This window comes from Halichoerus grypus, chromosome X (genome assembly GCF_964656455.1).
Source record: "Halichoerus grypus chromosome X, mHalGry1.hap1.1, whole genome shotgun sequence".
Taxonomy (NCBI): domain Eukaryota; kingdom Metazoa; phylum Chordata; class Mammalia; order Carnivora; family Phocidae; genus Halichoerus; species Halichoerus grypus.
This window is the reverse complement of record NC_135727.1, coordinates 44765256-44902745: the sequence shown is the minus strand read 5'-3', so window position 1 is coordinate 44902745 and position 137490 is coordinate 44765256. Positions and strand designations below refer to the sequence as shown.

Here is a 137490-nt window from a genome sequence, read left to right as displayed (position 1 = left end):
ACTGGTTTGATACTTGGCTAACAGGGTGTCCAGTCTTTTAGGTAAGAAAGGAACTCTGCCTTATAGGCTGGCCAGGAACTCTGAGATAGTTTGGTAACCTTGAGAAAAGAATTTCCCCCAATTTACACATCTTGGAGGTGAAGTCTGGGGGAGAGAGTTTCTTGGCTTTTCTTGCTAGCCTTAGGATAGGTAAATAATAAGAGGCTTTTAAAAGTACAATGTGGAAACCCACAGCTAACCTTGTACTCAGTGGTGAAAGACTAAAACCTTTCCTCTAAGATCAGGAACAAGACAAGTTTGCCCACTTTCACCACTTCAATTCAACATAGTACTGAAAGTTCTATCCAGGGCAGTTAGGTAAGAAAAATAAATTAAAGGGCGCCTGGGTGGCTCAGTCCTTAAGTGTTTGCCTTCCGGTCAGGTCATGATCTCAGGGTCCTGGGAAGGAGGGAGCCCTGTATCGGGCTCCCTGCTTGGTGGGAAGCCTGCTTCTCCCTCTCCCACTCCCCCTGCTTGTATTCCCTCTCTCGTTGTCTCTCTCTCTGTCAAAAAAATAAATAAAATCTTAAAAAAAAGAAAAATAAATTAAAAGCACCCAAATTGGAAAGGAAGAAGTAAGATCATCTCTGTTCACAGATGACATGCTCTATTATGTAGAAAAACCTAAATATTCCACAAAAAAACCTGTTAGAACTAATAAACTAATTCAGCAAAGTGGTAGGATATGAAATCAATACATAAAAATCAGGTTTGGAAGACTTAATATTGCTAAGATGTCAATACTACCCAAAGTGAACTATAGATTGATGAAATCCCTATCAAAATTCCATTGATGCTTTTTGCAGAAATAGAAAAATTTATCCTAAAATTATTATGGACTCTCAAGGGACGTAAAGAACGAAAATAATCTGGAAAAAAAAAAGTTGGAGGTCTCACACTTCCTGATTTTAAAACTTACTACAAAGCTACAATAATCAAAACAGTGTAGCATTGGCATAAAGACAGACCTTTAGATCAATGAAATAGAACAGAGAACCCGGAAATAAAGCTTCGCACATATGATCAATTGATTTTTGACAGGAATGCCAAAACCGTTCAATAAGAAAAGAATGGTCTTTTCAACAAATTGTTCTGGGGAAACTGGATATCCATATGCAAAAAAAATGAAGTTGGACTCCTACCTTATACCACATACAAAAATTAATTCAAAATGGATTTAAGACCCAAATTTAAGACCTGATGTTATAAAACTCCTGGAAGAAAACATAGGAGAATATCTTCATGACACGGATTTGGCAATTATTTCTTAGAGATGACACCAAAAGCACAAGCAACAAAAGCAAAAATAGACAAATGAGACTACATCAAACTTAAAAATTGTGCAGCAAAGGAAGCAATCAACAGAGTGAAAAGGCAACCTACTGAATGGGAAATAATATCTGCAAGCCAGATATCTGATAAGAGGTTAATATCAGGGTATATAAAGAACTCGTACAACTCAACAACAACAAAAAACAAGGAACCAGATTTAAAAATAGGCAAAGGACTTGAATAGACATTTCTCTAAAGAAAATACACAGATGGGGGCGCCTGGGTGGCTCAGTCAGTTAAGCATCTGCCTTCGGCTCAGGTCATGATCCCAGGGTCCTGGGATTGAGTTCCACATCAGGCTCCCTGCTCTGTGGGGAGCCTGCTTCTCCCTCTCCCTCTCCCTCTCCTGCTCCCCCTGCTTGTGTGCGCTCTCTCTCTGACAAATAAATAAATAAAATCTTTAAAAAAAAAGTTAAAAAAAAGAAAATATACAGATGACCAATAAACACATGAAAAGATGTGCATTACAAATCATGGGGGAAATGCAAATCAGAACAATAACAAGATACCACTTCATACCCATTAGGATGGTTATTATCAAAAAAACAGAAAATAACAAGTATTGTTGAGGATGTGAAGAAATTGGAAACCTTGTGTATTGCTTACAGGAATGTAAAATGGTGCAGCTACTGTGGAAAGCATCATGGTGTTTCCTCAAAAATTAAACATACTGGGTGGTTCAGATTGTTAAGCGTCTGCCTTCAGCTCAGGTCATGATCTCCGGGTCCTGGGATCCAGCCCCGAGCTGGACTCCCAGTTCAGTGGGAAGTCTGTTTCTCTCTCTCCCTCTGCCTCTCTCCCTGCTTGTGCTCTCTCTCTCTCTCCCTCTCTCAAATGAATAAATAAAATCTTAAAAAAATTAAACATACAATTAATATATGATCCAGCAACTCCACTTCTAGGTACATACCCAAAAGAATTGAAAGCAGGGGTTTAGATAGATATTTATACACTGATGTTTATAGCAGCATTATCCACAATAGCAAAAATGTGCAAACAACCCAAGTATCTATCAAGGAATGAATGGATAAACAAAATGTGGTATGTACATACCATAGAATATTATTCAGCTTTAAAAAGGAATAAAATTCTGACACATAATACAATATAGATGAACCCTGAAGACATTATGATAAGCCAGACACAAAAGGAAAAATATTGTGTATTTGTATACCACTTATATTGGATATTGCATACCACTTATACATGGTACCTGGAGTAGTAAAATTCATAGAGATAAAAGTAGAAAAGTGGTTACCAGGAGCTGGAAGGGGGGATAATGGGAAGTTACAGTTTCAGTTCGGGAAGATGAACAAGTTTTGGAGATGGATCATTGTGATGGTTTTACAACAATGTGAATGTTCTTAATGCCACTGAACTGTACACCAAAAAAATGGGTAAAATGTTAAATTTTATGTTATGTCTATTTTACCACAATAAAAAAATATCTAATGTGATAATTAGCATGAAAACTTTCAGCAAAGATAACTAAAGAAGGGCTACATAGTAAATTAGCATTCTTGCAGCAACTAAGTAAACAATAAAGTCAAATCTAATCAGGTCAGCCTTATTTTGTGATCAAGAATAATTTTTGAGATTATTGTTTATCAAAACTGGAGAGATGATAGGGAAAAATTGTTCTTCAAAGGAAAATTATATGTACACCATTCTGTGTTATTTGACTTTGATTCTATGGGAGTTATTTTATAACTGCCAGCTTTGGGCAACTTAGAGCAGTGGAAATAATTCCTGTCTACAAATATGCAAATGAACTTTGTCTTATGAGGCAGGGAAGGGACAGCCATCTCCTCTTGCAGAAAAAACACTGAAAAAGAGGCCAGTTATTTTCAGGTGATATGATTACACTGCAAATACCTGGAGCAGTTTTGGTTTCAGAGCACTTTAAGATTTAAAAATTATGGAGTTTAATTTTTTTTATGTGGGTCGTATCTGTCAAAATTTACTGTATTAAATATTAAAATGGAGAATTTTAATGTATTTATTTTGATTAATTTAAAACTTACAATAAAAAAACCATTATGTCATATAAAGCTAAATTGTAAATTAATATGAAAAATATATATCTCAAAAAAAAGTCATGAGAGGGGCATTTTATTTATTTTTATTTGTATATAGTTGACACACAATGATACATTAGTTTCAGGTGTACAACACAGTGATTCAACAACTCTATACTTTATGCTATGCTCACCACAAGTGTGCCTACCATCTGTCACCATATAATGCTATTATAAAACCATTAACTAAAAAAATAACAAACCATCAACTATATTCCCTATGCTGTACCTTTTATTCCCATGACTTATTCATTCTCAAACTATAAGTCTCTATCTCCCACTCCTCTTCACTCATTTTGCCATCCCCCTACCTCCTCCCCTCTGACAACCATCAGTTTGTTTTCTGTATTTATAGGTCTGATTCTGCTTTTTGTTTGCTTATTCATTTGTTTTGTTTTTTAGATTTCACATATAAGTGAAATCACATGGTATTCATCTTTCTCAGTCTGACTTATTTCTCTTTTTTTAAGATTTTATTTATTTATTTGACAGAGACACAGCGAGAGAGAGAACACAAGCAGGGGGAGTGGGAGAGGGAGAAGCAGGCTTCCTGCAGAGCAGGGAGCCCGATGCGGGGTTCAATCCCAGGACCCTGAGATCATGACCTGAGCCGAAGGCAGATGCTTAATTACTGAGCCAACCAGGCACCCCTCAGCCTGACTTATTTCACTTATCATAATACCTTCTAGGTCCATCCATGTTGTTACAAATGACAAAAATCTCATCCTTTTTTATGGCTAAGTAATATTCCACAGTATATATGCCAGATTTTCTTTATTCATTCATCTATCAAACCCACACTTATATGGTTAGTTAATCTATGACAAAAGAGGCAAAAATATACAATGGGGAAAAGACAGTCTCTTCAATAAATGCCACTGGGAAAACTGGACAGCTACATTTGAAAGAAAGAAACTGGACCACTTTCTTATACCACACACAAAAACTAAATTCAAAATGTATTACAGACCTAAATGTAAAATCTAAAACCATAAAACTCCTAGAAGAGAACATAGGCAGTAATTTCTTTGACATAAGCCATAGTAACATTACCCTAGATATGTCTCCTAAGGCAAGGAAAACAAAAGCAAAAATAAACTATTAGGACTATCTCAAAATAAAAAGTTTTTGCATAGTGAAGGAAACCATTGACAAAACAAAAAGGCAACCAACTGAATGGGAGAAGATATTTTCAAACAATATATCCAAGAAGGGGTTAATACCCAAAATATATAAAGAATTTATAAAAGTTAACAGCAAAAAAACAAATAATCCAATTTAAAGTGGGCAGAGGACCTGAATAGCTATTTTTCCAAAGACATACAGGTGGCCAATACACACATGAAAAGATGCTCAACATCACTCATCATCAGGGAAATGCAAATCAAAATCACAATGAGATATCACCTTACTCCATTCATAATGGCCAGAATTAAAAAGACAAGAAATATTAAGTGTTGTTGAGGATTTAAAGAAAATGTTTACAAATATATGTGCATATATCTGATAAGGGACTTGTATCTACAATATATAAAGAACACTTACAACTCACTAATAAAGTGACAAATAACCAAATGAAATAATGGGCAAAGGATCTGAATGCACATTTTTCCAAAGAAGACGTGCAAATGTCCACTAAGCACATGAAAAGATGTTCAACATCATTAGTCACTGGGAATGCAAATCAAAAACACAGTGAGGGGGCGCCTGGATGGCTCAGTCATTAAGTGTCTACCTTCCGCTCAGGTCATGATCTCAAGGTCCTGGGATACAGCCCCACATCGGGCTCCCTGCTCCGCTGGGAGTCTGCTTCTCCCTCTCCCACTCCCACTCCCCCTGCTTGTGTTCCCTCTCTCGCTATGTCTCTCTCTGTCAAATAAATAAATAAAATCTTTAAAAAAAAAAAAAACACAGTGAGATAGCACTTCACACCCATTAGGATGGTTACAATCAAAAGCAGAGGCAATAGCAAAGTGTTATTGAAGATGAAGAGAAAGTGAGACTCTCCTTTGTTGCTGATGGGAAAGTAAAATCGTGCAGCCGTTTTGTAAACCAGTCTGACAGTTCCTCAAAAGGTTAAACATAGGGTTAACATGTAACCCGCCAATTCCTTCTGAAATATAGACCTAAGAGAAATGAAAATCTATGTCCACATAAAATCTTATAAAAGAATGGTTATAACAGCATTGTTTATAATATCCAAAAAAGTGGAGAGAAACCCAAATGGCCATCAACTGATGAATGGAAAAACAAATGTGGTATAAATTAAATATTATTCAGCAATAAAAATGAATGAAGTACTGGGGTGCCTGGGTGGCTCAGTCAGTTAAGCGTCTGACTCTTGGTTTCAGCTCAGGTCATGATCTCAGCATCCTGAGATCAGGCCCCGCCTTGGGCTCGGTGCTCAGCACAGACTCTGCTTGTCCCTCTCCTTCTGCTCCTCCCCCCCACCGCCCCCCTCGTAAATAAATAAAATATTTTAAAAAATGAATGGGGGGACGCCTGGGTGGCTCAGTCATTAAGCGGCTGCCTTTGGCTCAGGTCATGATCCCGGGGTCCTGGAATCGAGCCCCACATCGGGCTCCCTGCTCCGCAGGAAGCCTGCTTGTCCCTCTCCCACTCCCCCTGCTTGTGTTCCCTCTCTCGCTGTCTCTCTCTGTCAAATAAATAAATAAAATCTTTAAAAAAAATGAATGGAGTACTGATACATGCTGCAGCATGGATGAAGCTGAAGATATTATGCAAGTGAAAGGAGCCAGTCAGAAGACACTACATATTGTATGATTCCATTCTTACGAAATGTCCGGAACAGGCAAATCCATAGAGACATAAAACAGAAATAGCGGGTGCCCATAGTTGGGGAGATGAGGAGAATAGGGAGTGATGTCTCCATTGCTGTGTTTGAAGGACTCCTGCCCACCTCAGGGACCTCCTTCTGTCCATGGCTACAGGGGGAAAGACAAACTTCAGGTAGATTCAGCGGCAGGCTTGCAGGGGGAGCAAGTCTTTCTGTACCTGGAGTAATAAGCCCCTCCTCAGATGCTCACACTGAGCACCCTTCAGGCAAGTCGCTTCTTCTTCCATCACCCCTGGGCTGGTGCTGATCCACAAACTGTTACCCTCCCACAACAGCATAAACACAGAAATTGGAAGAAACATTTACAAACCTCGACAGCGATCTGACAGAGTGGCTTTATGGCTGCTGAATTTAAGAATAAACAGGTTGAGCTCATTAAAAAAAACTCGGAGGTGCTTCCCTCTCAATCTCCCAGGTGGAATAACCAAGGAAGACACGTATTGGCTCATCTTGAGACACCTCCTCACGTATAGGGCCAATGGCTGTGGCTCAGAGGCTGCAGGTCCATCAGAGGCTGATTCAGAAGCGTGGGGCTGCACTAATCGGATGCTCCACAATACCCATAGGGTTGTAAGTAACTAAGTTCTGACCTTTCAAGAACAAAAGGTTATAGCCTGAAAAGAACAAAGTCAGATAAATCTGAATGAGTTAAGAGTAGCAGCCTCAGTTGGGAGGGGTCCTGAATACTTGTTGTTTCTTGAACTTTTGGATTTAGATATTTCTGTACTGAGTTTGGGTCCTTGCTTATGCTTTTCAAAGAATTTCACAATATGAATAGCATTGAAAAAGTTTGATTTGTGTATGTCTGTCCTATTACTGCTATTTCCCCCGTGTTGTTGCTTATACTTTGTTAGTGAAGCAGTAGCCATCCCCTTACTTCATCTCAGTAACCACAGCATTACACCATGATTGCTCACTAGGTTCCTTTTTCCTCAATCACCAGTGAAGGGACTAATCAGATGTATTCAATTCCCACTCTGGTCTTCAACATCAAACTTCATCTTCCTTTCTCTTTCCCAGATTTCATATGTGGCTCTCACACTTTCACTCCGAGTGTCCCATCCACAGCCCAATTATGGTGCATTTTAATGTTGTTCTCCTAGTGCTCCCATTTGAAATCTGAAATTACAAATGCAAAACATCCATAGCGGGCACACACACACACACACACACATGCACCCTCCCCCCCCACACACATATCCTAATGGATTCAAGTTCTTAAAATGACTTTTTACATAATACAATGTGTATGAGACCAATATGTCCAGATAACTTTGAAGAACATCTGTATGTCATATTGACAAACATGGGCATTTTAAAGCAGCAGTAATTAGTATGATAGAAATTAAATGACTTAGTAAAATGCAGTTCTGTTTTTCTTTTTTTAAAGGTTTCAGTTATTTGAGAGAGAGACAGAGATAACGAGAGAGAGCACGGGGAGGAGAGAGAGAGAAGCAGGCTCCCCGCTAAGCAGGGAGCCCGATGCAGGACCCTATCCCAAGACTCTGGGATCATGATCTGAGCCAAAGGCAGATGCTTAGCCGACTAAACCACCCAGGCACCCCAAGTTCTATTTTTGTATGGTCTACAGTTCTTTCTCTGAAAAGGCTATCTTTGTGTGTGTGTGTGTGTGTGTGTGTGTGTGTGTTCACTGGAGCAATGTTAATAGTGAAAGTATGGAACATTTTTAATGTTAATCAATGGGGGTTTGATTAAATAAAATGTGATAAATCTAAAGAATAGAATCATATGCAACAATTGAAATGCATAGGTAGTTCTATGTATACTGACATGGGAATGTGCTGAAGATATACTTTTTTTTTTCCTATAAATACTTCTTAATTTATTTTTAAAATATTGTGCTGTTAACCCTTTTACATGGCAACAAGCTATGTGAAAAGTACAAAACTTTTTGCCAAATGTAATATTGAGAGTGCTTTTGACATAGTTCACTGGTTTATCAGCTGGATCAGTATATACTGTGCAACGGGCAAGGCTGGAATCCATGAACCAAGCTGCAAAGATCTCAAGCTAAATAAGGCGGAAAGATTTTAGAGAAACAAAAGAAGGAAATTCTTTCCTATCCAATGTATACTCTTCAGACTAATGCACTCATTCTATCAAGCCTTCTAAACTATTACAGTAGTGGCGGTGAGGATCACAAGGTTTACATCTAGCACAAGCGTAGCGAGCTGCCAATTGCGGAGCCGACAGCACACGCGCACAGTGAACTGTGTGAGCTGAAGATACACTTTTAAGTGGAAGAATCAAGTAGTCGAACAATATATATGGTATAATTCCATTAAATATAGAAATTGTGTGTATGAAATAAACATAGAAAAATTTAATACATAGCATACAGATCTACTTTCTACATTATATATGTTTATATTTTTCTGAAAAATTTTTAAAAGATTTATTTATTTATTTTAGAAAGAGTGCACAAGCAGGGGGAGGGGCAGAGCGAGAGGGGAAGCAGACTCCTCACTGAGCACTAAGCCCCACACAGGGCTCAACCTTAGGACCCCGAGATCATGACCTGAGCTGAAATCAAGAGTCAGATATTTAACTGACTGAGCCACCCAGGTGCCCCTGAAATTTTTATAATTAACAACATAGTTAAATTTTAGCTACGTGTATTAAGAAACCTTAAATTATTCATAACTTTTGATCTGCCAATTCAATTTCTTAGACTAAATCCAAAGATGGGGTGCCTGGTTGGCTGAGTTGGTAGAACATGCAACTCTTGATCTGTTGGTAATGAGTTCAAGCCCCAAATTAGATGTAGAGTTTATTTTATTTTATTTTATTTTATTTTTTAAAGTTTACTTTTAAAAAAAGAGTAAATCCAAAGAAAATGACCAGAGAAATGCACCAATATATAAATACAAAAACATCCCTAATAGAGAAAAAAATTATGTGAGCTTAATTCAATCTGTTGAATAGAAAATCTATATAATAAAATACTTTGAAATCATCAAAATTATGACAGATTTTTTATAACAGCTTTGATTCTCATAGCATATAATTCATCCATTTAGAGTGCATAATTCAATGGTTTTTAGTTATTCACAGAGTTGTGCCACTATCACCACGATCTATCTTAGAACATTTTCATCACCCCAGAAAAAAACTATATTCATTAGCAGTCACTACTCATTTTCCCCTAACTTCCTCCAGCCAAGCCCTAAGCAAATATTAATCTTTCTCTCACTAAGAATATGCCTAGTCTAGATGTTTCATATTAATGGAATCATACCATATGTCGTCTTTTTTTTTTTTTTTTAGTGTGGAGTGTCTGGGAGGTTATAATTATCTATCTATCTATCTATCTATCTCCAGTATAATTAATGTACAGTGTTATATTAGTTTCAGACGTACAATATAGTGATTAAACAATTCTATACATTACTCGGTGCTCATCATGATAAGGTATTCTTTCTTAATCTCTTCACCTCTGCCCCCACCTACTTCCCCTCTGGTAACCACCAGTTTGTTCTATATATTTAAGAGTCTAGAGGCGCCTGGGTGGCTCAGTCAGTTAAGTGTCTGCCTTCCACTCAGGTCATGATCCCAGGGTCCTGGGACCAAGCCCGGCGTCAGGTTCCCTGCTTAGCAGGGAATTCTGCTTCTCCTCCTCCCTTTGTCCCAGCTCATGTGCTCTCTCTCTCGCTCACTCTCTCTCTCTTGCATAAATAAATAAAAAATCTTTAAAAAGAGTCTGGGTTTTTTGTTTGTTTGTTTGTCTTTTTTCTTTGTTCATTTGCTTTGTTTCTTAAATTCCACATATGAGTGAAATCACCATATGTAGTCTTTTGTGACTGGGTTCTTTCACTGTTTTCTACAGTGCTTGCACCATTTGACATTTCCACCATCAGTGTGTGATGTTTCCAATTTCTCTACATATTTGTCAACACCTGCTATTATCTGTCTTTTTGTGAGTATGAAGTGTTAGTCATTGTGGTTTTGATTTGCATTTCCGTGATGGCTAATGACGTTGAACACATCGTGCTTATTGGCCATATTTATATTTTCTTTGCATAAATATCTATTCAGATCCTTTGCTCATTTCAAAATTGAGTTGATGGGCACTTAGGATGTTTCCATATCTTGGCTATTGTAAATAATGCTGTGATAAACAAGTGAGTGCAGATATCTCTTTAATATCCTGTTTTCATTTTCCTTTTTTTTCCTAAGATTTTATTTATTTATTTGATGGAGAGAGACACAGCGAAAGAGGGAACACAAGCAGGGGGAGTGGGGGAGGGAGAAGCAGGCTTCCCCGCGGAGCAGGGAGCCAGACATGGGGCTCAATCCCAGGATGCTGGGATCATGACCTGAGCTGAAGGCAGCCGCTTAACGACTGAGCCACCCAGGCGCCCCCTGTTTTCATTTTCTTTAGGTATATACCCAGAAGTAGAATTGCTGGATCATATGCTAGATCTATTTTTAACTTTTTAGAAAATATTTGAGGAACTACCACATTGTTTTCCATAGTGGCTGAACTGATTTACATTTTCATCAACAGTGCACAAGTCTTTTCTTTTCTCCACATCTTCACCAACACTTATCTCTTGTCTTCCTGATGATAGCCATTCTAACAGGTGTGAGGGGATATCTCACTATGGTTTTGATTTGCATTTCCCTGATGGTTAGTGATGCTGAGCATCTTTTCATGTGTCTGTTGGCCATTTGGACATTTGTGAAAATGTCTACTTAGTTCCTCTGTCCATTTTTAAATAAGATTGTTTGAGTTTCTTTGTTTTTGAATTGTATGAGATCTTTATATATTTTGGATATTAACCCCTTATCTGATGGATGGCTTGTGAATATTTTTTCTCATTCTGTAGGCTATTTTTTCTTTTTGTTGTTTTTTTCTTTTTCTGTGCAGAAAATGAATGGGATAAAGAAGATGTGGTATATTTATACAATGGAATATTATTCAGCCATGAGAAAGAAGGACATCCTGCCATTTGTGACAACATGGATAGATCTTGAGGACATTATGCCAAGTAAGACAAGTCAGACAAAGACAAATATTGTACAATATCACTTATATGTGGAATCTAAGACAGCCAAACTTGCAAAAATAGAGAGTAAAATAGTGCTTACTAGGGGCTGGGGGGTGAGAGGATAGGACAGATATTGTCTAAGGTTATAAACTTACAATGAATAGTAATTAAGTCCTAGAGATCTAATGCACAGTACAGTGAATATAGACAACAATATTAGATTATAATCACTAAACTTACTAAGAGACTAGATTGTAATTATTCCAACCACTAATAAGAAATGATAATTATGTTACATGATACAGGTGCTAATTATCGCCACAGTGGCAACCACATTATAATATATACTTTACTAAATCAACGTGTTGTACACCTTAAATTTCAGTGATGTTATAGGTCAAATATATTTCAATTTTAAAAAGCCTCAAAATCCCCAAAGTAAAATTGGGTTATCTGTTTTCTTATCGGGTTGCAACAGATCTTTATATATTCTAGATATAAGTCCCTTATCAGATATATTACTTTCGAAATTGTCTTCCATTCTATGGGTTGTCTTTTCACTTTCTTGATGTTGTCCTTTGAATTACAAAATTTTTTCATTTTGATAGAGTCCCATTTATTTATATTTCTTTTGTTGTTTGAGATTTTGGTGTTATATCTAAGAGACCATTGCCTAATCCAAGGTCATGAAGAATTACATCTCTATTTTCTTCTAAGAGTTTAATAGTTTCAGTTTTTACATGTAGGACTTTGATTTATTTTATTTTTTTAATTTTAATTTTTTAAAGATTTTATTTATTTATTTGACATAGAAAGAGACAGTGAGAGAGGGAACACAAGCAGGGGGAGTGGGAGAGGGAGAAGCAGGCCTCCCGCCGAGCAGGGAGCCCGATGTGGGGCTCGATCCCAGGACCCTGAGATCATGACCCAAGCCGAAGGCAGTCGCTTAAACAACTGACCCACCCAGGTGCCCCTTATTTTATTTTTTTAAGTAAGCTGTGCGCCCAAAGTGGGGCTTGAACTCAGGACCCTGAGATAAAGAGTCTCATGTTTTACTGACTGAGACAGCCAGGTGCCCCCAGGACTTTGATTTATTTTTGAGTTAAGTTTTGTATATGGTGTGAAGGGGAGGTCCAAATTCATTTCTGCATGTAGATATCTAGTTGTCTCAGCACCATTTGTTGAAAAGACCATTCTTTCACCATCGAATTTTCTTTGGACTCTGGTTGACAATCCATGTCTGTAAATGTGAAGGTTTATGTCTGGATTCTAAATTCTATTTCGTTGATTTATATGTCCTTATGCCAGTGCCACCTTATCTCAATTCCTATAGTTTTATAGTGTTTTAAAATCTGGAAGTGTGAGGCCTCCAACTTTGCCCTTCTTTTTCAAGATTGTTTTGTCTATTCTGGGTTTGTTGCATTTCCATGTGAATTTTGGGATCAGCTTGTAAATTTCTGCAAGCAAGGCAGCTGAGATCTTGACAGAGATTGTGTTGAATCTGTAGATCAATTTGGGAATCTTTATATTAGGTCTTCCAATCTATGAACATAAGATGTCTTTCCATTTATTTTTTAATTTCTTTGAACAGTATTTTATAGTTTTCAGTGTACAAATCTTAGACTTTTTAATAAATTTATTTCTAAGTGTTTTGTTGTTTTTGATGCTATTTTAAATGGAAATGTTTTCTTACTTTCCATTTTAAATCATTCACTGCTAGCATATAGAAATATAATTGATTTTTATATATTGATCTGAACTCATTTATTAGTTCTCATAGTTCTTTAGTGGACTTCTTGGGATTTTCTACATACAAGGTCTTGCCATCTGCAAATAAAGGAAGTTTTATTTCTTTCCTTACAATCTGGATGCCTTTTATTTCATTGTACTGGCCTATAAGAACTTGATAGTATGTCAGAAAATAAGGATCTTCATTTTTCTTTAACTATTTAATTATACAAATATAATTTCCATAATAACCTATTTTTCACTACTGACCAGAGATGGATTCTTATCACATACTAAAAACCTTTATACTTGGGTATATTAGTGGGATCTCTGTGTTTTATTCCTCCTGCTATGCTTATTCCAATATCACACTGAGTTAAGCTTATAGCTTTATAAATCATTCTGCTTCTTTGAAGTGTGAGTTCCTTTATCAGGTATAAATGAATTCTGCAGCAGGTAAGATAAAGTAGCTAACACAGTTCCTGGCACATAGGTGGCATTCTCTAGAGGTCAATACCACATCCTGTGGTTATCCTTTGTGTCCCAACACCCATAGTAATTGGGGATTATAAATAGTTAATAATTTCTACTGTGTATTTAGAACCCAACATTTTAATTATTTTTTTAACCAAATGTAAACAAATGTATTAATAAGATTATGTAACTAAATTTGTACTGATAGACAATTGTGATATTCCATTTTTTCCATTGTAAACAAAGCCTACATAATTAATACTGTAGCCCTAGTTCCAGCAAAGAATAAATGCATAATAAACAGCTATTATGGGAATTTTTATAATACAAAGCATTTTTTAAAACATAAGATTATATTTTAGCACATTATTAATTCTCTCCATGGGTAAATATTAGAAGTGGAATTACTGAACCAAAATATCAAACATTTTTATTTTAAAACAATTTACCAGCTTACTTTTCAGAACACTTTTTTACCGTCCCACTCACCAAGAGCAGGGAAGAGTGCATGTGTCCCCAATCCCTTAAGAAATTGGTACACATTTTCAGGTAGTCAAATCTATCAACGTTTTCCTTAATTGTTCATGTCTTTGTTATTATATTTTTAAAGGCCTTCCACACAAAAAACTTACAACAGAGACTACTTATTCAGAACTTGTTATAACAAGGGAGTCGGCCACCATTGCTTGTGTTTGGCAGAGACTGAAAGTCTCTGGGGAGTGGAAAAGCTTTAGCTCGAACCAAAGAGAAGACTTTTAAGTATTCTCTAACTGGAAGTTGTTGGCGTGGGGAAGCTGGAAGCAGGCTAGCTAAAAGCAGGCCATCTTATATGATTGGTTTGGAGAGGATATTTGGATTTCTCTTGCGGGGGGGGGGAGGCAAAAATAGCAAGGTTGGCAGTCATTGATCAAGTCCTGAAGATTGCTTCAGAGGCTATGGTTTGGTTTCCTGGCCTGCTTGCTGCAGAGGTTGTGGGTCCCAGTTCTATTGTCATGTACGGTCAGGTCATTGTCCGTTGTATATTTAGTCTCTCCCTTATAAAAAAAATTAATTGTTCCTTTATTCTGCTTCAAATATAATTTTATTTTTAGATTTAAATAATTAGAAAATTTATGTTTGCGCATGTCAGGAAAAAGGAACAATTTTATCTCGAGGGGAACATTTTTCCTAATTTTTTCTAAAGTGTAATATTCTGGGGCACCTGGGTGGCTCAGTCCGTTAAGCCTCAGACTTGATTTTTGCTCAGGTCCTGATCTCAGGGTGGTGCGAAGGAGCCCTGCATGGGCTCGGAGCTCAACCGGGAGTCTGCTGGAGATTCTCTTTCCCTCTGCCCCTCCCTCCCCAAATAAATAAATACATCTTTAAAAATTTAAAATAAAAAATAAAGTGCAATATTCTATGTACCACATTAAAGTTCACAGTCATACGATTTCATTGGCTGGCTCTAGTTCTTTCAATGGAAATTAAGAGCAACACGGTCAAGACTCCTCCCCCGACCGCCCAACCCATTAAAAAAAGCCTCTGTGGTTTTTATTAAAATTATTCCTTTGACCACCTCAAGAAGAGAAAAAGGACAAAAGGGCCCAGAGAGGTGAGAGGGGAAGCGCTCCAGAGAGCAGTGGCGTGACTGGCAGTCGCCGGCCGGTGGGCGGGGCGGCGGGGGGAGGGGGGCGAGCTCGGGTGACGCGGCGCTCACGTGACCGCCGGGGCGCAGATGTGGGCACCACTCTGCGAGCCTGCCCTCTTCCCCTGCGGTCGGATCCGGAGCGGTCTGCGAGCTCCTAATTGCTCCAGGTTCTTTCAGGTAAGTGTGAGGGCCTTCGTCGCCGCCTGCGGAACCCTGGAATGGGGGGTGAGGCACGAACACGGAGAGGAAAAAGGGTGGGGATGGGGTCCGGGTTGAGGGAAGCTGGCCGGAGTGTAGATAGAGATGGCGGTGGGAAAATGGCTAAGGGGGAGCTAGCGACCAATCGGCGGAGGGGGGGGAAGAGCGGACACCCCTAGTGCCCGTGGCCCCTTTTCGCCTCACCTCCTTCTCGCTGCCCTCCGTCCATTTTGGAGCCGGAGCTGGTGAGCTGAGGGGCGCCCCACCGGTGAGACAGTGGAAATAAACCCCCTCTACCACTCCATGCGTAGAGAAAAAAAGTTGACCTCGAGGGTGGGGAGGCGAGTTGCCTCCGGGGGAGAAGGACACAAGAGATCCAAAATTAGTTTGGAAAACATCCTGGTCTGGCGCCCGAGGCGTGAAAAGAAATGGCGGCTGGGGTGCGGGGGGCGGAGGAGGTGGGGGAGGGAAACGTTGGATGAGGGGGGCCGGGATGCAGGAAAGGGGCCGAGTTGCTGTGCATCCACCCAAACGCGCAGCCTCTGTATCCTGTCTGTCTGCAGGTCTGCGTGTCTGTTCTCAGCACTCTGCAAAGCTAGAAAAGGAGGAGGAATCTGTTCAGAATCCCTGCAGGTCAGTGAAGGAAGGGGGTCTCTGGACAGGGACCCAGAGGGGTGGCGAGTGTGGAGGGTACAGCACCCACAGAATATGGGGCGCCACTGCCCACCTCCTAACGCGTTTATACACATTCTGCCGTGCTGAGCAAACGTAGAGAAAATGGCAGGGCCTGCCAGAGAAATGGTTGGCTAACGTGTGTGAGGGGAGAGGGTGGGCAGAAAGCACACTTAAAGGCGGGCCAGGTCAGGGGAACCCTGACAAGGGGAGAGATGCCTGTACTATCCAGACTTGCATTCCACCCCCAAGCCCTCAGTTTCCCTTGTCTCCTCTTTGTCTCCTCTTCCTCCCCACCCCAGGACAGGAAAAGGAGGGGAGATCTCAACATGGAAAAACTCTGCAGTGAAAATGAAGGAATGACTGAGAATGAAGAAAAGATGGAATACAAAGAACAGTCACAGGATGCGGAAAAGCCAGAAGTAGCTTGTACTTTGGAAGACAAGGAAAAGTTAGAAAACGAGAGAATGACAGAAGATGAGGAAATACTAAAGGATAAAGAAAAGCCAGAGAGTATGACAAAGCCAAAAGATGGAAAGCCAGAGAGCGAGGGAAAGCCAGAGAGCGAGGGAAAGCCAGGGATGGAGGGAAAGCCAGGGATGGAGGGAAACCCAGGGATGGAGGGAAACCCAGGGATGGAGGGAAACCCAGGGATGGGGGGGAAGCCAGAAAGCGAGGGAAAACCAGTGATCGAGGGAAAGCCAGAGAGCGAGGGAAAGCCAGTGATCGAGGGAAAGCCAGTGATCGAGGGAAAGCCAGTGATCGAGGGAAAGCCAGAGAGCGAGGGAAAGCCAGTGATCGAGGGAAAGCCAGAGAGCGAGGGAAAGCCAGAGAGCGAGGGAAAGCCAGTGATCGAGGGAAAGCCAAAAGAAGAAGGAAAACCAGTAAGTGAGGGAAAGCCAAAAGAAGAGGGAAAACCAGTGAGCGAGGGAAAGCCAAAAGAAGAAGGAAAACCAGTGAGTGAGGGAAAGCCAAAAGAAGAAGGAAAGCCAAAAGAAGAAGGAAAACCAGTGAGTGAGGGAAAGCCAAAAGAAGAAAAATCAGAGAATGAGGGAAAGCCAGTGAATGAGGAAAAGCCAAAAGAAGAAAAGCCAGCCATCGAATCAAGGGTTGCAGGAAAGCGCCCAGCTGGGGATGATGTACCCAGGAAGGCCAAAAGAAAAACCAACAAGGGGCTGGCTCAGTGCCTCAAGGAATATAAGGAGGCCATACATGATATGCATTTGAGCAATGAGGAGATGATAAGAGAATTTGACGAGATGGCCAGGGTGGAGGACGAGGTGAAGAAAACCAGACAGAAATTGGGGGGGTTTATGTGGATGCAAAAAAGTTTACAGGACCCCTTCCACCCGAGGGGCCCAAGGGAACTCAGGGGTGGGTGCAGGGCCCCACAGAGGGGCTTTGAAGACATTCCTTTTGTGTAGTGCCCCTGGCAGGCATTTGCCCAGGCCCTGTGCTTTAACCTTATGCTGATACTTGCTTTAGCTATCACTCTGTTATCCAACTGCAGCCTTCGATGTTTCAGTAGCAGATTTTTGTCCTTTGCATGGGAAAATGTTTATGGCATATTGTAAAATTAAAAAGAAAAAAGTTTGGTGAACCATATATAGCATCAGTCCATTTTTGTAAAACTACAAAGGTATTTACCCTAGTGATCTATGTACAGAGGAAACTCTGAAAGCTATGTCCTGGTGATCTGTGGGTGATTTTTTTTTTCTATTCTTTTTTGTTCCTTGTATATTTTCTCCTAAAAAACATAGATTACTTTCATCATGAAAACAGTATATACCAAGCGATCAAAATAACTGTTCAGATTGCTCATAAATGCAGTGGAGACACTGAAAATTCTTGGTCAGGATATAAAATGTTTCATAAAACTTGTCTTTGAGACTGGAAGCTAGAAGACTCAACCTGGCCGATACTACAAATCTATTGCTGTAACAAACAGTCTTGTCATCTGTCGAATGGGGTAAACTTGCCTTCCAGGGTTGTGGAGAAGATCAGATGAGGAAATGAGTATGAGCTGTGTTGAGCTGTCTCCTACCCTTTGCCTTGCACTAGCAGAACCAGAATTCTGTTAGATGTTTGGGGGAGGTATGAGGTCTCACTTGTGTCCAGGAATAAGTCAGATAAAAGGTGGGTGCCACTCTCCCCTGGGTAATGCCATGTGTCTTGGGCACTGTGCCCGTTCTCAGGGGCTCTGTACCCTCCTGAAGCCCCCCCTGCTGCTGGTGGGCTGGAGACCATGATGGACTAAAGCAACACTGTCTCAACAGAAAGGTGGAGAATTCTCTACCTACGGCAGAGTTACCCTAATTCAGGTGGGTAGTACCCAGTTGTCATTGGGCCTTGATATAAAGTTTTTAGAAAACACTCCTTTCCGGAATTTTTGTCAGTTTGTGTGTGGTTTTCCATACAACTATCTTCACTGGATTTTGATACTGGAGATTGAGCCAGAAAAATCTGAGTGGCCAGATGCTGTGCTATTCTCACCTGTTAATCTCTTGTCTGCTGACACTTTTTTCTTAGGAGGAATTGTCTCTCAGGAAGTTCCTGTTAAGCCCTGCCTTACCATTTCAACAGATCCATCTACCTATGTGATTCCCACCCCCCGCCCACCCCCCGCCCCAGCTCTTCATTAGTCTTTTATTTGCTTTTAGTGTTTTTTTTAATAAACTTTTATTTTAGGAGTTAATGACTTTCAGAATTATTGCAAAGCTAGTACAGTTTCTGTATACCCCATTCACAGTATCCTCTATTAACATCTTACATTAGTATGGTGCATTTGTCACAACCAATTTTGATAGATTATTTACCAAAGTACATATTAAATTCCCTCAGTTTTTCCCTAATGTCCTTTTTCTGTTCCAGGATCCTATCCAGGTTACCACCTTACATTTAGTCATCTTGTCTCCATAGGCTCCTCTTGGCTGTGACAGTTTCTCACTTTCCCTGTTTTTGACACTTTTGAGAAGTACTGGTCAGGTATTTTGTATAATGTCCCACAATTCAAGTTTGCTTGATTTTTTTCTTGTGGTTACACAGGCATTAAGTGCTTTTGGGAAGAGGACCAGATAGGTAAGTGCTATACTCACTACATTATATAAAGGGTACGTGTAAACAGGGTGCCTGGCTGGTTCAGTCCATGGAACATGTGATTCTTGATGTTGGGGTCATGAGTTGAAGGCCCACGTTGGGTGTCTAGTTTACTTTTTTAAAAAAGGGTACATACTATCAATATTACCACTGTTGTTAACTTTCATGACCTGGCTGAGGTAGTGTTTGTCAGGATTCACCATGGTAAAGTTACTCATTTCTCCCTTTCCATACTGTACTCTTTGGAAGAAAGTCACTATGCACAGCCCATACTTGAGAAGGACTGAGTGGGATGTTAGGTTCCACCTACTTGAGGGTATCAGTATGGACTCTTTAAGTTTTAATTTTAATTCCAATTAGTTACCATACAATGTTATATTAGTTCAGGTATACAACATAGTAATTCAACAATTCCATACATCACCCAGTGCTCATCATGACAAATGCACTCCTTGATCCCCCATCACCTATTTAACCCATCCCCACACCACCCTCCCCTCTGGTAACCATCAGATTGTTCTCTATAATTAAGAGTCTGTTTCTTGCTATGTCTCTCTCTCTCTCCTTTTTTTCCCTTTGGTTTCTTAAGTTCCAAATATGAGTGAAAGCATATGGTATTTGTCTTTCTCTAACTGACTGACTTCACTTAGCATTATACTTTGGTGCAAATGGCAAGATTTCATTCTTTTTTTATGGCTGAGGAATATTCCATTGTTCCTCAGAAAGTTAAAATATAACTACCTTACGATCCAGCAATCAATATTTTATACTTTGGATTATAATCTAATACTACTTCACATACTTTCATTGCTCTAATTGTTCCAACTTGGCCATTGCGAGCTCTTTCACTTGGCTCTTGTATTTATTTAACATACCTCCTCCCATCACTGTGTGTGTATGTGTGCAGGCATGCACGTGTATGTGTGTGTGTAACACTTTCTGGCACTACAAGATGGTGTAGTCTTGTATAGTTCCTGTCCAAGTCCTAGAATTTGCCATTTCTCCAAGGGGCCCTGGTACCTTTGGTTAGAGAATGGTATCAAAACCAAGATCTGGGTGCTAAGGGTACTCATTACTATTGGGGTATCATTGCTTCTAGGCCCTCACAGTTGACAGCAAGGAGATCTACTGATACATAATAACCCGTGCGTATATGTGCATGTTTATATATGTTTTCATCTTCAATTATTTTTATATATTTATTTATATAGAGACAAATTTTTGCCTTTAGTTTTATAGACTCCACTCCCAAAGTTACCCTATGTCAACACCTTATTCCTCCATCCCTTTCAGTGGGGTTGTTTCATATATTTGTAATACACTTAGATTCTTTAGGCGCATTCTGCATTTGGGGGAGTACTTTTTTTTTTAAAAGATTTATTTATTTATTTGACAGAGACAGCGAGAGAGGGAACACAAGCAGGGGGAGTGGGAGAGGGAGAAGCAGGCTTCCTGCAGAGCAGGGAGCCCGATGCGGGGCTTGATCCCAGGAGCCAGGGATCATGACCCGAGCCGAAGGCAGACGCTTAACGACTGAGCCACCCAGGCGCCCCTGGGGAGTACTATTTTTTATGATATTTTTAAATTTCAAATTCCAGTTCATTGCTGGCATATAAGAAAGCAATTGACTTTTGTATATTAGCTTTACAGCCTTACAGATCTTGTAGCCAGGAAGTTTGTCAGTGCTGTGGCATTTCTACATAGACAATCATGTCATCTGCAAAGAGACAGTATTATTTCCTCCATTCCAATCTGTATATGTTTTATTTCCTTTTTTTGTGTGTGTTATTGCACTAGCTAGGACTTCCAGGATGATGTTTAATAGGAGCAATGAGAAAAGAATACCTTGCCTTGTTCCTGATATTAGGATGAAGCGTCCTCCTCACCGTTAAGTATGTTGTTACAGGTTTCCTGTAGATATTCTTTATTAAATTGAGGTGTTCCTCTCTAATTCTATTTTGAGAACATTTATCATAAATGGGTGTTGGATTCTGTCATATACTTTTTCTGTATCAAGTGATAAGATCATATGATATATCTTATTTAGTCTGTTTATGTGGTGGATTACACTGATTTATTTTCAAATGTTAAATCAGCTTTGCATGCCTACAATAAATTCCACTTGTTAGGTGCATAATTTTTATACATTGTTGGATTCGATTTTGTGATACTTTGTTGAGGATTTTGTGTTTGTGTTCATGAGAGATACTGGTCTGTAGTTTTCCTTTCTTATAATGCCTTCTATCTGGTTTTGGAATTAGGGTAATATTGGCCTCAGAGAATAAATCAAACGTTCGCTCTACTTCTGTTTTATGGAAGGCATTGTGGAGAATTGGTATTATTTCTTACCCAAATGTGTGGTAGAATTCCCTAGTGATCTCTAAATGTTTACTGGTGATGCTTAAATGTTTGGTAGAATTTGGTCTTGGTGATTTCTATCTTTGGGAGGTTATGAATTATTGATTCAATTTCTTTAATAGATACAGGGCTATTTAGGTTATTGTTCTCTCCTTGTGTGAGTTTTAGTAGTTTGTATCATTGAAGGAGATTGGTTCATTGTATCTAAGTTATCAAATTTGTAGGCATAGAGTTGTTAATAGAATTCCTTCATTATCTTCTTTTTTTTTTTAAAGATTTTATTTATCTGGGGCGCCTGGGTGGCTCAGTTGTTAAGCGTCTGCCTTCGGCTTGGGTCATGATCCCGGGGTCCTGGGATGGAGCCCCGCATTGGGCTCCCTGCTCCGCGGGAAGCCTGGTTCTCCCTCTCCCTCTCCCCGTGCTGTGTTCCCTCTCTCACTGTGTCTCTCTCTGTCAAATAAATAAAATCTTTAAAATTTTCTGTTTCCTTGATTATCCTGGCAAGAGATTTATCAATTTTTTTACGTTTTCAAAGAATCAGCTTTTGGTTTTGTTGATTTTTTTTCCTATTTTTTCCTGTTTTACTTGTATTGATTACTAATTATTAATTTCTTTTCTTCTGCTTGCACTAGGCTTAAAATTACTCTTTCTTTAGTTTCCTGAAGAGAACACTTAGGTTATAGAAAACAGAAAGGAGATCCAAATTAACAAAATCAGAAATGAAAGTGAGGTTATCACTAGTGATTCCATGGACATTAAGAAGATAATGAAGGGGGGCGCCTGGGTGGCTCAGTCATTAAGTGTCTGCCTTCGGCTCGGGTCATGATCCCAGGGTCCTGGGATCGAGCCCCGCATCCGGCACCCTGCTCGGCGGGAGGCCTGCTTCTCCCTCTCCCACTCCTGGGGAAACAGTGAGAGAGGGAACACAAGCAGGGGGAGTGGGAGAGGGAGAAGCAGGCTTAGATTATAGATGTTAGATCTTTTTCATTTTCTCACATACGCATTTAAGCTAGAAATTTCCTTCTAAGCACTACTTTTTCTATATCCCCAAAGTTTTGATAGGTTAATTTTATTTTCATTTAGTTCAAAATATTTTTGCATTTCTCTTGAATTTTTCCTTGACTCATGTGTTTAGAATTGTGTTAATTTCCAAATTTTTGTGTTTTTCCATCTTTCTGTTGCTGATTTCTACTTTAATTCCAATGAGAGCATACTTTTATGATTTCTGTTCTTTTAAATTTGCTAAGGTGTATTTAATGGCCTAGAATATGGACTCTTAGTGAATGTTCTATGTGAACTTGAAAAAAAATGTGTTCTGATATTGGATGGAATGTTCTATAAATGCCATTTAGATCAAGTTGATTAATAGTGCTGTTCAGGTCAACTATATCCGTACAGATATTTTGCCTGCTTAATCTGTCAATTACTGACTGGGGTGTGTTGAAGTCTGCAACTCTAATAATAGATTTGTCTGTTTCTCCTTTCTGTTTTATCAGTTTTTGCCTCATATATTTTGACACTTTTGTTAGGTACATACGTATTTAGGATTATTATGTGTTTGGTTTTTTCCATAATTGATCCCTTTGTCATTATGTAGTGCCTTTTTTTTATCTCTGATACTTTAATTGTTCTCAAGTCTGCTTTATCTGAAATTATATAGCTATTCCAGCATTTTTTTTGTAGGCTCTGTGCCCACTGTGGGGCTTGAATTCATGCCCCCAAGATTAAGAGTCAAATACTGTACCCACTGAGCCAGCCAGGCGCCCCTCCAGCATCCTTTTTTGTCCATATTTTGATTAGTATATATGGTGGTATATATCTTTCTCCATTGCTTTCCTTGTAAACTTTCAGAGTCTTTGTTTATTTGTTTATTTATTTTAAAGACTTTATTTATTTATTTGTCAGAGAGCACAAGCAGGGGGATCGGCAGGCAGAGGGAGAAGCAGGCTCCCCGCTGAGCAAGGAGCCCGTTGCAAGACTTGATCCCAGGACCCCGGGATCCTGACCTGAGGCGAAGGCAGATGCTTAACCGACTGAGCCACCCAAGCACCCAGTCTTTATTTTTAAAATGGGCCTCTTGTCCAAAACATATAGTTGGATTTTATTTGTCCATTCTGACAATTTCTGTCTTTAGTGGGGGTATTTGGAGCATTCATATTTAAAATGATTCTTGATATATATTTGGATTAGTATCAACAATGTGTAACTGTTTTCCATTTGTTTCCAAGGCTGCTTTTTCTGCTTTCTCTAGTTCTGAGTATTTTACATGATTCCATTTGTCTTCTCTTAGTGTATCAATTATATTTCTTTTAAAAAAATTTTTAGTGATTTCCCTCAATTTTACAATATATATTTTTAACTAGGTTTACTTTCAAAAAACAATCTTCTGCTTCACTTATATGTAGTATAGGTACCCTATTACAGAGTATTCATTATTCATTTCACTTATTCATATGCTATAATCACTAAATATATTGTTAATATTAGTACTTTAAACATTTATCTTTTGTATCACTTAAGAATAAGAAAAAGGAAACAATTTCATTATACTTTCATGTATTCCCTTCCACTGTTCTTTATGAAGATTTGAGTTGCTGACCTATTTTGAGTTGCTGATCAATTTTCTTTTGTCTAGAGAAAAGTTTTTAACATTTCTTTAAGGGAAGGTTTGCTGGTCATCAGTTTTTGTTTGTCTGAGAAAAATCTTTATTTCTCCTTCACTTTTGAAGGACAATTTTGCTGAATATAAAATTTTAATTTGGTGGGTTTTTTTTTCCTTTCAACACTTTAAATATTTCCACAGTTACAGAGATAGAAGTGTTAATGCTAAAATGGAAGATTTATTTCTCCTTGTAGTTCTGTCAAATTTTGATTTATTTATTTTGAGGTCAATCTAATAAGTGCATATAAATTTTAAAATACCATAAAGTGACACTTGTTATGGTTTGTAACGCTTTTTGCTTTGAAGTCTATTTTGTTATTTAACTACAATGGTTTCCTTTTGGTTATTATTTTCATGTTATAATTTTCTTCTATACTTTTACTTTCAGTCTTTATGTATTTTTATATTTCAGATGTCTTTTGTAAAGAGTATAACATTGTGTTTTTCGTCTGAAAATCTTTCTTTTAATTGCTTCATGTAAACCATTTATATTTAATGTACTCATTGATATTAATAGATGTAAGTTAACCATTGTAAGCAAGTTCCTTTTCTATGTCCCATCTGATGTATGTTAGTTTTCTCTTCTTTAGGATTATTTTCTTATTTTTGCCCCTCTATTAATAGGCTTAGAAGTTTTACCTTAATGGCTTTCTGGCAATTAGAGCATACAGTCTTGACTTAATCAAAGGCTAATATTAATTTTGTACTTTTACTTTAGCCCTCTTGACTCATATGTCATTTGTTGATATGAATTAACATTCTAGTTTTATGTAGTATTGATTTAAGTTTACATACATATTTGTCTTTTTAATTGTTGTTTTTCCCTTTCTTATCTCCAGTATTCCATCTGGGATCATTTTCCTGTCACGTGAAAAATGCCCTGTAGCATTCAGTATTTCCTTTGGTTCATGCCTGCTGATGGCAAACTCTCCTTTTTTGTTTATTTGTAAAGGTCTTTATTTCAACTTTAATTTTGAAGGGTATTTTTCCTGGTTCTTAATTTTTTTGGCTGGCAATTATTTTCTTTCAAGTTGCTAAAGATACCATTCTACTGTCTTCATACCTCCATTGTTGCTTTTAAGAAGCCATCAATCAGCCTAACTTTTGTTCCTTTCAAGGTGTACTCTATTTTTCTGGCTACTTTTATGATTTTCTCTTTGTCTTTGATTCTCTGAAAGGTCACTATTATGCATCTATGTGTGAGTTTCTTCTTATCCTGTTTGGGATATCTTGGACTTCTTAGATCTATGGATCAGTGTCTTTCATCAGTTCTGAAAAATCCTCAGTTGTCTCTTCAGAGGTTGCCTCTGAACATTTCCATTTCTCTTTTCGTTCTGGAACTCCAAGTAAACATTTGTTAGATCTTATCATGCCCTCCCATCTGAATTTTCCATCTTTTTGACTACCTGTACAGCCTTATGGATAGTTTCTTCTGAACATAATTTCTAGTTCTTTAATTCTCTTTTGAGCTGCATCTAATCTGCTGTTAAAGCCATCCACTGGATTTCTAATTTCAGCTGAAGTTTTTTTTTTTGGTAGTTTTAGAATTCCCCTTTTTTTTTCACTTTTTCTGATTTCTAGCACCCTGTTGAAATTTTCAAGATCGGATTTTATTTATCTGAATACACTGAGCATTGTGTTTTCATAGTCTGTATCTGATGATTCAGATAATTCAAAACTAATGGATCTGTTTGTGTTGGCTGTTGTCTCTACCGCTTCATATTTATGATGTCTTTTTTTATTTGTATTCCTAGTTATCTTTCTGTGTGGACTTTGTACATGAACAATTTTTTGTTGAAATAATTTGGGGCCTAGGATGATGGACACTTACTCCAGAGAAGATTTTATTTGCATTGGTCAGGGCTTGTAAGGGTTCTTCCTGTCTGGAACCACCATAATCTTTGTTCAAAGCTTAAAGTTTACTAGTCCAATTAGATGTTGCAAGGCCAAACTAAAAGACTTTGTGAGAGCTAGTTTATTTCCAGTTTATTATTACCCTTAAACTGAAACATTTGAGGTTCCCAGCATTATATGGGTGATGGTTTGTTAGGAAATCCCTTCCCTTGTAATGAGCCTTGGGTCTTTGATTAGCTGCCTTGAGTCAGCAGTAGATTCAACACAGTTTGGCACTGGTGTATTACTTAACCTCTATTCCTAACCACAGATGCCCTTGGGACAAATACAGTTAACCATATGAGTACTAAAAGAAAACATGGGTGAATTCCTCTTTGACCTCATGGAGGAAAATAATTATGAATCAAAATCTAGATGGAATAAAAGAAAAGTTTGATAAATTTGACTACTTTTTAAATGTATGGCAGAAATACACCATATACAAAGTAGAAAAGCAACTAACAAGCTGGAAGTAAATATTTGCAACATATATAACATAAAGGCCTAATATTGTTAATGTATAAAGGATACTGAAAATGAGAGAAGGACCAACAACCCAACAAAAATGTGGAAAGACGTGAACAATTTACAGTGATATTTAAATTGCCAAAAAAATGCAAAATAAAATGCCATGAGATACTACTACTCACCTATCATGTTAGTGAAAATGAAAAAGTATTCCAACACATGTTGGAAAAGGTGTGAAGAACCAAGCACTCTCCTATACTGCTGGTGGGAAAGCAAAGAAACGGATCTAAGGCTCAGGGGGAGGGAACAGCCTGGAGATGGAGATTTGAGAATCATCTGTGCTTAGAGGGAAATGAACAGAAATCTCTCAGGGAGAGAGAACGTGTGGACTGAGAGAAGAGGCCCAGGAACACAGCTACTCAAGGCGGTAGCACCGCTTCCCGGTGGGCACTACTACCTGGGCTCTGGAGTCAGGCAGAGCCGGTCTTGAAAGCAGCCTGTGGGACTCAGCTGCTGAGCGCTCCTGGCAAAGTCGGGTACCGTCCCTGTGATCAGCGGTCACACCTGGCAATGACGTACATCGCAGAGGGATGCTGTGCGAGGACCTGAGATGCGCCAGGTAAAGCACCTGCGGTTGGGAAGCCTCCGGGCTCCTGCTCTCTCCTTGATTCCCCCTTTGCCACCCCGCCCCCCACCGTGTGTGGTTGCTCGGTCCCTTGGGGATGAGGGTGAGGGGGCGGGGTGGGGGACCGAGCTCGGGTGACGCGGCGCTCACGTGACCGGCTGGGCGCCGACGTGGGCAGCAGCCCCCGCGCCCGCCCGCTCGCCCGCCCTGCGGTCCGGTCCCTGCGCCCTCCGCTCCCATCGCCCGCGCGGAACCAGCTCCCTGAGCTGCCCGGGCGGCGGGCGAGGGGCCAGCGGGCTTCGGCGAGCCCGAGGAGGCGCAGGCCTGCCCCGGGCCCCGCAGGTCAGTGTGAAGGTGGGCGCTGCTGGCGGCCCCGGGCTGGGGTGGAGGTGGATGGCAGTAGGATCCGTGAGCTGCGCGGGGCGGGGAGGGGTCCGGGAGGTCGGTGGGGAGGGGGATTCAGTGCGGACGTGGGCAGGTGGGGAGGGAGCACCCCGCCGCCTCCTCGACGCCCCTCCTGTGCGCCCTCCATGCATTTTTGGACCTGAAATGGGGGGGCGCCCCTGCAGTGCGACAGTGAAATGTAGGCATATTCTAGAAATAACCCCCTCTCACACTCTGCACCTAAAAGGAAATACTGACCTCCGCGGAAAGGGGGTGGGGGTGGGCGGCTTGCCTTCAGGGGAGGGGGATACAGAGACCCAAACAGTTTGGAAAGCATCCTGGCTTGGAGCCTGAGGCCTGAAAAGTAATGGCGGCTGGGATGTGGGGGAGGTAGGAGAGGGAAATGTTGCCTGAGGAGGGCCCAGGTTCAGGAAAGAAACTTGAGTTGGCTGAGCGCACAGGCCCTGGCCCTGTCTCCTGTGTATAGGTCTGTCTGTCTGTCCCCAGCACTCTGCAAGGCTAGAAAAGGAGGAAGAACCTGTTCAGAATTCCTGCAGGTGAGTGAAAGGGGGGAGGGGCACTGGACAGGAACGGTGGGGGGAGGGTGCGGAGGGCACAGTTTGGGCAGAATTTGAGGGTCCCACTGCCCATCTCACCACCATGTATATTGCACCCACCCCGCCACACCGAGGGATGGTGCAAAGGGCCTGCCAGGGAAATGGTTGGCTCTCACGTGTGGGGTAAAGGGTGGGCAGAAGACACACTTGGAGGGCTTGGGCAGGTCAGGGGAACCCAGCCAAGGGGAAGGATGCCAGTACTATCAGCACCTGCACTCCACCTCCACGTCCTCAGTCTCCCTTGTCTCTTTTGACTTCTCTTAACCCCCTATCCCACCCTACCCCACAGGACAAGGACAAGAAGGGAAAATCTCAACATGGAAAAACTCTACAATGAAAATGAAGAAAAGCTGGAAATCGAGGGAACGCCAGAAGATGAAGTAGAGCCTGAAGATGAAGGAAAATCAGATGAGGAAGAAAAGCTGGAAATGGAGGGGAAGCCAGGGCATGAGGGAAAGCTCCAAAATAAGGTACAGCCAGATGATGAGGGACAACCAGAAGATGAGGGAAAGCAAGAAAAGCAGGGCAAGTCTGAAAATGAGGGAAAACCACACGGTGAGGGCAAGCCAGAATCCCTGGCAAAGCCTGAGAGTGAGTCACGGGCTGCCGAAAAGCGCCCAGCTGAAGATTACGTGCCCAGGAAAGCAAAAAGAAAAACAGACAGGGGGACAGATGATTCCCCCAAGGACTATCAGGAGGACTTACAGGAAAGGCACTTGGGCAGTGAGGAGATGATGAGAGAATGTGGAGATATGTCAAGGGCTCAGGAAGAGCTAAGAAAAAAACAGAAAATGGGTGGTTTTCATTGGATGCAAAGAGATGTACAGGATCCGTTTGCCCCAAGGGGGCAACGGGGTGTCAGGGGGGTGAGGGGTGGAGGTAGGGGCCAAAGGGGTTTACATGATATCCCATATCTTTAATGCCTTTGGCCTTCAATTTTAACTTCTCTAATGAGAATATTGCTGCCGCTGCTTTCCCTGGCAGGCATTTGCCAGGCTATATGCTTTAACCTTAAGCTGATATTTTGCTTTAGGTGTCACTCTTGTTACCAGCAGCCTTTTGATCCAACTACAGTGTTCTCCGTCTTTCAGTAGGGAATTTTCACCCTTGTGCATGGAAGAAATGTTCATGGTACACTGTAAAATAACAATAAAGAAAAAACAGTTTTCAGAACCACATATACAGTATCAGACCATTTTTGTAAAAATATAAATGTTTGTATAATGCATTTGTGCATAGAGAAAGCTCTGAAAATGTGTATACTAAAAAGTAGATGATGGTTTTTCCTGTATGTTAGCCAAAAAAAAGGTCTCATTTGTATTCAAACATGAGTCCAATCACCTGATGGTTAGGTACCTCCATGCCATTCCTCTGTGGGCCTTACCCATCCCCATGCCTTCCTCTAGTTGTAACCATGTCAGTGGGCACTGCTGCTCCTTCTTCTGAGTTCTCTACCGTCCTATGGCTCCCACCATGTGTGATTCTTTTTTTTTTTTAAAGATTTTATTTATTCATTTGAAACAGAGAGATACAGAGAGAGAGAGCGAGAGCATGAGCAGGGGAGAGGCAGATGGCGAGGGAGAAGCAGGCTCCCCGCCGAGTCAGGAGCCAGACATGGGGCTCGATCCCGGGACCCTGGGATCATGACCTGAGCCGAAGGCAGATGCTTAACCATCTGAGCCACCCAGGCGCCCCTGTGCAATTCTTTCTTTTTGCTTTGCTCACTAACCACTTTTTCCTAAAGGATGGATTATGTTTGTCATAAAAAAAAAAAAAAAAACCAAAAATCAAATACATGATAAACAACTGAAGTGTTCAGTGAGTTTATGAGGGCAATGAAGACACTTAAAATTCCTGTTGTCAGAATGTAAAATGGTAAGTAAAACTCAAATTATCTCTGGGACTCATAGCTCGAGAAATCAACCTGGTGGTTATAGCAACAGATCCAGTGCTATAAGGGTCAGTCTTGTCATCTGTGAAATGGGATTAAAACTTAACCTCACATACTGCTGAGTGGATCAGATGAGATACTGAGTATGTGAGCTATGTTGGGCTGGTACCTTGGCAGTAGTAGGACCCTGGCCTGTCAAACGCTCAGGGGAAGGCTGAAGGTAGGTCTCACCTGTGCACAGGAACAAGACCAAGCAGCTGAGAAGAGGGTGCCACCTTTCTCTGGGTACTACCATATCTGCTGGGCACTCCTGCTCTGCTCTGCCTTGTATCCTCTGCTAACAGCTATTGATACGGAGTCGTGGTGACAAAGCCCCTCTGATTCCCTATCATCCCCAAAAAGGGCCAAAGCCCCTACTTGACTGCTATAAGAGTGTGGATAAAGTGAGTTGTCCCTACTCAGGTGGTACTGCCCCACAGCTCCTCGGGCTGCCCTGTATTCCATAGTTCTTAGAAGAGTCATGACCATTTTTAGTTCATTTTGTATTTGCTTATGGTTCCTTTTCAGAGGACTCGGATATTTGGGGTCCACTGGGGGCTGTGTCCTGAGACTAATCTATGGACCAGACAATGGATGGTGGTTTGAATACTACACCACAGTACCCCAAGGAAACCATATCTAAATTTACATACCTTTCTTTTTTTTTTTTAAGATTTTATTTATGTGAGAGAGAGCGAGAGTGAGAGAGAACATGAGCAGGGGGAGAGGCAGATGGAGAGTGAGAGGCAGACTCCCCGCTGAGCAGGGAGCCCAATGTGGGACTCGATCTCAGGACCCCGGAATCACAACCTGAGCCAAAGGCAGCTGCTTAACAAACTGAGCCACCCAGGCATCCCAATTTACATACCGTTCTTAGTCTGAGTTTTCTAAAATCTCCTGGCTGGCTTGCTATACAAAATCAAGGGACCTGTCCACACATAATCAGAGAGGGCTACACAACTGAGTTTCAAGCTGAAAATATCCCTTTCCATTGCAAACCAATTCCAGCTGAAAAGGGTAATAGTGCTCTTTAAAATACTAAAAACTCTCTATGGGGCGCCCGGTGGCTCAGCTGATTGGGCATCTGCCTTCCGCTCCGGTCGTGATCCCGGGGACTTGGGATCAAGCCCTGCATCCGGCTTCCTGCTCAGTGAGGAGTCTGCTTCTCCCTCTCCCTCTGTGTGCTCTCTTTCTCTCATTCTCAAATAAATAAATCTTTAAAAAATATTAAAAACTCTCAATGTTAGGTATTTTATTTAACCCACCAGTATTTTCCTTTATCAAAATACTTTCTTATTCATCCTGATATCCCTTACACTGTCCTTGACACATATACTTAATAAATTATGATTGAGTCAGGAACTCTGAGTTTAGAGAGATAACTGTTCATGGATTAGAAGACCTAATAGTGTTAATATGGTAATTCTCTCTAAAATTGATCTATAAATTCAATGCCATCCCAATAGAAATCCCAGCAAATTGAGATTCTAAAAGTTATATGGAAAAGCAAAGGACATAAGATAGCCAGAATATATTGAAAATGAAGAACAAATCTGGAGGACTCACTGCCTGACTTCAAGACTAACCATAAAGCTACAGTAATTAAGGCTGTGTAGTATTGGCATAAGGATAGACATATAGATCAATGGAATAAAACAGACTTTCCAGAAATAGGTCTATATGTATATAGACAATTCATTTTTTAAAAAGATCCCAAAGTAATTCAATGGAGAAAAACAGACTTTTCAACAAATGATTCTGGAACAATTAGATGTTGTCTTAGTTCTGGCTGCTATAACAAAAATACCATGGATTGTGTGGCTTAAACAACAAACATTTATTTCTCACAGTTCTGGAATCTAGGAAGCCTAAGACCAAGACACTGACGAATTTGGCGTCTGGTGAGGCCTGATTCCTGGTTCATAAAGAGGTGTATTCACATGACAGAAGGGGCAAAGGAGCTTTCTGGGGTGTCTTTTATAATGGAACGAATCCCATTCATGACAGCTCCACCACATGGCCTAATCATTTCCCAAATATCCCACCTCCAAATTCCATCACATTGGATGTTAGGATTTAACATATGAATTTGGGGGTTACACATTCAGTCTATAGCAGACATCCATATACAAAAAAAAGTACCCTTGCCTCACACCATATACAAAATGCAAATGATCATAGATCAAAATGCAAAAACTAAAATTATTAATACTTCATTTAAAATAGGAAAAATATGGAATAATCTGTAGTTGCAGAGTAAAATATTGCTTATTTAATGTTGTAGTGGTTTAAAGACTTTTGAAATTATTTTTCTGCCACTATCTACTTAATAAGTTCCAGTTTTTCCTATTAAGAAATGGAAAAAGGCAAATGCTAATGATAAAACATTTAAATGCAGACAAAATTTAAAATATTGTTAGATGGGTGCCTGGCTGGCTCAGTCAGTGGAGCATGCAACTCTTGATCTTGGTGTCCAGAGCCCAAGGGGTTGTGAGTTCAAACCCCACATTTTTACCTTAAAAATACATAAAATAAAATATTGTTAGAAAAAATAGGAATATAGGGGTAATCTTGGATTAGGCAAACCTTTCATGGAAGGACGTAACTGCTAATAAAAAAATTTATAAATAGTACCACATCAATATTAAAATATTTTCACCCTTGTGCATGGACTCATTAAATGAAGGCTCCTCATTAAATGGCTCCTCAAAAGCCATTAACATGTTAGGAAAATGAAGAGACAAGCTTCCACCTGGAAGAAGATAATTGATAAAGTATCTGTCTCCAGAATATACAAAGAATTCTTACAACTCAGTAACAGTAAGACAAATAATAAGAAAATAATACAATTTGGGGCGCCTGGGTGGCTCAGTAGTTAAGCGGCTGCCTTCGGCTCAGGTCATGATCCCGGGGTCCTGGGATCGAGCCCTGCATCGGGCTCTCTGCTCAGCGGGAAGCCTGCTTCTCCCTCTCCACTCCCCCCTGCTTGTGTTCCCGCTCTCGCTGAGTCTCTCTCTGTCAAATGAATGAATAAAATCTTTTAAAAAAATACAATTTGGGGCGCCTGGGTGGCTCAGTCGTTAAGCGTCTGCCTTCGGCTCAGGTCACGATCCCAGAGTCCTGGGATCGAGTCCCACATCGGGCTCCCTGCTCCGCGGGAAGCCTGCTTCTCCCTCTGCCGCTCCCTGCCACTCTGCCTGCTTGTGATTCCTCTCTCTCTGTGTCAAATAAATAAATAAAATCTTTAAAAAAAAAAATACAATTTAAAAATAGGCAAAAGATTTGAATAGACCACCAAAGAAAAGCTGAAGATGGCAAATGATCAGATGAAAACATGTTCAACATCATTAATTTTCAGGGAAATGAAAATTAATACCATAATGCAATATCACTACACTCCTATTCTTGTGGCTAAACTAAAAACAAAAACAAAAACAAAAAGCTGTTATTAAAAAGTCCTAGCAAGGATATGGAACAACTGGAATTCTCACTGTTGGTGGGAATACAAAATGGCATGGCCTGGGGTGCCTGGCTGGCTCAAGTCAGTAGAGCATGCCACTCTTGATCTTGGGGTCATGAGTTTGAGCCCCATGTTGGATGTAGAGTTTACTTAAAATAAATGGAAAAAAAATGGCATGGCCACTTTAGAAAAGTTTGGCAGCCATACATTTACCATATGACCCAGTAATCCCACTCCTAGGTATTTACCAAAGAGAAATGAAAACTTTAGTAGCTTTATTCGTAAGAGCTCAAAACTGGAAACAATCGAAATATCCCCCAAACGGTGAACGGATAAACAAGAAAAAACTACTGGTTCATGCCAAAACATGAATGACTCAAATTCATTAGGCTAAGTGAAAGAAGCCAGACCAAAAAAGGCTATGCTCTAGTTTGCTTCCACTTATAAGACATTCTGGAACAAGCAAAACTATAGGGACAGAAATCAGATTGGTTCTCAAGTGTAATTCTGGATGTTGTTCCTAACTGCAGGAATTTTAAGCTTTATCATCATCTGCCTCTTCTAGCCCCATCCTCATCCCAAGGCCACCTAATACCCTTTAATACATTCTCTTTCTGCTCAAATTAGCCAGGTTTCTGTGGCTTGTAACTAAGTAACTGAACATCTAATGGCTTGTGTTCCCTCCATTCAATTTTTCCAAAATTTGTCAGAAATTCAAAGTTCTTTTTCTGTGATCAACTCACAAAATGATTAAGCCAGCCTGTGTCCTCATTAAAAAAAATGGGGGGGGGGAACCTGGGAAGCTCAGTTGGTTAAACGTCCAACTCTTGGTTTCAGCTCAGGTCATGATCTCATGGGTTGTGGGATCGAGGCCCGAGTTGGTATCCTCGCTCAGCAGGGAATCTGTGTGAAAGATTCTCTCCCTCTGCCCCTCCGCCAGTCTCTCTCTCTTTCTCTCTCTCTCAAAATAAATAATCTTAAGAGCTTCATTTCTAAAAAAATTTTTTTTTGCTTTGTGGTTTTATTTTCTGGACTGTTTATGTCTACTGACTGTTCTTCAAGGTTAAAACATCCTGATTGTTACTCGATGGCACAGGGTTAAAATTGTTCAAAGCTTGGCTCTCTGAGCCCCTCCCTGTCTGTGCAAAAGTCTGGTTATCTCAATTACTTTTTCAAGGAGGGACTTGCCCATCTAACCCCAAAGAAATTTAGGGTTTAGGACCCAGGAAAGAGAGCCCTATGCTAACCAGTTTTCACAGGCTCTTGGGAAAATATTATTTGTCAGAGGCAGCATAGAAAAGATCAGGCTCAGGGTGCCTGGATGGCTCAGGTGGTTAAGCATCCAACTCTTGGTTTCAGCTCAGGTCATGATCTTGGGGTCTTGAGATCAAGCCCCACATCAGGCTCCATGCTCCTCAGCACGGAGTCTGCTTGAGATTCTCTCTCCCTCTGCCCCTCCCCCATCTCTCTCTCTCTCTCTCAAATAAATAAATAAATCTTTTAAAAAAGAGAAAAGACCAGGCTCAGCTGGTCTGAAGGTACCTACTGAGTTATCTCAATTGAAAAAAAAAGATGGGGTGCCTGGGTGGCTCAGTCGGTTAAGCGTCTGCCTTCAGCTCAGGTCACGATCCTGGGGTCCTGGGATCGAGCCGTGTGTCAGGATCTCTGCTCAGTGGTGAGTCTGCTTCTCCCTCTCACTCTCCCTCTGTGCTCTCTCTCTCTTAAATAAATACATAAAATCTTTTTAAAAAAAGAAAGAAGGAAAGATCAGGCAGTGTTCAGGCACCAGCTCACAAAAGGTATCTGGATGGTCATGAAGAAACAGGGGCACAGGGATCCTTCATGGTGGATGCCCTGAACAAGTTTCTGCCTGTTTTTAACCACTGGGAGGATCTTGACATCTAGGCCACATTCCCTTCTAAATAGTCCATATCTATACATTCAGATAGTGAGTGTATCCACTGGGGGCATCCACTGCAGAGAAAGCTCTCAATAATTAGAAGAAAAAAAAATGACCATCAATTTTTCCTCCCAGCAATCCCAGTGTTTGCTCAATGACCCCACGTAAAGTGACCATGGAAGCAAGAATAGAGCTACGCCAGAGTGCAGCAACACTTACCAACCTGATCTGACTACTGTCACAGCTGAGTACAGAACCTGCCAATAGCAGAAGCCAATGCTAAGCCCCTAATATGGCACCCTTTCCAGGGGGTGCCAGACATCCACTTGGGGAAGGTCGATTACAGTGGGCCTCTTCCACCACAGAAAGAAAGTGCTTTGTCTTTAAATTATTTAAATTTAAATAATTACACTTTCTTAGATACCAGTTTTATTAAGATATAATTCACATGCCACAAAATTCAGCCCTTTTTAAAGTATACAATTCAGTTATATTAGTATATTCACAAAGTTGTGCAACCATCACCACTATCTAATTTTAGAGTATCCTCATCATCCCCAAAAGAAACCCTATACATTAGCAAACACTACCTGTTCTCCTTTACCACCATCCTCACCCTAGCCAGTAACTGGTAACCATTAATCTACCTTCTCTGTTGCTATGGATTTGGCAATTGCAGACATTTCATATAAATGGAATCATACAACATGTGGTCTTTTGTGACTAGCTTTTTCACTCAACATGATGTTTTGAAAGTTCATCTATGTTGCAGCATGTATTAGTACTCCATTCCTTTTTACTGCCTAATAATATTCCATTAGATGGTATATCACATTTATTTGTCCATTTATCAGTTGATGAACATTTAGGTTGTTTTCATTTTTGGCTACGATAAATAATGCTGCTATGAACATTTGTGTAAAAGCTACTGTTTGAACACATGTTTTAATTCTTTGGAGTATACACCTAGGAGTAGAATTGCTGGGTTGTATGGTAATTCTCTGTTTAACATTTTGTGGAACTACCACATATTTTTCAAAATGGCTGCACCATTGTACATTCCCACCAACAATGTATGAGGTTCCAATTTCTTCACATTCTCACCAGGACTTGCTATTGTCTGTCTTTTTATCTATCCTTGTTGATATGAAATGGTATCTTGCTGTAGTGTGATTTACATTTCCATAACAGGTGATATTATTGAACATGTTTTCATGGGCATAGTCACCATTTGTATATCCTCTTTAGAGAAAGGTATATTCAAAATATTTTCCCATTTAAAAAATAAATTTGATTACTTGTCCTTTAATTGTTGACTTGTAAAAGACCTTTATATATTCTGGATAGAAGTCCCTCATCAGATATTTGATTTGCAAGTACTTTCTCTCATTCTGTAGGTTGATTTTTAACTTCCTGAATGGTGTCCTTTGAAGCATAAAAGTTTTTCATTTTGACTACACCGCCAATTCATCTATTTTATCTTTTGTTGCCTATACTTTTGGTGTCATGTCTAAGAAAATATTGCCTAACTTATGATCATAAATGTTTACTCATATGTTTTCTTCTAAGAGTTTTATAGGCTCAGCTTTTACACTTAGAACTATGATTCATTTTGAGTTCTCATAGGATGTGACTTAGGGGCTCAAGTTAATTCTTTTGCATGTAGACATCCAGCTGTCCTAGCACCATTTCCTAAATAAACTATTCTTTCCCCCATTGAATTATCTTGGCACATTTGTCAAAATCCATTGACCACAAATATGAGGGTTTAGTTCTAGACTCTGAATTATATTTTATTTTTCTATATGCCTATCCTTATGTAAGTACCACACTGTCTTGATTATGATACCTTTGTTTTTTTTTTTAAAGATTTTATTTATTTGAGAGAGAGAGAGAGAGCATGAGCTGGATGAGGGGCAGAGAGAGAGAAGCAGACTCCCCGCTGAGCAGGGAGCCCGATATGGGGCTCAATCCTGGGACTCAGGGATCATGATCTGAGCCGAAGGCAGACACTTAACTGACTGAGCCACCCAGGTGCCCCTATTGTAGCTTTGTAATAAACTTGGAAATACAAAACTATGAGGCCTCCAATTTTCTCCTTTTTCAATATTGTTTTGACTATTCTGGGTATTTTGGATGTCCAAAAGAATTTTGGGATCAGCTTGTCAAGTTCTGAAAAGATGTCAGCAGGAACTTTGATAGGGATTGCAGTAAATCTGCAGGTCAATTTGGGAAGTATTGCTAAGTTAACAGTATTAAGTCTTCCAATCCATGAACACAGAATATCTTTACATTAATTTAGGTCTTCCTTAATTTCTTTAAAGAGCATTTAAAAAATTTTTCCATGTGCAGTGCTTGCATTTCTTTGGTTAAATTTATTCTCAAGTATTTTATTCTTTTTTTTATCCTATTGTAAATAGAATAATTTTCTTAATTTTATTTTTTTAAAGATTTTATTTATTTATTTGAGAGAGACAGAGAGAGAGAAAGCAGGATCGGGGAGGAGGGGCAGAGGGAGAGGGAGAAGCAGACTCCCTGCAGAGCAGAGAGCCTGACATGGGACTGGATCCCAGAACCCTGGGATCATGACCTGAGCTGAAGGCAGACACTTAACTGATTGAGCTACCCAGGTGCTCCATTTTCTTTCTTTTTTTTTTTAAAAGACTTTATTTATTTGTCAGAGAGAGAGAGCACAAGCAGGGGGAGCAGCACGCAGAGCAGGCAGAGGGAGAGAAGCAGGCTCCCCACTGAGCAAGGAGCCCAATGTGGGACTCGATCCCCGGACCCCGGGATCATGACCTGAGCCAAAGGCAGACGCTCAACCAACTGAGCCACCCAGGCATCCCCCAGGTGCTCCATTTTCTTAAGTTTTATCTTTAGATAGTTCATTGCTAGTGTATAGAAATATAACTCATTTTGTATGTTGTTATGGTATTCTGCAACCATTCTGAATACACTTATTAGTTTTAAAAGCTTTTGTGTGTGTGCATACCTTTGGAATAGTATTTACAAAATCATGCTGTCTATGAATATAGATTTACTTCTTGCTTCAAATCTGGATACCTTTTATTTCTTTTTCTTGCCTAATTGCCCTGGCTAAAACCTCCAGTATAATATTGAATAAAAGTATGGGGATAAAAAATTCTTGCCTTGTTCTTGATCTTAAGGAAAAAGCATTAAATCTTTCACCATGACGTATAATGTAGTTACATTATATTTTTATCAGGTTGAGGAAGTTCCCATTTTGTCAAATGCTTTTTCTGTGTCTAGTGAGATGACCATGTGATTCTTTTCTTTATTGTATTAATATGGCATTTTACATTGGTGGATTTTCACATGTCAAATGAGCTTGCATTCCTGGGGTGAATTCCACTTGGTCATGGTATCCTTTATACATGATGCTGGATTATTTTGTTAGTATTTAGTGTCTATATCCATAAGGCATATTGTTTTATAGTTGTCTTTTTTGATATTTTTATCTGGTTTGGTATCAGGGTAATGCTCACATTATAGAATGTGTTGAAAAGTGTCCTCCTATTTTTTGGAAGAATATTAAAGGTTTATTATTAATTTTTCTTTAAAAGTTTACTAGAGGGGTGCCTGGGTGGCTCAGTCATTAAACATCTGCCTTTGGCTTAGGTCATGATCCCAGAGTCCTTGTATCGAGCCCAGCATCAGGCTTCCTGCTCAGCGGGAGGCCTGCTTCTCGCTCTTCCACTCCCCCTGCTTGTGTTCCCTCTCTTGCTGTCTCTCTGTCAAATAAATAAAATCAGAAATAAATAAATAAATAAATGTTTAGTAGACTAAACCAATGAAGCTGTCTGGGCCTGGGCTTTTCTTTGTGAGGTTTTTTGGATTACTAATTCAATCTCTTTACTTGATATAGGTCTATTCAGATTTTCTAATTCTTCTTGAGTCAGCTTCAGTGCAGTATATCTTTTTAGAAAAATGTCCATTTCTTATAGATTATCTAGTTTGTCGAATTGTAATTATTCATAGATTTCCCTTATAATCCTCTTCATTTCTGTAAGGTCAGCAATGATGTCCCTACTTTTGTTCCTGTTTTTAATAATGAGAATCTTCTTGCTTTTTCGTAGTGTAGCTAACAGTTTGTTAATTTTGTTGATCTTTTTAAAGAACCAATTTTGGTTTCATTGTCTCTATTTTCTTGTACTCTATTACATTTATTTCCACACTAATCTTTATTATTTCCTTCCTTCTGTTTGCTTTGGTTTGGTTTGTTCTACTTTTTTCCCCCAATAATTATATTAAGACGTAGAATAAGTCTCAAAATATTAAAAGTATTGAAATCTACAAATATGTTCTATGACCAAAATGGCATGAAATTAGAAATCAATAACATGAACACATGTGGGGAATTCACAAATATTGAGGAAATAAAAAACACACTCTTAAAACACCAATGGGTCAAAAAGGGAGGGGATTACAGAATACTTTGAGATGAAAGAAATTGAAAACACTACATACCAAAACTTATGGGACACAGTTAAAGCAGAGCCTAGAGAAAAAATTGTAGCTGTAAACACCCATATTTTAAAAAGAAGAAAGATCTCAATAACCTAGTCTTCCATCTCAAGAAACTGTGAAAAGAATACCAAACTGAACACAATGCAAGTTGAAGGCAGGAAATAATAAAGATTAGAGTAGAAATTAATGAGATAGGGAACACAAAAACAGTAAAGAAAATCAATGAAACCAAAATTTGGTTCTTTGGAAAGAACAACAAAGGCAACAAATCATTAACTCACTGAACAACAAAAAGAGAAAAAAGTGAGAAGATTCACATTACTAAAATCAGGAATGAAAGAGGGGACACCACTATCAACCTTACACAAATAAAAAGAACAGTAAGACAATACTATAAATAATTGTATGACAATGAATTACATAACCTAGATGAAATGGACATTCCTAGAAGGAGTTAAACTACCAAAACCAAGTCAAGACAAAATATAAAGTCTGAATAGACCTATAATAAGTAAAGAGATGAAATTTGTTATTTAAAAAAAAAAAACAAAAAACACCAAAAACTTTCTGTGAAGAAAAGCCCAGGATCAGATACCTGCACTGGTGAATTCTACTGTGATATTGTGGTTTATAATAAGAAATATATATTTGGTCTCTGTCTTGTTCCTGGAACAGAGCTCCTAAAACCCTTGGAACTTTGGGCGCCTGGGTGGCTCAGTTGGTTAGGCGACTGCCTTCAGCTCAGGTCATGGTCCTGGAGTCCTGGGATCGAGTCCCACATCAGGCTCCCTGCTCGGCGGGGAGTCTGCTTCTCCCTCTGACCCTCCTCCCTCTCATGCTCTCTGTCTCTCGTTCTCTCTCTCTCAAATAAATAAATAAAATCTTTAAAAAAAAAAATAGGGCGCCTGGGTGGCTCAGTTGGTTAAGCGACTGCCTTCGGCTCAGGTCATGATCCTGGAGTCCCTGGATCGAGTCCCGCATCGGGCTCCCTGCTCAGCAGGGAGCCTGCTTCTCCCTATGACCCTCACCCCTCTCATGTGCTCTCTCTCTCTCTCTCATTCTCTCTGTCTCAAATAAATAAATAAAATCTTTAAAAAAAAAAAAAAAATAAATAAATAAATCTTTAAAAAAATAAATAAATAAAAAAAAATAAAACCCTTGGAACTTCCTAAGTGATCAGAGGGATAAAGGTGCTTTATTATTCATAATGAGCCCTTTTCAACCATACCAGTTTATATTAATGAGATGACCTTTGAAAAGTCCCTAGGTAACAGAGGATGGAGGCTAGTTGCCAAAGGAACCAACCATAATTAGAGGGGTGGAACTTTCAGCTCATCCTTCCCCCCCCCCCCCATCCCACCTCAGGGGAAGGAAAGGGAGCTAGAGGTTGAGTTAATTGCCAATGGCCAATAATTTAATCAATCATGCCTATGTAATGAAGCCTCCACAAAAATCCCTAAATATGGGGTTCAAGAAGCTTCCCAGTTGGCAAACGCATGGGGGTTCTGGTAGAGTAGCTCTCCCAGAGAAGGCATGGAAGCTCTACATCCTTTCTCACATACCTTGCCCTATGCATCTCTTCTATTTGGCCGTTCCTGAGTTATATCCTTTTATAATAAACTGGTAATCTAGTAAGTAAAATCATTTCCTGAGTTCTCTGAACTGCTCTAGCAAATTAGTTACACCTGAGTTGCGGGTCATGAGAGCCTCCAATCTCCAGCCAGTCAGTCAGAAGCACAGGTGTCCTGGACTTGCAACTGGCATCTGAAGTGGCAATGGGTGCAGGGTTGTAGAACTACTCTGTGGGATATGATGCCATCTCCTGGTAGACAGTGTCAGAATTGAGTAGCTCACACACAGGGCACCCAGCAGGTGTTGCAGAATTGCTTGATGTGTGGAAAACCCACACATCTGCTGTCAGAGTGAAATAGTGTTGTTGTAGTAGAGTATTGAGAGTAGAGGAGACACACAAGAGTGTGTTTTTTCTTTACATCTACCAATGTTTAAAGAAGAGTAAATGCCAATACTTTACAAATCTCCCAAAGTATTGTTAAAAGATAAACTGAGGCATATTAACATTTTTAAGAGTTTGAGCAAACATCAGCTCAAATCGAACAGTGCCAAATTGGAAGAGGTTAGAAGTGCTCCACAGACAGGAGCTAGGGGCAGGATTTTTACAGAGAAGATGCAGAAGCAAAATGAGGAAAGTATTTAATTGGATATCTTAAGTAGCTGCATTATCTGGGAAGCCTAATTGGCTGTTTGTGATTGGTTGTTCTTCTTAACTCCTGGTTTAGGTATTGGTTTGATTAACAATTGGTTTGCTTGTCATTAGTGCCACTTCAGTCTAATGATCTTCTTGTTCAATTACTTTAATAATTCCCTCCCTTTGGTTATCCCACCTTTAACCGACTGAGTCACCCAGGTGCCCCAAGAACATCATCTTCCTATGCATTAACAGAAAAAGTGAGTAGCTAAAAGGCAAAAATAAATACAATTTTCATATTAAAGAAGAAGATCTTGGGGCGCCTGGATGGCTCAGTCATTAGGCGTCTGCCTTGGGCTCAGGTCATGATCCCAGGATCCTGGGATCGAGCCCCGCATCGGGCTCCCTGCTCCACAGGAGGCCTGCTTCTCCCTCTCCCACTTGCCCTGCTTGTGTTCTCTCTCTCACTCTGTCTCTGTCAAATAAATAAATAAATAAATAAATCTTTAAAAATAAAAATAAAAAAAATAAAGAAGATCTTGACCCATGGTATTGGGAGAGTTGTCCATCTCGAGATGCCATCTGCTTCTGGGGAGGAACTTCCCTAGTTAATATTAGATCTCCAGCTGGTGTGCAGTTCCAAGAGTCTGGAGATGCCCTTATTTACTTATTTATGTATGTATTTATTTACTTTTAAGAATTAATTTATTTATTTGAGAGAGAGAGGGAGCAGGTGGAGGGAGAGGAAGACGGAAAGAATCCCAAGCAGACTCTGCGCACTGAGCGAAAAGCCCTACACAGGGGTCGATCTCATGACCCTGAGATCACGACCTGAGCCGAAACCAATAGTTGGACGCTTAACCAACAAAAGTGACCCAAGAGCTCCTGAAAGAGCCCTTTTCAACTGGGAGATGTGGACCTAAGGTTCAAGGCCCTGAAGTTTGGTGCCATGTCGGTAGTGAAGAGAACCTAGTATGATCCCTTTCAACACGGATCCAGGGCACTCTGTTCTTAGTGATTCCGGGTCAGAAAGGTGGGAGAAAGTTGTAAACATTAGTTTGGAGAACTGTAGCCAGATATTTAGAAAAATTGGAAAAATTCATAATCTAGGCCAGTTTACAGATAGATAACAAAACCTCAAAAAAAGACAAACAGAACTAGAATCTAATATTCACGAAAGTGTGTTACAGTTTTCTATGAAACATAACTTTTCTCTCTACAATTACCCATATTTCTAGCAAAGATAATCACAGTAAGACTAATTTGTTAGCAAAATAAATCTAGTCTTATTAAACTTGGCCTGGTTATTTATAGAAGTACAGGAAGAATAGTGGTTGACCATATAGGCTATTTTTAAGTCTCCTTGCTAAAACTATTCATAAGGAATCTCACATTGGACTTCTTAAAAAGTTTTAATTTAAATTCCAGTCAGTTAACATACAGTGTAATATTAGTTTCAGGTGTACAATATGGTGATTCAACACTTCCATACAACGCACAGTGCTCACCACAACTTCACTCTTTAATCCCCATCACCTATTTAACCCATCCCCCTAACCACCTCCTCTCTGGCAACCATCAGTTTGTTCTCTATAGTTAAGAGTCTGTTTCTTGGTTTGCCTCTCCTTTTTTCCCCTTTGCTCATTTGTTTTGTTTCTTAAATTCCACATATGAATGAAATCATTGGGTATTTATGTTTCTCTGACTGATGTCGCTTAGCATAATCTCGCTCCATCCATGACATTGCAAATGGCAAGATTTCATTCTTTTTTATGTGTAATATTCCACTGTATATGTATTACCACATCTTCTTTATCCATTCATCAGTTGATGGACACTTGGGCTGTTTCCATAATTTGGCTGTTGTAGCTAATGCTGCATAAACATCAGGGCACATGCATCCTTTGAATTAATATTTTTGTATTCTTTGGGTAAACCCCGAGTAGTGCAATTGCTGGATCAGATTAGACCTTTTTTTAAAAGATTTTATTTATTTTTTGACAGAGAGAGAGACAGTGAGAGAGGGAACACAAGCAGGGGGAGTGGGAGAGGGAGAAGCAGGCTTCCCACGGAGCAGGGAGCCCGATGCAGGTCTCCATCCCAGGACACTGGGATCATGACCTGAGCTAAAGGCAGACGCTTAACGACTGAGCCACCCAGGCGCCCCCAGATTATAGACTTTTAAAAGCCTCTCAAGGCTAGAAAGCCAAGCCAAGGACTGGCCAGATGTCCCCTGAAATAACCTATAGATTTGGGTGAATTCCTCTCTTCCCTAAAGGTCCCTAAAATATCCTGGTATTCCTGGGGCCTCAGGATGTGACCTTTCTTACCTGATATAGCTGGAAACCCTGTAAGGAAGACATCAGGCAGTCTTTCCAAAGGGCTTTATTGGCTCCATAAAGTCAACCTTAGTTCCTTAAAGCTGTCTGGTCCTATCTGATTTTATGCAGATCATTCTCAACTATGACATTCTAGTCAAAGTCTCAGTAATATAACCAATGTTTTCAAATGTGTCCTGTTACAAGGAAAACAGATTTTTGTTGAATGTATGCAAATTATTTTATTATCACAGAAGTAAAAAAAAAAAAAAAAAAACTGACTAAGAGTTTTTTGCTGGAAGGATCAAGTAGGGAAAAAGATAAATATTTTGATTCTGTTTATAAAAGAATAATTTACCAAATTATGGAGCTTAAAAGAAAAGACAAAAAAGTTTCCTTAAATCTGGAAAACAAAACATCAAAGAACCAGAGTTGTTTCAAAAAAAGTCATAAAAATTATAATCATCCTCACCAGTTCATTAAATACCATGTTAATTCTTGTTCTATTTGAATCCAATTTTTCCATTAGAGTTCTAGAAATTCTTATCCAGTTTAGTGGTATGATGTTATAATTATCAGAATAATGTGTTCTAGAATACTTATCAGAGTCCTGTCCTAAATCTCTCTGAGGGTGAAACACTTCTGCAAAAGCATCAGAGTGAAATAATAATTGTCTGCAAATGACAAAATGACTTAAAAAATGGCTGTGGTTAAAGATCTGATGAGAGTTTATTTGAAAAGGAGATTTAGTTATCTCTGTGGCAAACAGCAATTTAAGATAATAATTGGACAATGAGCATACTGACAAATTTCTATGAACTTCAAACAATTCTAGAATATTTATAATAGTAATATATACCCATATGTATATAACCAAAGAAGGCTTACCATCACTTCTTATTTGGCAATGCTTCCCATGTAATTTAATACACCAAATAAGACTAATTAGTTTAACATTGCTCTTTTACAAGGTGAGAGAAAAATATTTTGAGATTTTCCAGGGACTTCTAGAAAATCTCAAAGTTACCTTGAGGTAAAAAAGGCTCTATTTAACATTTTATTTTGAAAAGTTGACCAAAATGTCAAAGATTTGAACATTTTATTAAATAGGATCACAGATCATTATGAAACAATACTTATGTATTTAACCAAAGTGACAATAAAAGATTTTAAAGGCAAATACAGAAAGTTACAATGTTGTAAATAAAATATAACTCTTTTCATATTGAGAAGACTCTGTTCTTTCATGTAATCAAAGACCTCAATAAAGACAACAGGAAGCACAGGAAATTATTTTGGTAAGACACAAAATCTTTTCTTCCCAGGCAGATTACCCAAAAGGAAAAGAAAAACATTTCACAATCTCTTATCAAGAGCCAACCAATAGTCCAAGAAAACTTTGTCTTTTTAACAGAGAGAAAAACAAATTTGAATTTTGCACCAGTGTACTTTTGATATTAAGGCTCATTCTTTAAAAACCTATAAATAAATCTATTCTAATCATAGCCAGCTTGACCACACATAAAATTCCTTTCCCAAGATTCCTTTTGCACAAACCTTCTATCCATTCAGTTTTTGTCCTGTATTTTCCTCTTTCTCATTCTGGAACTACCAGTCATTCTACTTTAGGACAAAATTACTCTCTTTTTCCCTTAACAAAAACAAGTCCTTCATACCTTTCCTTTCCCAAGAAACACACCCTATATTATGCTAAGCAAAATAAGTCAGTCAGAGAAAGATAAATACCATATGATTTCACTCATATGTGGAATTTAAGAAACAAAACAGATGAACATAGGGGAAGGGAAGGAAAAATAAAATAAGATAAAAACTGGAAGGCAAACCATAAGAGACTCTTAACTATTGGAAACAAACTGAGGGTTGCTGGAAGGGAGGGGGTGAGGGGATGGGGGGGATGGGCATTAAGGAGAGCACTTGATGTACTGAGCACTGGGTGTTATACGCAACTGATGAATCAGTAAATTCTACCTCTGAAATTAATAATACAGTATATGTTAACTAAATTGAATTTAAATAAAAATTTTTAAAAATACCCTATTTTCGGGTCACCTGGGTGGCTCAGCTGGTTAAGCTTAAGTGTCTGCCTTGATCCCAGGGCCTGGGATGGAGCCCCGCATCTGGCTCCCTGCTCAGTGGGGAGCCTGCTTCTCCCTCTCCCCGCTGCTCGTGCTCGCTATCTCTCTCTCTCTCAAATAAATAATTTTTTAAAAAAATACCCTATTTTCCTTACCTACTTTTCATACACAGTTGTTTCCTTTCACCCTTATTATTTCTAGCACTTTTAATTTACATATATTGATTAGCATTCTTAATCTTTAGAAACCGTAATTTTTAAAATTTTTTTAAAGATTTTTTTAATTTTATTTGAGAGAGCATGAGCAGGGGGAGGGGCAGAGGGAGAGGGAGAAGCCAACTCCCCGCTGAGCAGGGAGCCTGACCTGGGCTTGATCCCAGGACCCCTGGATCACACTTAACCGACTGAGCCTCCCAAGTGCCCCAGAAACTGTAATTTCTAATGAAAACTAAGAAGTAAGCAATTGTTGGGGCGCCTGGGTGGCTCAGTCGTTAAGTATCTGCCTTCGGCTCAGGTCATGATCCCAGGGTCCTGGGATCGAGTCCCACATCGGGCTCTCTGCTCAGCGGGAAGCCTGCTTCTCCCTCTCCCACTCCCCTTGCTTGTGTTCCCTCTCTCGCTGTGTCTCTCTCTGTCAAATAAATAAATAAAATCTTTAAAAAAAAAAAAAAAAGAAGTAAGCAATTGTGGACTGCCTATTACACTAACATTGTATGGATTGGCAAATTTATAAATATATTTCAGAATTTCTAGAAGTGTATTCTTCCTCATAGTAAATTTTTCAATATGATTATGATTACATTAACAATATAAAAGAGCGAGAAACACTTCCCAATTATTATATTAAACTAGTATCACCCTGATACCAAAATAAGACTAGGTAAAATAAGAAAACTACAGACCAATACCTTTTATAAATTAGATGCAAAACCCTCAACAAATTACTAGCAAATTGAATCCAGCAATATATAAAAATTATTATACCCAATGACCAAGTGAAATTTATCCCAGAAATGTAAATTTAGTATAATACACAAAAGTCAGTCAATATACGCTACCATATTAACAGAATGAAAGCCAAAAACCACAAGATCATCTCAATAGATGCAGAAAAAACAACTGACAAAATCCAGCACCCTGTCATGATAAAAATATTCAACAAACTAGGAATACAAAAGAACTTCTTCAATTTGATAAAGGACATCTACCAAAAACACACACAACTTACATCACACTTAAGGGAGAAAGACTAAAAATATTCCTTCTAAGAACAGAAACAAGATGAGGATGTCCTCTCTGGCCATTTTTACAGATTGTACTACAAGTTCTAGCCAGAGCAATTTGTCAAGAAAAAGAAATAAAAAGGAATCCAGTTAGGAAATAAATAAGCAAAAGGATCTCTATTTGAAGATAATATAATCTTATATATAGCACATCTAAGGAATCCATTAAAAAACTATGAGGACTAATATATTAGTGGAATACTGTGGCAGGATACAATATCAATATATAAAAATCAATTGTATATCTTTTTTCTAAGATTTTATTTATTTATTTGACAGAGAGAGAGACAGCGAGAGAGGGAACACAAGTAGGGGGAGTGGGAGTGGGAGAAGCAGGCTTCCCTCTGAGCAGGGAGCCCAATGTGGGGGCTTGATCCCAGGACCCTGGGATCATGACCTGAGCGGAAGGCAGATGCTTAACGACTGAGCCACCCAGGTGTCCCTCAATGGTACTTCTTTACATTAGAAATTAACAATCTGAAAGTGAACTTGAGAAAATAATTCCATTTACAGTGGCATCAAAAACAAAAACATTGTTAGTAATATATCTAACAAAAAAAATGCCAGACTTATATATTGAAACCACAAAATATTATTTTAAAAAAATAAAGAAGGGGCACTTGGGTGGCTCAGTCAGTTGAGTGTCCAAGTCTTGATTTCGGCTCAGGTCATGATCTCAGGGTTGACTCCGTGCTCAGCAGGGAGTCTGCTCAGGATTCTCTCTCTCTCTCCCTTTGTCCCTCCCCTGCGCTCACTCACTCACTCTCTCTCTAATAAATAAATAAACCTTTAAAAAATTTAAAAAAAGAAGACTTAAAATAAAGGGAAATCCCATGTTCATGGATTGAAAGGCAGTATTGTTCAGATGGCAATATTCTCTAATTGATTTACAGATTCAATGCAACCCCTATCAAAATCCCATCTGGCTTCTATGTAGAAAAAGACAATTCCAAATTCACGGAATCCAGAACAGAAAAAAATAATCTTAGAAAGAATAATATTGGCTCTTCCTTCCAATTTCAAAACTTACCACAAAATAACAATAATCAAGACAATGTGGTACTGCTATGAGGACAGATAATATAGATCAATGGAAAAGAACTGAGAGCTTAAGAGTAAACTCTCATATTTCAGCTCAATTGATTTTTGACAAATGTGCCAAGATAACTGAAGGGGAAAGAATAGTTTGGAAACTAAAGTGGTGGAACAATTGGATATCCACATGCCACAGATTGAATTTAGACCGCTACATCATAATATACCAAAACTAACTCAATCTGGGTCATAAGTATTAATATAAGAGCTAAAATTATAAAACCCTTACAAGAAAACATAGGAGGAAATCTTCATGACCTTGGGCTTAATAATGCTTTCTTAGATATGACAACAAAAGTATGTGTGACAAAAGATAGGATATATTAGACACTATCAAAATGAAAAAGTTTTGTGCTTCCAATGACACCATTAAGAAAGTGAAAAGACAACCCAAAGAATGGGAAAAAATACTTGCAAATCATATATTTGATAAAGAACTAATTTCCAGAATATATAAAGAACTCTGGAAATTCAACCATAAGAAGACAAATGACCCAATTTAAAAATTGGCAAATTATTTGAGTAAGTATTTCTCCAAGATACACAGATAACCAATAGGCACTTTTTAAAAAAAGCTCAATATCATTAATCATTAGGGAAATGCAAATCAGAACCAAAAGGAGGTAACAGTTCACATATAATATGATAGCAAAATGAAAAGAATGGAAAATAAGTTTTGGCAAGGATGATGAGAAACTGGATCCCTTAAACATTGTTGATGGGAATGTAAAATGCTGTACCCAATTTGGAAAATAGATTGGCAGTACTTCAAAATGTTAAACATAGACTTATCATATGACCCAGCAATTCTACTCCTTGGTATATACCCAACAGAAATAAAAAGATATGGCTACATAAAACTTAAACACAAATGTTCATAGCAGCATTGTTTATAATAGCCAATAGAAAAATTGGAAGAACCCCAAATGTCTATCAATTGATGAGTAGATTAAACCATATGTGGTATATCATAGAATATATTTGACAATAAAAGGAAGAAGTACAGGGATGCCTGGGTGGCTCAGTTGGTTGAGCGTCTGCCTTCGGCTTGGGTAGTGAGCCCAGGGTCCTGGGATTGAGTCCCACATCAGGCTTCTTGCTGGGCGGGGAGTCTGCTTTTCCCTCTGCCTCTGCAGCTCCCCCTGCTTGTGCTCTCTCTCTCTGACAAACAAAATCTAAAAAAAAAAAAAAAGGAAGAAGTATTGATACATGCTATGACATGGATAAACCTTGAAAACAATATGCTAAGTGAAAGAAGTTAGCCACAGAAGACCCTATATTGTATTATTCAATTTCTAAGAAACTGCCGTATCAGCAAATCTGTAGAGATGGAAAGTAGATTCATGGCTGCTTGGGGTTGGCAGTAGGGTGGGGAAAGAAAATGATTGGTAATGAATACCAAGCTTCTTTTGGGGATAATAAAAATGTTCTTTTTTTAAGATTTTATTTATTTATTGGACAGAGAGAACGAGAGCACAAACGGTGCGAGCCACAGAGGGAGAGAGAGAAGCAGGCTCCCTGCCCGACGACGAGGAGGACGAGGATGAGGATGACAACAACGACACGGGGCTCGATCCCAGGACCCTGAGATCATGACCTGTGCTGAAGGCAGATGCTTAACTGACTGAGCCACCCACGAGCCCCGGGATAATAAAAAATTAGATTGGGTGATGGTTGTCCAACCCTATGGATATACTAAAAACCACTGATTTGCACACTTTACATGAGTGAATTATATAGCATATAAACTATGTTTACATAGTTATAGTCAATAACACTGTTAATGAGAAATGATTATACAATAAAAAAACAACAATGTATTGTGTGTTTATAACATATGTAGAAGTAAAAATAAGACAACAGAAAAAAAGGATGAGAGGGGGAAATACATGGTTGTAAACTTCTTCCATTATCCATGAAGTCATATAATATTATTTGAAGGTATATTTCGTGATAATATAAAATAAATAAAATAAATACTGCAAACTCCAGAGCCATGGCTCAGATATTTTATCTGGGGGGAGAAGAAGCAGGCTGTCAAACAGAGAGCTTTAAATCTCTTCCCAAAGGAAATGACTTCAATTGCAACAGTGTGCGGAGAAGATCTGATGAGGGAGCAGAAGGCTAGCTGAGGACAAAGCAGAAGCTGACACCCTACACCCCCCTGCCCCCATGTGTTATGTGTGACATTCCTCAGGCATTCCTGGCTGCCCTAAAGGAAAAACAAATGGTTAACTTATAGAGATCACAGTCCTGCAGGACAAGATCTCCCTCAGTTTACAAATGTCCTAGTGATTTACAAGGAAGAAGCTTTCTTATCAATAACCTAACTTCCAGAGACCCATAACTCAGTTTCCTGAAGCCCTAACATCACCCTCCCCTATGTGAAACTGAGGGAGGCTGAGGCAGAAGGAAATGTAAATAAAATTGAATTTCTTTTGAACCTGAAGCCCATTAACAAGGAGTGTGATAGGAGGAATGTAACACTCCTCCAGAAAACTCCCAACTGTCTTCGCGTTAGAGCCTCATTAGGGGGAAAAACAACCTTGGCTTGACAATAACCAGGTCTCCAGTATCCTGAGAGTCTTTAACATATGACAGTCCTTCTGGACACCCCCTTTGTCCTCACCTCCCCAACCCCATAGTATATAATCAGCCACCCCTGACAACCCCGGAGCAGCAGCTCTTTCTGCCCTCGGGTCCTGTCCCCGTGCTTTAATAAACCACCATTTTGCATCAAAGACGCCTCAAGAATTCTTTCTTGGTCGTCGGCTCCAGACTCCACCCCACTGAACCTCACCTATATTCCAAAACTACATCAGATTGAGCCTAAAGGAGCTCTTGAAAACAGTGGAGGTTGTACTGTGTGGTATAATAAAAATATATATATTTGGTCTTGGTCTCCAGTTCCTGGCACAGAGCTCCTAAAACTCTTGGGGTTTCCTAAATTATAGGACTGTCTTTTGTTATTCATAATGAGCCCCATTTGACCACATCTGAGTTTATACTAATGAAGTGATTCACAGGCCTCTAGATAGCTTCAGAATGGGGGCTGGTCACCCGAAAGACCAACAGATTATTAGAAGGTTGGAATTTTCTGTCCCATCTCCCTTCCCCCAACCTCTCAGGAGGGAGAGGGGCTGGAGATTGAATTCAATCACCAATGACCAATGATTTAATCAATCATGCCTGTGTAATGAAATATCCATAAACCTCCCTAAATGACAGGGTTTAGGGAGCTTCCAGGTTGGCGAACACATCAATGTACATGGAAATCCTGCACCACTCCCTACCCCCAATACCTTGCTCTGTGTTTCTCTTCCATGTAGCTGTTTCAGAGTTGTATCCTTTAAAATAAACCAGTACCAGTAACTAAAGCACTTTCTTGAGTTCTGTGAGTTGTTCTAGTAAAGTACTAAAACTGGAGGGGGTCATGGGAACCTACAAATTTGTAGTTGCCTGGGCAGAAGTGTGGGTAGCCTGGGCACCCCATTTGTGGCAAGTATCTGAAGTGGGGCACTCTTGCAAAACTGAGCCCTTAACCTATGAGGTCTGCACTAACTAGTGAGTTAGTGCCAGAATTGGGTTGAACTGTAGGAAAGCTAGGTGGTGTTGGAGAATCAGAGAACGGGATGGTGTTGAAAAACACAATGCCTTTGGTGTCAGAAGTAGTGCCAGATAACACCACACCTGGTGAAAAGCAATTGAGAGGACACTGGTAGATTCATTGGAGATAGAGACTGAACTGTAGGTCAGCTCATTTACCAAAGAAAATCTGAAAGAGAAAGCTAAGAGAAGACCTGGGAGCAGAACTAATCTCCGTCTGTAGAACAATTTATGCCTCAGGGCATCGCTGAAAACAATAGGGCAATCAGCACACAATTAGTGGTGTTTAACAGGCACGTTTGTCCGGGAAATAGACTTAGAGAGCCCTGCCAAACCGCTGTCATCCCAGGCTGACTGTGGGCATAGCTAAAGCTGTGCCCACTGAGGAACAACGTTAGAGGTTTCACACTGCGTGTGGACATAGACATTTGTTTAGAGACTAGCTGAAGTATCTAAAATGAGTTACCTAAAATAATCCAGCTAGTCACCAAACAAACAGAAAAATAACAAAAACTAACCCCCAATGGGGAGGAGGAGCCAATACCCAGAGCTGCTACAATATATTATCTAAAATGTCCAGATTCCAACAAAATATTATGAGATATGCAAAGAAACAGGAAAGTATGCCCCATCTATCAGGGAAAAAAAAGCAGGCAACAGAAACTGCCTGTAAGAGTGACCAGATATCAGATTAAAAAAGACTTTAATGTAGCCACTATAAATGTGATTCCAGAATTAAAGGAAACCATGATTGAAGAAGAAAGGAAGATATGATGACAATGTGAAATCAAATACAGAATATCAATAAAGAGAAATTATTTTTTAAAAAAGAACAAATGAGGCTCCTGGGAGGCTCAGTAGGTTGGGCATCTGCCTTCAGCTCAGGTCATGGTCTTGGGGTCCTGGGATCGAGCCCCAGTGTCAGGCTCCCTGCTTGGCGGGGAGCCTGCTTCTCCCTCTCCCTCTGCCCCTCCCTACTGTTCATGCACATTCTCTCTCTCAAATAAATAAATAAAATCTTAAAAAGTAATTAAAAAATTAAAAATAAATTTTAAAAGAACAAATGGAAATTCAGGAGTTGAAAAGTACAATAACTGACATGAAAAATTCAACAGTATATTTGAACTGGAAGACTAATTAGTGAACTCAAAGATAGAGTGATAGAGATTAAGCAATCTGAACAACAGAGAGAAAAAGGCTGAAGAAAAAGGTACAAAGCCTCAGAGAAATGTGACACACTATTAAGTGCTATATTAGCTAAGAAAATGACTCCCAATGGTAACTTGAATCCCAAGGAACCAAGTGAAGAGATCCAGAAATTATACATAAGAAGATTAACATAACAGGGGTGCCTGGGTGGATCAGTTGGTTAAGCATCTGCCTTCGGGTCAGGTCATGATCCCAGGGTCCTGGGATCGAGCCCAGCATTGGGCTCCCTGCTCTGCAGGGGGCCTGCTTCTCCCTCCCCCTTTGCTGCTCCCCCTACTTGTGCTCTCTCTCTGTCAAATAAATAAATAAAATCTTTACCAAAAAAAAGATTAACATAAGTTAGAAGCATATACTTGCTTTCTTTTCTTCCCTCCGAGTCTCTAAAATATGTAAAATTACACAAAGTAATAATTATAACAGTGTATTGTTGGGTTTGCAAGATGTATAGGTATATTATATATAACAATAAAATCAGTGGAATAGAGTTACATAGGAGTAATATTTCTGGATCTCACTAGAATTAAATTAGTATAAATCTGAAGCTGATTCTAAGTTAATACGTATATGGTAAGCACTAGAGCAAACACTAAGGACATAACTAAAATATAGAGCAAAAAAAATCATTAATAACACTAAAATGCAACATTAGAAAGCATTCACTTAATGCGAAAGAGGAATAAAGGGACAAAAAAGATATGTGACATATAGATAACAAAAAGTAAAATGGCAGATCTAAATTTAACTATTGAAGTGATAACAAAGTATGATTGGATTAAGCTATCCAAAAAAAGGCAGGGTTATCAGACTGAATATAAAAAAACCAAAACCTAATAATATGCTATTTACAGGAGACACATATTAGATTCAAAAATACAAACAGATTGAAAGTAAAAGGATAAAAACGATATATACACAGCAACCACAAGAAAATGGAGTGGCTATAGCAATAATCAGACAAAATGACTTTTTTTTTTTTTAAGATTTTTTATTTATTTATTTGAGAGAGAGAATGAGAGAGAGAGAGCATGAGAGGGGGAAGGGTCAGGGGGAGAAGCAGACTCCCTGCTGAGCAGGGAGCCCGATGTGGGACTCGATCCCGGGACTCCAGGATCATGACCTGAGCCGAAGGCAGTCGCTCAACCAACTGAGCCACCCAGGTGCCCATGACTTTATTTTTTTTAAAGATTTTATTTATTTGGCAGAGAGAGACACAGCAAGAGGGGGAACACAAGCAGGGGGAGTGGGAGAGGGAGAAGCAGACTCCCCACTGAGCAGGGAGCCCGATGCAGGGCTTGATCCCAGGACCCTGGGACCACGACCTGAGCCGAAGGCAGACGCTTAACAACTGAGCCACCCAGGGGCCCCATAAAATAGACTTTAGAACAAAAAATTTTGACAAAGAGAAATTTTATAATAATAAAAGGGTCAATCCATTAGGAAGATATAACAGTTATAAATATATATGCACCTAATAGAGACCATCAAAATACATGAAGAAAAACTGTCAAAAATGAAGAGAGAAATAGATAATTCAATGATAACAGTTGGAGACTTTCAACTTTAATAATGGATAGAACAATTAGGCAGAAGATCAACAAGAAAATAGAAGACTTGGAGCACCTAGTTGGCTCAGTTGGTAGAGCATAAGACTCTTGATCTCAGGGTCATGAGTTCAAGCCACATTGGGGCTAGAGATTACTTTAAAAAAAGAAAATAGAAGACTTGAACATTATAAACCAACTAGACCTAATTGACATCTATAGAATACTCCACCCAACAGCAAGAGGATATATATTCTCAAGTGCACATGGAACAACATACTCCAGAAATGACCATATGCTAGGCAATAAAACAAACCAAAATAAATTTGAAAGATTAGAAATAATAGTATGTTTTCTGCTAATACAAAATAAAAGTAGAAAACAAAAACAGAAAGAAATTTGGGAAAATCATAAATATGTGGAAATTAAACAACCACTCCTAAATAACCAATGGATCAAAGAAGAAATTAAAAGGGAAATTATAAAGTATATTGAGATGAATGCAACTGAAGATATAACATATCAAAACTTATGGGATGCAGCTAAAGCAATGCCTAGATGGACATTTATTGCTGTACATGCCTATTAAAAAAAAAAAAAGAAAGGGGTGTCTGGGTGGCTCAGTCAGTTAAGCATCTGACTTCAGCTCAGGTCATGATCTCAGGGTCCTGGGATCGAGCCCCACGTCAGGCTCCACACTCAGCAGGAAGTCTGCTTGTCCTTCTGCCCCTCCCCCCACTCACTGTCTCTCTCTCTCTCTCTCTCTCTCTCTCTCTCAAATAAATAAATAAAATCTTAAAGAAAAAGAAAGATCTCAAATCAATAACCTAACTTTCCACCATAACACCCTGAAAAAGAGCAAACTAAACCTAAAGTGAATAGAAAGAGGGCATTAAAAAAGACTAGACAGAAACTAATGAAACAGAATAGAAAAAAAAAAAATAGAAAAAATCAATAGAACCAAAAGCTGATTCTCTACAAATATTAACAAAGTTGACAAATCTTTAGATTGATTACCCAGGAGCGCCTGGGTGGCTCAGTCGGTGAAGCGTCTGCCTTCGGCTCAGGTCATGATCCCAGGGTCCTGGGATTGAGCCCCGCGTCATGTCGGGGCTCCCTGCTCAGCGGGGAGCCTGCTTCTCCCTCTCCCTCTGCCGCTCCCCCTGCTTATGTTCTCTCTCTCAATGTCAAATAAATAAAGAAAATCTTTTAAAAAGATAGATTGATGACCCAGGAAAAGAAAAAGAAAGAAAACTCAAATTACCAGAGTCAGAAATGAAAGAGAGGATATATCTACTGACTTTACAGAAATAAAAGGACTAGGAAGGAATACTATGAATAACTGTATGCCAATACATTAGATAATTTCGATGAAATGGACAAATTCCTAGAAAGACACAAACTACCAAAACGGACTCCAGATGAAATAGCAAATATGAACACACCTATAATAAGAGAATGAATTAGTAAACATAAAGCCACTGAGATGGAAAAATCTAGTTCCAGATGGCTTCACTGGTGAGTTCTACCAAACATATAAAGACGAATGAGTACCACTGCTTCACAAACTTTTCCAAAAAATAGAATACTTCCCCACTCATCCTACGAGGCCACTATTATCCTGTTACCAAAACCATACAAAGATACTACATGATGCACTGGAGCAAGTAAATGGTGAGCATGTTACTTCTATAACTGCTAACTGCCAGGAGTGGCGACCGTTTTGTTTCCATTCAGAACTTACTTCCAACACAGAATGCATTCTAAGAAACACAAATGACCAAGAAACCCAATCACAGCCTTTCTTGCATGTGTAACTTCCCTGTATTTGCCAACCACTTCTATTGAAAATGATGACAAAGAAAGAAAGGGAGGGCCACCTAGTTGGCTCAGTCAGAAGAGCCTGAGACTCTTCATCTTGGGGTCGTGAGTTCAAGCCCCATTTTGGGTGTAGAAATTACTTAAATTAAAAAGAAACTTTAAAAAAAGAGAAGGAAAGGAAAAATAGAGCAACCCACAGTTCTTCACCTTTCAGTCCTTTTGTAGAATGTGCATATGTACACATATCAAGAAAAGAAACAGAAAGTTTACTTCTGTGCAGCATTTCCATTATTCCAGTAAGAAGTAAGTACAAATGCATGTACAAGCTACAAAAGATGAATTGTGCAATTTTGGTGATTCTGTATATGAGTCAAATGCTCTCGTGTTTGCACTTAAAACTGGCATCAAAGAATACAACGATGAACTATAAAATTCATGCTAATAATACAAAATTTTACATAATAAATAAAAAGCACCATGTCAAGGTCAACATCCATGGTCATAAATCCTATTGATAGCATGTAGCCTTGATATGATGTGATGAAATGGTACTTTATCTCTGTGATGTTCCTCCCCAAAACCCATAATCCCAGTCTAAGCAAGAGAAAAACACCAGCCAAATCCCATTAGATATTGTAAATGTTATCAAAATCAGAGAAAGTCTGAGAGGGCGCCTGGGTGGCTCAGTTGTTAAGCGTCTGCCTTTGGCTCAGGTCACGATCCCAGGCTCCTGGGATGAGCCCCACATCGGGCTCCCTGCTCCGCGGGAAGCCTGCGTCTCCCTCTCCCACTCCCCCTGCTTGTGTTCCCCCTCTTGCTGTGTCTCTCTCTGTCAAATAAATAAAAATCTTAAAAAAAAAAAAATCAGAGAAAGTCTGAGAAACTGTCATAGCCAAGGGGAGCCTAAGGAGATATGACAACTAAAAGTAATGTGGCATTCTGGATGGGGCCCAGGAGTAGAAAAGGGGCATTAGTTAAAAAAGAAAAAAAAAGGAAATTTTAATAAAGTATAAACTTCAACTAATGACAATATGTCAATATTGGTTCATTAGTTATAGCAAATGTACCATATTAATGTAAGGTGCTACTGGGTGTGGAACATATTGGAATTCTCTATATCTTCTTAATTTCTGTGAATCCAAAACTATTCTAAAAAATGAAGTCTACTTAAAAAAATGAAAAGTCAAAAGAGAGACCACAGGAGAAAGAAAAGCTTTATATTTTAGTCCCTTTAAAGGTACCTTTTCCCTTGCTCTTTGAACAAGGGGCTTTGCATTATCATTTTACAAAGGGCCTCACAAATTATGTAGCCTACCCTGCCTCTGCCCCAACCTCTGTCATCCAGACCTCAGACTGGGATTGTCCTGGGCCCATCTGAGAGTCCCTGAGGCCAAGAGTAAGGCTGTGAGTGTGTATGTTGGAGCCCGGCAGGGAAGGCCAGCATAGCACAGGTTCTGCGCTCTGACCTTGTCTGGAGCGTGGGAAAAGCAGCACCACAGTCTGGAGAGGTCCCCATTCAGACCAAATGCTGTTCCTAAGAGAAGCCCTTCCTCACCATGGCAGGCAGCCTGGAGCTGGAAGGGACCTCGTTCCTTGTTCTCCCACAACCCTTTGCTCCACCTTTTAGGGAGAAGAAGGAGGACATGAACAGAGGCCTGAAGAGGAAGAGAAGCCTCCTGGGCCTCCAGAGCCCTCCAGCAAGTAAGTGACAGCCTGGGTCCTCCTGCCCAGCCCAGAACCTGGTACTGCCTCCCTCTGGCCCAGGTCGGACCTGCCTTCCCAGCCCCCGAATGTTTCCCAGCAGCCTGAGTTGCTACCCCACCTTTTCTCAGAGCCCCTTCCTTGTTTCTCTGGGCATAGGAGTGGGAACAGAGAGAGAGAGAGAGTGTGTGTGAGTGTGTGTGTGTGTGTGTGTGTGTGTGTGTGGTGTGAGTGTGTGTGGGTGTGGGTGTGAGTGTGTGTGTGTCCAGCCCCAGTCAGGATGAGGCCAGAAGCAGAAAAGAGAAGGCTCTTGTCTCTTCATTTCCCACTTGGTTATTTCCCCTGGGACGAAAGTGGGGGAGAGCCTGAGAGCTACAGGCTGGACAGGGCCTGCTGCAATCCACAGCAGCTAGTCTTGAGACCAAAATGCTGCCATGGGTGTCATTAGGAAAGAATGCAGAGGCGGCGGCAGCAGGGGGAACCTCTGAGCTGGAGAGGGCATTCCTCCTGGACTCCAGGCGGACAGGCCCTGCAAAGTGAAACCAGACCTGCATGGAATCTGTGCTCTGGAGGGGCTCAGACGGAGGGGGCTCTGTTTCTGCCACAGAAGGGCAGCCTCACCAGAGAACGGGAATCCCTACACCAGAAACTCACCCTTGGCTTCCTCAGATCCCCCGGAGGAAGGCCAGGGCCCTGGAGACCATTGCCATGGCAGCAGCTGCCAGGGCCCGACTGCCCTCCCCCTTGCCTGCAGGGCTGCCCTGCCTGCCTTCTGATTCCTTCAGCTCCTGCTACCTGAAAAGGCCTGTACTCTCCACCCTGGCTGCATGTAAACGTGCCTGGAGCCCACAGCCCAGGAGCAGTTTTACAAGGTGGTTAAAGGTTCCATCTCTTACATCATACTGCCAGGATTTCAATCCTGGGATCAAGCCCCACATCGGGCTCCTTGCTCAGTGGGGAGCCTGTTTCTCCCTCTGCCTGCTGCCCCTCCACTTGCGCTCTCTCTCTGTCGAATAAATAAATAAAATCTTTAAAAAAAATAAAATAAAATGGCATTTCTTAGACTTAAACCCTCCCTAGCAATTGTGAGCCCAGCAACATGTCCTCACAGGACCCTATGTCAGCAGTATCGAATCAAATCCAGAAGAAGGGTTATTTCATAGCACCCACCCCAACCACACACAAGTAGCAGACCACATTCCTTTGTAACAAATGGTTGTCACCATGGCAGAACCACCTTCACCTTATTTCCTCTTGAGAGCCCTTTCTCTCAAGGGAACCCCAAATCAGTTACTGTCAGGCAGAGACTTAGAGCCAACACAAAGACATTGTCTTCATTCTTCCTTCCATTCCTGGTTCTAGTTCTTTATACCTCCCTTGTCTGACCCCCATGTTTGCCAAGTTCTCAACAAGGGTTAATTTATACTAGTTTGGGAGCTTTCAGGGGCAACTGTGTCTCCTACTATCAGCAGCACTAGAAAGTAATCCCACCCTACAAGGTCACACTGAGAGAGGAAAGGAGGGGAACAGGCCTGGCAGGGCACGCTCCTGGCTGCCAAACCCAACAGGGGAAAGGAATTTTTTCATTTGTAGTTAGAGCTCTTTGCTGAGATCTCCCCTAGATCTTTCCTTAACTTGCTGAATTTATCAGCCTATTTAGTACTAATGGCATGCTTTAAATTAATATTTTGTAGCTAATGTACTGAATGATAGAATTTGGATTCAAAGAATAAGGGAGTGAATCTAACAAGACAACATTTAGCCCAGAAAAACAGACGTTTCTATACTTGGGTTAAAATTAAAATGATTTACATATATGCACCCTTACATTTTTTGCAGTGTTATTTACAATAGCCAAACTATGGAAGCAGCTCAACTGTCCAGCAACAGGTGAATGGATAAAGAAGGTGTGGCATATATATATACAATGGAATATTATTCAGCCATAAAAAAGAATGACATCTTGCCATTTGCAACATGGATGGAGCTAGAGAGTATTATGCTAAGTGAAATAAGCCAGTCAGAGAAAGACAAATATCATATGATTTCATTCATATGCAGAATTTAAGAAACAAATGAACAAAGGAAAAAGAGATACACCAAAAAAACACACTCTTAACTATAGAGGACAAACGAATGGTTACCAGAGGGGAGGTAGGTGTGGGGGATGGGTGAAATAGGTGAAGGAGATTAAGAGTACATTTATCTTGATGAGCACTGAGTAATACATAGAATTGTTGAATCATTATATTGTACACCTGAAAGTAATTTAACACTGTATTTAACTATATTGGAATTAAAATTTTAAAAATTAGAATGATTTATATAAGTGTATTAACAGGGATGTGTGAAACAGATTTGGGGGTGTCAGGTGATTGCAATTAAAGTGGATTTAACTGTGTGATATGGCATCTAAAATCTAGTATGATCTTAGGATGCATCTACAGATGTATAATAGTTATTCTAGAATGAAGGTGTGATAAGATCACTCCATTCTACACTAGGCAGAACATTCAGTATTTTCAGAGGCATTTACAAATTCAGGAGCATGTAGGATGGCGAGAGACTTTGAAAAAGTATATCATATCAGAAAGAACTGAAATAACTGGGGAGGTTAAGCCTAAATAAAAAAGTCTTGGTGAGAATATAATTGTTTAAGGATTAAATGAGATAGCATATTGAAAATGCTTAGCACAATACCTGGCATACATGCTGAATTAATGTTAATTTAAAAAACAATAATTAAAGGGGCACCTGGGTGGCTCAGTCAGTTAAGCGTCTGCCTTCGGCTCAGGTCATGATCTCAGGGTCCTGAGATCGAGCCCCGCATGGGGCTCTCCACTCAGTGGTGAGTCTGCTTCTCCCTCTCCCTCTGTGATCTCTCTCGCTTTCGCTCTCTCTATATAAATAAATAGAACCTTAAGAAAAAATAATTTTAAAAAATTAAATTAAAATAAAAATTAAAAATAAACAATAATTCATAGTAATATTAGCATTAGGTCATATTATTACTATTTCTATTATTATAGTTAATGCTTACAGAGTGCTTTCTATGTGCTAGGTACCTTTCCAAGTCCTTTACATATACGGACTTACTTACTCATTTTCCCAATCCCATGAGGTAGGTATTATTATGTCTCCAGTTTTGCAGATGAGGAAGTTGAGTCACAGAAAGTTCAAGTAGATTGCCCAGTGTGCCTCACAACTGGGAAGGGGAAAGAACTAGAACATTAACTCTGGCAGTGTCAGGCTATCAAGGGTAAAAGGCACTTTTGTTACTTCATTCTTGTTTCGTATCACTCCAGAGGGCAGAACCAACACCAATGTATGTAAACTACTGGGAGGCAGATATCAGCTCAATAAAAGAAAAAACTACTCTGAATGACTACAGCTGTATGAAATTTCAATCAGTGTCTTTTAAGGTAGTGAGTTCTTCATCACAGGACGTAAGGGGGAAAAGGATAGAAGTGAAGAAATGAATAAAATGGGGGTCCTCTTGGAAAGAAACCATACAAATGATGAAGCCAGCCTTTGGTGAAAAGAATAAAGAAGGCATAGTGAAACTTGGATTTTAAAAGACACACATCACTGAAAAATTGAAAAGTAAAACATTTATGGAAAAGATACAAAAGTGAACTAATATTTGTCTTGCTATCTCAACACAAAGTAAATTAGATGTTGGAAAAAAGTGACAAAAAGCTCTTAAAATAGGAAAATTCCCATATGAATTTGTTTGGAAACTTACTAGACAGCCTGGGTTTGAAAAAGAAAATGAGGGGCGCCTGGGTGGCTCAGTCGTTAAGCATCTGCCTTCGGCTCAGGTCATGGTCCCAGGGTCCTGGGATCGAGCCCCGCATCGGGCTCCCTGCTTGGCGGGAAGCCTGCTTCTCCCTCTCCCTCTCCCGTGCTGTGTTCCCTCTCTAGCTGTGTCTCTGTCAAATAAATAAAATCTTAAAAAAAAAAAAGAAAATGATCCCAGAATCCTCACAGATCTGATAGCCACCGACCCTGAAACTATAAAATACAGAGAGGAGAGGTATACTTTACTCTCTGGAAGAAAGGGTACCTGCATGAGAAAGTAGCATCCAGGCTGATATGAGTAGTAAGATGCAGGCATGAGGTTGAAGATCATAAAACACCATTAGATCTAAACATACATACTTGTAATGACAACTGAATATGTTAATATGATTTTAATCCTGCTACTCAGTGTGTGGTCAACAGAATTATTGCATAGTTGGATATGAATATCTTCTGTGCTGAATCTTTTGGGTACAGCTGTCTCAGGACCCAGATATTTGCTGATTTAATGAATTAACATACACTTTCAGCAACACCAAGAGGTGGCTGGTTAAGGATTTAGAGTCCCAGAAAAATCTCTTTATATATATATATATATATATACATATATATACATATACACACATATATATAAAAATGTGTGTGTATACACACACACAAACACACACATACATATAGGGGTGCCTGGCTGGCTCAGTCAGTGGAGCATGTGACTCTTGATCTTGGGGTCATGAGTTCAAGCCCCATGGGTGGTGTGTTTACTTAAAAATTTTAAAAAATAGTATCCATATATACACATATATAATAATGCCACAGTCTCCACCAAAAATGCTCCCATTACAGATAATAAATACGTTTTTAGACTATTTGTACTTAGATGGACAAATGTGTATTTTGATTTATGAAAATCAAAGTATTCATGTTTTTAATTTGCATACTTTACAAACAACTCTTTCTAGAGTTCTAGAACTGAATGATTACTAATTTAGACTGGAGCCTCTATTTGTAATACAGGATTGGGGGCTCAAAAAAATCCTTAAGTCATGGAAAAGTGAAAGCTTATCTTCCATAAAAGTGACAAGTAAACCATGTTGATAGAGCCTAAACGGACTTGATGGAGTTAGAGATGTGGATTAAAGCTGGGAAAGGTGACATATGGTATCGATTCATTAAGGACAAATAGTCAAATTTCAGTGCAGGCTCTGGACCGTAGGGGAAATAATGGGCCTTGGTGGCGGACAACGGGAGAATAAGGGAGAGAGGTGGTATCAGGGTAAGCAGCAGAGAAGAAGAGGCAATAACTCCCAAGACTGGATGCTGACCGTCTCTGGTAACCAGGAAAAGGCAAATATAAACAAAGAGGTGAGTGACGATGCCTGATGCGTTGCGTGTTAGGAAATACTGGCAGGCTGCAGCACGGCCGCCCGCGGTCAAAGTGGTAACTGGGGATCTGAGCTCGGCGGTGACGCGCGGCCCTCACGTGACCAGGAGCCTATGTCTGCCCAAGTCCCTCTCTCCTGGTCGTTTTTGCCTGTCCAGACACCGTCTGCCTCCTGCCCTTTGGTCGAGGGGAAGAGCAGAAGGAAGTAAGTCCCCTTGGTCTTCTTAAATCGGTATGAGGGTCTTTGCTGCCCAGTAACCTCTGGGATCGGGATGGCAGAGAGTACCAGGCCTTTTCCTAGACCCAGCCCCGCCCCCTGCGCCCACATTTCGGTGCAGAAAATGGTGGTCTTGGGGTGAGGTGGGGAGATGAGTGGGGGCCCCTGGAGGACACAGTCACTTAGAAATAGTTTCTAAGTAATCCTTTGCTTGCACTTGCCGCCTGAAAAGAAATGACGAGCACTGCGGGGTGCGGGGTGGTGGGGCACGGAGGATGAAGCTTGAGGTGCGGCCTGGGGGAGGGGCAGCAGAGGGGGCCGGCGTGGGGGCGGTGGCTAATGCCCAGGAAAGGGACGTGTGGTGTCAGTCAGTCCTTCCCTCCTCCCCACTCCCCGCCCCCTACCCTGTCTTGCGTCTGTCTGCAGGTCTGCAGGTCTGCAGGTCACCGCGGTGCGCCTTGAGGAGCGGACGCCTAGAGCAAATCGCCAGGAGAGGTCCAGGTCGGGGAAAGGGTGGGCAGTGGCCCGGGATGGGGTGCGAGGGAGGACGCTGACGGGAACGCAGTCGGCAGCACCACCGCCCCGCCCCTGCCGCTGCCACTGCGGGAGAGGCCTGTGGCAAGGCCTGCTGGGAAAACGGTGGGCTTTCGGGAAGGAGGGGGCGAGGGAGGCTGCGAGGGGTGGGACGCGGCGGGGTCCCCAGGGCCGGAGAGCCCCTCGGCAAGCGTAGGTTGGGGAACCTGGGCCCCGACACGGGGAAAGGCAGGTATGGGAACCGGGGCCGGGGTTTTGATCCAGCCACCAAGTGTGTTGACTCTGCCTTGCTTGTCTCCTATGAATAACTACTTAAAGACCATCCTGAACATGGAAAAATCCTGCCAAGAAAATGAAGAACAGCCACAGAGCGCACCCAAGACGGATGAGGAGCAGCCTCCTGTGGAGCAGTCTCCGGAAAAGCAGTCTCTGGAGGAACCATCTTCCGAGGAGCAGTCCTCGGAGGAGGAGTTCTTTCCCGAGGAGCTCCTTCCCGAGCTCCTTCCCGAGATGCTGGTGTCCGAGGAGCGCCCTCCTCAGGAGCGCCTTTCTAGAAGGGACCTTTTTGAAGAGCGCCCTCCCATGGAGCAGCCTCCTTGTGGAGTGGGAAAACATAAGCTAGAAGAAGGAAGCTTTAAAGAGAGGCTGGCTCGCTCTCGCCCGCAATTTAGAGGGGACATACACGGCAGAAATTTAAGCAATGAGGAGATGATAAAGGTAGCAGAGGAGATGGAAGAAATGAAAAGAGTACGCAACAAATTGATGGTTATGCATTGGAAGGCGAGACGGAACCGTCCTTATCCTATTTAATGTGTTCGGCCTTTAATTCTGTTTTGCCTGATATAAGTATTGCCACCTGAAGGTGGTATTTTCTCATATACCTTTGCCCATCTCAATTATAACTTTTCGCGTGGCTTTATTCTAGGTGTTTCACTTGTAACTGGCATAAAATTGGGTTTTCCCCGCCCACAAGCTGCAAGTTTCCCTTTTTCAATCATGAGTCTCACCCATTTGCATGAAAAGATGTACATTATATATTGTGAAGTGAAAAAAAAATTTCGAAAAGTATATGTTGTATCCCATTTTTGTAAAAAATGTATATTTATATATTAATATGCAAAGAGAAAACTGAAAGTATATACTTAAATGGCTTAACAGTGGCTATCTGCGGTAATAGGTGTTTTGGTTTGTTTTTCATTTTTGCTTCATCGGAACTTCTCATTTTTCAAGACAAACATTTTTTGTTGCAAAAAATATATAATGGGAAAAACTTTTAAAAACTGTCAATCAGCTTATAAAGACAATGTGGCACTTAATAAATACTTCTCAGAACTTTAAAGAAAAGTAAATCCCATGTTTGTTTGTTTTTAAGTAGGCTCCATGCCCAGCATGGAGCCCAATGCGGGCTTGAACTCACAACCCTGAGATCAAGACCTGAGCTGAGCTTAATGGACTGAACCACCCAGGTGCCCCAATCCCATGTTTCTTTTAAATCTCAGGCAGAAAAACAAACCAGGTACTTCTATTTAAGGGTCATTCTTTTCCCATTGAAAGAGGAATGATGCTTGACTTACAAGGTGGCTGTGGAGCCAAATGAAGATCCTAGAGCTGTCTGGTTTTCCCCCATCTGCACATGCAGGATCCCCAACTCCTATAGATACCCTTCAAATACAGGGGATAGAACCCAAAGGAGATTTCACTTACACCCAGAAATAATTCCTGTGAGATCCCAGCTGAGTGCCGCATTCTATTTCTGTCCTGCTATTCTCTTCCCTTGGATATTGTCACATCTGCTGGGCACAGCTGCCTCTTCTGGGTCCTGCTCCTTCCAAGCCCCCCCCCCCCCCCCCCCCCCCGCCCCACAGCTAAGGTGCCTGGGTCCTCCAGCTGCGAAGTTTCCCTGATTGCTCTGGAGTCCCTCCTGGGCCAAAGCTGAACTGTGTCTCCTACAGATAAATGGAGAATGCCCCTCCTTCAGCTTTAATATTATACTTATCCAGGTGCATAGCATCCCAGTGCTGCTTAAACCTCAAGGTCTTAAAGAGTTCTTAGCAAAATAGTCCCTTTCTTTCCTGAAAGCCTCATCTTTTCCCCAATTCATTCAAACATGAATTCACTGAGACATGGGCTAGGAGACAAATTTGTGGGCCAGCCATAATGCTGTGTATTCTGAATTGGAACCTCCCTCCCAAATAATCTCCAAAAATGACTACGGTTTTAGGCGCCTAACATTTGCCTTAGGGCAAATTCCCTCCCAAGGGTTTTCTGGCAGACTTGCCTGAACCAATTCAGCGGACTTGCTCAGCTTGTATAAATTAAAGAGGAAATTAAGACTTAGGTTAAAGCTAGGGCATTTCCCTTCTACCCTACCCCACATCACCAAGAAGCATTCAAAAGTACTTTGTAAGTCATTAAAGTACTATATATGTATATACATATATATGCATGTGTGTATCAGAGATTATGATTTCTCAAACTACCCTTATAACACCTAAGATTGTTTTATTGATCCTATTAATTCTAGAAACATGGATAGTGGTTAATAATTTTTTTAAATTATGACCCAGTCATGAACCCCGAGTTTCTGTTTGATTGACTGTGTAGCTTCAGTGTGTTTACTTCTTTAGAAAGTATGATTTGCAATTCCAGAAGGATCACTGGGAGGAGGAATTGTTACCCCAAATTCAACATTGAAATTATTTGCATATCTTATATATCAGCATTTCTCGTATAAAAAAATGCAGGGACCTGGGCTCTACTCCAGACCCACTAAATTTCCTTTTCTATCAATTAGCACACAAATTAGAGATCCACTGCTATATGCAATATACTCCTGGTTTTCATAAAAATAAATTATGACATAAATAGAAAAAGAAGCAGATGATTTTATCAGAATTTAAAACGGTGAAAAGCTGGGGCGCCTGGGTGGCTCAGTCATTAAGCGTCTGCCTTCGGCTCAGGTCATGATCCCAGGGTCCTGGGATCGAGCCCTGCATCGGGTTCCCTGCTCAGCGGGAAGCCTGCTTCTCCCTCTCCCAGTCCCCCTGCTTGTGTTCCCTCTCTCGCTGTGTCTCTCTCTGTCAAATAAATAAAAAATCTAAAAAAAAAAACATAAAAGGGTGAAAGGCTTGGGGCACCTGGCTGGCTCAGTCAGTAGAGCACGTGACTCTTGATCTTGGGGGTTGTGAGTTCAAGCTCTACACTGGGTATAGAGTTTACTTAAAAAAAAGTGAAAGGCTTGTCCAAGCATATTTTTAAGAAACTAAAAACAGCCTCATCAATTTTACTACATAAAATTTAGATTTCTTGCAGCGAAGCAAGACCATACACAGAATAAAAAGCTGAGGACAAGAAAATAGCAAGATGTATTTTCCACGACTGGCATTATGTAATGCCTTGCATTTCTTCCTTCCAATGAGTAAAATGGATCAGAAATAAATTTAAAGTTCTTTGGTGATCAGTTCACAAAATGGTAAACCAATCCTGTGCCCTTGACCTTTTTTGTTTTTATTTTCCACTGTATGATGCCATTTGGGGGGATCTTCATGTCTCCAAACCATTCTTCAAGGTCATGGCAGCCTGATGGATGCTGGTCGGGCTGGATTCCAGTTGGAGCGAGAGAAGTTTCCAGAGGCTCACTGTGCCAGTCTGACAAGACAGGAAGAATCCACCCCGCTGGTGCTCAGAGGGGCGGTGCTCAGGTAGGAGGTGGAAAGGCTCACCCAAGTCACACTTGTCTCTCCAGGGTGGGTCTGATTTTGGTTTCTCTGCTCCAGCCTGCAGCAGGCACCAAACCCTCTGAGGCTGGTGGCCAAATTGTCCTGGCCACACTTTTCTGGAGGGCAACAGCGGTCCCCATTGCAGGTCAGAGCACTTGGCCTTTCCCCCCTTTCCCCCTTCTCTTTTGGGGAACTTTTTGAAGGGGAGGAGATAAAGTCCCAAGGATTCCTAACTGGAAGCATTGGTTGGGACGGTCTTTGAGTAGGTAGATGTCTGACCTGGGTCTGACCAGGTAACCTGGGGCTGAAGCAGAAGGAGCTGGCTCTTCTTCTGAGTCTAGTGAATTAGCTTTTCCACAAATGGGGTTAGACCTCAGACAAGACGTCACCCATCCCTCTTCGACCCTCCTTGCGCAAACTCCCCAAAGGGCCTCAATGTGCCCCAGCCTGTGTCGGTGATTCTGCCCTGAACATTGCTGTGTGCATGCAGTGCCTCTGATGTCTGTGTCAGCCCAGGCCCGGAGTCAGAGAAGACTCCGGGTAAAGGGAACTTGCAAAGGCATGTGGTCCAACAGCTTAGGAGAAAAGGGTTTTCACCTCCTGTGTGAACATCCCTATGCATTGCAGGCCCTGCCCATGACTTGGGGGCCAAGGGCATTGGTGGTAGAGGGTCAGGAGCATCTACAGCCTGGCTCTCTGGGCCTCTTAACTAACTCCCTGCCCAAACAGAAGGCTGGGATCTCAATCACATATCCAAGAAGCAGCTTGCCTGGTCAACCCCAGAGCAAAAGGCATTTAGGGTCCCAGACCCTAGAGAAAGCCCTCTTTTAATCAGAATGATCTGACTTCTATGACACATTGCTTGAGAGTGGGAGCCCCTCAGTATGAAGTAGCATACCTGAGAGATCAGGTTCAGGCTCTTTGTAAAATACCCAGAGATTCTTTCCTCTCTCATTCAGAAATACTAACCAAACTCAATTATTTTTATGAATAAGGAATAAAATTATACAGATAAAGCAGAGACAGATCCTCTGTTCCAATTCAGATTTGTCTGAATCAAATTCTGCCCTCTCCCCACTCTATGCACTACAATTTAATTAATTAATTAATTAAAAGTAAGCTCTAGGGGCGCCTGGGTGGCTCAGTCGTTGGGCATCTGCCTTCGGCTCAGGTCATGATCCCGGGGTCCTGGGATCGAGCCCCACATTGGGCTCCCTGCTCTGCGGGGAAGCCTGCTTCTCCCTCTCCCACTCCCCCTGCTTGTGTTTCCTCTCTCGCTGTGTCTCTCTCTGTCAAATAAATAAAATCTTTTAAAAAATAAGTAAATAAAAAATAAAAGTAAGCTCTATACGCAGCCTGGGGCTCAAACTCACAACCCTGAGGTCAAGAGTCACATGCCCCACCAACTGAGCCAGCAAGGCGTCCCACACTGCCTCCAATTTAGATTGTAGTTTTTCGGGCCTTAGAGAATAATTGATTTAGACTTACCAAGTATTGTGTCCTTGTTGGTTTGTGCATTTGGGTGAGTTTTTACATTATTATTTTTCTCCAGATGGAAATGTCCAGTAGGCAGTTAGATAGAGTTTGGAAAAGAGATTGGCATGGAAATATGGATTGTGGCTTGTGGTACCTGACATGTAGTAAGGACTCTTTGAATATTTATTGAATTAAATGAATGAAGAATGCACTTGTATACCCTTCTACCCTTTTCTATGAATATGTATTTTTCAAACGAAAGTGGGACTGTACTGAATGTACTGATTCATACCCTAAGTGTAAAAAAATGAACTTTTTCTTTAAACCTCTTTACCAAGACAATATTGGTTTTAAATAGTATTAAGAAAGTAGAAGTAAGCACGCCATCTGGTGACCAGAGCCAGAACTATGAGTTGAACACAGCTAACAAAGGAAAGAGGGAAAGAGAGAAACTACTGGAGGGTGGGGGAAGAAGAGTTGACATTGGGGAGGGGAATACCTCAACCCTGACTCACACTGGACTGACACAGTATCAACCTCTTCTTGGGGGCTGAGGTAGCACAAGAAGCAACGTATACTTAGATGGTTTTTCCCTGTCTCAAGTCAAGATAAGTATGTGTGTGCATGTGTGTGTATGTTTAAACTGAAAGGTCTTTTACTGTTTTGTATTTTTTCTGATTGTGGAAGTTACATGTTTCTACCAGAAAGATCTGCGTGTGTAGGAAAGTATAGAAGAAAATATAAATTACCTATAGTTCCTCTACTTAGAGAAATTGTTAATATTGACATGTATGTGCTTACATTGTGTGTATATTCCTTTTATGTTAATAAAATATATTATTCAGATACTTTTATGTGTTATTCATATATTTGTAGTTTTATTTTACAGCATATATTTTATTTATTCCTTCATTTTTCTTTGCACATGTGCCATGATATTCATCTATATTCCATCAACCACACCCCTAGATGTGAAGATATATTGTTTATTGTATATATATTATAGTGAAGATAAAATTGTTTTCTTTGATCTTAGAGGCCTGTGTCTGAAGGCCGCATGAATGTACAGGTCCCCCAAAGAGCATAAGATTGAGGAAAGAACACCAGCTTTGTTTGGAGGTGGGGAAAAATTCAAAATGATCAAGAAACTACCTCGGGCCAGGTACTTTATATTTGGGATCTTCTTTAATCATTTCAACTCATTGAGGAAGGCATTATTACCTTAGTATATATATAAAGAAACTGAAGCTCAAAAAATCTGGGTTTCTTACACAGGATCACACAGCCAGTAAGTGGAGGAATCTGGATTTGAACTCAAATTTGTCTGACTCCTAAGTCAGAACTCTTAATCATTAGGCCTTACTTCTAAAATTTCACACCTTCTTTCTTATTGCTGAGTCTAACAGTATTCATTTTTGGATGTCAGAAAAGTTGGGAACACCCCCCACTCTCATGTCCCACTCTTGTTGAGCTTGAATTTTTTGCTACAAGCATGCTTTTAATTTTTTTTATTTTTTAAAATATTTTATTTGTTTATTTGAGAGAGCGAGCATGAGCAGTGGGGGGTAGAGGGGAGAGGCAGAGGCAGAGGGAGAAGCAGACCCCTCTCTGAGCAGGGAGCTCCCCTCCCCCTTGTGGGACTCGATCCCAGGACCCTGAGATCATGACCTGAGCTGAAGTCAGACACTTAACCGACTGAGCCACCCAGGCGCCCCAAGCATGCTTTAAAAAAAAAAATAATAAAATATATATTTTTAAGTAATCTCTACACCCAGCGTGGGGCTGGAACTCACGACTCCAAGATCAAGAGTTGCACGCTCTTCCAACAGAGCCAGCAGGCACCCCTATAAGCACACTTTTGCAACAAAAATTAATAAGGAATTATGTCTTTTGGGGCACCTGGGTGGCTCAGTCGGTTAAGCATCTGCCTTCGGCTCTGGTCATGATCCTAGGATCCTGGGATCCTGGGATCGAGTCTGTGTTGGGCTTCCTGCTCAATGGGGAGCCTGCTTCTCCCTCTCCCTCTGCCTGCTGCTTGGCCTACTTGTGCTCTCTCTCTGTCTGTCAAATAAATAAATAACATCTTTTTTTAAAAAAAGGAATTATGTCTTTCAAGATCTTTAAAAAAAATCTAAAAGAATATTAAATGGCACAAGAGAAATTGGGATGAAATATTTAAAACATATTACAGATCTAGAGATATCTTTGAAAAATATAAATCTCTACTCACCCAATAGAAAATGAGCAAAGTACATGGAGAAGTAATTCACATGAGAAGACACAAATCACACGCACACACACTTGCACACACGTGCACACACACACATATTCATTGCATCTAAATGACATTATTTAAATGGCATTATACCTTACATTTCATTCGACAAATGTTTTTTTTGTTGTTTTTTTTGTTGTTTTTTTGTTTTATTCAACTGTGTGTCTTGGAAATCTATCCATCTATCCATGTTGTTACCTATTGTGATATATAACAAGAAATATATTTGGTTTTTGTCTCCAGTTCCTGGCATAAAACTCCTCAAACCCTTACAATTTCCTGAGCGGTCGGAATGTCTTTTGGCATTCATGAAGAGCCCCTTTTGAGTTTATGCTAATAAGGTGATCCAGGGTTGGGCCCTTTGATAGCCTCAAGATGGCACTGCTTACTAGAAAGACCAAGTTGAACTTTCAGCCCCTCTCACCAACTTTTGGGAAGGGGAAGGTGGGGAAGGCTGCAGACTAAGCTATATGAAAGCTTTTGAACAACAAGATTTTATGAGCTTGCAAGTTGGTGAATGCATCCACATCCTGGGAGGGTGGCACACCCCAGTTCTGTGAGGACAGAAGCTCCTGCGTTTAGGACCCTTTTGGACCTTACCCTTTGTACCTCTTCATCCAGTTATTCATTCTGTATCCTTTATAACATCCTCTGTAATAAACTAGAAAACATAAGTAAATGTGAACCAATCTAGCAAGTTAATTGAATCCCCCGATGGAGTCATGGGAACCTCTGATCTAGTAGGTGAGAAGCACAAGTGACGACCTGGACTTAGGGTTGGCATCTGAAGGGGGTGGGGTGCAGTCCTGTGGGACTGAGCCCTTAACCTATGGTATTGGACACTCCCTCAGTGTCAGAATTGAGTTAATTGCTTGCTGTGCTCAAAAAACCCCACGTTAGACCTATAGATTTCGGTCATATGTAACGGCTGCTTACATTGCATAGTGTGAACGAACATACTGTAGTTTATTCCTTAATGATAGAGATTGAGATGGTTTCCAATGTCTTACTATTACAAACATGCTGCAATGACATGTTTTCTGCATGCCTCCCTGTGCATATGTGTAAGTATTTCTCAGGAATTCATGACTAGAAGGGGGACTGTGGGGTTATATGGTACATTTAGGGTACACTGCCAAACTGGCCTCTGTAATGGACATTTGTCATCTGAATTCTTGTCAGACTTTGACTGGTCTGGTCCAGTCAGACTCTTGAGGCCAAGCCTCCATGCCTTTGCCTCAAGCTTTTTTCCCTGCCACTTCTGGGCCTCCCCTTCTCTGTTAAGCAAAATCCTATTCAATCATTAAAACTCAACTAAAGTATCATTTCCTCCCAGAGGACTTCCCTGACAGTCATCAGAGCAAGCTGAATTAGGTGTCCTTTCCTGGTGCTCCTAAATCACCAGGTGGCTTGGACTTTATTATTATCATGTGTTAAAACTACGTTTAGGGGCACCTGGGTGGCTCAGTTGGTTAAGCATCTGCTTTTGGTCTAGGTCATGATCCCAGGGTCCTGGGATTGAGCCCCGCATCAGGCTCCCTGCTCAGTGGGGAGCCTGCTTCTCCCTCTCCCTCTGCAGCTCCCCCTGCTTGTTCTGTCTCCGACAAATAAATAAAATCTTAAAAAACAAAAACAAAAACTATGTTTAGACATCTATCGCCCCCATTAGTCAATGAACTCCTCAGGGACATTTGTGTCTTATTAATCAGCATATACAGGACAGAAGACAGAAAAGCACTCCTTAAATATAAGTTTTTTGAACCAGTTATCCAAGACCGTGAATCAGTCTGCTCTATTCCAACCTCTGTCATCCAGACCTCAGACTGGGATTGTCCTGGGCCCGTCTGAGAGTCCCTGAGGCCAAGAGTAAGGCTGTGAGTGTGTATGTTGGAGCCCGGCAGGGAAGGCCAGCATAGCACAGGTTCTGCGCTCTGACCTTGTCTGGAGCGTGGGAAAAGCAGCACCACAGTCTGGAGAGGTCCCCATTCAGACCAAATGCTGTTCCTAAGAGAAGCCCTTCCTCACCATGGCAGGCAGCCTGGAGCTGGAAGGGACCTCGTTCCTTGTTCTCCCACAACCCTTTGCTCCACCTTTTAGGGAGAAGAAGGAGGACATGAACAGAGGCCTGAAGAGGAAGAGAAGCCTCCTGGGCCTCCAGAGCCCTCCAGCAAGTAAGTGACAGCCTGGGTCCTCCTGCCCAGCCCAGAACCTGGTACTGCCTCCTTCTGGCCCAGGTCGGACCTGCCTTCCCAGCCCCCGAGTGTTTCCCAGCAGCCTGAGTTGCTACCCCACCTTTCCTCAGAGCCCCTTCCTTGTTTCTCTGGGCATAGGAGTGGGAACAGAGAGAGAGAGAGAGTGTGTGTGTGAGTGTGTGTGTGTGTGTGTGTGTGTGGTGTGAGTGTGTGTGTGTGTGTGGGTGTGAGTGTGTGTGTGTCCAGCCCCAGTCAGGATGAGGCCAGAAGCAGAAAAGAGAAGGCTCTTGTCTCTGCATTTCCCACTTGGTTATTTCCCCTGGGACGAAAGTGGGGGAGAGCCTGAGAGCTACAGGCTGGACAGGGCCTGCTGCAATCCACAGCAGCTAGTCTTGAGACCAAAATGCTGCCATGGGTGTCATTAGGAAAGAATGCAGAGGCGGCGGCAGCAGGGGGAACCTCTGAGCTGGAGAGGGCATTCCTCCTGGACTCCAGGCGGACAGGCCCTGCAAAGTGAAACCAGACCTGCATGGAATCTGTGCTCTGGAGGGGCTCAGACGGAGGGGGCTCTGTTTCTGCCACAGAAGGGCAGCCTCACCAGAGAACGGGAATCCCTACACCAGAAACTCACCCTTGGCTTCCTCAGATCCCCCAGAGGAAGGCCAGGGCCCTGGAGACCGTTGCCATGGCAGCAGCTGCCAGGGTCTGACTGCCCTCCCCCTTGCCTGCAGGGCTGCCCTGCCTGCCTTCTGATTCCTTCAGCTCCTGCTACCTGAAAAGGCCTGTACTCTCCACCCTGGCTGCATGTAAACGTGCCTGGAGCCCACTTTTCTGTCAGCAGCTTTCACCAGGGGAAGACCCATGTAACATATTCTGAAAAACTCTGGAAGGTGAGATGTGGGGAACAAGTCCCTCCTGAATGATATAGGCTAGTCAAGGAATCTAGTAAGAATAGTTGGGATTCCACAGACATGGTTCCAGGGCCAATCTCTTTCCTGGCTTGCTAGATGAATTTAGGCATATATTTAATCTTCTTCTGTTTCTATTTTCTCATCTGTAAGATAGGTCAAAAGTGTATTTATAAAATTGTATCCATATAGCATTTACAAATTTATATTTCTTTTTTAAAAAGATTTTATTTGTTTATTTGAGAGAGAGTGAGAGAGAGACAACAGGTGCAGGGGCAGAGGGAGAGGGAGAAGCAGACTCCCCAAAGAGCAGGGAGCCCGACCAAGGACTGGATCACAGGACCCTGGGATCATAATCTGAGCCGAAGGCAGATGCCTAACTGACTGAGCCACCCGGGGGCCCCATATTTCTAAATTTTTAGTCTAGGGTGCCTGGGTGGCTCAGTCAGTTAAGCGTCTGCCTTCGGCTCAGGTCATGATCCCAGGGTCCTGGGATTGAGTCCTGCATCGGGCTCCCTGCTCAGAGGGGAGTCTCCTTTTCCCTCTGCCCCTCTTCTTTGCTCATGCTCTCTCTCTCAAATAAATAAATAAAATCTTTTTTAAAAAATAAATAAATTTTTAATCTAGTCTAAATTCAGAGATGTGCAAGAATGACGATTTGGATTTGGTTCAAAGTGGTATGAGTTTGGTCACTATTAAAGTAGCAAATATACAATGCAAAGGATATAAAAGAGATGATAGTGCATGTGACTGAATGCAGCAACCCAATCTGTGCCTTGTATGTCACTATGGTATGGCCAAAGGTCGGTGGTCTTGGCAGCCCCTGTAACATGAAATGCTCACCAAGTCAGAGGAGTCCAGAACTGTGGGAGCACTGCTTTTTAAACTCCTAATCCTGTCAGCTCTCGGAAAAAATTTTGGACTAACCTACAAGGTAACACATCTGCTACTCAGTGAGCCACTTCACCAAGGCCTAATGTCCAGGCTGTAAGCTTTTTTTTTTTTTTAAGATGTATTTATTTATTCAAGAGAGAGAGGATGGTGGAGGGGCAGAGGAAGGGGGAAGGAATCTTAAGCCTACCTGACACAGGGCTTGATCTCACGACCCTGAGCCCAAACCAAGAGTCAGATGCTTAACTGACTGGGCCACCCAGGTGCCCCAGGTGGTAAGCTTTGACATTCTCTCTAAGATTGCACTGGAAATGCCTCTCTTCTGTGTTTGCTTTTCAGAGAAGGAGTTTTCAATGCTGTGCACTTAAGGGCTTTTTTCTTTTTCTTTTTCTTTCTTTTCTTTTTTTTTTTTTTTTGTGTGAGCAAGGCTGGTGAAGATCTACTTCATTGGGAGGAGAATATTTCCAACTATACTCAGTTTGGCAGAAGAAAAGTTCTAGAATGTTTATTCAAAAAGTGCACCGAAGGGGCACCTGGGTGGCTCAGTTGTTAAGTGTCTCTGCCTTCGGCTCAGGTCATGATCCCAGGGTCCTGGGATCGAGCCCCACATCAGGCTCCCTGCTAGGTGGGAAGCCTGCTTGTCCCTCTCCCACTCCCCCTGCTTGTGCTCCTGCTCTCGCTCTCTCTCTGTCAAATAAATAAAATCTTTAAAAAAAAAAGTGCATGGAAACAAATTGAGGAACTTATAGCAAAAGGGGAAGCATGAGAAAGGATGGGAGAAAGGATCAAAAGTGTTCAAAGTGAAGGAGATCATGTATGTACCATGATAAGTGATGAAATCAGACATAGACTACAAACCAAGCAATGGGTCTATAGTGCTCTGAAAGAATCCCTTTTTCTCTAGGTTGAACTAAACTAGCTGGTTTTCTCCAGAAGCAATGGTGGCGGGAAGCCTTTGCTGTCATAGGGCTGGCTTCTCATGTCTCTCAGACCTGTGGTCTACTTGTATGTTCTTTTTTAAAAAAAGATTTTATTTATTTGAGAGAGAGAGAGAGAGCACGAATGAGAGGCAGAGGTAGAAGCAGACTCCCCGCTGAGCAGGGAGCCCAATGCGGGGCTCGATCCCAGGACCCTGGGATCCTGACCTGAGCCAAAGCCAGATGCCTAACCGACTGAGCCACCCAGGGGCCCCTACTTGTATGTTCCTGAAATATCCCAAAGAACAATTTCTTTATGAGATATATTTTCCTTTATGTTGCCTATTCCTATTCCTTTATACTATCAAGTCTGAGGGAATTTCTCATTTTAGGATAATGGTACAGCAAGAGCACAGAGTGGGTAAGTATAAAGCATGTTTGGGTCACACACTGATTAGGGGTCTTTTGGCTGGAGCAGAGGAAAAATGGTTGGCAAAGCTGAGAATATGTGAATCAGGTTGTATCCTGAAGAGCCCTGAATGTCAAGATATAGAATCTAAGATTATTCAATGGATTGTGGGGTTACCATCCAGAGCACTTGAGAATGGCAACATGAAGATTGATTTGGTCATTTACTGCTCCTTTGAATTTTTCTCTCATAACTCCAATCCACACTGGACATTGTTCTCTCCAAATTCTTATTTGGAGACTTGCTAATAATCCCTACCTCACAGACTGCTGGGAGGCCATGTGTGGAATAACCCACTAGCCTATTCAAAGCAACCATCCTCATGTGGGGCACATAGCAGGCAAAGTATGAGGTTCCCAAAGGTCTCTAGAGAACAAGGACCATTTCTTTGTGGTTGGCCTTTGTGTCTCTCCCACCCTATCTAGCCTCAACCTAACATACTCTGGTGGATATATAAGAAATCATGACTGCTTTTCATTGCATGCCCAAGATATAAGGCTCTACCATCCCCAGTCTAGCTAAATGCAAAATCGGTGTTGGTCAATTTAGTTTATAACTTCTGTTAGAACTATAAGCAGTAACTAATTCACGATTGTGTATGGTTGTGAGGCTTAGGGGTCCCGTTAGCAGGATACGATTGTATAGGTGAAGTGAAAAACTCAGAATGGGTAGAGGTAATGCAGAGGTGAATTCACCTTGAAGCTAATGACACCTACGTTTCATGGCCCCTGGATTCATATGGGCACCATATAAGGCCTCTGGGAAGGGTTATAGTTAGCAAAATTCTAAGATGGTCCCCTCAGTGACCTTCACACTTTCATAATTCCCTAATTCCCTCCTCTTGATTTTAGATGGAACCTGTGAATATGAGGTATCACACCTGTGATTACGTTACATTACACGGCAAAAGAGATTTTTCAGATGCTATCAGAGTCTCAAATCATTGAGTTAATCAAAGGGCAGTCACTAAGTGAGCCTGACCTAATCAGATGAGCCCTTAAAGAGATGGCCCATCCTCATGTCAGAGAGATTTGAAGCATGAAAGCGATTCAACACGAGGGGGCTCTTCCACTTTTGGCTTTGAAGATAGAGGGGCCATGTGGCAAGGAATGTGACATCTAAGCTGAGAATGACTCCAGCTACTGGCTAGGAGCAAAGTATGATCTTATTAATCCTACAACCACAAGAAAATGAATTCTGCCGCAATCATGTAAGCTTGAAAAAGGGCTCTAAGCTCCATATGAGAATGCAGCCTGGCTGACACCTTGATTTCAGCCTTAAGAGATCCCGAGCAGAAAACCCTGTTATAACACATCTGGACTTCTGACTTACCAAACTGTGAGCCAAATAAATAGGTGTTAATTTAAACAGCTAAGTATGGTATTTTGTTACATGGCAATAGAAAACTAATATAGGGGCCATGCTATGTCTCATATATTTTTGTAAAGTTAGTTGGAGCAAGAATGTTGACTGCAATTTAAGACTACTGTCTTCTTCCACTCCTACTTCCTGTCGCATTTTTGGTGGTGAGATAGATGCAGGCATGTTTTACATCAAGCTAAGAGGAAGTGATTTGGAATTACATTTAGTTTAGGTTTAATTGGATAATTGATCCATGTGTTTCTCAGTCCCTTCTAGGTATAATTAAGTAATTACTAGTAAGGCTGCACAAGGTGGTGAGTAGAAACTCTAGGATTCAAACCAGGGTTGGTGTGAGTCTAAGGCTAATGAGCCTAATGCTGCCTTCTTAATGCATTTCATACGCTTAGTGAACCATGAACAAATCTTTTTTTTTTTAAGATTTTTATTTATCTATTTGAGAGAGAGAGAGAATGAGAGGGAGAGAGAGAGAGACCATGAGAGGGGGGAGGGTCAGAGGGAGAAGCAGACTCCCCGTTGAGCAGGGAGCCCAATGTGGGACTCGATCACGGGACTCCGGGATCATGACATGAGCTGAAGGCAGTCGCTTAACCAACTGAGCCACCCAGGCGCCCCCATGAACAAATCTTATAACTCAAATTAAAGGCATGATTGTTTAACACCAGCCATGTACCAGCATTTGACACTATTTCCGACTTCATTAGCTGATCCCAAGATATTTTTTTAGTCTTGACTTCCATTGCTGTCCTGTATGTACAATATGATTTATCAAAAATGGATTTCTGTCTTTCTTACATCAACCGTGTTTGTGGCTTTGCCCAATCATATCTATACAGGTTCATATTAATTTCTGGGTGATTTGGCATGAAATACTGACATCGACTAAGATACCATTGTAGGGGCCAAGGGCAGGCTGCCCTAAAATGTGCCATTTTGGCATATGATTGATTGATTGACTGATTTATCTATTTCCTTTTTTTAAAAAAGGACACTCTACTCCCAACATGGGGCTTGAACTCAAGACCTCAAGATCAAGGGGCGCCTAGGTGGCTCAGTCGCTTGAGTGTCTGCCTTCAGCTCAGGTCATTATCCCGGGGTCCTGGGATCGAGCCCCACATTGGCTCCCTGCTCATCAGGGAGTCTGCTTCTCCCTCTGCCTCTGCCCCTCCCCCGCTCTCTCTCTCTCTCTCTCTCTCTCTCTCTCTCTCTCTCTCTCTCAATCTCTCTCTCTCTCTCCCTCTCACAAATAAATAAATAAAATATTTTTTAAAAAAAGACCTCAAGATTAAGAGTCACATGCTCTACTGACTGAGCCAGCCAGGCACCCCTGGCATATGATTATTTTAAATAAAAGTTACTTAAGAAACAGCTTGTGCAAGAAGGACGCTCAGACCCTCCTCTGTCCTCCTGATAACAGAAAATAAGCCTCCCATGGGAAAGGTCCCCTCCCTGTCCCAGGGGGTAAAGAAACATCCTTATCACCAGAGATAGGGAATTCAGGGCTGAGAAGGCTGTAGAAACAACTCTTGTTACTTTTTACTAATTTACTACCCCAGCCCAAATTCTTAAAGCTCCCAAAGTTAAGTTTTCTCTGTCCTATCAATTCCTCACAGATTTATTTAGTCTTTTTGTCTAAAAAGTATAAAAAGTAGCCGCTTTGGTCATTTCTTTAGGTCTCAATTTCATTCCTGGGCCTCTGTGTGCACATAATAAAGCTTTTATTTTCCCCCTCTTAATCTGTCTCATGTAAATGTAATTCTTAGTCCAGCTGGATGGCCTTGAAGGGGGTAGGGGAAGAAAAATAATTTTCTCTCTACCCTTCTGGGTTCTTGGCTGAGAACCGCCCCCAACCCCGGTTCCTGTAATAAATGATTAACAGAAGAAAATCAAATAAGTTTAATAACATGTATATCTCCTGTATACATGGGAGAAGCCCAGAAAAACTGAGTAGCTCCCCAAAATGGCCCAAGTCACCACCTTAAATACCAATTCCAGCTAAGGACAAAGGAAGATGTTGGGAGTGGGGGAGTCAGTTAAGGGAAGTTACCAGGCAAAGCACAGTAAACTAGGGTAAGGTTGTTAGGCAGATTTAGGTCTTTGCCTTCCCCATTGATAAGAGTTCCTAGAGATTTTTTTTTTTTAAGTAATCTCTACACCCTACATGGGGCTCAAATTCATGATCCCTAGATCAAGTGTCATGCTCCACCAACTTAGGCAGCCAAGTACCCCAAGAGTTCTTAGAGAATTAGTCATCCTTTTTTTCCTGGTATACAGAGAAGGGAGACACCCTTACAAATTGAGGTTTCCCGGGGCGCCTGGGTGGCTCAGTTGGTTAAGCAACTGCCTTCGGCTCAGGTCATGATCCTGGAGTCCCGGGATCGAGTCCCGCATCGGGCTCCCTGCTCGGCAGGGAGTCTGCTTCTCCCTCTGACCCTCCTCCCTCTCATGCTCTCTGTCTCTCATTCTCTCTCTCTCAAATAAATAAATAAAATCTTAAAAAAAAAAAAAAATTGAGGTTTCCCTTATAGATGTAAATGCCTCTTTCAAAAGGGTAAGTTCTATTCAGTTTTCAGAGCTTTTCCTGTGGATGCTGTTTTTTATTTTTATTTTATTTCATTTTTTAAAGATTATGTTTATTCATTTGAGACACAGAGATACAGAGAGAGAGCGTGAGCAGGGGGAGAGGCAGAGGGAGAGGGAGAAGCAGGCTCCCCGCTGAGCCAGGAGCCCGATGTGGGGCTTGATCCCAGGACCCTAGGATCACGACCCGAGGACCTGAGCAGAAGGCAGACACTCAACCATCTGAGCCACCCAGGCGCCCCTGGATGCTGTTTTTTAAAGAATAATCAGCCTAAAATAATCCTTATGCCAAATATGCCAAAGAGACACATTTTGGGGTGGCAAATTCTGTTCCCCTTCAGGACACTGGCATGACACTGCATCATTATTAAGAATATTTAAGATAAGAATGTGCACAAGAAAGTTTAAAATAAATCTTAAGCCCACATAAGAAAGAAACTTGAGAGAGGTTGACAGCAATTTATTCAAATTTGACAATACTAAAAATTTGCCTTCACCAGTAATGAGTAGTAAAGTTGAAACGTCTATCAATAATCGTAATAAATTGATTATAATCACATAATCATAATAATTTAATTTCCATGCAAAGGAAAGATTGAATTATCTTAACATTTTCTCTAGGAAAAATGATATAACAAAGATGTCATATGAAGAGAGGATCAAGGGATTTGTAGCCAAAAAAATTGTAGGAGAAAAGGTCAGAGGTGTACCAGGCAGTTAATAAAAATGTTATTTGGGATGAGAGAAAAACTCTCTATAAAGGCCTGATAAACAAGGGAAGTCATTTTAGATTTCTAAGTCAACATGACTATATATGAACTTTGTTTAAACCAAAAGCCTGATTTATGGCCCACTACGCATGCATTGTACACCTGCTTTGTGAAAGAGTAGCCTAAAGGAAAACCATCTTGTCCTTGAGATATTGATCATTGCTCCCACACCCTGCATTTCTTTACAATAAAACTCATGATTCCTGCCAATATGCTATAGTCTTTTGAGTTTTTCTAAGATGTAAAAAGTATATAACCCTGTAAAAACTATTCATTCTCCTGAACACTTTCTTTCCTGCGAACAGCATGTTTCCCAGGCAGTCGTCCCACCTTGGGCTTGAATAAAAGTCTTTCTTACTTTTAGAAATTCTAAAAAGTTTGTTCATTTTGTGTCAACATTTCTATGGAAATTGGGATGTTTCACATATGTCAGCTGTCCAAATTTTGTCATTTCTTTGCTCATTATAAATAAATATTAACTTTGGTACCTAATTGCCTGCATCACACATACCTTTTTAATGCTTCTTTTCTTAAAGAGGGTCCCCCAAATTGTAAGTTTCAGGCCCCACAACCTAGATCTATCCCTGGGGTGTTAAGTAGTAGAAAATTTTTGGTTGCAATTGGAAAGGGTTAACAGGGATGTGAATGTGGTAGGGAAGTGGGAAATAGATCAACTGTGGAGGTTGAATTAATAATAATTTTGAAGACCAGAACATTGTGACCAGCTTTTAAAATCTGAAATTCCAAGGTGTCCTTGGTATTATGAGATTATATGACCTCAGAGGCTGACTTCATGGAAAACCGCCCCTCCCCCACAAGGGGAGCCTCCAGCTGCTCTGTACCTTTCAAACTTCCAAATAAGTGGCTGCCTAAAGGATCGATATTTGTGTTGTTATTGAGCAGGGAAAACAGGTGGCTGGATTATTTGTTTACCACCCCCCCCTTGAATCTACCACCTGCTTCCCAAATGACAATAAATAGCTCTTTCCTATTTTCTTTCTTTTTTTCTTCCTTTCTTTCTTCTTTCTTTCTTTTATTTTTTTAAAGTAGTTTTTTTTTTTAAAAAGATTTTATTTATTTGAGAGAGAACGAGAGAGCGAGCATGAGAGGGAGGAGGGGAAGAGGGAGAAGCAGACTCCCCGCTGAGCAGGGAGCCCCATGCGGGACTGGATCATGGGACTCCGGGACCATGACCTGAGCCGAAGGCAGTCGCTTAACCAACTGAGTCACCCAGGCGCCCCTCTTTTCTATTTTCTAATGACAAACTGGATGTAGGTGGATATTACTATTATCAGTAATGGTAATAATCGTATAGAACAGAACTGACAAATATTTTTTTAAAAATCTAGTATAAATCTCTCAGTCTCACATGGAGCCTCATTTCCTCAATCCCATTTAAGTGCCTGGGCAGGACTGCAAGGGATATGGCAGATCTCTGGGTCTTGGGGGAGGGGAGGTGGACAGTGTAGGGAGCAGGAGAGAAAAAAAGGAGACACGGTCGATTAACCCCAACGGGTTGATCCTCCCTGATAATCTGAGAAAGGCAAGTATAAATTCCAGGGCAATGATACACTTTTCATGTTTCTGGCAAAGACTGAAAAGACTAAGTCAAATTGTGTGGGAGAGGGAGGAGACCGGCTGGGGAGGGGCGACCAGGCTTGGGCTGCAGTGCTGTAAGGAGGGTTAATTGGGGGGACCTGAGCTCACTGATAACACTGGCTTCGTTGGGCAAAAAGCAGACGTGAATTTAAGTCACTGTAGTCTGAGTCCTCTTTCCCGCCTGAGCACCGTCTCCCTATTACGTTGGAGGCAGGCGGGTGCGCTTCTGTACCCCACACAGAACAGGAGACTACTGCCTGCCCTGGATCTAAGGAGGTTTGAAAGGGCAGAGGATATCCAAAGGCGAGGGCGAACACCAAAGCGAGTCAGGACTGCACTGCCTCTACCCCTTTTCTGCCCCTGCGCGGGTTCATTTGGGGGCAAAAAATGTGGGCTTGGGTGAGGGAGCTGGGGAGGGAACGGGCGGTCAGGATTGGGTACCAGCTCCCTATTGCATTGAAAGCAGGCTGGTCTCTGGCCCAGGTAAAAAAGAGGAGAAGGAACACGCCTGGGTTCCCCGCAAGTCAGTGTGAAGGTGGGAGGCACCTGCAAGTCACTGGAAAGGAAAAGGGAGGGTAAAAGGACCCCCCGCAGGTCCTGTTCTGCACTTCTCACACCACAGCCACGCCCTCTAGCCATTTAGATTCAGAAAATGGTGGGCAATGGGGAATGCTGGGGAGGTGGGCGGGAACCCTGCGTGGGTGTCAGCTTCCTAGTGCGGAGGATGTGGACGTGTGGAGCGAAAGATGGAGAAAGCGAGGTAAGCACCCCGGATACCAGCAGATGGGCGCAAGCGTGGCTGATACCGGGATGCCCCCGCGGGTGGGGGCGGGCGGACAATCCTTTCTGGGACGGCATTCCCTACGCTCCGGCCCTGAGGTGTACACTCCTGCGCGCGCGTGTGTGTCTGTGTGTGCCCGTGCGCGCGCTCGCGCGGGGTGGGGGTTGTTAGGAGAGTTGATAGAGCTCTCTCGAAAGGAGCAGTATGGATTCTTTTTTCCATTCCTATCCTGTAGGGAAAAGATGGTCTTTTTTCACAAGAAAATTCCTGACACAATAACATCAGAAGGTTAGCAATATCTCTGTGTGGCAGAAGTCTGTATTTTTATGTTAATTTTTCCTTGTTGCTTGTGTCTTCTGTTTTTCCAAAGAGAGTATCTATTACCTGGATAACAAATACTATTATAAGGTTAAAAATGAAAATGTATACAGTTTTAAAGGATCTATTAAATCAGCTAAAAGAGTAATCATCACTAAGCCATAAATCTGTCCCCCAGTATATTTTTGTGACACAATAGGCATTTTAACAAGTTTCACAAGTGACTATTGCACTCTAAATTTTGAGAGCCATTGCTGTGTTTGTCAGGTTAAGCTAAGCTTATGCTGGGGTAACCACCCCCCAAACCCCTGTGGCTTAACGCAGCAAAGGTTTACGTCTAGCACACAATAAATGCCCAACATATGTTGGTGAAGGTCAGGAGTGAGAGGGCTCTGCTTCCCATAGTCTGTTAGGGATCCCAGCTGACAGAAGCTCCACTACCTGGAATATCGCTAGTCACTGGCATGTGGAGAGTGTCATGGAGATCTCTCACTCCTCCTTAAAATAATAGTCTAGAAGTAATAGAAATCACTGCTGCACAGGGCTGACTAGCTCAAGTTAGTCGTGTGGCCTTATCCAACAGCAAGAGGCTGGGGGTGCTCTGGGGATAGGAAGTATGGTTTTCTGTGTGCCCAGAGGGAATAAAAACTATAAAGTGAGAAAAAGAAACTAAAAGAAAATATTCATAAGAATTCAAAGGCAAATGCTTTTTCCAAAGCACTGAAACAAAAAATTACAAATTGTAAAGAAAAAGTGACACGTGTGATAACAGAACATTTTCTGTGAAGCAAAGCAAGAATGAATGTGCCCTTGGCTTTTGATTTTCACTGTGATGCCATTTTGGGAGATCTTCACATTTCCAGACCATTCTTCAAGGCCATGGCAATGGCAGCCTGATGGATGCTGGTCGGGCTGGATTCCAGTTGGAGCGAGAGAAGTTTCCAGAGGCTCACTGTGCCAGTCTGACAAGACAGGAAGAATCCACCCCGCTGGTGCTCAGAGGGGCGGTGCTCAGGTAGGAGGTGGAAAGGCTCACCCAAGTCACACTTGTCTCTCCAGGGTGGGTCTGATTTTGGTTTCTCTGCTCCAGCCTGCAGCAGGCACCAAACCCTCTGAGGCTGGTGGCCAAATTGTCCTGGCCACACTTATCTGGAGGGCAACAGCGGTCCCCATTGCAGGTCAGAGCACTTGGCCTTTCCCCCCTTTCCCCCTTCTCTTTTGGGGAACTTTTTGAAGGGGAGGAGATAAAGTCCCAAGGATTCCTAACTGGAAGCATTGGTTGGGACGGTCTTTGAGTAGGTAGATGTCTGACCTGGGTCTGACCAGGTAACCTGGGGCTGAAGCAGAAGGAGCTGGCTCTTCTTCTGAGTCTAGTGAATTAGCTTTTCCACAAATGGGGTTAGACCTCAGACAAGACGTCACCCATCCCTCTTCGACCCTCCTTGCGCAGACTCCCCAAAGGGCCTCAATGTGCCCCAGCCTGTGTCGGTGATTCTGCCCTGAACATTGCTGTGTGCATGCAGTGCCTCTGATGTCTGTGTCAGCCCAGGCCCGGAGTCAGAGAAGACTCCGGGTAAAGGGAACTTGCAAAGGCATGTGGTCCAACAGCTTAGGAGAAAAGGGTTTTCACCTCCTGTGTGAACATCCCTATGCATTGCAGGCCCTGCCCATGACTTGGGGGCCAGGGCCATCATCCAATTGTAAATTGGTGTGAAGATGCTTTTGGAGGCATTAATGGTGGGTGGTCAGCAGCCTCCAGGACCTGGTGCTCTGGGGTTCTCACCACTTCCCTGCTCACACAGAAGGCTGGTATCCCCATCACATGTCTAAGAAGTGACTTGCCTAGCCAACTCCAGAGCAGAAAGCACTGAGGCTCCCAGACCCTGGATAGAGCCCTCTGCTAACCAGGATACCCAGGCTTTTAGGTGACAGTGCTTGAGAGTGGGAGCCCCTCTGGTGGCTTCGTATAGAAGGGATTGTCTTCAGGTTCCTTGCAAAAATTCAGGCTCCAATCAGTAGAAGGTATGTGGATGACTGCCAGGAAAAAGTCACCAGGTCTGTGGTAGCCATGGAGACACACAGCTGTTTCCTCCAAAGAACCTTTGGAGCTCCCCTGACATTTATGCTAAGGCCACACTTTCCCCAGACTGCTCCCACACTATCACGGAGCACAGTTGCGCAGCTAGAGCTGGGCCATTTCTGCTCATTGGACGATTCCTTTGATCTTTGCTTATACTCTCCATTGGCCTGGTACAGACTTTCTCCTTATTGCACTACAGTCTGGGACTCTTTCTGCCTAATCCTCCCTCCTTACTTCTCTTTTCACAGATGTGAGGTAGACCTGACAGTCTAAAGGCTCTCCCCATCTCCTGCTCCTTCTCCTTGTATCTTTCATAGGTGTTTCCCCCAATAAATCTCTTGTATGTCAACTCTTGTCTTGGTATTTGCTTCCAGGAGGGCCTGAACTGGTGACAGGGTCAGGGTCCTTTCACAGATGAGATTTCAAGTTTCACATTTCTCAATAGTTGTACTATTTTTCCAAGAGGCAGGCTAGTATAATAAAGAGCTTAACTGTGCTTGAGTCTCAGGTCTACCACTTTTAGCTCTGTGTCCTTGGCTTCTGTGCCCCTTTTCTTAAAAGAGTATAATCACATTACTTTCTCTTAGGGTTGTTGTGAGGTTTACGTGATTTATTATACAGACCACTTAGTGTCTCACACATATTAAATAACATCAGCTGTTTTACATCTTTGATTGATTAAGGCAGAAGAGGGGAAGGGTATTACCAGGTCCTGTAGCTATTGATGAGTTTGGCACTGAACTCTCAATCTAAAGTTCTGGAGCTCGAAGTATGTATGCTTTATTGATTTTCAACCTAGAAGTTAAAATTCAGGTTCAGGAAAACACATGAACCAGTTCAATGACATGATTGTGTCCCCTACCTTCAACTGCATTAGATGGGTAACTCCCAAAATGAGAATGGTATGATCATATCATCCCTTTTCCTATACTGTATCCATTAGACAGCTTACTCTGGAATACAGAAATGGCACTGAAGAGCATACCTGTATCTCCCCTTGTTACATTTACAAATGTTCTTTATGGTAGAGAGTGTCAAAGCTATGTTTTTCAAGAAAGGGAAAAGGCAAGATGGGAAGGAACCTAACATTTGCTTGAGTGCCCACTAAGGGCCAGATGCAGTGTTTGGCGTTTTGGTTTGAGTCTCTTAAAACCCTATAAGAGGGACGCCTGGGTGGCTCAGTCGGTTGAGTGTCTGCCTTCAGCTCAGGTCATGATCCCGGGGTCCTGGGATCGAGCCCCGTGTCAGGCTCCCTGCTCAGTGGGGAGCCTGCTTCTCCCTCTCCCTCTGCCTCCGCCCGCAGCTCATGTTCCTTCCCCACCCCTCTCAAATAAATAAATAAAATCTTAAAAAAAAAAACCCATAAGAACCCTGTAAGGCAGGTAGCAGTATTTCCTTACATGAAGAAGAAACAACTCGGGGAGTGTATTTTCCAAGGCCCTAAATCTAGTAAGTTGTGGAGCCTGTATTCTAACCTAGGTTCATTATACTCCAAAACCCATACTCCTACCATTTAAATTTTTTTAAACTTTAGATGGTAACCTTCCAGGACTGGGAGATTGGTTGGTGTAAATATGCATGAGGAATGTTAAGTTGGAAGTTTCCTCTTTTGCACCAAGATTTAACAGATAGGAAAGTCTAAAGCCAGGTTTTCAAAGGAAATAACGAAGCAGCTCTAAAACTTACAAGGAGGACTAAAAGGGTCAAGAGAGAGGAGATATGGAGAAGGAATTTTTGTGAGGAGGATTTCTTCGGAGTGGGTGTCCAAGGGGGAAGAGTTGGGGTGCTTTCTCCTTCATCCCAAGGCTTTCGGCTGGGCCCCAAGAAGCTTGATATGTATCTCCTGGAGTTTGGAGGCACAGTGAAATGGGATCCGAATCCAGCATGAGAAGTCTTATGGGCTAAAGAATGCCACTGTGGTGATGGTGGGAGCAAAGGAGAGGTGACTATATTAGGATGTCTATACTCCCAATTTGTTGGGGGCAAAAGATATATGGATGTTTCTCATGTATCAAAAGTGGGTCATGCAGGAGTACAATGTTTAGTATTGAGGGGCCTGCTGAAGAGAACTGTTTGGGGGTGCTAAGGATTCCATCAGAGAAACTGTATGGAATGGACAGCTGGAAAACCCAGAGCTGAAGAGGAAACAGCAATAGAATGTTTAGCTTTTGACACAAAAGTTGCAGTGGGGGAGCCTCACATGAGAGTCTGCTTTAAATGTCAGCTAGACCCAGAAAGCATGAAGCCAACTTACTACACAACCATAGCTTTCTGTTTACTCCCTCCCTTCAACCCTAGACAGGCCTGAAGTCAAAATTAGCAAGCTGGGGAGGATGGGGAAAGAGAAGAAACCCAACACATCCCTTACTCCAAAGGTGGGAGGTCCACCTGAATTTGGTGCTAGCTGAGGGAGGAGAGGTTTAACTTTGAGTTCAGAGGGTTCTTCTTTTTTTTTAGGGACTGGGGGTTCTAGTCACTGAAACGAAGCTAGATTTATTATTTAAAGTGACTGTAGGGCTCTTTGGAGTGAGCAGCAAAGCCATGGGGCCTGGGCAAAGCTTAAAGTATTAGACAAAAGTAAAGTTGCATTTTGGTTATATCTCACAGTTGTTCTTGCTCAGTAGATTGACTACCTCTGCTTGGTATGATGTTTGTGTTGTGCCATGCTACTGTGTTTTTGTATCAATTTTCCTACACCAGCTTTCTTTTGCTTAGTATTTACCTAATATATATTCTTCCATCCTTTTATTTTGAACTTTTCTGGATAATTTTAAGGGCATCTTTGAGAAAAAGCATGAAACTACATTCTGTGCCTTGAAAAAAAATCCAATCTGAGATTTTCTTTTACTATGAGTTTAATCTATCTGCATTTATTATTATTGATGTAGATGTACTTCTGCCTTCCTATTTTGTGTTTTCTGTTTATCGTGTTTTTTTCTTTGCATTTTCCCCTTCCTCTCTTTTCCTGCCTTCTCTTGGACCAAGGGAGTTTTCTTTGGAAATTTGGAATTTACACATTCTATTTTTATTTTTTAATTTGATAAACACATTCTATTTTTAATCTTTTCATGCTTATCCTAAGACTTTTTCTAAATTGGGGCACCTGGGTGGCTCAGTCATTAAGCGTCTGCCTTCGGCTCAGGTCATGATTCCAGGGTCCTGGGATCGAGCCCTGCATTGGGCTCCCTGCTCCGCGGGAGGCCTGCTTCTCCTTCTCCCACTCCCCCTGCTTGTGTTCCCTCTCTCGCTGTGTCTCTATCGAATAAATAAATAAAATCTTAAAAAAAAAGACTTTTCTAAATTGTTTAATTATATTTTTAACAAAATATAGACTGTCTCCAACTTCTGTCCTCTTCCTTAAACACTTTTATATTTTGAATTTTTTTTCACAAAAACATAGGCACAATTACTAATAGCTGAAATTTCTATATACAGACTGTTAACCATTATTATTCATAGCTCATGATGCACGTTTAAATATATTATCTCATTTGATTCTAGAGAAAGCTCAGCTAAGTGTTACCTTCATAATGAATTAATGAATTAAGAAAAAAAGAAGAAAGTCAAGAAAAGAGCTCTTCAATTCCTTTTTTTTTTGAGAGAGAGAGAGAGAGAGCAGGGGGAAGGGCGGGGGGAGAGAGAGAATCTTTTTTTAAGATTTTTATTTATTTGACAGAGAGAGGGAGAGACCGCGCAAGCGCGAGCTTGAGCACAAGCAGAGGGAGCAGCAGGCAGAGGGAGAAGCAGGCTCCCCACTGAGCAGGGAGCCCCATGTGGGGGGGCTCAGGACCCTGGGATCATGACCTGAGCTGAAGGCAGACGCTTAACCCACTGAGCCACCCAGGCGTCTCATGAGGTTTCAATTCTTAATGGTATCCTTAAAGTCCCTTAGAAGTCTGGAGACCAAAAAAAAAAAAAAAAAAAAAAAGTCTGGAGACCTCAGGTTGAGAACCACAGATCTTAGGAATATAGTCTTCACCCTTTCCTTTTGGGAAGGGAGAGAGGAGAGAGAATTACCATCCTTGAACTTTTATTCTGTGCCAGAAATTTGTCTTAGGCAAAACAAGCCTTCTATTTAATGGCTACCTTCTTTGCTTTCTAGGTGTTTGATGGGTGTCACGAGAGTCATTTCACAACATGCTTCCGTACCAATCTGCATACATTCTCCTGGGTGGGAAACGGGCCTATTTATGTTGATAATGATATTGATGAAAACAATAAATAACAATTATAATAACTATTTATTATGGAACCACCACTTTAGCTAGGCGCTGAATCTCATGGGAGAAATAAACTCTCAGATCCACCCTTCAGTTTCAGAAGGAAGCCATTTAGTCATCAAGATGGCTAGATGAAACTACACCTGTGTGGCTTCAAAATAGAGACACTTGCTAAATCAACAGAGATTCTGGTAATAGTTTGCATACATTTATTATAATTGCCCTCTGTTTCTTTTTTTTTAATCAATGAGATGGCCTGTTTTAGGTCCTAATAAAGTACTTTAGGCCTCTCCTGAATATTCCTAAGGTGTTGTCTTTAAAAAAATAAAGCAATTAACAAGAAGAAATCAGCTAAAGTAAAAAGAAACCACATATGAACTTAACTGGAAATGACTGAATTATCGGTCATTGGGATATTAACATGTGTGTTGGGTTCTTAAATTTTTCTCTCCTCTCATTTCTTACAGAGATCCAGGAGAGGGAGATTTGTGGCAGAACTGGAAGTAGAAGCTGCTTGAAGCCGGTGGCTTTTATGTCTTGAAAAGAATTGTATTACTTGATAACATCAAGCCAGATGTCTCTGGATGGGAATGGAGGGCATTTGAAGGCAACAAGAGAAGAGAGGTCAGGGTTTGTGGGTCCTTCCAGTAGTGGAGACATGAGTAGTTTTCCGAATCAGGATCCAAGGAAGACTATGGTGGGCTCAGGAAAGCTGCGCACCTAGTCTTACCAAAGATTCCCCTAATCCAGAGGCCCGGATAGAAGCGGCAGGAGCAACGGATCTGAAGAAATCATGCCAATTCAGTAAATGAGTATCTGATCTCTAACCAATGTGATCAGGTATCTGATGACAGTGGGAATCTCATGCTAGATCAGACCATAGCATGTTTGTACAACTAATGGAGATAGGGAATCCCTAGTAACAACTTAAGTGGGCATCCCAGCAACGTGCTACATTTGAATGTCAGGATCTTATTTATGTTCATTTAAAGGCAATTTATTTTTTTAGAGACTTATTTACTTGAGAGCGCAAGTGCACATGCATGCACATGCAGGGGGGAGGGCAGGTGAGAATCTTCCAGCAGACTCCCTGCTGAGTGCAGAGCACAGATGTAGGGCTTGATCTCACAACCCGTAAGATCATGACTTGGGCCAAAACCAAGAGTTGGACGCTTAACCAACTGAGCCACCCAGGTGCCCCTAAAGGCAATTTTAAAATGTGGTATTTCTAACATGTTCAAGCGTGTGAGCTAAGCTCCCATCTGTTTGCTAGGCCTCCTATTCAAAGTTTCAAAGAACGAAGGAAACAAACTCTTATACAGTGTTTTCTGAGTGTTATGAACTATTACACAACTGTCCTCTGAATGTATGAGTCCTTAAGAACTTTTCTAGTTGGCCAGGCCCTAGGTCCCTCAGAGGGCATAATAGTTCTAAGACTATATGGCAAAGTATGAACTATGGTTATTTCAGGTGTGCGTGTGCTAGAAATCTCTTAGTTGTCCTCTCTGATCCATTTTTCCTCCCTGCTCTGTGTCCCCCAAGCTTACCAGTGTAGATTACATCAAATGTTTTCCATGCCCTTTGGCTTCCAGTTTGGTTAAAGGGTAATGCCCAGAAGAATTAATTCAGGTATTTTTTATGCCCCCATCCTAGATTCTCTGAGGTCTCTGTGAGCTAACTGCGTCCTGAAGATCACAGCTGTCAGGTGGCCCTTTCCATATAGCTGTCTACCAACCAGTAACCACTCCCTCCTCCCTCCTCCTTCTCACTGCTCCTACTTCCTCCCCTCCTCGTTCCTCTCCCACCCCTCCTCCACACTCTCCCTTTCCACTCCTTCCCCTCACCCTGCTCCCTACCCTCCTACTCTACTTTTCTTTGCCTATAGGTAACACCATATGACAGGCTCAATTGTGAAATCTTAACCCCCCAGTACCTCAGAATGGGACTTCGTTTGGAGATGGAATCTTCTTTTTTTTTTTTTTTTTAAAGATTTTATTTATTTATTTGAGAGAGAGAGAATGAGAGAGAGAACACCTGAGAGGGGATAGGGTCAGAGGACGAAGCAGACTCCCTGCCGAGCAGGAAGCCCGATGCGGGACTCGATCCAGGGACTCCAGGATCATGACCTGAGCCGAAGGCAGTCGCTTAACCAACTGAGCCACCCAGGCGCCCTGGAGATGGAATCTTTACAGAGGTAGTGAAGTTAAAATGGGGTCATTAGGCCTCCTTAGAAGAAGCGATTAGGACACAGGTGCAGAGGTAAAGACCATGTGAAGTCATAGGAAGGCAGCCAACTACAAGCCAAGGAGAGGCCTCAGAAGAAACCAACCCTGCCAATACCTTGATTTGGGATTTCTAGACTCCAGAACTATGAGAAAAGAAATTTCTGTTAAGTCACCTAGTTCGTGGTACTTTGATGTGGCAGCCCTGGCAAACTAATACACGCCATGATTTTACTCCTCTGCTGACAACTTGGGAAAAAAATTTCTCTATTAAACTTCTCAAATCATCTATTTTGAGTCCTGTTTATTTCCTGCTGGGACCCTGACTGATCCAGTAGGATTATACAGGACTTTTTTTTTTTTTAAAGATTTTATTTATTTGAGAGTGAGTGAGAGCAGGGTGAAGGGCAGACGGAGAAGCAGACCCCCTGCTGAGCAGGGAGCTCCATGCGCGCTTGATCCCAGGACTCCGGGATGCTGACCTGAGCTGAAGGCAGATGCTTAACTGACTGAGCCACCCAGGTGCCCCTATACAGGACTCTTATTTCTAGATTTGTTCTTACTGTATTTTCCAAAATTTCTGCAGTAACATGGAATACTTTTTTTTTTTTTTGCACGCTAAAGAAGTAAAAAACACTATCATGGGACAAAACCTGGTTTGGGAAATTTCCATATAGAATGGATTTATAATTATAGGCCTCCAACATCAACCCTCCTCCACAAATCCCCTACTCTGGATTCCCACTGTTATGTCTAAGGGATTATGAAAACAGAACAGGACCTCAATGTTGGAACCAGGGAAAGTGGCCATCCTTGGTCCAAAATCTACAAGTATTTCTGATAGTGGTATTTCTACAAGTATTTCTGAAGGTGGCTGTCCATGCTTCCTTTTGTGGGAAAGAGCAAAGCTCTGCACAAGTGTAAGGGACTGTTAGAGTACCCACTAAATATTCTGTTATACCAGCCCAACTTACATAGGGGCAAGGAGCATCAGGAACAAAACTGCCTCTTCTAAGCAGCACTAGAAAGTGATCACACTTTGAGAAGCCACAGTGAGAGGGCAGGGGAGGGGAACTGGCATGACAGCATACTCCTGGCTGCCACACCCAACAGAAAAAGGAATTCTTTCACTGGGAGTCAGAACTCTCCGATACCATCTAGACCTTTCTTGAGCCTGCTGACTTGTCAGCCTCGGTAATATTAAAGGCACGCTGCAAAATACTTGCTTTGAAATTTAGAAACAAATTTTATTTAAGATCTGAAATACAATTCCTAAAATATCAACTTCTCCAGAAAACCGTGGCTACACAATAATGCATTGCCTCTATCATGTTAGAACGTGCATTAGACTCAAATACAAAAACCATGAAACAAATCACCATCCTTCAACAATTTGAGCAAAGATAGAATGCCTAAGGAACAACATAGATGGACTTGCAGAGGATGGGCTGTTTTACTTCAAGCACCATAAAAAAAAAAGAGCACAAATGCATGGGTTTTCAGGTATATACATTAAGTTGAACCTTTGGCACTAGGAATCAGGGCATTTTGTCACGTAGCATTAACACATATTAGAAAATTGTGTAGTGTCAAAGGGATAGAACCACCAGCATTCAAGCAATGTTGTCAACTAGGCAATAAAATGTTCTACTGAATGTTTCTTCTTTGTCTAATTACTGCGTACACTGGTAGCAACTTTGAAATGAGAAAAGGAGCTTGTACTCCTTTCATTTTCTGTTTAAAATGAAACAGAAAACAAACTGAAACATAAGCCCTGTTATACATTAACAATTTTAAAGAACATCAATTATACAAGAAAAAGACTAAGAACAAAAAGAGTGTTTACAGATACCAGACGTTAACAGTGAGTGGTCAGTAGACCCTCACAGGGCTTTGCGGTGGTACTCAGCCGAAGCCACTTTGTAATCACTGGCAGTAAACAGAGATGCAGCATTCTTTGCCAGATATTTTAGGAAATCATGCAAATAGCCCAACAACAATGCAAGGCTCTTCTCATCAAGGGGCGTATATGCCAACATTGCTCCGATTCTCACAAATAATCTCAGTAGGTGTGGGGCTCCATAAACCTGGGACATTGGCGCATCAGGGTGAGCCAAGAGGATTTCTGCATACTGGGGCCTCTCAAATTTGTAGAGCAGCTGAGTGCCCAACATCACATTGAAATACTCTTTTATTCCTGCCACAACTTCATTAACCGCATATTCCTTATTATCAACATTTCCCTGCGACTTCTTACAATTTGCATACTCTTCCAGAATGGCATCTACATTTTTCTTAGCAGGGAGTTGAAACAGCTGCTTCTGCCTGGTAACTAAGTCCCAGTCCTCAACAAGCCATGGTTTTAATTCTTCAGGAATCTTCACTTTAACTTCCATTCTATTCTTAAATGCCTCCTCACTTTCAACAGTGGGATCTGCCCGGGCCCTTTTCTTCCGAGGTGGCTGAGGTGCTTCGCTGGTACTGCCACCATCTCCGTTTCCAGGAGTCTTCTGCTTGTTCTTTCTTGTCTTCCTCACGGATCCCGAAGGGGGGTTCTCTGCAGAGCGACCTCCCCATCTGCCTGGGAGAGCCGGTTCCAGATTCTTCTGCTGTGGACCAGCAGTCTTCTTTCCTGAGGAGGCCCCTCTCATCTTACTTCTTTGCATATTGCTTCTAGTTGGTTTTTTGAAGTTGTCTTCTTCTGCAGATTGTTGTCCACGAGTTTGAGACCCCTGCTTTCTGGAACTCATTCAACCCTGTTTTTATTCCAACCACTGTAATATATAAAGGATTTTACTTGGTTGTTTCCTATTGTGACCTTTAACACACACTGCTTCTTAAAGGCCCACCAAAGTAAAACAGAAACTATTCTCTGGGAATTTGGATGTCAAATCCTAGTTCAGGATCATCTGTAAGTGACTTACTACTTCCACCCTCTCTTTGATCGTCACTACCAACCACTACTCTCACCCCAGCATCCGATCACTCATTGGACTTGCCCATAAGTTAGTTTTTTGGTGCCACTCAAAAGACAGGAATATAATTTTAGAAAAAGAATGAATTAAATGGAATAAAACTGCAGAAGGCAGCAGAATTGAAATTAAAGACTCTGAACAGGAGAAATGACAAGATGAAAGAAATAAGAAAGATTAGTTGACTGGAGGCAAAATGAGTAACAGTAAATGTTTTTGTAGGAGTCCAGGTAGGCCTGAACTAGGGTGATGACAGAGTCAAGAGAAACCGAATACAGAACTTGGTAAATGAAGAGGGAGAAGTCAAAGGTGGCTCTGTAATTTTAAACCTAGGTAATTAATGAATTAATAAAAACACTGATTTTAATGGTTAGTTTAGAATCAGCAATAAAGTAATAGGAAAGAAATAATTCATCCATTCAATTAGTCATCATACATTAATGCGTATTTGTTTTGGGACAGGTACTATGCTAGGTGCTAGGGATTCAAATATCTAAAGTGGCAATTAAAAAAACAAGGTTAGTACAATGACAGTTATAAGCACAGAGTACTTTGGAGCAAACGAGAAATGGTACATGACACCGCTTTCAGTATTAGCTTGTTGGAGGAGGTGATAAATCAGTGAGGGAGAAGTCAGTGAGGATTCCCAGGTTTTAAGAATGGGTGATTAGGTCATTAGTATTATCACCAAATGAGAGTGCATCTAAAGAAGGAGGAAGTGGATTAGAGAGGAAAGAAGTTCAGTACTGGATCTACGAAGTGTGAGGTATACAGTTAGACATTTAACTTTAAAGCTCAGGTGAGGGTCAAAGCCAGAAACGGAGATCTGAGAGTAATTATCATACAGCTGCTACTGGAAGCTATGAAAGCCATCAAAATCATTCATGGAGAGAAGAGGAAGAAAAACTGCACCAAAGTATGAAATTCTGGAAAAACCAAAAAAGAATGATATTTAAGGGGTGAGCAGAGAGACCAAGAACAAAACAAAAATGGTCAGAGCAGCCATAGAAGAATTAGGAGAATGTTGTTTTGGAAGCCAAAGAAGTTGAGAGTTTTAAGATGGGCAAGGAATAATACTCAGTATAAAATGCAGCAGAGAGAACTGTGAGATAAAGATGAAAAAATAGTGTTCTATGATTCTTATAGTGTGACAGATGAAGCAATTTTTTTGACTTACATAATCCTCTTCCTTCTTTCCCTTCCAAGAACTCCTAGTGTTTTCCCAGATGGAACCTCCTAGATCTCCTGGGATGGTCTGGAGGGATGAGGTGGGAGACACAACCTAGAAAGGAAAACAGGTATCTGCAATGAAGATGAACTTTTATGAAATAATACAGAAAAAAAACCCGTACTTTTTTGACTGTAATATCAGAGAAAATACATGAGCTATATATGATATATAATATCAGAGAAACTGTAGTATCAGAGAAAATATATGAGCTCCACTGTTAGACATACTTCTACTTCAATTAGGCTCTGCCATTTATGAATTTTGAGGACTTAGGCAAGATATGTAAGCTCTCTTAGCCTCTTTTTCCTCATCTATGGAATGAGGCAAAACTATCCCTTGACTTCACAGGTTCTTCTTAAAAACTTTATAAATACAATTTGGCTAAACAGCACAGTATCTTGCAGGAATACATGTGAATATGGATACAAAGATGTTCACTGCAGTGGTGCTTTTAATATTGAAGAACTGGAAACACCTATATATTCATAATACAGATTATGTATGCACACTCTGGAAGAACATTCAAATGAATTAAGCAGAGAACCACGAACGAATATGGAAAGATGCTTGAGTCTACATTATTAGGTAAACAGGCATAAGGCATAATATGTACAATAGGATACTGAAGAGATAGCACAGGTCGAGAAATAACTATCAGTCCTATACAGTTCTTACAGAGTGAGTGTGATCAAACTCCTGTTTTAAACTGATACGTATAAATGCATAGGAAAAGTATCTAGATGAATCAATACCATACTGTTAAAATCAGGGTAACCTCTGGGAAAAAATGAGGGATGGTGGTGGATCAGACTTAAACCAGGTTTCTCTGCTAACTATGACTTTCACCCACATAAAAAGCTCCTCAGCCAATCCTTAGCCCTTAAAACGATGTGAGCAGGTGTCAGGGAAGCCCTAGGGGGGGAAATAAGAGGTAAGAAATGCTAGACAACCAGAGCCTTGAATCAGAGAAAGCAGTTACTGGGGAGAGAGGCCTGAGTGCCAGAGCTTTCACTAACCAAATGAGATCCTCTCACTAAAAGGACACAAAGATCTGAGTAAAAAATAAAAGGGCAAAGGGCTCTCTCCCTCAAGAGAGCATCAAAATCTGTGAATACGGATACTGACCCTGTGGGAATCAGACACCTGCCTGAGAGGGATAAACAGACACATCCTGTGAAGGATCAGTGGCCAGTGTGTCATGGCATTACATTGTAAGCTATCGAAGCTTACAAAAAGGATGTTTCTAAACAAACATTCATTGTGCCCCCGACAGAGGGGACATGGTATATGAGGGTATCAGAGAATTTAGTTAAGTAATATAGGCAAAATTCAGAAAACCCACCTCAAGAGTTAATACAGTGCAGAGCTTCCACTAAACAAGGGGGATAGTTAAAATACCAACTAAAGAAATCAAGATGGCTCAGTGCCAGCCAGACTGTGTATAACAGAAGTGAGGCCAGGCTGGACAGGAAGTATTTTGGAAGTCTTACAGTCATCAGCAATTCCTTACTGAGGAACTTGAAAATGATAGCTGAACCTACTGTACATCCTTGGCATTGGTCTCATATATTCATTCATAGGAAAACTACAAAAAGGAATTCTACCTGGTTCTAATTAACTGGGTGAGTTCTGTCATTCTCTACAAATTCTTCTATCACTCTTATAAAGTCTCCATGAAATATCTGACATTATACAGAAAAATACCTGCACGAGTCAAGGTTTGTGACCAATGAATAAAGTCACGGAAACAGCCTTTATAGAAGTTGTCTCAGTACCTTTATTTTCATCTGAGTATCCTACAGATCAAACAAGCAACTATTACTACCTGGAAGTCAGAAACCAGACATCAAAAGAAGGGAATACCTGTCCTTTTGATGTCTGGCTCCTACTTGTAACACAAGTTTCTGGATAGCTTTCCACTTTGTACCTCCCTTCCCAGCTTAACACTGCTCCATGATCAGTGACAGTGAAGTTTGCACTATAGATTACTTAATTTGGGGCCATTTTAAACTTTGAGTTTGCCAGCTTGTCTTCAGTTTCAGGCTTTTATAACGGTTGTTTACTGGCTTAGTATACCTACTCTTTGCTCCCATCATGCTCTCTCCCTTGTCTCCATCTAAATACCACATAAGTCTTCTTTCCTCCTTAAATCTCCAACTCTAGTCCATGTTTCTCTCCCATCTCCAATACCACACGAAGCGGATGTTACTACTTCAGAGTTCAATATTTAAATGTCTCGTGTTAGTTTTGCTTATAGAACCACACCATTAATCTATTTGCCACAGGTCTTGTGTTACACATATAGCATATATTTTGGAGCAGCACTTAGGTCCCTGGTGGGTATACAATAGCAATTCAAAGTGAGGAAGTGATTCAACACATGAAGAAAATGGAGGCACAAATTAGGGACGAGTCATCAAGTATTTTCCCACTTGTCTTCTACAGGTCAGCTCTAGGGGTAGGCCAGACACTGAGAAAACACATTCGTAGGTTTGCCCTAGTTTTCTAAATTTCTGTGTAAATGCTTAAACAGAGGTGAGCTTATACTGGTTATCAAATCTTAACCTTCCCTTTTAAAAAGCGTGGTATCACAACTAGTTATTTTTCCCATGTAACATAATATACGTAGATCTTGAGAGCTGTGTATTTCATCAATGGTCATACCTTAATCTAAACACCCTTAATGGCAAGTGATTCCTCTTCAATTTACCCTGCAGAAACTATTACAGCATTTTTGTCATTTCCTTTTATTATTTCCAGATGCAGATTTAGTGGGTCAAGAGATAATAACACGTTGCCAAAAAACTTCCTCCCAAGCTGTACCAGTTTTGAACCTTACAAGTAGTGTGTAAAACTATCATTTGTACTCTGGTCAGCAGTGGCTAGGCTCATTTACAGAATTTGATAAAACGTTTAGTTGTTCTTATTAGAGATGTTTAACATTTAAAAAGCCTCTATTGGCAATATACGCTTTTGTCCTGTGCCCATTCAGTTGATTCTTAGTGATTTTAACATCTATAGGAGCTCTTTATATACCAAGAGTTGTATTTCCCCTAGTGTTTTTTAGAGTGCCTGATGTTAAGATTTTAAAGTTTTATATAATGAAATGTTAGTTTCCCCTTCCACTGTTAAAAGATGTCATTTTAATGGAGGTTTTATATTTTCTTAATCCATCCAGAATTTATTTTCTAAGTTACAAACTGAAAATCTGCATTATTTTCCCCAAGTAGTTAATTCTGTGGTACCATTTACGGGTAATCTTTACATATGTATAAATTCCAAAATACATAAAGATGGGGGAATTCTCCCTTTACCTCCCCTCCCCAATCCCAGAATGACTGTGTAAGCTTTCAAATCCTATGTGCATATTCACACCAATATACAACCTTTAAAACTAAATGTGTATTCTGTATTTGATTTGGTGAGACATATTGCCCCACACCTTTTCTCATTTTGTCATGGGCATCTTTCCGTCCACACATACCTAGGCTCATTCTTTTTAATATCCACATTACTCTATAATCTCTATGTGCCAGAATTTAGCCAGTCCCTTATTAACATTTAGGTTGTTCCCAATACTTCATTTTTACAGAAATGCTGTAATAGTCATAAGTGTACAGATATATTAGAGCATTAGGGATTTCAGGACTATTCTCAGAAGTGGAACTGTTCAAAGGATTGGTATACTTATAACTTTGATGAGATAGAGGCAAATTCAATTTGTAAAGAACCACTTTAATTTGTACTCCCAGCAAAAATGTTAAAGTTCATTCACCTACACCTTCAGCAACATGGGATAAACATCTTCTGGAAAAAAATTTTTTGCTTATCTAGTATGTAGTTAATATCACTGAGCATCTTTCACACATTCATGTGTATGTTTTGCTTATGTGAATATTTTTGTTCTTTTTTACACTAGGTTGTTTGCTTCCTTTACTGATTTCTAAGAATTAAATCCTAAGTATTCTTGGGTATGTTGGAAACATTTTTTCCAAACTCATTTTCCTTCTCTGGGTCTGTGTGTGTGTGTGTGTATAATCAACACAAGTATGTCAACCTTTTCCTTTGTGAACTTTGGCATTTATGTCACATCCAGGGAAAATGCTCCCAAATCAATATTCTAAAAATGATTTCCTATATTTCTTGGTATTTCTATAGTTTCTTCCAAATATGTGACTTTTCCTAATATTAATTATTAAAGTGGTCATCCTTTCCCCACTGATTTGAAATGCTATTATAGAACATTCTAAATTCCTAGATGTACATGGGTCTTTTAAGGTACTCTCTTCCCAATGATTTCTGATTATTCAATTGTTAAAGGCTATCACTATTTCTAGGTCACCTGGTCTGTCATAGTGGTATCTGTTCTCACACCAGTATCACATTGGTTTAATTATCATAAAGACATAAATGTTGCCCTAGAATAACACTTGTAAATGGTTTCCAAGGATGTTTGATGCATTATTTGAAGTAGCAAACACTGGAGTCAACCTGGAGGTCTATCACTAGTGATTTGGAAAGATAAAATGTGGTTTATCCATAATATGGATTATCATGCTAGTTAAAACAATGCCACTGCGAAAGGAATCAAAAAGAACTCTATGAATGGACATGAAGACATCCAAGATAATTCGCTGAATAAAAACAGCAAGTTGCAAAAACAATACCTATAGCGTGATACCGTATTTATGTAAAAGAAAACACAAAACGTATTTTATATATATATCCATGTATGTTTTTAAACAGGTACATAATTTAGAGATCTAGAAGGAAATAGAACTGAGAATAGTGGTTAACTCTGGAAAGAGTAAGAGACTGGAGGTGCGAAGAAACTGAAACCTGAGCCTATCTGTAATATTTACACCTTTTCATTATAAGGATAATATATTCACATACCAATTACATGACAAAATCTGTATTAAAATACACATATTCAATGATTTTCTAATCTATTCTTATCCTTAGATCTCACACATAGCTGGACTTTTCAGTAAATTGTCACTGTGTATAATACATTTTGTAGGCATACCATTCAGACTGGTTTCCCTCCCCCCTCCTAGGTTCTGCCCATTCTTGGAGGTGCAGGTCAAGGTCCTTTTCCTCTCTGAGGCTTTCACCATTTCAGGATACCCTGGACCTTGCCTTCTCTGAGCTCCTACTGGCCTAACAGCCCCCCTCCCTCCCTTTTGCCCTTAATCATTCTCCAAATGGCCTCCTGTAAAGGGGTTTTGTGCCTACCCATCTACTGCATCTTTTCCGCCAGGGCAGCACCCTCCTCTGCAACCCAGCTTTCAGAAGAGAAAAAAAAAAATTAGAAGGAAAATATAGTGACTCCATTGGAAAATGAACCTCTCAAGTCACTGAAAAAACCTTCCTTCATCCCCTCATGCAAGTGATGGGCCACTTAGGAATGCAGACTCCAAAGGCTAACATTTTGGTATGGGTGTGTCACAAATGAAGTGTGAACATCATCTCCTATGGTTTGTTGGAATAAACCTTTAAATACACATATACCATGCCAGTTACATTTATATCCATTCTCTTCTGGATCTTGGAACACTTCCTTTATGTTTAACATATTTTTTGAGTCTGAGACAAAGGAGGAATGACACAAAAGCTGTTAGCAGACTGAATATGGTTATGATTTCCTAGTTAAAATTATAGCTCCTGGAAATTCCCTTGTAAATAAATATGATCAATATACTCAGTATCTTTCTAGATTGTTAGGACAAGCAGAAGTCATAATTTCAGAATTCAGTTCTAGTGGTAACTGCTGCTTCTGGAAAAATCAGGAAAGAAACCAACAGTATTAATTTTTTTACATTTCCAAACAGAAGAATCCACTGCTTTTAGAAGTTTAAGAGTGTATGTGTGGGTAGGTAAACCAGGATGTACCACAAGGACTAACAGAACCATAATCATTATTAAAGCAAACACTTAATATGTGCCAAGCACTGTCCTGGTACTTTACACGTAATCCCTTCAAAAATCCTATGAAGAAGGAACTATTATCATCTTTATTTTACACATGAGGAAATTTAGGGACAAAAGGAGATAAGTATCTTGCCCAGGATCACATAGTAAGTGGCAAAGACAGAATTCAAATTAAGGAAGTCAGTATTTGCTTTCAACCACTAAATTATGCTGTACATGAGATGCCACAAATTTTTTTTAAAAAAGAATTATACATATATATACACATATATATGGAACTAACTCTAGGGTATCAATTGTAACATCTTTTATCAAAGAATGTAAGATTATACAGTCCTCTGTTGTTTGGGCACTTGCTATACTGGAAGCACCCATCCTTTCCTTCTTAGAATTTAGAGTGCTTTCCCACATAGCCGCTTATTAATCTTCAAAATACTCCTGGACAGTTAGGAAGGTTATGTGGAATTATCTTGTTTGAGAATTGAGGCCAGGAGAAGGGAGGCACTTACCCAGATTCTGTAATCAGGGATGGTTCTGCAATCTGGATCAGATCTTCTGATCCTTACTATACAGCAAACTTAGCTCTTCTGATGATGGCCTGGAAGGTCAAAGAAGGGGACAGAAAAGGACATAAAGTAAAAAGATATGAGATCCTTTTTTTTCCTCCATTAACCAATGCATTTTATCACACACAAAGGACACCACAGCTGATAAATAATGTACAAATGTTTCTTTTTCCTTTCTTGTGGTTTTATTTTCAAAATTACTGTATTGTGCATTTATCTTTATTTTTGATGAAGTAACTGTCTTTTTTATACTTTTCATGAAGGATAATCTCAAATGAATAAAAATGTAGAAGGAAGAGTATTATAAACCTATCCCAATCACCCAGCTTCAACAATTACCAACTGAAGGCCATCTTGTTTCATCTATAACCCCACCCACTGCTCCCCCCCACTCCGATTTTTTTAGGCTCACCGAATAGCTGATTTTCTGCATTTTATTATGGAAAATGTCAAACATATACCAAGGAAGACGGAATAATATAAGGAACCCCATATGCCCCATCACTCAGCTCAAACAATTATTAACTTAGGGCCAGTTTTGTTTCATCTATACCCCTCCCCACTTCCCCCTACCGCTAAGATCATTTTGAAGCAAATCCCAGTCATCAACGTATCTTAAGTCATTCCCAGACATTTTATTACTTAATCCGCAAATATTTTCCTATCTCTACAAGATAATTTGAAAACATAACCATTAATGCCATTATAACGTCTAAAATATCGACATCAATTCCTTAAAAAACCATCAAACCCGTCTTCAAATTTTCCCGATGCATCTTAAACAGCTTTTTTTTTTTTTTTTTTTAAGTTGGTGTGTTCGAATCAGGATCCAAACAAGGCCTACTCATCGCATGTGGTTCATCTCTTGATCGCTCTCGTTCTCCATCTCCCCCACCCCCCGCCTTTTAAACTTTTCAATATGGAAAATTCCAATCCCCGCTATTTCGAGCTAATTCTTAAGTAGTAAATTATTTCACCGGCAAAGACTGGTGGGTCTCTTTTATAGGCCGAATTTCTTATAGGAAAGAATTTGATGGGCAGGAAAAACACTATAATGAACGATTTTACATGATTTATGTTTTCTCATTCTGTTACGCGGGTTTTTCACTCCACAATAACAGCGAATAGCTTTCGGAACCAGGATTGGTATTAAGTGCCTTATACGCACTAACACACAGTACGAGCCTCTGAGGTACACGTCTCTGAGGTAGATACTATTATTATCACCATTTTACAAACATGGAAACCGAGACGCTGAAAGAACAGGAGCCAGCCCAAGCTGGGCGTTGGCGAGGAGGAATTTGAATGCAGCTCTGCCCAACTGTGAAACCATTAGTTAATCCTGTCAATATATGCGACGATAAAAAGAAATCGTCAACCCTTTCACCCCACCCCCACCCCGAAACCTGAAACGAGAATCCAGTTCTTTCCAGCAGCCGACGTGTGATCACTGCCGTCCCTCCAACCGCCATAGTAAAGCCAGGTTTCTCTGGCAACTGATATCCATAGGCAGACACGTCACCATGGAGGCGGGCTTATAGCCTCCAGCCAATCACAATCGTCTTGCCTAAGTTTTAGAATGTTCCATAACCAAATGATTGGACGAGGCCTAACACGTCAGCGATGACACTTCGCCGCAGTAAAGGCGGGTGCTAGCAACCTGCTTCTTCACGGTTAAGGCTTGAAGCAAGCCAATCATCTTTCTCCTTTAGTGCGGGCTCTGGCCAATGACGCTCGCCCTCTTAGGTTCTTAGCCCGCCCTCCAAAAGCGCGACAGCCGTTGGGTCATAAGTCTATAGGGCAGGGTGTTCACGTGGCCTATTTTCACGACCCAGAGTTCCCCTGACCAGAGGTTTTTTTTTTTTTTTTTTTTTTTTTCCTGCAGGGAGGCATTATGGGTTTTTTTTTTCCACTGGGAAAGGAAGTGTCTACGTGGCCTGCGGAAACAGGATGGGCGGAAATGAGCTAAGGTTCCCGCGAGTGGGGAAGCGCGAGGTCAAATTTGGGGCCACGCCCCCAACCTCTTGCGCAACTGTCGGAGTAAAGAAAAATAAAAGCGGAGCGGGGGTTTTAATGTGTGTGTGAGTTGGGGTGGTGGGTGTGTGGGGGCGTGGTGTTGGGGCCTGTCTGTGTGCGGGCGAGCTCGCGTAGCCTTGGGGTTGCGATGTATGCGCGGCAGCCCTCGTGGCGTCGGTGGTGGTGGGTGTGCGCAGGCGTGCGCCCCTAGCGTTGGGACACAGCGTTGGGGCCGGTGTGTGTCCCGGACGGGGGCGTGTGTGTGTGTGCGCGCGCGCACATGTGTATGTGCGTGTGTGCGTGCACGCGCGCTGTGTACGGAATGATCTCTACTTTTGTATAAGTTTGAAAATTGTTCTAATGAAAAGGAAAATAAGTCAAGGCGACCATAACCAATAAAGAGGCTTTGCCAGAAATATTTTGGCCTCTCCTAGCGATTTAATTTCAGACCCTAAAAATACTCTTTCTTCCCACGTTTTTCTCTGTTGCCAAAATCCTGTTCTAAACCATAGCCCTCCAATAGTTAAGAGCCAAACTCTCCCATCCCCATGTTAGCAATTCCAAGGTGCAGCTTCTTTCCTGCACCCTGGTATCCTCCCCCCCCCAAAGTGGCCTGCCATTCTCTTGGCACAAACACAATTTTCTGCCGGTAATATAATGTGATAGCTTTCCCCTCCAGTCTCTTTGTCTCTCTCTCTCTACACACACACACACACACACACACACACACACACAGACACACACACTCCGAATTTCTGTAGGGGCTTAGGCTCTCTTACCTTTTTGTCCTGATCTCCAAGCACAGTGTCCTTCAGGCAAGTACGCACACAGCTAGTTTTCCAGAAAGTTCTCTGGGTGAGGTTTATACCTCTTGAGTCTGCCACTAGATGCCACCAAATCCCAGCAAAGGATTGGCTGTTTAGTCCCTGGAATTATGGGATTTTGTTTCCCCTCTTCCTGATTTGTTGAACTCCACAAACAACGTATAGGGATCATGTATACCTTTCATTGCTAAGGAAAAAAAATCAACTTTTGAAAATAGCCCAACCAGGCAGAGGACTATGGCCCTAGATCCAAATGTTTTTCCTTGCTTCTTCTTAAAAAAAAAATTCCCCCCTCCAGCCCTCTCCTTGCCTTTTTTGGGGGGTCAGAATTGATGAATGACCCCAGGCCCTGTTGCTGATGATCTGAATCCTTTCTGTGCATCTTCTTTTCCAATGCTAACAACACTCCCCAGTGGAAAATATAGGTGGCTGTTTAGTCAATAAAGACAGATAAAAACTTGGACCCTGATATGGAAAACTGATCTTTTTCTCTTGAAATTTTTATTAAATATGTGTGTTTGCACCCTATTTTTTGTAGTGGTACGGCTACACTTTGTTATGTCTTTGGAGTTAGAGACCTAATTTTGATTCCCCACTTATTAGCTGTGAGACCTTGGGCAAACGGTTTATGTTCTGTGATACTCCGTTTTCTTGCATGCTTTCTATATTTTAGATGCTGTGTCATATCCTTTACATGGATATTTTTTTATTCCTCACAAAATCCTTATTAGATGGGTATGAATAAAATTCAAAAAACAACAATTAGTATATCTTTCAATTGCCAATCATACACATTTGTGTGCCTGCATATGTGCTCATGCACACACAGAGGGGAGGGACGAGATCTGGAGCTGTGGTTCTCAAAGAGTGTTTTCGAGACACACCGCTAGCATTACTATCACTTTGGGGGAAGTTGTCAGAAATTCAGATGCTCAGGCCCCGCCTCAAGCCTAATGAATAAGAAATCCTATGGTTTGGTGATCTGTGTTACACTCTTCTGGTGATTCCAGTACACTGAAGTTAAAACCACGGTTTTGGAAGGCAGAAATGCCATGCTGATTTTTGTACACTCCACTAGAGGGTGCTACAGAATGTAAAGCGAGGTAATAAATGATATGTTTATTGAGACACCCTGCATATTTTATCAAAAATTTTTGTCCTTTCTCATTGATGTATAGTTGACATACAATGTTATATTAGTTTCAGGTATACAACATCCTGCATGTTATCAGACCCATTTTAAGATTAAAAAACTAATGTATAGAGGTGTTCAATTGTTTTCTCGGTGTGTACAAGTATGGGAGTCAGGATTTGAACTTTACCTGCTTCTCAAGCCCAGGCCCCTGACAGTACTCTGTTTTTCAGCTATAATAGCTTGTCTTTCTGGGCCTCAAAATATGTAACAGATACCTTGTTCCCTGCTTTGGATAACATTGACTGGAGCGCCAAGAACAGGGCAGGAAAGCAAACCAAATAAGTGGAAATATTTTGATGATTTCATACCCTCCCACATATCTGTTCTATAATAAGATATCACGTAAAGCTCATGAGTGTTTTCCTTCTTGCTTTTATATTTCCCAAATGCTCTCTCTACTCTACACTTCTCTTTTTTAGTTTATGTCTGAACCTTATCTGAGTGTGGGAGAGAAATCAAGGTGGTGAGGAAACACAGTTGTTGAAAGCCTATTATGGGCCACACTGTATAGCTCTATACACATTAATCCCAACAATAGGCCTGTAAATTAGGTGATGATTATCATCATTTTATAGATGATGAAAGTGAGTTCTAGAGACTATAATTATTTTTCTTTGGTCATACAACTTGTAAGTGGTGGAGTCTGGGTAATTCCTTGTATATCTGACAGTATTACCTTGCTAAACTTTCTACTGCTCAGTTTTGAATCTTGTTTAGTTACTGTTTATGTAACTTTCATGTTATTTAATTTTTCTGAGCCTCAGTTTTACCATAAATTAAGTGGGAGCAAATATTCCTGCTTCATAATGTTAGAGTTGCAGTATCCAAAACAGTAGCCACTAGACACGTGGGTATTTAAATTTGAATTAAAGTTAAGTAAAATTAAAAATTCAGTTCCTCAGTTGTACTAACCACATTTCAAGGGCTCAATAGCTACTTAAGGCTAGTATTAGTACCATCTTGGACATCCACAGATACAAAACATCCCCACCATCCCAGAAAGCTCTATGGTACAGTGCTGATTTAGAGTATATAAAGTATGTAAAAGGACTTAGCATAATGTATAATTCATGGCAGGTGCCCAAGAAAAGTGATTTCCTTTGCTCTTTCCTTTCAGCATTAGGGCTAGGTATGTTCTCCTGTTTTATTGACGGAGTCAGGAGAAGGGAGTAACTTACCCAATGTACTATAACAGAGGATATGTCTGGCATTAGGACCTACATCTCCTAACTCTCACTCCAATATTCTCTCTAATGGACCCATCCTTATGTGCTACTCTGTTGAATGAGATCTCAAGGCTGAGGATGTGAATAATGTGAATTAAGTTTGGAGTCAGGGTAGTAGCAGAAAAAGACAGGAGCTGAATGCCTTCTATGTGCCAGTCAGCACTGTGCTCAGTTCTTTACATTTATTATCTTAGGGAATCTTCACTGAAGCCCAGAGAGGTTAAATACTCACTTCAAGTTGCCAACTAGTAAATGGCAGAGCAAGCATTCACAAGCATTCAGACTTCTTTCTGACTCCAAAGCCCATGTTTTGTTTTGTTTTGTTTTCATTATGCAGTGCTACCCTCTGCAATGTGAAAACTCTCCTGCCCCTTCCACTTACTAAGTAGGATAAAGCTTCAGCAGATTCCTGCTTCTTAGTGGGTCCTCAGAAAATGCAAGTTACTCTTCTTCCTTTTGCATTTATAGCTGAACCATTGTCTTCACAATCCGTTTCAACTGGAAGGGAAAGATAGCTGAAATTACTTTTTGTTTGGCTTCAAGACCCAAGTCCAGACAGAGAGTTTACAGTCCCAGCCTTCAGAGAGAACACCAAATGGCTCCAAGATCTCTCCGTTAATTTTCAAGATCCCCATTTGCTCATACAATGCCTTTGTGCTCATTAGAAACCTGAGCCACCTGGGGGCAGACAAATTGTAGGGAAGTGTCCACTCCAGTGAAACAATGAGAAAAATATCTCTCTTTCTCAGGGGTGTTGGAGATAAAATATCTCTCTTTCTCAGGGGTGGTGCCCCACCAGGGCAGTGGAAGAATGAATTTCAGCCTCTGCGTGTTCCCTCTCATTGGGTACCCTTGTGCAGGGGGCACCCTGCCCTGCCTAACGGTATCTGTTGCCCTTACCTGGTGGCTAAGAGCCTTCCTAGGTCTGGAAGGTAGTGTCAGTCTTTTCTGGAGAGAGTAGATAGGGTCACCAGTATCCTCTCACGGCTTCTGGATAGTAGATGAAATTGTTGCATTCTTAGGTTATTTTGATATTTTTTCATTTGGTTCTTACTAGTTTATTGGATGATTTTTAAAAGACTTTGGTTAATTTAAAAGTTAAAAAAACTTAATATTTCAAGGCTAAGCAAAATGGTATTTCTTTAATAATAATGTTTTTCTATCTATTTATACCTGCCTCATTCCATAGGGATTTCACAAACCAGTTCAGCAAATTACTCTGCATCAGTCTAGTTTGCTAGCCTATGACAGGGCAAAGGATGGAAATAGTCATGGGAAAGTTTTATCCTTTTAAGGTATTCTCTTCTAGCTCTTGTCTCCTCCTACAATCAACCCACCCCTGCTTCAACTGACCCATCCATTTAGTAGAAAGAGGTTACTTCAAATGACTGAGACCCTAAATCTAACCAATGTAGTCCTTGGGTGACCCTAAACATAATGCCTTGGTTTCCCCTTCCTGAGTCAGTAGTTTAGCATGCAGTATACTGAAATTTGTGGTTTTGTGAACCACAGGCTTTACTTGGAATCATCATGTTAAGTTATCCGTGTTACACATCAACCAACAGAGATGAGGACTGATTATCACCAGTGTATGTTGACTCCTACAATCTGATCATTGCCTCAAGAGGATGCCTTGAGCCAGTTTTCCAGAGATAACTTGTTTATGCTTATAACCTGCACCCACAGTCCCCATTTTATTGGGAATGAAGAAAGCTATGTCTTTTGAAAACTTCAGCTGCCATATTATTAAGGAGGACAAACCAGTAGTACTTAAAGTGCTGCATCTTCAAATTGTTGAAGCTTTATGATGTGTACATGGGGGTTCGTTATACTATTATTTCTACTTCTGTGTATTTTTTGAAGTCTTCCATAATAAAACATTTAAAAACAACAACAAAAAAGTGCTCCATCATTCAGGAGGAGGAGAACACACATAGGTTTCTTCTTTAGAAGAGTACTAATTAACCTAGGGGTGGGGTGGAATGTACACCCCATTGGTAGTGATGTGCCATGTAAAAATCTGGGGAGGGGAGATTTTAAATTGAAAAGGCCTGTGCATCAGACATTCTGATAAGATCTTCAAGAAGGAGAATCTCCTCTGGCCTGTAGTCCCTCTCCACCAGACCCCTGAAGAAGCTGCTGTAATCAGCCACTATTAGTGAAAGAAGTGTATCATATCCCTTGGGCATTTGGGAGTAGGGGGAGTTTGAAAACCATGGAAAACCAGGCATCAGGTAATTGATGGAAGCTGTGTTAGCCAGCAGGCAGAGAATGACAGGCAAAGGGAACCTGGGGGCAAGAGACAGCTAGTGGTATAAAAAGGCTTCATTCTCATCCCAGGTGAGTGCTGGAGAGGGCAAACCTACCAAGAAAGGAGGGGCCCAGGGAGCAGAATATGTGGCAAAGAAGACCCCACTTAGAATCTCAAAAGGTATTCTTTGAAGACTCCAGAGTACACACACACACACACACACAGACACATATGTGCACGCACGCATACATGCACTCATACCCAAGGACCTGGAACCTGTCTGCTGAACTTGGAAAGGTAGGCTCCATAAAGTACAGATTGAAAACTATGTGGTTTGGTTCTTGTCGTTGTGCTTTTACTGTGCCACTGAGCAAAGAAGGGTATTGGTACACTGCTGGGAGTGAGACATGGTTGGAGAGGTGGGGCATTGTTTAAGGTGTGGGGACCTAGGAGGACATGTTCTTTCAAGGCCCTGAATGTTGAGGTAACATGATTAGAAACTGGGGACAGAGAAGAGAGCAAGGGCAGTTCCTAAAAAGGTACAAAGCCGAGATTCACCCAGCGGCTCCTAGGCCAGAGTTGTGGGTGGGACGTCAGTGAGACCCAGGCGGGTGCCGCCAGCTTTCAATAGAGCTGGTCTGTGAAACTTGGCTGGGAGGACAGAGGAAGATTGATGTTTGCTTCAGAGTGGGGCTGTCAGCTGTGCTCACCACCTCACCATGGTCCCAGCTGTAAACAAAAGTCCTGGCCCTTCATGGCACTGCAGAGCCGTCCAGGCTGGCGTAAGTCTCTGAGGACAGCTAGACCATTTTCTCATCCTGGCTGACAACCAGAAGACAGAAGAAACAATAGAAGGTGGTGGTGGTGGTGAGAGGGGGGCGGGATTGGAAGGGGGTGAGAAGCAGTGACCAGTGGGAAGGAGCTGTCGATTTCAAATCTTAGGCCTTTGGATGCAAGTAACAGAAATCTTTCAGAGAAAGCAGACTCCTTTCAATGTCAGCTTCACAGATAATAGTGAGTTACTAAAGGAGCCCTGCGGGGACTACAGTGCCTCATTCACTCACTCATTCATTCATTCATTCATTCTTTTTTTTTCCAGTAGGCTCCACACCCAATATGGGGCTTGAATTCATGACCCTGAGATCAAGAGTTGCATGCTCCACCGACTGAGCCAGCCATTCATTCATTTAATAAGAGTAACTTAATGTACCCATCACTGGGCTAGGTACCCAGGATGATGCCAAAGTAATAGAAGACAGTTCATAAATTCAAGGATCTTACAGGGAGTTTGGGGATATGTGAAAAGTTAAGTAAAAATACTAAATAGTGTATCTTTAAATGCTAAGTGACAAACATGGGATAGGAGTTTAGAAGCAAGAGAAGCCATATCTGGGCATGATCAGAGAAGGTGGGATTTGAGATGGCCTTAGAATGATAGACGTGATTTGCCTAGAAGGAAAAGGAAGTTGGCATTCCAGGCTGGGGCCAGAGCATTACAAAAATGAGGACTGCTTTGGCTAAAGCAAAAGGTTATTGTGTCAGAGACTTTCTTCAACTCCTCACTCCCGAACTCATCACCATAGCTAACCCAGACTTTGGGTACTTGAAATGTCACATCTTCAGGAAGATTTCCTTGATCTCCAGGTTAAGTACCCTTGCTTTATGTTCCCCTAGCACCCACTACTTTCCACTTTTTAAGCTATGACTATTTCCAACTAATGACTTACTCTTGTCTCCCTACAATTTTTTTCCCACACTGCACTCAGAATGTTCTTTGCAAAATGCAAATCTGTTACAACACTTCCTTCTTTAAAACTCTCTTCCTCGACCCTTTCATTCTCCTTTGCCTCCCTTTGTGTCCTTCCTGCTTCCATCCCTCTTACTTTCCCTTTAGGTCATATCTTAAATGTCTCTGTCTCAGGGAAGCCTTCCAGGACATCCCTTCCCCAAATTTCAACCACAACTAGGTCAAGTCCCTCTCTTAAATATTTCCATAATACTTCCACATTTTCTCCATTTTATTATTCTCTAATAACTTAGTCCAAGTTTGTCTCCCCCACCAGAATATAAGCCCTCTGAGGCCAGGGCTATGTTTCTTCTTCATTGTGTGTTGCCCTATATTTAGTACAATGCCTGGCATATTGTGGTAGGTGCTCCACAAAAATTTATGAATGAATCCAAGGGAGATGAGGCAATATTGGTAGGTGAAAGCCAGCCTGAAGAGATTGTTCTTACATCTAGGGGCAAAGAGAACACTTTAAAAGTTTTTGATTATGGAATGAGGAAATAATTACATAACACTGACTTTTAAAAAACAACAAAAAGCTATTCAAACAAAACCCAAAGAGCTCCAACTTCAGCTTACCCCAAGCCCTAGCCTCCCGATTATCTTGTGACTCATATTCTCTCATACCTGTTCCTGATACCACTTACTCCTCCAAAAACACAAGAAAACTTACTCATTGATTATTCCAACCAGAGAGATTTGGCACTAGAACCAAAAGCACTTACTTTAACACTTGCGTTTGTTCATTCAGCTGATATTTATTGTCCACCTCCATTGTTTTAAGCACTGTGCTCTTAGTTACAGAAGAAGAAGATATTCCTACCTTAATGGAGTTCACAACTGAGTGAGTGCACTCTTCATACTGATCACTCACTTCATAGCTTCAAATTTCTAGTGAGGGATTTTGCCTTACCTGGGCTCAATTAGGGAGACTTTTCAGGGCATTAAGAGCCTGAATCTCCAGGTTAGATCCTCTGTAAAACCAGGAGTCAGACTCAGAGAATGGATGCTTATGCCGACCCACACTAGACTTTTACCCTTCCATGAGGAGACTAAATGGCAGGGTGGAGAACGTCTGTAAGGGCATCCAGGGAATAGCCATTCCTTGACCTTATGAGGCTGGGCCTAATAAAGCAAACAGGTCTCTAAGGTGTACCCCTTGAGTGAACCAGAGTGGAGGAACTCAAGGAATGACAGGAAAAAGAATTAGATTTTCCCATAAAAATTGAAGAGTTGTTCTGTCCCCTGAGGGGATCTGAAACAAAAATATGGCTCCAAGAAACCTTCCAAAGATAATCAGAAAGTACCCATCCTCACCCTGGGGTAGATATGAATGCCAGGGGATGGCTGCTTTTCATCTTAGATTCATTTCCCAAATGGTTAGGAAGATAGCAAATGGGGATGTCGGAAAGGCAGTGCACCTCTGCCCTGCTCCAAGGAAGAGTAAAGGGAAGAAATGGAAACTGTTTTGTAGTTGTAGTCCTAACTGATTATCTCTTGGTTGAGGGATAATATCAAAAAATGGTATTAGTAACATTTTGAAAATACATTCATTGGTTTTGACTCTCTCTTTCTCCCTTAAATCCTTTACCCTGAATATGAATCCATCACCAGGCTATCAGGGAGAGAGAATACGGAAGTAGCAGATAGACATGAATGAGATAAATGTCCATAATTCATTGCTCTTCTCTGTTAGGTGGCCTTGGGTAAAGAGGGTTCATACATCTGGAATTTGAAATCCTAAGAGATGGGCAGGAAGAAATCAGTAGAGTATATTTCATAGAAGGATAACAATGTATTCTGAAACCATATTGTATCCTTCCTTAAAGGACAAACCTGAAGCTTAAGCCACTCAAGTGGTCATAACAGGTTATGTTTCTTCTAGGGAAAGGCTAAAAGAAGTATAAGCCTAAGGGATTCACAAATAAATTCACAAGGGAACCCTGGAAGACAATGAGTTTGTAGAATTTGGAGCTTGGCATGACCATTTTTAAAAATAATTTTATTTTTAGGTAATATCTACACCCAATGTGGGGCTCAAACTTAGAACCCTAAGATCAAGAGTCACATGCTCTACCAACTGAGCCAGCCAGGCACCCCTTGGCATGACAATTTTATACCTGTCATATCCTAACAGGTGCCAAGATTTGAGCTATCCTCTTTCTATGGGGACTGTGGATATCTAATATGGGTATCAGCCAATGATTAACAAGGCAGAGATTGAGGATTGAATGGTCATCACAAAGGCCATTTCCTCAGCTACAGATTACCTTTGGCCTTTATTTTTTATTTTTTATTTTTTTTTAAAGATTTTATTTATTTATTTGAGAGAGAGAGACTGAGAGAGAGAGCACATGAGAGGGGGGAGGGTCGGGAGGGTCAGAGGGAGAAGCAGACTCCCTGCCGAGCAGGGAGCCCGATGCGGGACTCGATCCAGGGACTCCAGGATCATGACCTGAGCCGAAGGCAGTCGCTTAACCAACTGAGCCACCCAGGCGCCCTACCTTTGGCCTTTAAATCGTCTGTAGTCTATGTGTCACAGCAGTCTCAGAAATGTGCCTCTGAAGCTGATATGATATGATACTCTTCGGTCCTTCACTTTCTATTCCATTCTTTCCCTTTATAACTTAATTAAGTTGAAAAAAAAAGGAATTACACCTAGGGCCTGGGGGCCCTCAGTGTCCCCATGTTGCCTGGTAAGCAGACCAGACTAAATGATCTGAGAAGGCCCTTCAAGCTCTGTTGTGCCAGGTTCTGGGATTCCAAGACATTGTGATCCATTGACCCAGATGCATTATGGGGAATCCCATGAGAGATTAGTTTTCTAAAAGAGCCAATTGTTTGTTTCTCTGTGTGGGAATAGTGGTAAATGCAGTCAAGATAGCAAATGTGCTGCTGTGACCAAAGTTCCCAAGCATTCTTGCCCTTCTGATGGTCAGGGCTGTCTTTATAATAATGATTCTCACTGCCTGAAGTAGTTAGGATTAATGCTAAATTGAAGACTGATAAGACTATGATCAGTCAGCAAAACATTATCAGTAAGTGAAAGGGGAGGGAGGCTAATAAAGATTCAGGACTTCTGTGGATTGATAATTTGAAGGACAGCATAGAATCAGAAAGATGCCCAATTGCTAGATTCCTTTGTCATGACTGTCTTTCGTTTTGGACTATTCTCAAAAAAATAAGTCTTCCTATATACTATTATTCAAATAACACAGTTCTAACACCTCTTGACCTGTTAAATGAATCACCTCTGAAAGTTGTAGATGACGTAGTTTTGTTTCTCATATTTTTATAAGCAGGAGTAACCTCTCTTCTTGCTTCCCCTATCCCTACCCCAAACAAAATATTATGGTGAACTAAATATATCAGCCGAAAGTAGAGTTAGTCTGACTAAAATGTGTGTATAGTGTGTGGCGGGAGGAGAAGAGGGACTGCCTGTTCTTTTTTTTTTTTTTAAGATTTTATTTATTTCTTTGAGAGAGAGAGCACAGAGGGAGAGTGAGAGGGAGAATAGACTCCCTGCTGAACAGAGAGCCCGATGGGGGGCTTGATCCCAGGACCCTGAAATCATGACCTGAGCCGAAGGCAGCCACTTAACTGACTGAGCCACCCAGGTGCCCCGGGACTGCCTGTTCTAAGGTTTCGTGAAGCTGACTTTGAAAATCCCTTGCCCAGTAAATGGGGCATTGAACTGAAAAATGGGGAACCTGTGTTTTGGTTTTGCCACTGTCACTAACTCATCGTGAGACTTGGGTAAGTCACTTGGCCTCTCTGAGCCTCATTTCTTCATCTCTTGCATGGATACATGGTTATTTTACCTCAAAGGTTTACTTTGAGAATGACATACCACCTAACTTCTTTGAAAAGAAAAAGACTACAAGCATGCTTGTTACCTTGATAGTATAGTCCCTCATGACAACCCGTGCAAAGTAAGTATAGTTGGTGAGAACTGATGCTGCAATTGGGTGCTTGAAAAAAATTTTTTTGAAGAACCACAGTGCTCACTACTTAAAAGAAATTATCTAGCAAACACTAATTCATTTCATGCTGTGAGCTTGGTGTGGGGAATTCAAAAATAAATACATGATAATCCTTGACCTCAAACTCATATATATGTGTGAGGGAAACAGACAAGTAATATATAATCTTACAAGTATAAATAAAGAGCTATGTACAGAGTGTTATTGGAGAACCCAAATTTGTCTGGGTGTGGAGGTGACAAGGGTTTGAGATGCTTCACAGAAAATGTGATATCTGGTTAGTCTTGATGGATGAGTAGGGATCTCAGGTGGAAGAGGTCATAGGAGGGCATTTAAAAGCCTAGGGAACAGCAAAGGCACAGAACATTAAACAGGATGAATTACTGAGTTCAAATAATTGTGGGTGAACTGGCATGGCCAAATGCAGGGTGCATTTAGGGAGCAAGGGGATTGATGAGAGAAGAGGCTGGAGGAACTGGCAGGGGCCAGAGCAAAAAAATCTCTTGGAGGTCAATTTAAGGAATGTGGACTTTTTTCCTGAGGACAATAGGGAGCTATTGATGGATTCAAAGTAAGGAAGTGTCATAAATAGATTTATGTTTTAGAAAGGTCAAGTTGGCAATAGTGTGAAGGATACAAAGTAATATTGGAATCAAGAGTTGAACCAAGATGAGTCAGGAGAATAGAGAAGGAGGGACAGACTTCAAAATATTTGAAAGGTAGACTCAACAGGACTTGGTGATTGATTTGATCTGAGGGCTATGGAAGAGGGGGTTGTCAAGGATAACTCCCAGGTTTCTGGCTTAGGTGACTGGGTAGTCCCACTGATCAAGATTGGAAGAATTGGCAGAGGGAGTCGAGGAGGAAGTTTGAAGGAAATTGTGAATTGTTTGGCTGTAGACATGTTGAATTTGAAGTATTTGTGGGATATCCAGTAGAAAGATTAAATAGAGAATTGGAAAATAGGACTAGATTGGTGGAGAGTCTGAACTGAAGGCAGAAATTCAAGAATCATTTGCATACAGGTTATCACAGCCATGGAAATAGTTGAGAACAGCCAAGCAGTAAGTGGGCAACAAGGAGAGGTGAAAGTCAAAGATAAAATCCTGGAGAATAAGGAACACCAAGAAGCAATGGCCAGAGGAGAGAAGAAACTGGAGAATGAAAGCCAAGGAAGAAGAGAATTTCAAAGAAGCCGTGACAGCTCTGACAAATCTTACAGGAAGTCATGAAACATTAGGACAGAGAAGTATTGACTTGACAGAGCAATTAAGAAGGCAGAGTGAAGAACATGGGAAAAGCATTTTCAGAGGGAGTTAAGGGGAGGAAGCAGAGGATAGATTACAGTGTGTTAGGGAGTAAATGGTAGTCATGAGCATGTGGAAACATCTAATAAGGATAACCCTTTTAAGAAACTTGGTGATGAATGGAAAGAGAGCAATAGATCAATGGATATAGGGAAATTCAGGGTGGTTTTGATTTTATTTTTCATTTTTTAAAAAGATTTTGTTTTTAAGTAATCTCTACACCCAATGTGAGGTTCAAATCCACAACCCTGAAATCAAGAGTTGGATGCTCTACTGACTGAGCCATGCCCAGTGTGGAGCCCAACATGGGGTTTGAACTCAGAACATTGAGATCAAGACCTGAGCTGAGATGGAGAGTCAGACGCTTGGGGCACCTGGTTTTGGCTCAGGTCATGATCTCAGGGTTGTGAGATCGAGCCCTGTGTCGGGCTCTGAACTCAACACAGAGTCTGCTTGTGTTTATCTCTCCCTCTGCCCTGTTGTGCACCACCCCCCACACCTCAAATAATTAAATTTTTTAAAAAGTCGGATGCTTAACTGACTGAGCCACCCAGGTACCCCGATTTTTAATTTCATTATATTTTTAAAAGATTTTTTATTTTTATTTATTTTTAGAGAGAGAGAGCAGGGGGAAGGGCAGAGGGAGAGAGAGAATCTCAAGCAGACTCTCGCTGAGTGGGGAGCCCAAGTCGGGGCTGAATCCCTTGACCCTGAGAACAGGACCAGAGTCAAAATCAAGAATTGGATGCTTAACTGACTGAGCCAGCCAGACACCCCCCTATTTTTCATTTTAAATGGGAGAGATTTTCCCTCTTTCTCTTCCCTCCCTCCCCTCCCCTCCCGTCCCCTCTCATCCCTACTTTTCTCCCCCTTTGCTCCTTCTTCTTTTCTTCCACCTCCTCTTCCTTCTTCTCTCTCTTTGAAAAAGCTAAGGCTCAGAAAGAGATTAAGCGATTTGTCATGGTTACATAATTTGTAAGCCTGTTATATGCTAGCAGGAAGAACCCAGTGACAGTAGAGATTGAAAATATAAAAGAGAGGTGATTTTAACTTGACCCTTTTTGTGAGTGTGGACTCAGCAAAATGAGACACACAAAATGGAAATCTGAAGTTCCAATCTGGTCCATATGCTAGGAATTTGACAGGTATAAAAGAGAAACTATGATGATGTGGCCTGCTCATATAATAGCTAATCTTTATTAAGTGCTTACTATGTGCCAAGCACTGAGTTAAACACTTCGTCTGAGTTATCTCATTTTTATTCCCACAACATCCCTATGAGGCAGATACTATTAATCACCTTCATTTAACAGATGTGGACATTGATTAACAGAATGTTCAATGATTTGCTCAAGGCCACATAGTTACTGTGTGCTGGATCTTTCAGAGCCTTCAAATGACCTTCTAGAAGAGGAAACTGAGGCTGAGGGAGGTGAAGTCATTTGCTCAAGAGCCCTGTATCTAGTGAGGATTGGACCTGTATTGCAAACCCAGGCTCTGTCTGGTACCAAAACCATGGTTTTAATCACTTCACTGTCATGAATGGAAGCTATTAAAATAGAGAATATGTGCATATTTTTCTAGATCCAGATCTGTAAGGCAAAATGTTCCTTGAATTTAAGTGGTCCTAAGAATTGCCCTTATTCCAGGGAATTGATAGTGAGAGTAAGTACTTCCTTGTAATGTACCACACAGTATAATGCAGGCTGGGCATTTGTAGAAAGCCTCATGCTGAAAGCAGAGACTGAAAAAAACCACAACTACTTGGGCAGAGTGGCAACAGCTGAGTTCTCATGTGACTTTTTCAGGTGGCCTTTTCGGCAGCCATACTTCTGTCCTTCCGTGCAGAGAATACTCTGAATGAGAAAGCTCCTGGCTCAGGTGTCTTTCCTCCTCCTGGCCTAAGATTTGCTAACAAGCTGTTCTGATGCCACTAGCCCAAGTCTATAGACTGTAAATGTTATCCTAGATGTGAAGTATAATAGAGCAAGCAGTGTAGGGCTGGGAAGAACATCCCTTTAGGGATGACTGGCTCTCTGGTGGGGACAGCATGTGGATCAGGAGAGGCATATTGTTGTACTGCCCAAATCCCCACTTCCGTACTCACTTGTCACTGCCAGAGTTTTCATTTGTTGGTTGGTTTTTGAAACATAGCTTGACACTAGTCTTCATATTTGGAATAGTATTAATGTTTAATCAGATCATTATCATTCTTTATTCAACAATGCAATTTACCAGGTTTTGATGTTTTCTTAACTTTGGTTCTGTTATATCCAAGGACCAGCTTGGGTGTGTGTGCATGCACATGTGTGTGTGAATTCTCTCTGTTTTGATAAGTCCCCTTCCAGGTCTATTTTTTCTGTAATCAATAGGTTAATGGAAAGGGAATGAATAGAAATGTGGTCTCTAATAAACCGCGTGAGAAGTCATGTTTTCATTCTATATATACATATTGAGCATGCTATGTATCAGGAGCTGTGTGAACTAAAAAGCTGTATAAAATGCAGTCCCTGCTGTCAAAGACCTTATTCTACATTTCTTCCATTCAGCAAGTGATAATACTACCTGGGTTCCTAATCCCTTGATAGTTCCCCTGGTTGGCTGATTTGTCTTTCATCAGCAGTGGAGCCTAGGAAGATCTTTAATCGCAACATAGTGGATTTGAATTTAAGATTTTGATAGCCAGAAATAAGATAATAATAATTACAATGTTGATAATAGTAAGTTGAGAATGAAGAAAGAAAAGTGGGGACACATATAAAGATTCCCAGGAGGTGATAGGTTCTGGACAAAGTTGGGATATTTGCATGGCTCAGTGAAAAGAGAATATAATTTCAAGAGTCAACTTAATATTTCAACTAGAAGAGTATCAGTTCTTTGGTGATAGATGGGGGGAAAGGCTTATGGGAGAAAGTAAAAGGAATAAATTGTATTCACTACCTTTCTTCCACGTGAAAAGCTCTTTTTGATTTGACTGTGAATTCTGGGAGAGCAAGAGGCCTTGCTAGTGGATTGAGGGAAAGAGAAAGACAGAACACTGGTTTTCCAAAGGGTAGAGCAAACTGAAGGGAAGATGGAGGTGCAGATAGCCATAATAACAACTGAATAAAGTCTCTTCTCTGAAAAAATATATGCATAAAATATTTAACTGACATTAGAGATTAACAATGAATTAGTGAAAACACCCAAAACACTTTATTTATGTAGGAAGTTTTTTTCCCCTTTAGAAAATATGCTGTTTTGGGGTGCCTGGCTGGCTCAGTCAGTGGAGCATGATTTTTGAACTCAGGGTCATGAGTTCAGGCCCCATGTTAGGTGGGAAGCCTACTTAAAAAAAAGAAAAAAGAAAAAAATGTTGTTTTAAAACTTAAAATCACTTTTATATGTGACTCAGTCAGAAAGTAGGTTCCAGTAGTTCCTCCAGGTCTCTGGAGGGGTAAGTACTGTGAGGGTAAATGGAAGTGACCTTCAGGTGAGTCTCTTCTATCACCTCCTGCCAACTCACTGTGGTGAAAAGGGTCCAAGTTCAAGAATGTCATGATTGAATGGATTGCTAGGTGTCAGATGTTTCCAGTGGGACCCAGCTTTCCCATCTGCCCCGGTGCATGTGTGGGAAGGGGGAGGAAAATGAAAGCCATTTGCACCTGATTCTGATGCCATGTGTCTCCCTTCTCCCCTTGGGGGCTCTGATGGGAAGGGACAGTACCTTCCACCTGGCATTGCCTCTGAGTAGCTTTGTGGACTCCTTTGGGCTATTATGTTGGTTGGTACTTTGGCTTCTTTGGCTCCCAGCACCAGCTGATGCCCTGATCTGAGTCCCAGTTGGGCAGGCTCTATTGCTCCGTGCTGTAGCTGTCTCCAGGCATTGTTCTTGAGACTTCCAACAGGGCAGATTTGTGCAGTTTGGCCCATCTGGACAAGATCTATAACAAGTAGAGCTCTGTGCAGTAAGCTCATCTCCATAGTCCACCCCCCACTACCCCCGCCTTCGGGCTGCAGCAGCCTGACACTCCAGCCCTGCCATGGAGAGTATCAAAGAGATACTCTCTGCTCCTTTCAAAGGGGTATTGCTTGTAGCCTCTCATTGATTGGCACTACCTGGGCAGAAATGGGAAAACAGGGACTCTCTGCCCTCTTAATTTAATCTCCTCCCTTAAACCAGTCCTTTAGTTTTGAATCTCATTGGCACCAGAGTTATAATTAATATCATCAGTAAGGTTAACTCCTGGTCCAGCTACCCTGGTCAGCCCAGAATTCTCTCCTCAAAGCCAAGAGACAGACAAGAGGAGTATCTAGTGAATAGGAAAGAGCAGACAAGCTCAATAGGACAAAGGGGAAAGAAAGGTGAATGCTTGCTTTGACTACAGGATTTGCTTTGGTCATTGGATTTATTTACTTTCAACTTAGAACACAATTTTGAGGATGAGAGGGAGGAAATGGGAGGGAGGAATGAAGCAGAGGGAGAGAGGGAGAGAGGGAGGGAGAGAGATTGAACTCACATAGTTAATGATTCTAGGTCCAGAGAAAAGGACAAGATATTTAAGAGATAATTTGATCACCTGTCTTCCAGCTGTTAGCCCTGTACTTTAATATTCCCTTTTTCAGTTCTTCATAGTTGGGTCACTTCAAAGGATTCAGCATACCAGACCCATGCTTCCCCATGCGTCCCAGTGGTATTTTAGGCCTGAAATGGGCTCTTCCACACCCTCTCTATTCTGACATTTCTGGTAGCTTCAACTGACTGCCACCCTTCTTCACTGTGGAATGAGAAGGGAAACAAGAGAAGGGTAAAGAAATAACTCCAACTTATGGCTCTTTAACTTCTACAACTACTACCCTGAGGTTGGTCAAGCCAATGTTTGTCCAGGATAGGGGTCCTCTATATGCCTAGTTCCTTTCTGGGAAGCTTGAAGCCCACTTTATCCTGGACAAGGTTGAATGGCACTATTATTTGCTCACTAAAAGAAGGTTACAGAGCAAGTTAAAAATGAGGGGCCCTGGGAAATAAAGAGACTTTGGAGAAAAAGAAAAAACAAATGAAAGCCCAGCCAACAAAAGATTCTCCGAGGATAGTTTCTATATTTTACTCCTCCTGGGTCCTACTACCTTGGATCTCACTTTTCTTGAAAGTTTTATAGCATTGTTGAGAAGTTTCTTAAAGAGTAAGCATTTTTCTCTTTTTACACTCCCCAGCAGCCAAACACACTTTGTCACCATATTAGGTAGGGAAAAAAACAAATATTTCTGAGACCTGGAAGTTCAGATGGATGTGGAAGGGTGGCTTTTTTGAGAGTCCAAGATTCCTGCCCCCATTCTGACAGTGTTGAGTATCCTATGAGATCTGAAGACCTCTCTGTTGAGTCATATAGCAATGCCCTACCTCAGTGCAGCTCATGACTGTTCCAACCTTGCTGAGAGGTGGGGAACCTGTCACTTTGCCTTCCTCCCACAGTCAAGGAAAACTGACTGGGTCATACAGGGCAGCACTTGTGGATGGGAAAGACTCCCTATTTGAGCCTGTGGTAGTAGTGACAGAGAGCAGAGTAAAGCCAGGCTCTGGGTGGCGGTGGCAGGGCAAAGAATGGTGCAGGTTAAGATAACAAATGGCAGAATATAGTAGCAATGATCTGAATATTCTCCACTGGAGAATTGGAAAACAGAGAGGCTCCAGCAAGGGAAGAAGGTCATCCTTGCCCCAGGAACATGGCCAAACCTTACTCTCATGAGAAATGGGATAGCATGGAGAAAAACCAGATTAGAGCAGAGGAGCCATCTTTCTAAGTACAGCCACTATTGGCACCATGCAGTGTAGACCCACATAGCTTTGGGACTGGCCACTGAGGTTCTGAGTGGGAGATCAGAAATGAATTGTCCAAGCCCCTGATGGAATCTAATGGAGGGAGAAGGCCCACCCAGGAGGAAGCAGGAAGCCAACATCTGGACTCCCTAGCCCTCACCCTATTCACAGTGCCTGGTGAATATCTTCTGACCGTAGCACTTTATAGACAACCCAGTAGAAGATGTTGAAGATGAGGAAAGTGAAAGGGAAGACAGCCCGGGAGATGGTGTCAATCCTCTTGGCTTGGTCCACGTAGAGTTTCCGCATGGTTTCTCCTTCCCTTAGAAGAGGGGCTGGAGGTTGGGGGGTATAAATGCCAGAACCTTCCATTGGACCTCCATCCCTTGCCTGCAGGCAGTGGCCCAGGCCATAGCCATGGAAATAGAAGCGACTTTCTTGGATGATATCTTCCTCCTGAAATTAAATGGAAAAAAAGACAGAATTTGAGGTTATAGCTCTATCTAAGGATAGAGACCAGGCCACACACATATATCTCATAGGTGATGCTATGCAGACTGGTGGTTAGGTACACAGGCCCACTGCATGCTTTTTTATGGCCACAAAACTATTCATTCGATAGATGTATGCTAAGCAGCTATACATGGTACATATAGTATATATTATGATTTCATTTGCAGATAAGCCCCGGGCTGCCTTTTTAAAATGCATAACATCATTTACAGCCATCTAAAACCCACTTAAATGCCAACCCACTGTCAGAAAGATATCTCAATTCAAGTTATCTCTGACTGGTAACCAACAGAGTAAACAGAACAATAAAACCTTTAGAATGCACAGCTTAGTTACTTAGACTTGGTGAACTTGACTTTAATGACTTTCAAAAGCTGCAGAATTAATTCTCCTTGTATACAGTATCTTTTAAAAAATTGTTTATCTCAACTCAAAGCTGAAAATTACAGAAGTTTTAAATAACCTAGTGGGTCATCCAAATTAGGGTAAAGCTGATTAATCTACTGCAAATACATGTGCTTCTCTGCAAATTAGCAGATTTTGACAAAGGGGTCAGTACATCTAAGGTAACATTTATTATCCAATACACATTCCATTTATGTACAATATATGCATTATAATGAACACATTCACACTGGGGAAGTAAATTTTATATCAGCATTAAGAAATGTAGCAGATTACACAAAGTTCATTTATCCAATAGTCAGCTGACAACCTTAAGTAGCTATAACAGCTGGAGAGCCAGGAAGTAAGGACAGAAAGACAGAGACAGAGATAGAAATAGAGGGAACGGGAGACATAGAAATAAAGAGAGGAAAAAAAGGATCAAAGCCCCTGAGTGATCAGTAGAGAGAGCTTTACTCATATGAGAGCCTTCAGGCCCCCACTCAGAGCCTATTTACTCTTAGTTTATATACAAACCAGACACGCCTAATTTTGTCTACTTCTAAAGCACACATTGCCATCAGAAGTGATGGTTCACAGCCTGGAAATTAGACATAGGACAGGTAAATATATACCAGAACCTAAAAATACTTCATTCAAAGATGGTTACAATTTTTGAAAGTGTTGATGTTTACAGTAGTAAAAGCTTCAGCTAGCTAAGAAATCACCTGAAGTGAAATGCCGCCTTGTGGGATGATACCAACTACCTTCTTGGTTTGCCCAGGACTGAGTGCTTCCTGAGACTCAGGATATTCAGCGCTAAAACAGAATGGTATACATGTATATTGAATAGATATGCCATAGATACACATAAAATGTGGATAAAGTAGGTTTTACACACATTGTGCAGTTAGAAGGACATCATAGGGTCTTTATAATGGGACCTCTGCAATGATGGTAACACACTGAAAAGTGACTTCGTAGGTGAGATATTGATGTTGGTGGGTCCCAGTAGCCCTTGATTATTACATCGCTAGAAGGTTGAGCCTGTCACTAGGCATCAGGGGGCAGGCAAGCTCAGGCCACAGATTCACCAACAGATCCCATCTCTTTCTCTGCTTCCTATGGGCTCATAGGACAAACCTGGGAAAGGGCATTGGTCTTGTTCACTGCCATGTCCCCAGCACAGTGCCTGGCATCTAGTAGGCACCCAGTAGATATCAGTTGAATGAATGAATGGACTGATGAGCCACATGCTTCAGAATATAGGACAGGGAATGGCTTTGTTCTCATGAAGCCAGCATCCTTTCAGGGTCTCAAACTGAAGAGTCTACTCAGAAGAGAGTCTTACTCAGTTACAAAGTGCTTGGCAGGAAAAACGATCACTCCTTGCCCCACCCCTGCACAATGGCCTGATGCCCGTTAGCCTCTAGAAAAAGTGGCACTTTTGGCATAGGAAAGAATCTAAGTCAGCCAACCAGAGAGCTTTGCTACTCGATCTTTAATTTTGCCAATCTCTGTGGAGACAGTTGTATGTGTGTAGATCAGAGGCAATTCACTACTGTGGCTGTGCTTTGACCCTGAGTTGTGGTTGGGGTAGCCTTAGCTCTCTGCTCAAAATTACTTCCATAATCTGTCACCAGAGGCCTTGGCTCACCTCACCTGGTTTTTTCTAGTTCATTTTCACACTTTTCCTACATAGTTTGTGCTGGACCCATTTTAGAAATGAAGAACCAGAGGTAAACAAGATATCTTCCAAGTAATTGAAAAATGAGGGATTAGGGGCACCTGGGTGGCTCAGTCGGTTAAGCGTCTGCCTTCAGCTCAGGTCATGATCTCAGGGTCCTGGGATGGAGCCCTGTCGGACTCCCTGCTCAGTGGGGAGCCTGCTTCTCCCTCTCTCTCTGCCATTCCCCCTGCTTGTGTTTTCTCTCTCTGTCAAATAAATAAATAAAATCTTTAAAAAAAAGAAAAATGAGGGAGTAAATAAAATGATTTCCTCTTTTGTTTTCCATTTCAGGGTCCCTCACACCCCCAGTTCCCCACTGCTCATTCTGATCTCCTCAGGCCCTCAGCTAGAGGATAAAAGGGTGGAATATATTTGTTTGCAAAAGGCTCTGAAAGAGAAAGTTGAATCCAATTGCTGTTTCTGTTTCTATAGAATTATTACTTTTCCTTTTCTCCAATCATAGTAAATCTAAAGGGAATTATTTGGAAATATTTCCCAGGCTGAAAAAAAGCTATCTCACATGGGAGAAAAAATGTGACCACTAGAGTAAGCTGCCCTTGGCTTTTTTTTATTTTAACATATTGTACCATTTGCAGTTGGGAGAGCAAAGACAAGTGGCCTGAAATCCAAGGGTGGGGGTTCTGGATATGAGTATTATCTATTTAAGCCAAATTCTGAGGTGTGTGTGTGTGTGTGTGTGTGTTTATTGGGGAGAGACAATGGAGACTTAAACACCACTTTGTGGCTTCCATGGCTGTTGAAATAGAATATTTTTGTTGCAGCTATCTATAGGGAGGAGGGCTGGGGAACTAGAGAGTAAAGATAGTCCAAAGCCAAGTTGGGGAAGGAATGCACAGTGTGGGAGGTAAGGTGTGGAGATGGGAAAGGGTGATAGGTATTCAGTGATATGTATTGAAGTGAATGAAAAGAACAGATTGAAGAATGGGGGGTGCTGGGGGGGTGGAGAGAGGCAAGCAGGGTTCTGGGACCAAACCCCTGAGAGGACTCGGCAGTATTTTGAAATTTCTTCCATTTCTCAAGTTATTCTGTTGATAATGGCAAGGCTTCCTCTCTGTCCAGCTTGAAAGAGAGCCTTCGCCAATGAGCCTGCAAAGATTGGTGGAGTAGGTAACGTGGCTGCTATGTTCAGAGCCTGGTGCAAAGGCCTGCTGAGGTTATAAAAAAAAGAGAGACCCCTCCCTGTGAAGCATATAGGCTAGCTGGGAAGACAAAGCAGATATATATGGAAAAGAAATTAAACTACTTTAGACAGTGACATGGAGGGAAACCACCATGCAGTGGAGATGGGTGGTTGAGGAGAGATTAGAGAAGAACATGATTAAACCTGGAGCTGGGTGAATAGCTGGCTGGCTCCTAAAATACTCCTAATTTGCTCTTGGCTAAAGGCTCCCTGAAAATCATATGGATGTTCTCCCCTTCCCTAAGAGGGCTCTTCTCAGACAAAAGACTTGCTTTTCTAGCTGGAATGGCAGGGCCCAGAGAGAGGTTCTAGAAATAGATGAACTCTGCATCAACTTTTCCAGCTTGCTCAGTGACCTCCAGGACTCCTGCTCCAGTTCCACTGGGATGGAAATGGCTTTAAAGAAACTCGAAAAGGGACATGGGCTAATGGCACAGGTTTTGATTTTCAGGTTGTATTTACATTAATAATAAGCCCAGCCCACTTTTTGGCAGAATCCAAGAGCCTAAGCAGGGCCTAGGCAGCTGTTACAACTTTGTAATAATTGAGCACTGCTTATGACAGACTCCATTATGATATCAGGATCAGCTTATTTATATATGACCAGGAGGGGATGAGCTGTAGGCAGTTGGGGGTTGGAGAGGTGCGGGGAGGGGGTGAGACTAGTGTCAACCTGGAGTAGCTCTACAGTAACTGCAGCAGCCTGCTGTTGCTGGAACACCCACACAGGCAATTTAGCTGGCAAAGGGACACTGGAGACTGGTTGGAAGCCTGCTCTTCTTTTTCAAGGTAGGCATTGAGAAGGCATCAAGATCAAAACCCCTATCAAGATAAGATTTTGGTACCTGCAGGCAGGTTTAACACAGCTAAAGAGGGGGTGGAGAGTTAGCTTAGAAAAGGGAGCATTCTCTTTTCTTTCCCTTCTGTCAAGTCTGTGTATATTTTTTGTAACCCTCAGCATGGGATAAGAAAGCCTTTATTTAATAGGCTCTTGAAGGAGTCCTACTCAAGGAGATGCCATTGTGGATCAATCCACTAGAGGGCGTGTTTCACAGAGCCTGACTAAGGTCCGGGCAAGAATTGATATATTCCGACAAACCAATAGATGAGACAGGAGCCCTGCTCTCACCAGAAAGGCATCTTAGCCAGGGACATGAGTTCCCAGAGGTAGTTTTAGAGATATTTTTAGTGTGGACATATGGTCGGGGCACCCCAGGAGCAGCTGAGGTGGGAGGTTTGTGTTAGGAAGAGAGAAAAGTCTTAGTGCTAGAGTGGTCCCAGTAGGCTGGAGCCAGCAGGGTCAGATCATCATTTTCTCTACCTCCCAGAAGTCATAGTGCATCTCCTCTGGCTTGACAGCCTCCAGGTTGGGCAGAAAACAAGGAGTCAGAGCTCAAGGTAGACCAGAACTGTGTCTGATGATTAAGGGGCCAGTATGTAGCTCAGCAAAGGCTTTTGACTTTGCTTATAATTGGGCACTTGCTTCTAGGTGAGTGGCCCAGGCACCTCTGTTGTCATGACAACATACCTAGCACCCATTGTCTGGGTAATGGGGAGGGGCGAACTGCCTGTTGTTCAGGGCATCAAGCTCTCTATTTCCCCAGGTGATCATTCTACTGTAGAAGAAATGGGGTTAACAAACAAGAGTGAGGGAGAACAACAACTCACACCCAACAACTCTGATACACCCAACAACTCTGACGTGCCCAGTGAAGAACAAGGCGAAGAAATCCAACAGCCAGAAGAGGCAAGTAGTGGTTTTCCAATTCCAGCTTAACTATAGGGACCCTTTTATAATGCTCTCCTAGAAAGTTCCCCGTGCCTGACTCTTGAATTCTTAACCACCAATCAATGTATGGCAACCTGGGGTATCTTCCTCCTGGGTAAGGGGAGAGCCAGGAACAACCATTACTAATTCTCAAAATAATCTCATATTGACTAACTTGATAAGGCTCTAACGTGAGCTAACCTTTTTTTTCAGTGCTTACTATGTGCCAGGCACTGTGCCCATGCTCTCTCTCTTTTTAAAAGTTTATTTATTTATTTTTAAGTAATCTCTACACCCAACATGGGGCTCAAACTCATGACCCCGAGATCAAGAGTCGAATACTCTTCTGACTGAGCCAGCCAGGGCCTCTGTTTGTCCATGCTCTTAATCACTTTACCAGACTGCCCTACAGGGATTAATGTCCCATTGGACAGATAAAGAAATGGAATCGAAGAGGTTAAAGTACTTAGTTTATCTATGACCAACCTAGGACTAGAATCCAGGGTTCCTGATTGCCTTTTTAGTCCTTGTAGCCCTATATGGAGTCTTGGTTTGTGGGAGGAGTAGTAGGGAGGAAGGAGTCCAAAGGAGAAAGGAAGTGGGCCCCTCCCTAGTTATATTTACCATGCGTTGGCGCCTCTGCCTTCTTCGAAGTCGTATGAATTCCTTATGCTGACGAGAGACAAAATTGACAGCAGCGTACTCCAGTAGTGCAGCGAACACGAAGAGCAGGCACACAGCCATCCAGATGTCGATTGCCTTCACGTAGGACACCTGCAACATCCACCAACAGAGCAATCAACCTTCTTGGAGCCCTTCCATGGCCCATCCAGTGGTTCGCCAGCCCATACCAACTGCCTGCTATTCTTCAGTTTTATCCTGAATTTCTTCTGGTGTTCAAAGAAGCTTTCCACGATATGTCCCGTTGCCTGAAGGCCCATGTCAAAGAGATTGGGCTACCCATCATCCTTCACCTCTCTGCACTCTCCACCCTCCACTTCTATCTGCCTTTCCTCCCTATACTTCTTTTCCTTTCTTTCTTTGTTCTTTTCATACTTCTGTTCCTGCTTCTGCTTCTTATTATTCTTTTCATTCTTTTCTTCTTCTGATTCTCTTCTTTCAATAAACAGCAACGAACATGAACACTGCATTTGTTTGCCTTCTGTTATCTCCTAGGGTCCTCACAGCTCTGATGGAAATTGGGCAGGGTTTGTTATTCCCATGTGAAACATGTGAGGACACTTGAAGCCTACAGAGGAAAAGTCTTAGCCGAGATTACCCAGTGAGGAGGTGGTACTAGGATTTGGGGGTTCTGGGCTTTCAATTTAGTGGCACTGCCATTCGCCTAGGCTGCAGTCTCAGTATCAGACTAGGAATTCCTTCCTTTCCCTCCTCCACCCCCATTATTCTCTTGACTGTGGCTTTTCCTGCTGATCTTTATGAGAGGCCCTGCTGAAGAACTGAACTCAGTGGCCCAAGGGAGTGCCATCCAACCCCCGGCTATGGACACTTCTCTAATTTCAAGGCACTGTTAGCATCTACCTATCTGGTTCTTAGGGCTCTCCTCCCACTACCTGCCTTGGAAGCCTTTAAATACTTTTCTCTCCCATTTCCCTCATGAAGATTGAACACTTACCTCTCCTAGAATGGGGCTTCAGCTGGATGGGGCTGGGAGGGGTACAGAACTTAGATTTATGAAGTCCTTTCACCTCCTCAGCCAGATGGACTCCCTATATAGTTTTGGGCTGCTGAGCCCACCTCATAGGGCTCCCCAGTAGAAGTAGGTTTCATGACAGACAACCTCTTTCACCAGCTATGTTGGGCAGTGAGGGTGCTCCAGGCTCCAGGTAAGGAGCAGGTCTCACTGGATAACACTTCCACCTTAGTGGTTCTTAACCTGCGATGCCCCCCTACCCCGCCTCCTCACCTGAGTGGCATTTGGCAATGTTTGGAAACATCTTTGGTTGCACAATTTTGGGAAGGGTTACTATTGGCATCTAGTGGGTGGAGGCCAGGGACAATGCTAAACATCCTATAATGCGCAGGACTCCCCCCTGACACACACACACACACACACACACACACACACACACACACACACAACAATTATAAGGTCTAAAATGGCAATAGTGCTAAGGATGAGAAAACCTGCTCTATCTCCTTTAAGGCAGTTCCGCTAAGGTGGTAGTGTTGGGTTGCTAGGCACCCCTGATTAAGTATCCCTTGGTGCTTCCACTTTGCCACCTATTAAGAGGGCAACCTATTTCATTCATCTCCCAGTCTCACTGTGTCGAGTAAGTGCTATGAAAATCTATAATGAGGTAATGACAAGGGAGGTCCACAAAGGGCTTTGGACCATCAAAAGAAAAGGACACCTTAAGCAGTAGAAATAAAATCTTATTAGTAATGAGTGTGTCAATAATGGAGTTGTATGGGGAGTGAAATTAATGTGCCTTTCAGAAGCCTCTGAATTTGTCCCATCTCTTTCCTTAGGGCTCCCACTAAATCTAATGTACAAACTCAAGGGAGCAGAAGCTCCCTGACTTACTCAGTCTCTTGCTTTGTGGGCTGGCCAATGAGTCTATTTAGTTTGGGGTGAATGCCTACATATTTTGCTTACTGGCCAATGAGGCCACAAAAAGGTCATCAAAATCTGATGAGAAGGCACCAAATACTGCAAACAAACAACCCTCCAACAAAGTCCATTTTTTTCCGAATGAGGAAACTAAGTGAGTCCTAGGAGCAGACAGATTGTGCTTGTTCACAGGAGGGGACTGGAAAAGGAAGTTCTCTTGGCAAGAATAAGGCACTAATTGCAACCTCCCCGGGTTAGAGAAGAATCTCCTTCTTGCGTGGCAGCTGCAATAAACTAGGACACATTTCTAAGATCTGAACTACTTTTCTGCCTCTAGTCTTCCTACAAGGCTACTACCACAGCACCACGGCCATCACAGCCCCTCCTGGTCCTTTGGTCCTTGCCTAAGCCCTGTCTGTCTTTCAGAGCCTCTTCAATAACCCTGTCCATTTAGGAAACACATTTATAAGAAATACTTTCTGACTACTTCCCCTGAGACACCTGATCCTAATTTGAGCTTTGTCATCGTTTATTACTAGAGGCTTCGGATTACCTCAAAATTTTCCCAGCAACTCAAAAATAATTGGGAACTTCACTGGCTGCTCTAGCCCTAGGTCCACCACTCCATTCTTTTCACCCAAACACCTAACAATTATAACAATAACGAACATTTATTGAGTGGTTATTAGGTGCTAAACACTGCTGTCTGTGTTAATACAATATCTTATTTATTTCTTGCAATAACCCTATGGAAGAGATAATATTCTTATTCCCATGTCACAGGTAAAAAGACTGAGACGTTAAGGAATTTACTTAAGATTGCCATTGGTAAATGTTGAGGCTGGGACTTAAACCAAAATCTGCTTGACTCCAATCTCCTACTCTTAACCACTACACCACCCCCATGGCAAATTTGTAAATTCACCATGGATGCCCAGATTACCCCCTGTTTAAGTCCCCTGTAAATATCTTCTTAGGAATAAGCACTGGGAGATGGGAGATCACAGGACCTGGTTCCCATCAAATCAAAATGAGAGGGCATATGTTCACAGTAAGATCCACAAGGAACTATGTTGCTTTTGCTTCCCATTATTTCTCCATGGCCTAGAACAGTGCCTGGTACATAGTACATGCTCAATAAATATTTATTGAATGAATGAATAAGCTTACTCCCTGATTTCTCAGAGCCTTGCTGAGTGTAAGGACATTGACGTGACCTCTAAATTTCCTACATGAAGGCACAAAGCAGGAAGAACCTGGGCCCAGTCTCATAAGCACAAATCTCTCTGTGGCCACAGATGTTCAGAGTCCACTGACTTTAACGGCTATTTGCTACCTCAAAATTTCCCCACCCTAAAAGAATGGACATTATCTCTAGAGGTCTTTGTAATCATATCCAGCTTCTGACATAGTAAGAGACAGATGTTGGTTTAAAATCCTTATATATATATTTTTTTCTTATGGGGCATGACCTTGAAAAGGTCGTTCTATCTCTCTGGGCTGTATTTACCTCATCTGTACCATGAGGGAGTGGGACTCTCTACTTGCTAAGGGTCTTTTGATTTTGGACATGCTAGTATTTCCTGATGAAATTCAGAGTAAGTCAGGCACTGTCTCTACTCATTTCCTAGCCAGACAATACCCACAACCCCAGCTTCCACATCTTTAGCAATATCATTAGCCGTATGTTGTAGGGGAAGAGAAAACTCTGGCCACCTGTTCTTGCTCAATGGCTCTCGTCTACCTTAAATCTAAGGCAAATAGTGAGCAGAAGAGAACAGGGGATGAAAGGGAAATGGGGAGCTCTATGGCAAGCAAGTTCCCTTGCATCTTTCTTCACCTTAGGCAAAGAGGCCCGGGAGCCAGAGCTCTGAGTGGTCATGGTGAGCACAGTGGTGATGCCTAGGCCCACACGGGCAGGGGCAGCATCCATGTTGATCCAGAAGGAGACCCAGGACAGGATGACGATGAGTAGGCTGGGGATGTACATCTGAATCAGATAGTAGCCCATCTGCCGCTCCAGGTGAAACTTTACCTCAATGCAGGTGAATTTCCCTGCAAGGAAAGAGGTGATGTATCAGGCCTCAGGTCCCCAGCCTGGAGCTGAGCCTGAGGGGCAGGACTAGGGCATCCCTATGGGCACATCAACTGGGCAAATAAATGAGCTTTTCAAGATGGCCCCACGGAGCACCAGATGCATGTTCTGAGGAAGTTCTCAGAGCAGCCATCAGACTTGATCTCTTGCTCTAAGCACTAGTTTCCAGCAGAGAGCCTTCCACTTGACCACACGGCAAGAGGATTAAGAACAGAAGGGCTCCAGAGCCAGACTGCCTGGGTTTGAATCCCGAACCTTCCATTCACTAGCTGTGTGACCTCAGGCAAAACACCCAAGCTATTTGAGCTTCAGTTTCCTTGTCTGTAAAATGGAGTAACAACAATATCAATTCCATCATGTAGGAATTAAATTAAATAATGTATCTGGGGAGTTGAGCTATAGGTAGTTGGCACTATCATCATTATTAACAAAGCAATGAGTTTAGACTCTGCCCAAATCTCAGCAGCCTTGCTTGAGCTTGCTGGTACCCCAGAAGCTCTCTAGCAACAATGATTCACTGAAATAAACATTGCCTGTGTCTCAAGCAAGTGATAAGAGCTGGATAGGAAATATCTGGAAACAGTGTCCAACAGAGACCAGCTCTGGACAGTGGGCAGTGGGTACCCAGAGAACATCAGGCAGCAGCATTCTATCCCACCAACAAAAAGTACATTGGTCCAAAGCACATGTACCTGTGCTCTGTCTACTCTGCCAGCCATCTTCATTTTGCCCAGCTTCCCATGCCCTCAGGCTAAGAAAACCTAGCTCAGAGCTTCTCTGCATGGCAGAGGTATAGGATAACCAAAGCAAAAAGCAGAGGATGTGTATATTGCTATTTTATTCTGGACTAGGCTTGCTCTTATCAGACCTGATTCCTCAAGGCTAGTAATTTCATCAATGATTGATTATGGCTTTGACATACTGTGTGATGCTGTGATCTCCTACCATTCCCTGAGTCCACCTCACCCCAGGCTTCTTGTTATGACATAGCTTTGCTAGGTATCCATATTTTCTTTGCTTCCTTCCTTCCCTCATTTTCTATCTATCTATCTATCATCTATCTATCTATCTATCATCTTTCTATCTATCTATCTATATCTATTTTTGGTAGTGGTGGTTTTATTTTAATTGCAAAATTAACACTTGTTTAGTACAGGAAAAAAGTGAGAAGTAGAGAAAAATAATAATATTTATAAGCTCAGTAATATTTGTAAGCTCACATTTATCAAGCCCCTACTAAGTGCCCTGACTTTATATAGTTTATCTCATTTAAATTCCATAGCAACTATTTGGGGCAGGTAAAATTATTATTTCCCATTTTACATAGGGATACTGAGGCTCAAAGAGATTAACTTAGATGTTTCTCAAGGGCACCCAACTAGCAGATAGTGGAGCCATAATTCAAACTCAGCTCTGACTCGAAAGTTCTTGGTTTTATCCATTGTATCACTCTACGTTAGAAACATTTAGTGCTGGGGCGCCTGGGTGGCTCAGTCGTTAAGCGTCTGCCTTCGGCTCAGGTCATGATCCCAGGGTCCTGGGATCGAGTCCCACATCGGGCTCCCTGCTCGGCGGGAGGCCTGCTTCTCCCTCTTCCACTCCCCCTGCTTGTGTTCCTGCTCTCACTATGTCTCTCTCTGTCAAATAAATAAATAAAATCTTTAAAAAAAAAAAAAAAGAAAGAAACATTTAGTGCTATTTCTTCCCAGCATTTTTAAACACATGCTTTTGGTTTGTTTCTTTTACCACAATATAATGATCCTGTGTATACAACTTTGAATCTTAGCCTTTTCCACTTGTACTTTCCATGTTGATATAAGCAACTTGCAGGCATCCTTTTTAACATCTGGATAATATTCCACCAAACAGACACACTGTGTAATTTATTTAACCTCTGTCCTATTGGTGGATATCTAGAAGAGTGCCAAGTTTTTGCTAGTATAAGCACTGACCCAGTGATATTTGGAATATTTCCTTATAATAAATTCCAAGGAGTGGGATTCCTGGATCAACATGTAGGGGAAAAAAATTTTAGCTTTTACAGTTTCTCAGAGTATGCCCCCTGGACCATCTGCAACTGAATCCTCAGGATGCTTGTTCAAATGCAGATTTCTGGGCATCACTCCAAGTGCACATAATCAGAATCTCTGAGAGGCAGTGTCCAGGAATCAACATTTTAACAGGCTCTCCAGGGAAATATAATGCACACCAGAGTTTGAAAACCACTGACCTATATACAAATTGCCAGTTTTCTCCCCAGTAAAGGTTCTACCAATTTCCACTCCCACTAGCGTTTTCTAAATTCAATGGCTTGTTCCTCTCCCTATTTTGCACACCCTACATACACAAACACACATATTCACAGGGTGGCACCCAAAGCATGTCAACCCACCATAGGAGGTATCCAGGATCTCTCCTCTTTAGCCTCTGGCCTCTATATCAGGGTCATAGCACTTTGTATCTAAATTGCCAGGGGAACTAAGGAACAAGTAGCTCTTAGGGAAGCTGCAGGGAGCAGATGCTCAGGTTGGAAAAGCAACCTTCCTCCACTTCCTGGCCCACATTTCACACCTGGGAAAATAAGTCAGTTCAAGAGTTGGGCAGTGGTGGCTGTGGGATGAGGTGTGGATGGTA

The 137490-nt window shown here is 41.5% G+C and overlaps 5 protein-coding genes and 2 long non-coding RNA genes across 12 annotated transcripts in view; 4 read left to right on the top strand and 3 right to left on the bottom strand.

The window, feature by feature from the left end:
* Positions 1-15191: 15191 nt before the first annotated feature.
* Positions 15192-17622, top strand: LOC118551402 (uncharacterized). 2 transcript variants are annotated; one of them, XM_036117155.2, is made up of 3 exons: positions 15192-15324; positions 15909-15978; positions 16325-17622. In XM_036117155.2, the coding sequence occupies exon 3, from the start codon at positions 16347-16349 to the stop codon at positions 17439-17441; it is 1095 nt and encodes a 364-aa protein (XP_035973048.2). In that variant the 5' UTR covers positions 15192-15324; positions 15909-15978; positions 16325-16346; the 3' UTR covers positions 17442-17622. The 2 variants fall into 2 exon arrangements, with proteins under 2 accessions (XP_035973048.2, XP_035973047.2); XM_036117154.2 differs by having other exon boundaries at positions 16320-17622.
* An 8772-nt stretch (positions 17623-26394) lies between these two features.
* Positions 26395-29298, top strand: TCEAL3 (transcription elongation factor A like 3). 3 transcript variants are annotated; one of them, XM_036117158.2, is made up of 3 exons: positions 26395-27113; positions 27991-28060; positions 28410-29298. In XM_036117158.2, exon 3 carries the CDS (start codon positions 28438-28440, stop codon positions 29038-29040), a length of 603 nt encoding a protein of 200 aa, XP_035973051.1. In that variant the 5' UTR covers positions 26395-27113; positions 27991-28060; positions 28410-28437; the 3' UTR covers positions 29041-29298. The 3 variants fall into 3 exon arrangements, with proteins under 3 accessions (XP_035973051.1, XP_035973052.1, XP_035973050.1); XM_036117159.2 differs by lacking the exon at positions 26395-27113 and adding an exon at positions 27290-27473; XM_036117157.2 differs by lacking the exon at positions 26395-27113 and adding an exon at positions 27291-27461.
* A 17837-nt stretch (positions 29299-47135) lies between these two features.
* On the bottom strand, positions 47136-64716 carry LOC144380592 (uncharacterized). Its single transcript, XR_013444801.1, has 3 exons — positions 64577-64716; positions 61528-61691; positions 47136-50070 (listed from the first exon to the last, which is right to left on the bottom strand). It is a non-coding gene; the product is annotated as an uncharacterized LOC144380592 (long non-coding RNA).
* TCEAL1 (transcription elongation factor A like 1) lies at positions 64095-66055 on the top strand. 2 transcript variants are annotated; one of them, XM_036123540.2, is made up of 3 exons: positions 64095-64160; positions 64599-64673; positions 65025-66055. In XM_036123540.2, exon 3 carries the CDS (start codon positions 65037-65039, stop codon positions 65514-65516), a length of 480 nt encoding a protein of 159 aa, XP_035979433.2. In that variant the 5' UTR covers positions 64095-64160; positions 64599-64673; positions 65025-65036; the 3' UTR covers positions 65517-66055. The 2 variants fall into 2 exon arrangements, with proteins under 2 accessions (XP_035979433.2, XP_077921347.1); XM_078065221.1 differs by having other exon boundaries at positions 64108-64160; positions 64599-64685.
* Positions 66056-74182: 8127 nt separating this feature from the next.
* Positions 74183-86655, top strand: LOC144380353 (uncharacterized). Its single transcript, XR_013444489.1, has 3 exons — positions 74183-74347; positions 75100-75258; positions 85845-86655. It is a non-coding gene; the product is annotated as an uncharacterized LOC144380353 (long non-coding RNA).
* Positions 86656-94725: 8070 nt separating this feature from the next.
* Positions 94726-107139, bottom strand: MORF4L2 (mortality factor 4 like 2). Of its 2 annotated transcripts, none has more exons than XM_078064930.1 (4): positions 107002-107139; positions 104150-104238; positions 97653-97757; positions 94726-96277 (listed from the first exon to the last, which is right to left on the bottom strand). In XM_078064930.1, exon 4 carries the CDS (start codon positions 96251-96253, stop codon positions 95387-95389), a length of 867 nt encoding a protein of 288 aa, XP_077921056.1. In that variant the 5' UTR covers positions 96254-96277; positions 97653-97757; positions 104150-104238; positions 107002-107139; the 3' UTR covers positions 94726-95386. The 2 variants fall into 2 exon arrangements, with proteins under 2 accessions (XP_077921056.1, XP_077921055.1); XM_078064929.1 differs by lacking the exon at positions 107002-107139 and adding an exon at positions 105613-105750.
* Positions 107140-123234: 16095 nt separating this feature from the next.
* Positions 123235-137490, bottom strand: part of LOC118519992 (glycine receptor subunit alpha-4) — a 22145-nt gene continuing 7889 nt past the window's right edge. The window contains exons 7-9 of the mRNA XM_036067716.2: positions 134602-134816; positions 130811-130960; positions 123235-125047 (exon numbers count right to left, since the gene is read on the bottom strand). Of these exons, the coding sequence (XP_035923609.2) occupies positions 124757-125047; positions 130811-130960; positions 134602-134816 (656 nt within the window). The 3' untranslated portion in view covers positions 123235-124756. The remainder of the gene's footprint in view (positions 125048-130810; positions 130961-134601; positions 134817-137490) is intronic.

Excerpts from the sequence above, each read along its gene's own strand:
- LOC118551402 (XM_036117155.2), top strand. The coding sequence starts at position 16,347 with ATGGAAAAACTCTGCAGTGAAAATGAAGGAATGACTGAGAATGAAGAA.
- TCEAL3 (XM_036117158.2), top strand. The coding sequence starts at position 28,438 with ATGGAAAAACTCTACAATGAAAATGAAGAAAAGCTGGAAATCGAGGGA.
- TCEAL1 (XM_036123540.2), top strand. The coding sequence starts at position 65,037 with ATGGAAAAATCCTGCCAAGAAAATGAAGAACAGCCACAGAGCGCACCC.
- MORF4L2 (XM_078064930.1), bottom strand. The coding sequence starts at position 96,253 with ATGAGTTCCAGAAAGCAGGGGTCTCAAACTCGTGGACAACAATCTGCA.